Source organism: Panthera pardus, unplaced genomic scaffold (genome assembly GCF_024362965.1).
Source record: "Panthera pardus isolate Hobbes unplaced genomic scaffold, ASM2436296v1 HiC_scaffold_1, whole genome shotgun sequence".
Taxonomy (NCBI): domain Eukaryota; kingdom Metazoa; phylum Chordata; class Mammalia; order Carnivora; family Felidae; genus Panthera; species Panthera pardus.
The window spans coordinates 61,246,119-61,390,297 of NW_026526654.1; the positions used below are offsets into that span (position 1 = coordinate 61,246,119).

The 144,179-nt window shown below is 43.8% G+C and overlaps 1 protein-coding gene and 2 long non-coding RNA genes across 3 annotated transcripts; 1 reads left to right on the top strand and 2 right to left on the bottom strand.

The window, feature by feature from the left end:
* Positions 1 to 5,606: 5,606 nt before the first annotated feature.
* Positions 5,607 to 78,957, bottom strand: LOC109265858 (uncharacterized). The gene is made up of 9 exons (XR_002079385.2): positions 78,795 to 78,957; positions 76,245 to 78,625; positions 75,751 to 75,853; positions 75,094 to 75,279; positions 72,960 to 73,138; positions 69,847 to 70,048; positions 44,135 to 44,215; positions 42,072 to 42,114; positions 5,607 to 5,722 (listed from the first exon to the last, which is right to left on the bottom strand). It is a non-coding gene; the product is annotated as an uncharacterized LOC109265858 (long non-coding RNA).
* Positions 78,958 to 86,138: 7,181 nt separating this feature from the next.
* Positions 86,139 to 107,370, bottom strand: OLFM4 (olfactomedin 4). The gene is made up of 5 exons (XM_019447385.2): positions 107,149 to 107,370; positions 102,343 to 102,495; positions 95,914 to 96,126; positions 94,778 to 94,937; positions 86,139 to 88,202 (listed from the first exon to the last, which is right to left on the bottom strand). Exons 1-5 carry the CDS (start codon positions 107,332 to 107,334, stop codon positions 87,400 to 87,402), a joined length of 1,515 nt encoding a protein of 504 aa, XP_019302930.2. The 5' UTR covers positions 107,335 to 107,370; the 3' UTR covers positions 86,139 to 87,399.
* Positions 107,371 to 131,904: 24,534 nt separating this feature from the next.
* Positions 131,905 to 139,540, top strand: LOC109265860 (uncharacterized). The gene is made up of 4 exons (XR_002079386.2): positions 131,905 to 132,158; positions 134,604 to 134,740; positions 134,901 to 135,150; positions 136,626 to 139,540. It is a non-coding gene; the product is annotated as an uncharacterized LOC109265860 (long non-coding RNA).
* Positions 139,541 to 144,179: the final 4,639 nt, after the last annotated feature.

A 144,179-nucleotide genomic window follows, 5' to 3' on the forward strand; every position in this document is an offset into this window, starting at 1 on the left:
GAACGTGTAGGAAGGACACATAGCCCAGCCTTCAGATAGCCAAGGATGGCCTCCCTAAGTCTAAGCAATGACCTGAAAAATGAAAAATAAAGCATTGCGTTGCCAACCCCACAGAGCCTTTTGTTTTTGCTGCCTCTGACCTTGAGATTGTCCTCTTGAGTTAAACGCCTGGGGGTGGAGGGTTTAACTTTGAAAGTCCAGTGTCAGAGGCATCTCCTTAGATTTGTCCCATTCTGGAATGTTTCTTTAAATAAGGCTGGCATTCTCACTAGTTCCTTATCCCAGGAAGGTTCTTTACGACGTTCCCCAGCTCCTTTCAAGAGCCAACATGTGAACTTTCTGGCTCTTCAACAGGCAGATGCAGATGGCACCCACAAACCTCTTTCCCTCACGTACCTGGAGCCTGCAGAAGAGACAGAAAGATGCGGACCTTAGATTTATCTACCATCTTCCCTCCATAACTCGGGCAACTGGAACCAGTATGAAAAGCAGCTTATCCTGGGGCAGTTGCCGCTTTCTCCATGGATACAGCACGAAGCCAAGAGGTGTAGGCTATTGTATCCCAAGGACTGGGGATGAGGGTAGGGGGAGATGACCCTGGGTCACGATCAAGAATTAAAATTTAGGGGCTGTTCATGGCACTAGTACCCTAAGAATTTTCAAGTCACTCAAAAAGCCAATATTCCAAAATCCAGCTACCATGTCTAAGCCAGGCAGGAAGAGAAGAGTGAGACTAAGTGCCTAAGAGAGGAGAACCACCAGAGATTTATGTGTAGGGAGCTTCAGAGCAGGAGGAAGAGAGGAGAGCCCTGAAGAAACTCCACAGAGCCAAGGAACAAGCAGCTACAGAGGACCAATATAGGATCTCTGCAGCTAGGACAGGGCCGTGCTCTGAAGTTTCAGGGGAGGCCAGAAGGCTGCCAACACACTCACTTCACAGCTGGCAGGAGAAGGAAAAAAACACACAGGAAAACCTCGAATTGCGAGTAATTTTTCCTGCGGGTGTCCTGCAAGATGGGCAAACATTTCTAATAATTTTTTTTTTCATGTTTTCTTTATTTTTGACAGAGAGACAGAGCCCAAGTCGGGGAGGGGCAGAGAGAGAGGGAGACACAGAATCCCAAAGTAGGCCCCAGGCTCTGAGCTGTCAGCGCAAAGCCCAACGCGGGGCTCGAACACACAAGCTGCAAGATCATGACCTAAGCCGAAGTCAGTCAACAGACGGAGTCAACCAGGCGCCCCATGTCTCTAATAAATTTTAAAATGATAAATGAGTGATGTCTTGCAATACGAGTAGTACATGATGCTAAACATCATGTGATCACGACTGAGCCAATGGTTTCTCCCTCTCTCTCTCTCTCTCTCACTGTGGGATTGTGGGTGATTGTCAACGCAATGTCACATTTCCGTGAAATCCTCAAAAGGAAGCAAAAACAAGTGTCATTGGATAGGTTCCTTGTTAAAGTTGCAAGAAAAGAAAGATTCCATTGAGTCAAGAGATAGCAGTTATTCCATTAGTGAAAGTCGTCCTACACAATAACCCTCCTCTTTCTTGTCTCCCTCGCACCAGCCACAAAGGTTTTCAAAGATAAGTTCAGGTGAATTTGTTTATTTTTCTTTCTATCTTGTATTTTCTTTATTATTTTGTACTATATGACAGAATTGTAATCATTTTTATATGACTATTTTTGGGTTGTGGAACAAATCATCTGCGTTCCCATTATTTCCTATCGGAAAGTTCGCTTTGAGATACAAGTGCTTTGGATTACAAGCGTGTTTCCGGAATGAATGATTCTTGCAAACCAAGGTTTTACTGTACTCAGTTGCTCAGTATTAGCCTCTGCAGAGACGCTTCAGAGCAGAAGCCCCTGGCCAGGAACACGCTGCCATGTCTGGTCACAGATGCATGTTCCAAACCACCCCGTTTCTAAGCTACTCAGATTGGCCGAGATCCACACTTTACATGACCTTACAACAACCCTACCCCAAGCGTGTCTGGAATGAGGCGAGAAGAAAAACGTTCCCTTCTAACAACAACAACAACAAAATCATGACACTGAATATAGTTCAAAAGAGTTTTTGAGAGCACATACAGTTTCAAGACACAAGGATGACAGACACAAGGCTCTGCCTCCCTGGAAGAGCTCACACAGCCCAAAGTGAAAGGTCTATCGATCAAAATAATTGAACAATAATCCAGGCTCTCATTCATTCAACAAACATCCCCTGCTCACAGCTCGAAGGTAAAAATATACGCGGTCTTACATGAGTACAGAGATGCTACCGCTCTACCAAGGAGACCCCAGAAGAAGTAGAAAGAAACTGAACAATTCCAGCTGAGAAAGGATTGTAATATGTGTTTGCCAGCCCTACTCGGAAAGTCCCTATATCAGGGGGAAGGTGAGACTGGAATCCTTATAATTACCCGGGAAGAGACGTGACATTTATTTAAAAAAAAAAAAAATCTGTGTCCATGAAGACTGTCAACTTTTGGAGGGCAAGAAAAATGCTCTCCTCACCCCACGACCCCAGCTTTTCATTAGTACCTGGTACATAATAGATAACAAATATATATATTTACGTGAACTGACCTGAGGCTCCTGTTTTTCTAATTTTACAAATGGCATTGAGGACTGAAAAACAATGAAATGCAAAGGAATGAGGCTAGTAGTTCGACTTTAAAAGTCTTTTTAACTCCTTTTCTCTATTCCTCATAGACAAAGAAGACTGAAGCCTGGCCTTAGGTTTGATTTTGTATATATTTTTAAAACTCCATTAGGGAAACTGTCTTGAAAGGTCTGGAAAACAAGTTCTGGGAGGCTGCAGAGGGAGAAAGAGTCAGAAGCCAGGGGGCAGCAGGTGGTCCATGGATGTTTGTCACACATTTGTTCCAGACATTCATCACAAGCTCAGCAAGGAAATGACAAGCTTGCCCAATCAATAATGCTTCTATTGTGTTTCATCTCTTTGGATTTGCAGAATAATTTGGTAATTCTGCTTCTCAATCCTGCACATCTTGAGCAAATGAGGATGATTATGGGTGTCTCAGCCCATTCAGCTCTTTATCTGAAAGCTGCCCATCTCCTGTGATAAGTCAGCTTTCTCCCCAAATGTACAAGGTGTTTAAGAGGGATTATTCCTTTGTTCCCTCCTAAAGATGGAGGAAAGTCTACCTCATGTCCCCATCATCATGGGCCATCTGACTATCTAGCCGGGTTGGCCCTGGGGCTCACCACCACAACAGCACAAAGGACAGCGCCAAGAGGTGACTTTTTAAGTATCACGCCGATCCTGCCGCAACCTTGGAAGCGTCATTCCGGCAGACAAGAAATCACTGCTGGAGGCCCCACTGAGTTTCTCAACAGCGGAAAGTATTCGAGTGTGCTGCCTGAGTACCCCAGGCCGACCCTGGGGAGCTGCCTTTATTCATTAATAGCAGTTCCTGAGTCTTGCCAGTTAATAGAAGATGCTCTCCAGAGACATGAGCCATCACTCCTAATTTGGCGTCAAGGATTTTGATTGCAACCTGGAGACTCAGAATTTAAGAGCGGGGGCAGGCAGAGAGAAAGCCCGGCAGAGGAGGAGGCCAGGAAGAGGGGAGGGTCGGGGAAAGGAAATGGACGGAGCAAACTGAAGAGGGACAGACACACAGAGGCAGACACAAGGAGGGGAAAGAAAACACAGAGCGGAGATGAAATAAAGGAGAGACTGAGCAGAAACATTTTTCAAAGCAGAGCTCGTCATTCTCTTTGCAGACTTGTTAGTTGCAGGTTTCTAATGCCACTGATGAGGCGTGGCTCAGATGCTAAGGGCTGGCAGTGGTTGTTTCCTCAAGGACCCGCTGAGTGGAGCAGAGCACGGGGTTGGGCCAGCAGATGAACTGAAAGGAAAAGGGAGCTAGCTGCTTTTCGATTTGGAGAATGATATCCAGGAAGGAGCAAGGTTATCCAGGGAGAGGGCGGCATGCATTCAGGGCAGACTCCAAAGAATTGTGGGGTAAAATGTTTGTGGGAAATAATTTGAGGGTAAGGAGGGGAAAATAAAGGCATATATCCATATTATCATGTCTGTGCTTGCTCATTGGGTCTCCTTTTCTTCTCGTCCCCTCATTCTTATTGTGTCCCTATGTGCACAGGGAGAAAAAAAAAACCTAAGGGTTCACCATGTTTCCAGCAAAAAGGGAGAGAAAAAAAGATGAGTAATTTCCATAATATATTATTACATCAGGAAAATTTAAATTTAGTGTTATAAATCTTTTTTGTACACCAAATATGCTGTCAATTTGAAGAACAACTATTTGGTTCTTTCTACTTTATCGTGTGTGAGCTTAATTAATCACAAAGGAATCCTCTGCAAACCATTTTCCAGCCCAAGAGACAATTGTTTTCTATAGCACGATGTTTCCTTCTAACTAAGGATGGCACTAAACGGGAGAAAACATTAAAACCCTGATGTGCATCATAATGAACTCCATGCGAAGTAGTTATATTAATGTAATGGAGTTGAGATCTTAATTGCACTCGTGTTTATATTTGCAACCTCCTTTTTTAAAGCCTTTTTATTTTACTAAATGATTTGAATGACGAGGTAGGAGAGGTTACTTGGCCTGCTAAATAGAGATGGGTTTCACCACGCTAAAGGAGGAAAAATGAATCTGGGAGGGAAGACTGGCTAATTTAATTTCGTAAAGTAGGTTTTATTCTCAGTTGATAATGGCTAAAATTGCTCTGTGAAAGCAGTCTTTCCCGAGCCAGAAAATGTTCCCTGGACGCTTAAAAAGAAGCATGTCCAACAGCCCTTTTTTTGTTCCTCCCTATGACAACCATTAGCTGCCACGGAAAAACCTCCAGCTCCAGTGCTGAATCCTGTATGAAGCAATTTAGGCAGATGCATCCTCTGGCCTCTGATTGAAAGAGCTGATAGATGGTAGCATACCTCCCAGCCAAACTCAGGATGGGATAGACTGCACAGTAGGAGGTGGAGGGAAAACCCTCCATAAAGCCTGATATGAAATAGGCATTCAATTAAGAATATTGCCCGATGAATGAAACAACGTATGAGCAAGCGAGTTAGTGAGTGGAGCTGTCAGGACTTTTAGTCAGGGGATGGGACCCTCCCCTCTCAACTCCTTTCCTTGTTCCTGTTCATCAGACACAGACTAAGAGGAAATATGCTTACCTTTTCTAATTAAAACTCATTAATGTGGACACTGGGCAAATATTACACTTCCCTCCCATAGCTCAGCCAGGAATTATCCTGCCATGTACTGGCTATGTTATCAAACAGAGAGGGTGGTGGTGTTGTCCAGTTATGTGGTGCCTTTCTGAGATTTTTTTCTCTTGGGTCTTAAGACTTAGAGTTCCTGTTCTCCCCCAGAGCCATATGTTATTATATGGATACCAATAATCAAATAAACCAACCTTGTGCTCTTTGTTGGGGGCTGCCGGGGAGCCCAGGAAGTCCTGCAGCCAGCCTCTAGCACCTGCACTGAGCCAGGCAGGCAGAGATGATGTACTCACCCTAGCCTTGATTTTATCCTATGGCCACCTTCTTCCCCTCCCCCTCCCCCTCCCCCTCCCTCCTCCTCCTCTTCTTCTTCTTCTTCTTCTTCTTCTTCTTCTTCTTCTTCTTCTTCTGACTCCAGCACATTTCTTTGTTTATTTATATATTTGTTCATAGCTTACTCAATGTGGGTTTTGGGTTATGATAATCAGATCCTTCTCTATGGAGGAAAAAAAAAAGAAAAGAAGAATGAAGGGAAAGGGATATAGAGATGTGGAGTTGAATTAGAGACTGTGATGCTTTCAATCATTCAAAAACATTCGTGTTTTCTCATGGAATGCCTGGCACTGACTAGGTGCCAGCGAGTTTAGGGCCCAGTAGAGGAGGCAGATGGGAACACAGAAATAATTATAAAGCTTAGAGTAGGACCACATACCTATGAACAAAATGCCATGAAGCAAGTAGAGAGAGACAGTAATTCTACCTGGGGGGATTCCTGTCAGCCTAAGGTGAGAAGTCATTTGTCAGTTAGAGAAGGGGAGAAAGGCTATCCCCAAGAGAGGAGGCATCACATGCAGAAGCACAAAGCCATGAAAGGGTATGAGAAGCCCCATCTGGCAGAAGATTGGTATGCTTGGGGTGGGGAGATGTTGGAGGGACCGAATTTGAGGAATAAGAAGTCAGTCACGGTCAGATTTGTGAGCGCCTCAAATAACAACCTAGGGAGTTTAGCTATTTGCCCTTGGCATTAGGAAGCCAGGGGCAATATCAAAACCAAGACAACCATGTGGTCAAGTTTACTTTCTCCAGAGAAGCCTCTTTGGGTTGGAGAGAAAGAGCAGCCAATGGGGCTCAAGTTTGATGAGCCATGTTGAGAACAAGGATCAACAGACAGGTATATAGATATGTGTGAGCTGGGATGGCAGGGTTTTTCTAACTGATTGGACACAGAATCAGGAATGATAGTAATGAGCTTGGGATATGGGGGGTGGACACCAGCCTCATCGAATACAGACGAGAAGTGGAAGGGGACATGTAACCATGGTGGAGGACAGTTACGTGCGAGGTGCCCGTAGGACATCCAGGTGGGTAGCAGAGAGCTAAAAATACAGAGTTTGGGGATGGCACTGAGAGAATTAGATTTGACATTTTTGCACATAAATAGTACCTAAAAAGTTATGAGGAAGACAAGATCACTCAGGACACGAGCATGTACAATACGGACAGAAGAAAATAAGGAGCTCTGAGGTTGGGAGTTTTTGTTTTTGTTGTTTTTTTTTAATGTTATCAAGGGAGTAACTACATCTCCTTTTCTGGAGGTTTTTTAAAAATGCGAGCCTCTCCTCTTCCTAAGGTAGTTTTGGGTAGCTATTCTAACAGGCAGACCTACCTGCCAGGTGATCTTTAAAATGAGCTCAGGTGGCTGCAGTCAGACACCTAGATGCTTTATGTTGTGTTAAAAAAAAAAGCACTGAACAATAATATTAGCAAGAGGCCACCTCTCAGTGCTTGGGAAAGAACAGCTAATATCGCCCAGGGGACCAATGTCATGTTTGGAAGAAGCGGCAGAGGTAAGGAACTGGGCTGTGTGCCAGTATAAAGTGGTGTCTTAAGGCTGTTTAAAATACATCAGAAGCTATGAGTGTTGCTTTAAAAAAAAAAAAAAAAAGGAGGTCAAATGGTAAGAAGTACATTGCTGTCTGTAATATATAAATGTGAAGGCTAGAGACTGCCGCTAAATTCACGTAGATGAATGACTCCGGGAGTCAGGGGAGAGTGGCATGTTTAAAGAATCAAGAGAACAAAGCAAGTGAGACAGAAGGGAGAAAGGCAGGGAAGCGAAAAGTCCTTGGAAGGGAATAGAACACAAGGGCAAGGGAGAAGTAGCCAGTAGGAGCCAGTGTCGCAGGTCTGATTGGGAGGCAGGGGCCAATGTCACCAAAATAGCCAGACAAAGACAGAGAGTGACCAGAGAGTGTTGAGGAAGAGACGAGATTAAGGGCAGGCAGGATTTCTTGCGGTCAAGGGTAGAGACATACAGTTGAATAGAAAAGTAAAGATGGCTGCCGCGTCAATACGGTTCTGACCTAATAGACTGGAAGTCAGAAGCCCTCAGCTCACACACTGAGCTCTGACAGGGACTGTGAGGACACAGGCAAGTGTCTGAATATATTTGCGTGTTTGTTTTCTCCTTTGTAAAATGGGAACAATGATACCTTTTTAGGATGTTTGAAAATTCAATGAGATGATACAGAGGTTCCAGACCAAGCATACTGTAAGTGCCTAATAGAGACTTTTTTAGCAATTGGACAAATGAATAATGGCCAGATTGTGAAGAGTTTTGCTGATTGGGGTTGAAACAGAGGTAAAACCTGAAGGGTTGACCAGCTCCCCAAGGAAGAAAAAAGAAAAGAAGTAATTTATGTATGTTATGGTTGAATTGTGTTTCTCCCCCCGCCCTCCTGCAAAAGAAAAAAAAAAAAAAAAAAAAGATATGCTGAAGTCCTGAGCCCAGGACCTCAGAATGTGACCTTATGTAGAAATAGGGTCTTTATAGATTTAGCCAATTCCAGATGAGGTTGTTAAGGTGGAACCCCATCCAATCTGACTCGTGTCCTTATAAAAAGGGGAAATTTGGACACAGACAGAGGACCGTGTCCACATTTGGAGGCAGGAAAATTGGACATGCACAGAGACAGGATGATGGGAAGACACAGGAGAATGCCATGTGAAGACAGAGGCAGAGATCATGGTTATGCTGCCACAAGCCAAGAAACACCAAGGATGGACGGCCCCCACCAGAGGCTAGATGAGGCCAGAGCGGTTTCTTCCCCCCCCCCCCCCCCCGCCACACTTCAGAAGGAGTATGGCCTTGCCAACTTCTTGGTTTTGCACTGCTAGCTTCAGAACTATGAAATAACCGATTTGTTATTTTAAGCCACCCAGTCTTGGTATTTTGTTAAGGCAGCCTTAGGAAACTAATATAACATCTAAGTGCGGAAAAATATCAAGAGGGAGGTAGGCACCCATACTGTGTGCCCAAACCTGCCATCAACAGTTTCAACAGCAGGACAACTTGGCCTTGCAATTCTGCACATCGTCACTACTCAGGATTCTCTTGACTGCAGTTCAAGAGACAATATGCCATCAACCTGTGTGTCTGTGGGATGACAGCCAGCAAGGTTGGAGGGAGAAGGTGAAGTGGTGAAGGCAAGTCCCAGGCAGGCCAGAGGCTGGGGCCAGAGAAGGTGATTTCCTACGAGGGAAGAAGCCATTCTATTTGTCCAACTGACAAAGAAACAGCAACATAGATGAACGAGAAACAAGACGAATGTAGAATACGGTGCCATTTGTGTCCTTTGTAAAAATCGTAGCATTCACATTATTCTGACAGAAAACTCAAAATAGAAACCTTTGTCATGCTTACTTACCAAGTTACTAATGAGGCACAGGGAGAATTAGGAAATCAGGCAACACAGAGAAACATTTATAACAGACAGAATTTTGAAAACTCAGTAAGAAGTTCAATTTGTATGGTATTTGGGAATGGGTTTACCCCTCTGGAGGGAAGGGGGGAAGGGAAGTTGGTGCCAGGCCCTTGCTAAGCATGGACACAGGCACCTTGTTTCGTCTCTCGATGGCTCCGTTTCACAAGCAGTGAAACAGGCCCAGACAGATTAAGAAATGGGCCTAAGCTGATGAAATTCAGGGCTGGGATTTATACCTTGATATGCCTGACTCCCAAAGCAGGCCCTCTTCCCCTCCCCATGTGGACCTATAAGGATATCGATTAGAATGAAATTTCTCAGGAACCTGCAAATCCAGTGACAGAGATGGCCTGGGGTAGCATCAAAGGACTTCATGATGGCATCACCCAGCAGCCTGTCCACTCAGCCCAGAGCCCAGCTTGGGCAGGCACTCAGCAACCACGCCTCTCCTCAAAGTCAAATGGCTGTCTGGGGTGTGTGTGTGTGTGTGTGTGTGTGTGTGTGTGTGTGTGTATGTGTGTGTGTGTGTGTGTCCTTGAGGAGTTGCCAGCTCTCCACTGGGCCAGTGAGCCGCTGGGTGACTTCTAAGGGCCACCCGGACCCCTCTGGAATTGTCCCACTGCAGAGAGATAAAAGCCCGAGGACCTGGCCAGGCTCCCAGAAGACCTCCAGCCCCGCCCCCACCCAGGTGTACGCTCCCCACATCCTGAAGTAGCTCATTACAATCAGGGGCTGAAGAGTAAAACAGAAATTAAATTGACACTTTGAAGCATTAATCCAAGCACAAATTAATATTCATCAACATCTGCTATTTGTTCAGGTGAGTGTTCAGCTTAAACAAAAAAATAGCATTCTTCCCACCCAGAGACGGCGTGTACCAGAGAAAATGGAGCCCGCGCTCAGGCCCTCTGCACGCACAGCCTGCAGCTGGCTCCCTGCGGAAACCCCACCAGTGACAGTCCTCCCAGAGGGACCCTGAATAGTGTTCAATAAATCATTTTTATTTGGACACTTGTCTTCCTCCTGACTTGCAAGACATCACTATTCCTTCTCAGAAGGGAAGGAATAAGAAGCTGGGTGCTGTTTATTCCATCTCTGTACTTGGCCACAGGGGCTGTCCCTGTTGTCCGCCATTTGGTCGTTATCATCAGGGCAGGAGGAATCGCTTTGCTGGAAAATTACTAGCTAAATTTCCAAATGTGTGCGGAGAGAAATTTGCAGGGAAGCAAGGTCGGGTAGGGGGCCCCCACGGGGGTTGCTATAGCTCCGCATGCACAAAGAATGAGGCAATTCCACAGGAAACCCTGCGCTGTGACAGCAAAGGAGAGTGCTCAGTGTTGGCACACAGGGAGCGTCACCGAGCCCATAACATCTTTAGAGCAAGGGAGTATTTTTCAGTTGATAACCAAGCTAACAGCTGTTCTCTTCCTGCCAAAACACCAGAAAAATTTCTGAAAGCCCTCCCACGACTACGGGCCAGGGTGGATCTGAGGGATATCAAGAGACAGTCTGTGCCCTGGGTGGCACCAACAGCTTCAACGGGCACTTGGGAGGATGTCTCTGCTTGTGTTTTGACATTTCTCTCTCTCTCTCCCCCAGATAGTTGAAACAGAGTCCCTAAAATGGTAGAAATACAGTCAATGAAGACAGTAAACAAATCAAGAGACTCGAAGCTCTGCACAGTTTTGAAAAAAATACCTAGTGGGGATTGCACGGGTCTGGGAACCGGTCTATACCTGTGCTAAGTCATGATGGAGGGCTTTTGCAGAAGTTTGCCTACCGTGAGTGGGCAAGAACATGCACTAGTTAAGAACAAGGACTCTAAAGTCAGACTGTGAGGTTAAATTCCAACTTTGCCACTTATTACCTGTGTGACCCTGGGCAACTTACTTAGCCTCTCTGTGCCTCATTTTCCCCATCTGTAGAATGGGAATGTTGATTGATTAAATGAGTTGAAACCTATAAAGCAGTTGACACAGTATCTGCCACCATAGACGTATCCTATAACTATTAGCTCTTCTGACAACCTTAGTCATGGAAACAGTATATTAGAAAATCTCTGGTAATCCTCTTAACAGAGATTGATATTGTTGAACATGTAGAGTGAATGAACCAAAGCTGGAACTGGTCAATATATTAAATCCAATCTGTTCATTGGTTGAACTGCTGAAGCAATTTCCATGTGGTATCTGGACTTCTGACAAGGAATTTATTCAAAGTTGAATCCCCGCAAAGATAATAAATATAAATAGAAAATCTAATATAAGAGCTAAGTATAAAATATAAAAGCTAAATAGAGAGGAGATGTTACTTGGGCCACCCATATGAGGGGACGATAGATGGTGCCCGTGGACACAGCCGGCAGGATCAAATGCTCCCAGAGAGCCTGCCCAGCCCAGGAGCCAGCCAGGATCCAGATGCAGATCTGAGGATGGAGAAAGCAATGGAAGCTGAGACAGAAACAGTCCCTGCTCTCATGGGGCCCACATTCCATTTGCAGGAGGGAAGGGGGGAGAGAGACAGACAAATAAGTCAACATACACACACACACAAGAATAAGCAATAGTGAAGAGCAGTGCAGAGAAGCAAAAAGGGGGACGTGCAAGAGAGGAGAGAGTCCCTGAGTGGTCAGGGAGGCCTCTCTGAGGAGGTAACAAGGAAGCTGAGATCTGCATGAAAAGAACCAGCCATCCCAATACACACCACGGGGAAGGTGGTCCAAAGGGAAGAACACCTACTGCAAAGGCCCAAGGAAGGAGCATACTTGGAGAATTCAAGGAAGAGAAAGAAAGATGGGGCGGCTGGAGTGAAATGGGTGAAAGAAAGCGTAGTGAAATAAGAAGTGAGAAAAGGAGGTGAAGGCTGGACATGTAGGGCTCTGTAAAGCAATAGGAAATTGAGAATTCATTCCAAAGTGCAATAGGGGATAGCTTTTTAAATATATTTAATTTTTAGAGCAGTTTTGGTTGACAGAATAATTAAGAAGCATATACAGATATTTCTCACATGTCCCGGTCCCATTATCAACCTCCCCACCAGAGCGGTGCATTGTTACAAGTGATGAACCTGTACTGACACATCATAACCACCCAAAGTCCACTGTTTATGTTAGGCTTTGCTCTTGGTACCGCACATTCTGTGAGTTTAGACAAACGTATGATGGCATATATCTGCCACCGGAGGTTTTTAAGGAGGGGCGTACCATGATGCGATTGATGATTTTAAAAGATCACACTGGGGCAATGTAGCAGGCAGTCAGATTCTGACATGGCTCCCAACAACCCCAGCTCCTGGTTTTCGTGCCCTGAGTAAATCCCCTTCCCTTGAATGTGGGCTGGACCTACTGACTTGCTGCTCCTATCTAACAGAACATGCTAAAAGTGATGGGATGTCACTTCCATGGTTAGGTTTCAAAAGCCTGTGACTAGCTAGGTCTCTCTCTCTCTCTCTGTCTTTCTCTCTCTCTCTCTCTTGCCCTCTCCCTTTCCCTGATAAAGCCAGCTGCCATGTGGCAAGGAAATCAGGGATGCCTCTGGCCAACAGTCCTAGAGGAAGTGTGGCCCTTAGTCTTACAGCTCCCAGGAAGTGGATTTTTGTCACGACCACATGAGGGCACTAGGAGGCAGATGCTTCCCAATTGAGCCCGAGACCAATTGCCAGAGGGCCCAGCTACACTGCCCAGATCCTAACCCATAGAAACTGTGAGGTATTAAATGTTGTTGTCTTAAGCGACTAAGTTTGGGGGGTAATTTATTACACAGTAATAGCTAACTAATACAGACTTCATGTTAAAAATGGATTTTAAGAGGATAAGAATGGACACAGGAAAATGGTCAAGCAGATACTGCAGTAGGTGAGAAAATGTTAACTTGGATTAGGACAGAGGTAGACGAGATGGAGGGAAAGGGACAGATCCCAGGGACACTGTGGAGACTTGCTATTGTATAAGATGTCATCTTGAGGGCAAAATGGGGAAGCAAGACTAAAGGAGTTTTTGCTTGAAAAACTAGGTGTAGGCAAAAGTGGAAGAAAAAGAAAGGTCAAGGGTTAATGTCAAGCTTTATGTCTCAGTCATATGGAGTTTGAGATAATGCTTACTGAAAACTAAGTGGAGAGATCAGATAGACACTTAAATAATTAGATTAAAGAGTCTGGAGTTCTGGGAAGAGATCAGGGCTGGAAAGTGGATTTTGAAGTCATTTATAGTTGATTTTTCAAGTCATGCTATAAAATGAAGCCTTTTAGGAAGTGTTTTAGTTACCCTGCTGTATAACAAGCCATCCAAACTTAGTAGCATAAAGGAACCATTTTATTCCATTCTCAGGTTCTGTGGGTCAAGAGTTTGGACAGAGCACCACAGAGAAGGCTTGTCTCTGTTGCCCAATGTCCGGATCCCTAGCTGGGCTTTTGGCTAGAGTACTACATGTGGGCTCTCCAGATGCTTAGGCTTTCCCACAGTGTGACCCCCTCAGTCCCGGAAGCTCAGGATTCCAAAGACCAATGTCCCAAGAGAATCAGGTAGAAGCTTCCTGGCCTTTTCTGATCTAGCCTCTGGTGTCAGGAATCATCTCTTCTGCTACATAACAAATGAGTTACTAGTTCTATCCAGATTCTAGAGGAGGAGACATAGACTCCACCTCTGCATCAGAAGAAAGTCAAGGAATGTATACCCATGTTCTTAAACCTCCACAAAGAGTTAATATAGAGAGGAGAAGGAAATCCTAAGAGGAGTTCTGGAGCATTCCAACATTTAGAAGTTGAGCAGAGGCGGAAAAACTCACAAGAAACTGAGATGGAAATCAGTGATGTAGGAAGAAGCCGCTGGGTGAGGATGAGGTCATGAAAGCCAAGAGAAGGATCTGTTTCCAGAATGTAGGAGTTGACATTGTGCAAAATGCTCCCCCAAATTGAAAGAAGATAGGGACAGAGACAATGGGCTTTGATGACTGAGAGGTACTGGTAACTTGACAGAAGCAGTCCCCATGGGGTGGTTGGGACAGAAGCCAGCATGGATTGGGTAGAAAAGAGACTGCAAGGCAAGGAAAGACGCATCAACAAGCTGACAGTTGTGCATGCACTTGTGTAAACAGGTCGTTTGTGAGACCCTCGGAAACCATCAAACCACAGAACCCTTGATTTGGAAGGTCACCAAACGCATACACTTGAACATTTCTGATCTTAGGGAGCTCATGACCTCTCACAGCAGCCCATTTTATCATTGTTAGAAAAGTTATTTCTTTCATAAAATGCACTTCTGGCACCCATCTGTCTTTGTCTGCCTGGAGCAGTATACAACCAGTCTAATTCCAAAGTCATGTGCCACTGCAGGCTCTTTTTTTTCTGGAGGAAGCATTCTCAGTGTCCCTAGATTTCCAGATGCTGCCTGGTCTTCATTGCTCTCCTCTGAACGTGCTCAAATTTGTTCCCGTCACCCCCACAGTATGGCATTCAAAACTAAGCTCAACATCCTGCTGCTGTCTGCACCAACCATTACCCCTACAGCTGTTTTCGGGCTTTGTTGCACTGCTGTCTCCTACTGTAGAAGCTAGGAGCTGCCATCTGTCATCCACATTGAGTCTTAATCACTAACGATATTTGATGCAATGATCTCAATGACTGTTCTTCCATAGCAAAGCTAGATGCTGCCAAGCCCAGGTACTGAAGAAGCGGCTAGAAAAAGGAAGACTTTCATGCCACCTCATGAACCTTATTGCTGTGGCTTTTTCTTTTGCACTAAGATGAAACGCAAATAAACAGGGAAAACTTCCTGAGGACGCTGTTGACTTGGGTCAGTCTCTGGTTGACTGGGGGCCTCTGAAGGGGTGAAATGGGGATGCGCCCAAGAGGAACCAGGGAAGTCATGGCACTGCTCTAGGATTTGTGACCAATGCCACAATTTACCAGCCTGAACACCTTTGAGAGTTCTTCCTTCCCTCCTCTCTATGTATGTAAAATTTATCAGAAATCCTATCAAAAGTCTCTTTCCAAAATCCACTCACAAGGCTTTTGAGCTAGCTTTTTAATGCTTTCTTTCTTTTCCTTAACACTAGTCTTTCTTTTCCTCTGAACCTGTTTGAAAGTATTTCTAAGTCATTTAAATGAATATTCATATCTCCAGACTATTTTTCTACTTTAAAAAAAAAAGGTTAGGAAAGTTTACATGGCACTAGAGAAACAGAATCCAGGGGAGAGAGATGAGAAATCTTTTGGCTGGTTTTAACCACTCCATCACTACAGCACGTGTATGTGAACACACACCCACAGGGCACACCTGCAGGTAGGGCAAAGAGAAGGCCTGCTGGGCCACACAACTCCAAAATCACTCTTTTCTTTCTCTACTGGTACCTGCCAGCATGGGGCATCTGGGTAAAGTAGGTGGCTAAAATGTTCCGAGCAAGTTGGAGCAGGAAACTTCCCATTACCCCCATCATGACTTGCCCTCTCTTTCTTCCTTCCCTGAAGGGCTTGAGACTCTATTTGGATAGAAAGAAATAAAACATCAAAGCTTGAAATATTCATTGTGAGAGTCTTTGTTCCAGCTGCTCTTGTTCAGGGTCTAATAGAGCAATTTAGGGTTAAAGCAAGGCTTAGACCCTTCTAGTAGTCTATCAAACTCTCTCCAACTTGAGAAGGCTGAGTGGATATTGTACCCTGAACAAACCATGCATTTTTATAACTTTGTGTCTTAGCACATTCAACAAACAGAGTAACTATTATGAGCTCCGTGATGCCAGTCCATGGTCATGGCGCAGAGGAAGGACGTCAAACCATGTTCCATGTTTTGAAGGCAGACAGGCAGGGAAACTAAACCAGACTCTTTCACATTCTAGATTTGGAACCTTGGTCAAATTTCATAAGCCATTTGACCCTCAACTTCTATAGACTTAAAATGGAAATAAAAGTGCCTCCTTGTGGGTATATTCCTGAGAATCAAAGAGCAGTAAGTTCACAAGGCTTTGCAGGTAACAGGTGTTGCATAAATTTTAGTCCCTTTGCATTTCTCTTCTTTTAATCCCTCCTGCTTGGGGATTAATCCACCAAAACCTTGCTTTGATCACGTCACTCCCTCACTGCAACCTGGAGTCACCTCCCACTGTACAAAGAATAAGACACAGAACTCTGCGTCACCCACCTCACCCTAACTTACCTTGCAAGCCATATCCTTCCAACTGCCAGAAAGGAACACTCAGCTCCAGTGGCTGCACGACTTAAATTGCCCCGTTTCTCACCCCTCTTGCCCATCTCTGTGCTCTGGTTTGCTTGTGGCCTTGCCTCCTCTGTGAACACTATCTTCACCCATCCCTGCCAATTTAAAAGACTGCAAATCCATTAAGGACCAGCTCAAATACTTCTGCTCCCTGAAGACCTCAAGATGGGATCACTCTTTCCTTCCTAAGTCATGCTCAAGGACTAACTGTATTTCTCATAAACTACTTGACAGATACGATCTCGTTATTGTTGTTTACTTACATATCAGAGGCACATGTCATATGATGCGATTACTATTTGTCAATGTGTTTATTTTCCCTACTGGAATATGAACTCCTTTGGGGACAGAGACTACATCTTAATCTATTGTCTTTCTGTCTCTAGCATCTGACCCAGTGCCAGATGTCCGGTGCTCCATAAATGATTAGTAAAATGGATGAATGAATGACTTCCCTTTGTCGCTGAATTATGTCTTAGAAAGCAATAAAGTGTGTCATATTTTTATGTCTCTTACTAGGATTTGTGTGGTTCCATGCAATTATGAATTATGAATATCAATAATATCTGATGATGAATAAATGGCTCCCCAAAATGGGAGTCCTGGGAGGGAACTGAGTAGTATAAGCCATAGAGATCAGTAACTCAAAGCTCTGAAGCCACACATTTTCATCTCACACTTAAGTCTCCTTCATATGAATTTTTTCCAGTTGGAAGAAATATGTACTTTGGTCAAAGATGGCACAGTAAGGGTCATTTAATGCCACTATCCATGCAAAACCCATGGGTAACCAAAACTAATAATACAAATGTTAGGGAAAAGAAACCTTTCCTGTCATTAATGCAATCAGGAAATGGAAATAATAGAAGACCTTAAACCATGCATTCTGAATAGGAGCAATCTCATCCAAAGCAGATGCTTAGGATAATGTTTGCAGTGATGTTAGCAATGGTTATTTCTGTGTAGTGGGATTTGGAGTGACTTTTTTTTTCCTCTTTGTATCTTTTTCTGTTGCTCGATTTCTTTATACTGAGCTATATTGTTTTTCTAAGTTCAATGGAGTTCTTGAAAATATATCTAATATCTGAAAGAAAATATGTGGCATCTCTAATTTTTAAAAAGTAATATTATCTCTGCTCTTTACTTAAATGCTTTCTACCTACTGAATTTCAACCTCAGTGACCTTAGAAAGTAAACATTAAGCTGTTTTGAACCTACAAGAAACCATTAGGAAAACCATTCTACCTTTCCAAATACCCTACCCCTCTGGGGCTGATGCACTTAATCAATTCTTAGGAAGGTTACATAAGCCAGAGAACCATCTTTGGTTTTCACCCTCTGGAGAAAGGCCTTTCACATAATGTTAAAGGAGTTGTTAATACTCTTCCCACACAAAAGCAACATCATTCATAAGACAAATAATTGTGGCAAATAAAAAAGTTATACTGCTGTGCATATAGTTTCTCATTTGAAAAGTCTTCAGACTCACCTTCACCAAAATAAAAACGATGCCAAAAGGAAAAGGAAAATTATTTTCTACCTAATTTTTACCCAAAAGTTTTCTAAACCAATATGACCTTTTGTATCAGTCTCAAAATGACAACATGGTGAGGCTCACAGTCATTATTATAAGTACATTGAATTCATATGTCCTGGCAGCTAATATCTCGGCCCACATATGGAGACCATTTGAAGGTTAAGGGTAGGAAAAAGTCAGACAGGTTCAACATGAGCCAGGTGCCTCTTCAGCAAGAAAATGTTCAGAAACAGCAAGCAAAAACCAAAATCTGTGAAGTCAAGAATATATGAACACATACACAGAAAGACTCTGGAAGTTGGAAACATATAATCAACCAAAAGGTAAGTTAGAATAGATGAACCGGCCAATTCAAGAGACAGAAGCAAGAGACTAAACCTAGAAGAGATGAGTCACGGCAAATATAAGACTAGGTCTCTGGCACCCAGAAATGGGTTGAAGTCAGAGGGACCACAGCAGAAACAGAAGGACAGAGATGTGGATACATCTGGGCCTACATGCAGCTCTCTGGATGGCTAGTTACTGCTTCAGGGGTCTTCAGCCAGTTCTGCACAAGCATCACCTCCTTGATAAGCACTCTATGATTTATCAGACTGATTTAGGAGCCCTACAGCACCACTACAATATCCTGGGTGTAACTTTACCACAGCACTTGGCCACATTGCACCGTGAAGTTGATTCAATTGCCAGTCTCCACTAAGGGGTTGCAAATGCCCCCAAGAGTACATAGCATATCTCATTTGACATTGTATCTACAGCAAGTAGAATTGTACTTTGCATAAGTTTCAAAAAATACTAGATGAATGAATGTGTTTCTGTATCTAGGATTTAAAGGCAGGGATTATGGCTACTGGCAGATAGGAGTCAATATCCTAAAACAAAACTCATAATATTACATCATTTCTCCTGTTGCCAAAAGCTTCAACTTTTTAGTGTGTTTTACCATGTCACTAAAGGCTTTCAGCCACCAGTAACAGAAATCTCAATTCAAAATGGCTAGAACAATAAGTAAAATGTATCCCATATAACAAAATGTCCTAGGGGAAAGTGACTCCAAGGCCCTAGGCACTTCCCATCTTTCTGACCTAACTCCTCAGCAGGTCAGCTGGTCTTCAAGCCAGCTATCCTCAGGCTCACAAGATGGCTGCCAAACATGCAGACATGACAACTTCCGGCAGGAGAAGAAGGCTTCTCTTCCTACAGAGCTCTCAACACACATCTCACATCTCTTAGGCCAGACTTTTGTCTCAGTTCAAATGTTAAACAAGCCACTGCCAAGAGAAATAAGATCATTGTGATTAGCTCAAAGAAGCCAATGGCTATGTGGGGGAGAATGGATCATCTGGAAAAAAACAAAAACAAAAACAAAAACAGCGAAGTGGGAAAGGAGATGGGCATGTGATTACTATAATTGCCTACAATGCCATTCATGGTCTATGTCTTGCTCCTTGCCTCCAGGCTCCTCTTCTACCATTCCTTCTATTTCAAACACTGTGTTCCAGCCAGACCTGCTGTTCCCTAAATGTACCATGAAGTTTCTATTCAACAGATCATTTCTTTTCTCTGTGCTTTTGCTCTATGTTCTTGCTTCTGCCTGAAGTGCTCTTCCCTACTGTCTGGCTGGTAAATGCCTACTCATCCTCCAACTCTCCATTGAAGTATTACCTCCTCTGGGAAGGCTTTCTTGACCTCCTCACATAGTGAACTACCTTAACAATGCCCCTCCCCATGTCTTGTCTGCCACTTCTGGCACAGCACCCATCACACTGAAATGTGTCTCTTTGCTTACACCTTCATCTCTCCCATTAGACAGAATCCCTAGGGAGCAGAGCTGAGTCTTGTTCATCTTTGTATCCCCTGCCTCTAGTATAGTATTTATAGAAACTCCATGTAGGCTTGATAAATTGAGTAAAATTGAACGAGCTGAACTGAATCTGGCTGTGTGTAATATTTCCAGCAGTTTCTCTAATATAACTGCTGTGAGAGAATCTTTGAAAGAGCAATCACCAGACAATTCAGTAGAGACCATGCTCTGAACGGCCCTCCACTGATGATGCTAGGGGAGGAACTTGGAGCTGTCCAGAGCCCAGAGGCCAAAGAGCCGGGCATCCTCCCTTAGAGTACTGCCCATGCCACTACTATGGTGAACAGCCGTTCTAGTTTTAACAGTGAAAATCCTGCAACCCAGGAAATTTCTCAGTCCTGAGCAACCCAGATCAGATGTCATCAAACTCCCAATGGCCCTATCACCGTGGATTTTTCTCCACCACCTTAACAGAATCCCCCTCAAGAAGAAGGAGATAGGTCCCCACCAAATGTTTAATGTCTGGGGAAGAGAGAAAGGTTGTTTGTTATCATCCGCACTGGAGAAGGAGATTAAGATTTCTCACCTGGGGTTAAAGGTTTAAAAACCGTGGGTAGAAGCGAGCAAATTATAGAGACCCTAAATGGTTGTCCAGGGAAGAGAGTTACACAACATTAGTTGTTTCTAAGGCAACAACTTCTCAGATTTATGCCAAGATTTGGAACCATTTCCCTCTAGAGCAGATGATTATATGCTCATTTATCTCCAGAGAAGCTCTTAAAACCTCTTCTTTCTCAGAAAACCCATTTGGCTAAAAAACACAGTATTTAAGATAGAGGGTTACTCTGAACATCCCAAACCCCCAGAGAAATTCTATGGGGACTGCTATGCCATCCCAACATTTGGCTACGATTCCACGTGGTTTCAGTTCAGCAGGGTTTCATTGCTGCCATATAATCTGTTGTTTTGTGAGGAAATTCTAAAGAAATATTCAAATGGCAAAATAGTAAGGTCTCCTCAGAATAGTCGTTAATAGCCAGTCAGTCCACACCACACAAAATGGCATCCCGCAATTAGATTCACTGATGGTAATGAACGAGAATAAAAGGTGAATTCCTCAGAGAAAGACCAGCCTCCATATATAGCTGATGCTCCCAGTCACTCCTGAAGGACAGCGCCCAATAACGCCCTCTGCAGGAGGCTTTACGGTTTAACAGGGAGCTCAGTTTAGCCCCTGCCTACAACTGCCTGCCTTCCGGGTGCATGGCAGGACAGCCACTCTCAACACCGGTCTCAGCTGTGGCCTTATCTAAGAGTCCACCCTGTTGTTGGTTACCTCCAGTTCTGTGGGATGTGTCTGAGATCCTAAGACTGGGAGAGAATCACATTCGCCCCCTTTGTTAGAACCCTCAGACTGTAAACACCTGAGGACCAAAGGACTGGGTCTTATTTTCCTTTGAGCCACATTGCCTTGGTCCATACCCCAGCTCTGTCACTTCCAAAGCTTGTGTAACCTTGATGACTTACTCAACCTCATAAGGCCTCTGTTTCTCTGAAAATAAAATGGAGGCAGGAATAGTGTCAGCCTCATAGCATTATTCCGAGGATTAAGCGAATAAAAACTATAAGGTGCTTAGAACAGAAACTGCTCTCTCATAAGCATTATCCAAATGTTAGCTACTGTTATTCTGTGTACCCTCTACATTTAGCGTGATTCCCCAGAACGCAAAAAACACTGAGACAAACAAAACTGTTCACGGAGCAGGACTGAAGTTTCCACTCACTAAAAAGGCACAGGCAATAATAACTTTAAAAAAAAAAAAGAAGAAGGACTTTCCAAGTATTTACCACCACCGATTGGTTTTGCTTCTTTGTTGGAGATGCGTCCCTTTTTCTTTGGTCAGACACGTGGCTACAGTCTTGAGAGGAGATTAGAAGAAAGAGGACGAAGGGGTGTTCTTGTGTCTGCACCAGTTCTAGTTACAGCAGAGCCACTGAATGCTAGCACTTTAAAAGAGATGAGGAACAAATACCTGGCTGGAGAGCTCAAGAAAGACCTCACGGGGTTGTTGTCTTAACTGAACCTTAGGGAGGTTTCAATGGAGGTGGAGAAGGAGCGAATCTCCAAAAGAGAAAGCAGCATGCTATTCCGGGAAATCATAAAGAATGCGCAAGACATAATGATTAGCCCACATGGGTGTGGACAATGAAGGAATCCAGGGCTCTGCTGTCGTGTCTCCACATTCCTACCTAGTTAGAGCCCCAAGGATAGCAGAATGGCTGAGATTAACCCAGAGGTCACGTCAGGAAAGAATTCATTTTTCTTTTTCAGTTCCCATCAGTACCGTGTGGTTTCAAAGCCCAAAGAATCAACTAAGCAGCTTTTACAAACCAAAAAGCGAGCATGTTTGAATTTGAGATTGAAAGGGGACACCTTACAAATGGCATTCTACACCCCTGCTCTTCTGCAGGGTGCACAGTAGGCGTGTGAATAACTATTTTCATTGTACTGACTAGAATCACTAAGGCCATCTACAGATGGAAGAAGTGACACATTAGCAACAGAATCCAGCTAGCCAAAGCGGTTGGGGGAGAGTACCGTCTGTACTGAGAAAAACACATGAAGTCCAAGTTCACAGATCCTATGGCCTCTGGGTCCAGGATAAGGTTCTTAAAAGAACATAAGTATGATCAATGAGGTCATTGGCAAGGCAGCTGTTCTGCTAGACTGCCATTTAAGCTTCTCTGCATCAGAGTGGTTCTCAACCTTCCATATCTTGTACCTGGAGCCACTCCCACGTGTCCCATCAGTCACTCCGTCATCACCACCATCCCACCATGATGGATGACATTACTGTGCCTACAGACACCCTGTTATATTGTTCCACATGACCTCTATGTTAGCTCCCTAAATCTTAAGACCTGAAGAAATAGCTCATCCAAATTCTTCCCTGATTCCAAAGAAAATACTGATCCAGTTTCTTCAAAAACTAAATGGCATGAAAACAGGGTATAAGGAAGGGAGAACCGTGGTAATTAAAGAGTTTTATGAGAACTAACAATTAAATGCTATGTGTAGGCCTTGATTAGATTCTGATTTGAACCAATGGACTTCTTAGACCATCAGGAAGATTTAAACATGGAATAGACGTTAGATGACATTAAAGAATTACTACTAACTTTGTTAGGTATGAATGGTACTGTGATGATGTTATTTTTCCTATCCTTATCTTTTAGAGATATCTACTGAAGCATTTGTAGAATTTCTCCTCTGAGATTTGCTTTAGAATGCTGTAGTTCAAGAAAGGCATGGAAGGTAAGTGGTAGGGCAAAAGAGGAAACAAAATTGGAAAACTGCTGAAAAATGCCAAAGTTGTGTCGTGGTTCACAGTGTCAATTTACTATTCTCTCTAATGTTGCAGACGTCCAAAATTTTCCATCATAAAAAAATTTTTCTTGATCTTCCCAGGCCCATTCACCAAACAGAGCATTCCATTGGTGGATGGACCCTTGGACAAGGAAGTAGCTCTACTTACTGGGCACAGCAAGCAAAGAAAGAGAAAAAGAAGTACAACTGACTGCCCATTCTTCACAGGTTGCCCACTGCTGAACCCAAGGAAACAGCATTCCCTGAATGTGAACATATTGGGTGGTAGACGTGCCTGTGTATGGTAGCCCTCAGTCCACGATTTACCAGTTTCTAGACAGACACCTCCATCTTTCTTGTCCCAGGGAAAGTCAAGATTCCAGCCTGAAATAAGAGAAGTACATCCCAGAGCAGCGCTGGTTCTTAATGGGGGCTCAACCTTCTTATGCTGCTTCCCTGCTCCTGCCCATACTGTCCTCTCCTGAAAGGTTGTTACCACAGAGACAGAGACCTCCTTCTCTAAATCCTTAGGTCCGTCTCTCAGACAAGTAAGACCTGATTATTATTGGCTGAATTCTTTATCTTATTTAAAGAAATGGTGGTATATACTGTAACTTGGGAATTAAAACATTCTACTGCCGGGTTGTTCTGACTTTTCCAAAACATCTCCAATCTTTATAACTTTATACTTTATAAAATAAAGTGTAATCAGCACTCAGACTAAACATTTTCAGTGCTGCTTTTTTTTAACCTTTTTTTTTTTTTTAATAATAATTTCAGGAATAGAAATGTTTTTGATCCTGGCAATCATATCCTGATGGAAAACTGTACGCCTTCATCTGTCAAGGAAAAATTTAAAGAAATACCTATGTTTGGATGGCATAGAATTCTAGTAATGTTATGGGGAGCAACTCAAGAATCTATACAATTTAGCTTTTAGCAAGATTTATAAATAACTGTAATCATATATACTAATAATGGTCAAGGTAGCAGAACAGATTGAAGTTTATGCGCAGAAATCCAAAGACCTTGTGACATGAACAGTCTGGCTGATAGAAAGAAACATATCAAGGACACTTGGGAATGGCCAGAGGAAGGGGAAGAAGAGGAAGAACAAATGGGATTGCACGTGTAACAGATGTGGCTACTGTTTCCCTTCTAGTCAAACACTGAAGACATTTGTCAGTAGACAGAGGAAGCAGAAAATTAGGATAAACATTATATGGCCAAGGTTACTCTGAGGATATCTAAAGGTTATAAGTGTCCATTCCTGGGAGGTAGAACCATCAAGAAAAGTACATCACACTTACCAAGTGACACGAGAAATGTAAGGGAGTGAATTTTCATTAATGGTTGTGAAAGTCAATGTCCCGTCTCAAGGCTGAATGGATACCACTAGTGGCACAACTAACTGGGTAAAATTGCCGCCCTTCAGCCTCGAGAAGGCTGTGGCTTGGGAAACAGGATGCCAAAACCCAAAGAAAGCTTTGGGAACGGTTGTAAATAAAACTAGTATGGCAGGGAGTGGGGGAAGCTGAGCCCTGCAAAAGACAGAGTAAGACACCAATATGGCAGAAGTCCAAAAGGGGAGAAAGAAAGAAAAATTGTAATAGCTCCTATTTACTGAACATTTAATGGGTCACATGTTCCTCACACCACCCCGCAAACTGGGTAGCATCATCTTCATTTACTACAGGAGGAAATCGAGACTTGCGTCACCCAGATGTAAGTAGCAAACTCAGGATTCTATCTATTGTTGGTTCTGATTTCAAAGTGTAGACTTTTAGCTATTACTCAGGGAAAGGGATGGAAGGGGAGACCAAGAAGATAAAAAAAAAACTGTATGTCCTACGTGAGGAAAATTTTTTGTAAAATATACCTCTATAATGGGGCTCTGGGCTGCCAGCTCAGAGCCTGGAGCCTGCTTTAGATTCTAATTCTCCCTCCCTCTCTGCCCCTCCTCTGCTCACGCTCTCTCTCTCTCTCAAAAATAAATAAACATTTAAAAACATTAAAACACACACACACACACACATATATATATATATATATATATATATATATATATATATATATATACACACACACACACACACACACACAAACTTCTATTGGATGGAAAATGAGAGAGAGATACTCCATTACTAACTGTGATTATCTCTCATTAGTAGGATTATTATACACATTCTTCTTTTTGCTTTCCTGCATTTCTCCAGGTTTTTTTTAATCATGAACATATATTGCTTTACAATAAGAAAAATACATATATTTGATTTCTTTAAGTGTGAAGGAGGTCTAGAATCCTAAATCCTCTGCCTATGTTTCCAATAATTACCTGTCTGCTATGAAAATGTAGCCCCTTGGCTGAGTTGGCAATACAGTATTTACTCAAAGACAGCAAGGCCCAGAGGACCGGAGACAACATCCAGAAGAACTGACAGTCTAAGACTTAGGGCAAAAGAGCAACATCCCCATAAGCAGAAAAACGATCAGTCTCAGATATGCTCAGCTGTTATCTCCCTCCTGTGATTTCTCATCCTGTGAATTATTCCGGTACTTGTATATTTATTTTTTAAACACACAACAGAGGAGTTATTCTCCAAGTCTCTATCAGCTAAAGTATTAACAGCTTCCAGCTGAGAAAATATCTTTTCACTTTGCTTAAGCCTAATCATTATTTTCTCCCTCCTCCAGGAGTTTGGGTATCACACAATGGATCACAGTACAAAAGGCCATGTGGGTGATTTTTTATAATGTGGCTTGTGGACTTACAGTGGATAATTTGGGCGTAAATCTGTTTAAAGATGTCACTAGTTTGGATTTCCTTTATTGAAAGAAACACTTTACCCCCCTTCATTCTTTGGAAGCCTAAACATAAGAGTGCCCCAACCAGGAAGCAAACAAAGAATAAAAAGCTTTCTTATCGAACTTTCATCTCCTTTCTTGAAATCTCCCTTTTAAAGATGAAATTATAGGGCTGTGGAACTTTGCACTCACAACTTTAAATGTCTGAAATGTAAAACTGCGTGTCACCACCTGAGCAGCAGAGTGCTTCCTCTCAGATGGAAAAAAATCCTTCTAAATAGAAACATGAAATATTCAGAGCAACTAACTCTTCCCCTAGCCCAGGCTCCCCCGCAGAAATGGATTCAACTGCGGTATGGTGCTTGCTTGGGTCGGTTTCCAGAACCATTTACAAGCCTGTAGTAGCCAACTTACTGAGCTACAGCTTCTTGCTAATGAAATGAGTGAGGAATACATCCTCTTTATGAACCAATTTCCTTTGCTCCAAGGCACAAAAACAGCCTGTGCCGGCACTAGCAGCCCACACAACTCTTGCAAATGCCTGCCTTTCGCCTCTAAGAGACTACAGGAGAAGCGGCTTCTAAGCACACTTGTGACACCAATGATTAGTAGGAAGTAACCCCAGATCCCTTCTCCTGTGTCGTGGGGTACTCCCTTTGTCCTCCTGAGGTACCCCGCAATCTTTTGCTCTCCTCTGCCTCTTTTTACGTCTTTCTTTTTTTTACTTAAAAATAGTGCTCAGAGAGTAATCTGACATGTAGCCCGACTTCAGTGCCGATGACGGACAGCCCAAAGAGTTTTCCCTTCCTCGGACCTCTCCCCTCCTCACCCTCCCCTCATATACTACTGCCTATGTCATACTCAGGCCACCGTCGGGGCACCTGGGTGGCTCAGCTGGTTAAGGGTCCAACTTCGGCTCAGTCACGCTCTCACAGTTCGTGGATTCGAGCCCCGCGTCAGGCTCTGTGCTGACAGCTGGGAGCCTAGAGCCTGCTTTGGATTCTGTGTCTCCCTCTCTCTCTCTGCTCCTCCCCCGTTCATGCTCTGTCTCTCTCTTTCTCAAAAATAAATACACATTGAAAAAAATTTTTTTGATAAAAAAATAAATAAAAAAGAAAAGCCATAGTCTTAAAAGGAATGATGTCTTCAACTGTGGTATTTCATGGTCAGTCAACCTGAACCAAGCTCTGGGGGGCCAAGACAGATTTTGTACTCCCGACCCCAGGAAGCAAGTGACTAACTCAGAGCAATGCCAGCACCTTCCGATAGGATGGGCAAGAAAGTATTTGTGTGTCTGTGGTTATAAACTCAGCGTCCTCCCCTACAAAATGGTGCTGACAATAATAACATAGGCCTCCTATGGCTGCCGTGAGAATTCAATGAAATAATGAGCAGGAAGCCCCTGGCACATAGAAAATAATCAATAAATGTTAGCTTGTTAGCTGCTTCTTTGCTTTTCCTTCATTTATTCACCCATTCAATTAATATTCAATGAACCAGCTTCTTCCCAGATTTGAATCACTTCCCAGTGGTGATATGAGTTAGAGCCGCAAGACATGCCTGGTCTCCTCCAGGCTGGTAGGATACAATTTAGCACCCCTTAGCCTAATGCACTAATTGGTCCCTTAGTGACCTGAAAGAGTTAACACACCATTGTAGGTTTTAATCTACCACTTCCTGACAAAAATGAATTTGAGTATTTTTTTATACATAAGTTCCCTAGAATTATAGTACCCAAATTCTCTCTCTCCCTCTCTCTCCTTCCCCCTTCCCTCCCTCTGCCCTTTCTCCCTCACCTTCTCTTTTTCTGTCTGTCTGCCTCTCTCTCTCTCTCTCTCTCTCTCTCTCTCTCTCTCTCTCTCACACACACACACACACACACACACACACACACACACACACACACACTACAACTCCCTAAGATCAGTAGATAGGTTAGATAATAAGATTGAAATAGTCCATTTAGAGTCTACTGAGGGCTTTTTTCTGATCACAAAGCAATGCGCTATAGAAAACTTCGGAAGTTCATAAATCTACATTAGACACAAATTTTTCATAATCTTACAAGCCCTCCCCCAAAATAGTTTTCAGGATACACTGCAAGTATTTTGTTCTATTTTCTTTCAAACTTTTTAAATTCTTATATAATATGTATTCCATAATTTATATACTGTCATATACACTTTATGTCCTGTATGTTGCTCTTACAACTAAAATTATATCATGAACGGTTTTCTGAGTCACTGAAATTCATTGAAACATTCTAACAACAACCAAATATTCCATCATATGGACATTCCATGATTTGTTTAGCTATGAGTCTATTGTAGGACATTTAGGGAATTTTCTTTTTGTTTCTACTATAATTGATATTGAGACCACATCAGACGTACATTTTAAAATTCATTTCTGTTATTTCCTTAGGCTGGATTCTTATAAGTAAAATTATCAGATAAAAACGTACAAACATGTTGAAGGCTTGATGAAGATTATAAAATTGCTTTGCATCGACGAGCAGAGTTTGACAATCCCTTTTCACCACATTCTGGCCGCCCTGAGTGTTGATCCGATACATACATTAAATTTTATTTTTGTTTTAATTTGCGTCATTATGATTACTAATGAGATGACCATTTATTCCTGTTTATTATCCATTTGGTCTATCTGTTCTGTGAATTGTAGGTTTATGGTTTTGCCCATTTTATTGAGAAGATAGAGGTTTTATTATCAGTTATATTAACTCATTATATATTAATATTTTCCCACTGTTTTATTTTTAATCTGAAATATTTGCTCAACAGAAAAGGGCCATAGACCTCAAGCAAAGCTAAGGTATTTTTCTTGTTAATAAATATATCCCATCAAAATATCAATAATGCATAATTTCCTTGTTTGCGTTTAAATTTTTATGATGTTTTTGACGCAGAGATTGTAATGTTAAATATTAAAATCAATCTTTTCCTTTACGATTTAGTCCATTGCTTATATACTTAGATAGTCCTTTCCCCATCTGGGATAGGATAAATATTTACCTAAAGTTTCTTCTAGTGTCTTAAAGTGGTTTGATTTTTCATGTTTTACTTTCTAATTCATCTAGAATCTACTCTGTTGTATAGCAAGAATGTAAATGAAACTTTCTCAAACACATATTTTCTAGTGCCATTTATGAAATAATTCGTCCTTTTTAATATTAATTTCCCATAAATTAGCATCTATTTATGTACCCTACATTGTTTTCTATTCATTTGCCTATCACTGGTTCATCTCGTATTTTGAAGTCTTAAAGGTCTGGTCATTCCCTTCTCACCCTTAAAAAGTCATATTTTTCAAACTGTTTCTATTCTAAATTGTTCCTTCCTTCAGATTAACTCTAGAATTATCTGACCAAGTTCCAAAAATTCCATTACATACACATTCATGAGCTAGTTGCAATCCCAATATTCCTTTCCCCTTTCTTCCTGCCAGTAGGGCTCCTGTTTTTTCAAGGGAAGAATGGCCATAGCCTCTGACAATAAATTTATTTCCCAGACTCTGCTGTAATTAGACTAAACAAATGAATCAGTTTTGACCAACGAGGCAGTGATGGCTTAAAAATATGCTCACAAATTCTTTGGTACTCTTCTCCCCAAAGGGTGGAAGGGACAGTGTTAGTCTTGCAAGGCTAGTTTATACAGTAATGTGATTTCTGCCTTGCTCTCTCTTGGATTGCTTGCTCTAAGGGAAGCCACCTGCCATGTTGAAAGGATACAACACAGAGACTATGGGAGACACCAACGTGGTGGTTAACAGAGGTGTCCTGCCAACTGCCATATTGGCAGTGAACCATCTCAGAAGTGGATCCTCAAGCCTGGTCATGCCTTCACACGATGGCAGCCCCTACCAGCATCTTAACTGGAACTTCATGAGAGACCCTGGGCTAGACCCACCAGCTAAGCCTCCATGGCATTCCTCATCCACAGAAACTGTGAAACAATAATTATTCGGCATTTGTTTTCACTTTATTTAACCCCTGCAGTAGTCTCGTGGTTGTTGTTTTTGCTGTTTTGCCACTGTTTTGGAGGTTATTTGTTCCACAACAATAGATTACTAATACATAGGTATACGCAGAAGTCTTCTGCGGGCTCTTTACCTTTCCAGATAAATGAGAAATATAAGGCTGGAACCACCCTTTCTTTTCCTCTTTTCCTCCTTACGTATTGGTGTGATGCCTGAAGAATAGCAGCCATCTTGCCACCATGAGGCAACAAACATGAGTGTGAGAGTTGGTGCATTAAGGGTGACACAACAGAATGACCGAAAGCTGGATGCTTAAAGATATTGCTGAGCGGCTGGAACAATAAATAAACACAACCAGCTGGTAAACAAGTCTTACTTAAAAACCAGCAAGTCTCTCTCTCTCACTATGTGAGGGAAATAAACACTTTGTTTGATGTACCTTTGGCCAATTAATTAGTTACTGCCACCCAAACTTTCTTAACGAACGGTTGGGGTCAGATTTTGCTCCATGGTCCTGGTTCCACAGAACCTCCTGGTTCCACAGAACCAGGTATTTTGTGAATATGTTTAGTGTGATTTTAGAGCGATGAAAGACAAATGTTAATAGTTCTAATGCAACAAATAAATTTAAAAAAACACATGTAGACTTCCTTCAAAAACTCTGAGCTTGTAGGAATAATGGAAGGTGAATTAATAAATGACAGCAGAATCTAGATTACCTCAGGGAAAAATGCTTCAGAGTATTTAGCATATGAACAGACTCCCTTTTGCTGCACTTTTTTTGTGCTGATGTAGATTAACCAGTGGTCAAATTGCCGACACTGGGGTATTGATCACAATTCTTCAAAATGCCCATGAAACACAAAATACAGTAAAAAAAAAAAAAAAAAAAAAGTTTTTTTTTTCTAATTCTACAATCCTACATTTTGAATCCTACACTCTGCACTTCTTTTAACAAATAATTAAAACCAGCTATCCTTAAAACATTGTTCATTCAGAAGTGATCTGTCGCCAGTATCCCCCAGCGAGGCCATCCACTTATTTGTCTCTCTCAGGACGTTATTTAACCTCTGAAACGTGAAAATATATGTTATTTTATTTCTAACTTACTACATTTTACAGTGTATATTCTCAGAAATGGTGCCATTCTGCCAGCTACCAGAATGGGTAAAATGTCAAAGATACAATGTCAAGTCATGATGAGAATGTAGAGCAATCAAAACTCTCAGACCAGAGTGTTAACTGCCATTATTAAATGGAAATGTTGGACGACTGTTTAGTATCTGCTAATATTGAACATATGCATACTCTTTGGCCCATGAATTCCACTCCTAAGTATATAACCAACCGAGATAGTACCTATGTTCACCACAAGATATATACAAGAATGCTCATAACAACATTATTCATAATAGGCAAAAACTGTGAACAACCCAAATGTTCATCCACAGTAGAAAGGATAAATGAACTGTGGTATGTTCATCCAGTGAAATGCTAGAGCAATGAAAACAAATGAACTATTGCTCCCAACAACACGGACTCTTGGAACCTCAGTGTTGAATGAAAGAAGCCAGACAAAAAAAGCCTATATACTGTATGATTCCACTTATTTAAGGAAGCGTTTTCTTAAAAAAAAAAAAAAAAAAAAAAATGACCAATCCAAATAGTGATGATAGAAATCAGAATGATGAAACAAACAATGATCAGCCTTGTCAGGATAGGAAGTGAAATGAGCACAGGGAATCTTCTGGGGTCTGGTAATTTTTTATTTCTTTACCTGGGTAGGGCTTTCGTGGGATATTTAGTTTGTACTTTGTAAAAAACCATCAAAGTGCATGTTTTTCTATCTATATGCTATGCTTCCCATAAAAATGGTGCCACTGCTTCCGACTTATTCCTCCAGTATAATTTTTTAATGCAATATATTTAAGTGTTAATATAAAGCAGACCAAGTTTGTGACTCATAGCAACTTTTGCTTCAACAAACTGAAGGTAGAAAAAAATTGAAACCGCTGTTCTAAAACAAAATAAAACAAAACACAAATAGTTGTCTCATCGGTCCCAAAAAAAAAAAAAAAAAAAAAGATGAAAAACTGGGGCAGTATGTTTTTGGGTAGGACAAAATAAATATTACCGGTAGTTTCCCTTTCCTTACCCCTTGGGCTAAATTGGGCCTCAAAGGAAGGGTGATAACAGAAGAGATGGAGGGGTTCACACTCTTGCCTTGCCTTCCTGCATCTGACGGAGTGTGGAGTTGAGAAATGGCAGTACAGGAGGCTGGCAGATGGCCACATGTGGGTTCTCTGTCTATCTTAATTTGAATACAGTTGGTTTAGGTTGACCTGCTTCCCAATATTAGCACTGGCACACCTTGTCCACTAGAAGTGTGGGTGACCGTAAGAGCACCTAGGCCAACAGTTGCTTTGGACACCTATCAAAATTCACCTCCACGTCCATGACTCTGACTCTCAGGTGAGATTTAAGATTTAAGAAAGATTTAAGCCCCTGTCCAGTTCTGTGCTGCCTCTCACGTTTGCCCATAGGCACACACTCTCTAAGACAGTATGAAGAATGCATGTTAAAGATGATTTCTCTGGCTCTTAGGGTTTTATTGGAGGATTTAACTGGAAGTCAGATGTCCAAGGTGGTGAGGTTCCATCTTAGAGATTGATTCTGAAAACCAGATGTCTCCCCAGAGTACAGGAGTTCTGACTTGCACTTAATTTTTTTTTCCCCTATAAAAACCTACTCAGAATTTGGCCAGAAAAAATAATTTCAAAAGATATATGAAGCAGCTTAAATATTTTACAATAAAAAAAAATTTATCCAGGTCTAGAGAGATCCACATAGACTATGTGATAAGAAAGTGTTGTATGTTTATAACAGTTTTCACAATTTTATATACGGCAAAGCTATTTATCCCCAAGAGGGAAAATGGCATGCACCTTTACTTCTTCAGGTGCCCTGAATTTGGAGGTTTAAAATAGTTCTTTGTTGCACCTCCCTGGGATTTTGACAAATGCTTCAGGCTATTGGAAAACTTTAAAGGGACTTAACAAGAAACGGCATTGCACCATTTTCTTTTAATCTGTGTACATAGCTGTCTAGTTATGGCTAGCTTTAAACCACCCAAAAGCTGGGAACATTTTAAATCCTATTTGCTTCTTGAGTGGACCACTCATTAATGTGCTTATCTGCTTGCTTACTTCTGAAGTTAAATCTTATTTCTACATCTACTTTTCCTAATAATTTTTTGTGTTGATTTTTTGGGCAAAATATCACGTTTGTTTGTTAATTGTACAGTTCCCAGACTTTGGAATATGTTTAAAGACATGTTTTGAATGTGCAAGGCTCAACCCACACTTAACTTGTTTCGTCTATGAGGTAAATACCCCAAGCTTAGAGTTATTTTTCAAGATACTGTTAAGCACTAAGAGCGCACATCCTACCCTACCCCTACTTCTCCTCACCACTCCTGCCCCCCAAAATAAGCCCATTTTCATGCTTCTCATAAAAGACTCAAAAAGGCTTTGAGAACACATTCATTAGACCATGAGTCACCATGAATTCTTCCAATACGCTTTTTCTTAAAGTTACATTCTAGAGATCTAATACGCTTTTTCTTAAAGTTACATTCTAGAGAGAGCCCCATACGCATCTATCGATTTACAAAGCAGGACGCACTCTCAGCTCGCACTTCTGGGTCTGCCTCCATGTGGAGGGGGCCATCTTCTCACATCTCCAAGGAGTCCTCATCTAACCTTGAGAGCTCAGGCCATCCCTACCCTGTACCTGTGCTTGCTTTCTCAGTTCTGCTTTCTGGATCCTCTTTTGAGCAACATCTTGGAAGTAATTCCACTTTCCCTTATATCCAAAGATGAGGTTGTCTTGCTCAGTAAGCAAATCCAACAAGAAAACTCTATCTTCATCATGTGCACTGACATGAGAACGACAGACACGTGGTAACGGCCGATTGGCAGTGGAGGATGGGGGGAGCCGGCAGTTAGACGTTCATTTAGAGTAGCATAACCCCCACATTCATTTATTTATTTATCATCCTGATGGGCTTGAGAAAAGGCTTGAGGTGGCTACGTAACCCCATCTCCAAAGATAAATGTAATTAGTGCTTTTGGGTCATAGTGATTTGGGAAGGGGCTAATTATACCATCAAAATCCTTCTGTCCTTGCAATAACCTACATCTAAAGTGAAGATTAAAGTTATTCAGCCTTTGAAGAGAAGCTTTTTGTTGGGGGATTTTCAAGTATGCTTGTCAGGTATATGCCCGTCACTGGTAACATCTTCAGAATATACTTGTCGTCTCTCTGACACCAGTAAATCCATTCGTTCCCAGCTGTAATTTATCTCTTGATAAATCATGCTATCAAGTTGAAGTGTGAAAGCAATACCCTTAGGACATAAAATACCACTGAATCCACTGTTTGGTTAATTTATTACTATTATTAGGGAACTGACAGGATTACTTTAAAAATCGAGTGCCCAGAGGCCCCAGATTTCTATCAGGTCTTCAATACTGGCACAGTGTTCAATCATACCCAGCTGACCCAGCCACTTCCCTCAGCCTCCTTCTGCTCCCAGTCCCTTTGGAGAATCCTTCTGGGAAGGGAGGAATGGCTGAGCCGGGCACAGGCTCTTCCGGAACATTCAGACAGATAGGTCTGACAGTCAAGAGATAAAGCCTTGAGGCTTCTTTCTCAAGGAAGTTGTTTGCTTTCTTAAAAGGACTGCCTCTCTATTCAGTCCCTGACAGCATGGCTTTATGTACGTTGAGGCATAGCACTAAACACTGACGTGGTACAGCGACAGGAGTTCCAAGCAGGAGGCAGCAGACGTGACTTGAAATCCTAACTCTGGCATTTACTAGCCGTGTGACCTTGGACAAGTTATTTAGTTTCTATCGCTGCAAAATGGTGTTAATAAGAGGATTGCTGAGAGAATGAATTAAGACAGGTAGAAATGCTCGCCTCACAAGAGGTGACCAAAAAATGTCTGTTGCTCCCTTTTAATGCCATACTTTTTGAAGCAGATGTTATAGGGATGTGTCAATGATCTTAATTTGTCAACCATTAGTGATTATCCAATTCTCAGTCATACTCAGGTTTGTTTTAATTGTGGGATTCGACCCAGCATTGGGCATTAAGGTACACGATAAATGAAGACACCTCCATAAGACTTTTCTCACATCTTCGACCCTAATGAAATGTAGATTAAATCCCATTAAAACAAATGCCATAACCGACCCCAACCTTGCAAAAAGAAAAGAGGGCGGAGAGGGCCTAGGAAACAGAATACAGCCAACCAAATAGTATTTCAAACAGCAGTTAAACTTTTCAACATTCTAGTATGAACATTGTTGTAAGAGGAAATGCCCAGTATAAATTACCAGCGAGCTGGTTTGCGCACACAATGGCGGCAGTTCAAGAACCTACTTAAGCTTCTGCTACTGTGCTCTGTACTCTTTCCAGCCTTCTCCTTGACAAGCCACTTCCATTGCCACCTCAAGACCTTTGCGCTTGCCTGTCTCCCAGCCTAGGATACTTGTCCCTGATCTCATCTAACCTCTGTCACTGCTTCATTAAGACCTGAACTCACCATTCTGGGGGGGGCCTTTATTAAATACCTCACTGGAATGGTTCTCATACCCAATGCTCATCCATTAATTGGCCCCTTACCCTGCTTTTTCTTCATAGCAGTAAACCTGACATATTATTTTTTGGTCTCCTACTAGCATGGTAGCCTTTAGAGCCCAGAAGATATTTGTCTTATTCACCACTACTACAAATGTCTAAAATTATGCCTAACCTATAGTGGAGACTGAGATGAAGAAAGGCTGGTGTCCTCCACTATCACACAAGTTCAAAGCATCCTTCTGCAGCCCACAGCACTTCAGTTCCTAAAACCATATGTCCCAGAACAAAAGCAGAGCAAAGCCAAGCAGGCACCCCTACCCAGACTCATTCAGATTCCTATAATCTCTCGAAAGTCTACAGTCATCTCCTAACTGGTCTCCCTTCCTCAAGGTTATGTTATAATTTCTTTTTTTTTATCCACCCTACAGACTTCCTTTCTTGTTGATTCTGGTTTTGTTTCCCTTGTGTTGGCTTGGTGTTTTTTATTGAGGTATGATTGACATACAGTAAGTTGCCTGTACTTGTATAATTTGATGACTTTCGACATCTGTATACAACCAAGAAACCATCACTGCAATCAAGATAACAAACAATTCTATCACTCCCAAAAGTTCCTTCATGCACCTTTGCAATCTCTCCTTCCCACCCCTGCCCCAGCTGCCCCAACCCTCATTCCCAGATTAGTTTATATTTTCTAGAATCTTATATGAATGGAATCACACAGTACGTACTTGAGGGTCTTTTGGGGGGAGGGAGTGCTGGATGCTTTCACTCAGCATAATTATTTTGATATTTATCCACATTGTTGTATCAATGGTTCTTTCTTTTATATTACTTAGTGGTATTATACTGAATGGATATACCACAATTTCTTCAGCCATTCACCTGTTGATAGACATTTGAATTGTTTCCAGTTGGGGGCAACTGCAAATAAAGCTGTTATTAACATCCATGTACAAATCATTGTCTAGACATGCTCCCCTTTCTTTTGGATAGATACCTAGGAGAGGAATACTGGTTCATATGGTACATGTACGAAACTATTTTCCAAAAATAGTTCCATTTTACATTCCCACCAACTGTGCATGAGGGTTCCAGATGTTCCACATACATACCAATACTTGGTATTCTGACAGCAACATCTAAATGAAGGACAAACCTGATCATGTCACTCCTTAGAATTACCCATGATTCCCCACCCACTGCAGAATAAAGCCCACCTTTCTCAGGGATTTTTACAAGACTGCCTCCCAGCACAGACACGCCTTCCACCACTTTTCTTTTTTCAATCCCAGCCCCCAGACCTTCTCCACCTAGCTTACAGCTTCCTCAGTCTCCCACAACCACAGCACCCTTGCCTGACTCTGGGCTTTTATACAAGCATTTCTCCATTCTTTTGCTATTACGGGCTGAATTATGTCACCCCCAAAATTCAGAGGTTGAACTCTTAACCCCGAGTCCCTCAGAACGTGACTGTATTTGGAGACAGGGTCTTTAAAAGAGGTAATTAAGTTAAAATGAGGTCATTAAGATGGGCACTAATTTCATTTGACTGGTGTCCTCATAAGAAGCGGAAATTTCATGATAGACTCTTATAGAGGGAAGAAGATATGAAGGCATAGGGAGATAACAGTCATCTATAAGCCAAGGAGATGGCCTGGAACAGAATTTTTCATCATGACCCTCAGAAAGAACCAACCCTACTAATACCTTGATCTTGGACTTCCAGTCTCCAGAACTATGAAATGACAAATTTCTGTTGTTTAATGCACTTGGTCTCTGGTATTTGTTATGGCAGCCTGAGTAAACTAATGGATTCATGTCTTCAACTCCTTCCCAACCACAGGCCCAGCCCACTTGTTTTCTCTTCTAATTCTTCCCCCACTTCTCTTGCTCAGATTTAATACCTCCCCCCCCCCTTTTTTTTTTTATCTTTGCCATGGTACTTTGTTCATGCCTCTCCTGGGAATTTGTGTAAGGGTCTATCTTCCACTCTAGGCTACAAGATTTTCTTGAAGATTTTTTTTTTTTTAATTTGCATTCTGAGCTGTCCAGATCAGTCTCCTAACTCAATAGAGCCTTTTATGTATATTTTTTTCACAAATTCTCTGGAACTAGGCTGCTCACTCAGATTTCTTTCCCCCCACAGCTTCCTACTGTCTCTTAAAAAAAAAAAAAAAAAAACTCCTAGTAATTTCCCTGTGTAGGAAACTATCCCAAAGAGATTTTTGAACAAGTACATAAAAATGGATGCACAAGAAAGTTCTTCAGAGCATTGATTATAATATCCAAAAATTGCAATAGGCGTTAAGTGTTGTTCAATAGAATTAGTTAAATAACTTATGGTATGTCTCACAGAGGGATATTGCGCAGTCAATAAAAATGATGATGCGGATCTATGTTAATTGACATGGAAAAAATAACTATTATTGAATGAACAAAACAAAACAGGATACAGAACAGGATGTATAGTATGATATGTAAACAAAGTCATGTATAAGTATAGCTCTAGGTAACCACGCATACAGAAATATATGGAAGAACATTTCCCAAAATGTTATAAGAGTTAAATCTGGATGGTAAGTTTTCACACAGTTTTTCTTTTTTCTCTGCAATTCCAGAAATGTGTAGCTTTTTGAAAGTAGGCAAGAATTCATTTTATGACCAGAATGAAATAATAACATTATTTCATTTAAAATATATATACTAATAAAGAGGAGAGTAGCTAGGCTCTACTATTCTGCTAGATCAACGCCTTCACCCAAGCATGGAAAGGAGGCAATTCTTCTCATCCTGCTAATTAAGCTTCCTGAAAGCAGGTCAGCCCTGGGTGCAGGCCACACAGATGGGCATCTGCATGGCATGATTAGGAGCTATTGAGCTGCTCTGCCCAGCCTGCCCTGGTCTCATCCTTGAGCCCTGCAGTCAGGCTTTAAAAGCCTAAGTTTCTCATTATTAGTTATTCCATTTGGATACTTCAATTAGGCAGCTGTTAAAATTCATGGGGAAAAAAAAAAAGCTATTATTAGTTAAGGACATGATAACCCAATTAATTCCCCCAGCAAAAGGCTGAACCATTAGATTATTATATAGAAAAGGAAAGAAGGGGGAATGGGCAGGAATTGGTGATAGGAGTGGGAAAATCCAACATAAACACACTCAGTCCCTGGGGAAAGTAGTGAGAGGGTAACCCACAGAAGGAGGGCCTTTAGTGATAATCACAACTAGTTTGCGAATGGTAGGACAAAGCTCGCTCCTCAGTGGGACACAAATAGCTAGAAACCGCACTCCTTAGTGGGACAAAAATAGCTGGACACGAATATCCTGAGACATTTTTTCAAAGAACCAATCACACACACTTTGATTCTCCATCAATACACGCTTTCCTTCCTTTTGGCCACATCTGAACACGTGGTTGATGGCCATCAGCTGCAGACCAAATGGGACAAAATAATATTGTGATGCGTTACCCAGTGTTTTTCATTCCCTGTATTTTCTGCTAACCCCTTTGTGGCAGATTATGTTTTCCCTAGATGGCCATACCAATATATGCCCATATGCTCACAGTGTGGCATGGACAAGCCTCCCCATCCAGAGGTGGGATCAGTGTTCTTTCTCCTTGAATGCAGGTGGACCTTTGTAACTTCCTCAACCAATGAAAGGACGCCGTGTGACTGATGAGGCTTGTCATAAAGAGCAATATGGCTTCTGCCTGCCTCTCTCTCTCTCTCTCACCTCTTGCCCCTGGAACCCAGCCACCATGTTCTAATAAAGCCCATGGCACATGATGTGGCCACGTGAGGGTCTTCCGGCTGACCTCACCAGCTAGGCCCCCAGCCAACAGCAACCTCCAGATACTGCATTTATAAGCTTTATGATGATCTCGGCCCCACAATGTTGATGACTTTCAGCTGAGGCCCCAGACACAGGAAGAGAAATTACTTGTCCTCATTGCACCCTCTCTGAATGCCTGACCCACAGAAACCATGAGACATAACAAGTATTTTTGTTTTGAGCAATAAGTAACCAGCATACTACCCTACTCTTACCACTGCCCTCAGACTAGGATGCTAAAAGAGAAAGGGGTCAATTAGTTTTTGAGTTTCAAAGTAGTTTTTCAACAATCGTTTCTATGATGATGGCTTAAAGGAATTAAATTTGGAACCTAAATATCCTGGCATTTGACTATCAAAAGACAAAAGCCCTAAAGAACTTAGAGGCATAATACTTATGACTTAGGCAAAAAATTCAGAAAAAGGCAAGATAGGAGTGAATTTTCCAGTCTAAGAAGATACTAAAAACAATGTTTTAAAAAATTTTTGTGGAAGAGAAGACAGAGTCTTCTGAAACTTCACTGCTGGAATCCAGGCAGTGTAGACCAGAGGTCTTGATGGGTATCTCAGTAAACGCCAAAAGGATTGATGAAGAGGATCAAGGATGGGGATAATCAGACATCTCTTGCCCGCATTGGTTAATGACGATCTGGGACCAGACAGGGCCCACAACAATCCGTAAGTTCTAAGGGCAACTTAATATCAACCATGAGGAGAAGGAAAGAGTGGAAAAAAAAAAAAAATAGGATTCACCTGAGACTGATCATGTTAAATATTGTGCCATCAGTAGCGGGGGATGATTGAAATACTGTGTAAATTTACTTACTAGAATATTAAGTGACATTATTTATACATTAAAGTTATAGCTTAAGGAATTTGTACATTCTTCACCATTTTGATATTCACCTTCCCTGATAAAATTGTAACCTCCAGGAGGGGGAGAACATAAATGGCCCAGAGTACACACTCAATGAATATGTTTTAATGAGTAAATAAATGAATAAAGAATTCGAAACAGCTCTGTTGTGGAAATCAGAGGCCATGAATCATCTCACCTCTGTTTCCAACAAGCCAGGTGGCCTTTAATAGGTCCCTAACTCTCTTGGGGCCCAAGGGTTCTGAGCTATAAAATTAGATGATCTCCAAGTATACCTCCAACTCTCCTATCCCACTGGACCGTAAGCTACTACACAACAGGAATCAAGATCCAATCATTTTTTGAGCCCCAGGACCTAGCATAGGGCCTGGTAAATAGCAGGCACTCGATAAATATTTGTTGAAAAATGAGATGAACATTACGCTAGGTTTCAAACCCTAATCAAGACAATGTGTAATTTGGTTGCCTTTTCAAGTACATAAATGTTAAATGAAAACTAAAGAGAAATAACAAACCGAGAATGTCATAATGTCATTTTCACGGTACAGCAACATTTCCTAACTGCCCAGCATTTAAGGAGTAATGGTTTCATTGCCCGGGAGTCTGACACGGTGATTTGCTCTGACTTGCATCCCTGTTATTCTGACTGACAGCCTCTCTGAGCTGTCTTTTGGTGGGCAGTGGTTGCCCCTGGTGCATTTTTGATCAAAAGTACATACGTCCTGTCATCTTTTATAATCCTCAGAACTTGAAGATTGTCTTTTACTTAAGTTTTCTGAGCTGAAATTAGGTTTGAATAATAATCAGGATTGTGGATCTTCCAAAGTAAAGGTACTTTATGAGAAAATGCTATCTTACGATTCTTCCAGGCATAGAATTTCAGAGTTGAAAGATTTTCCCATCCCAGGATTTTATCTTATTAATATTCTCCTTTGCAATTCAACTACCAAGAACTGGAAAAATCTCTGATTGTCCTCCAGCAATGGCATTAAAGGCTCCTCATAACATACAGCACCAGAATTGTGCCATAATTTAGTGAAATTGAACACTGCTCTGTGACTGCTAATTTTCCATCGAGATGATTCTGTCTCTAAGCAAGAAGAGAGAAGATGAAAACTTGATAGGAAAAAAAATCCCTTTTTCTAATTACTGTGAAGATTTTCATATGCTTTAGGGTAAACACACCATTTTACCTTTGCCCTTATTTTTACCACAAGGTTCTGCTAAAAATCCTTTTGGCTAGAATGTCAAAACTGAGTTTCTCTTTTAATCTTCCACTTGGAAAACCCAGTTATAATTGTATAGTGATGATGCGCTCTGTTCTAGGAGACTGCTGTATCAGCGTATTCATTTTTAACCTTTATTTTCAATTATTTGCAGTTTGGGATTTAGTTCCCAAAGTCAATTTGGGAGACTTCTTCTCTTTTAATAAAGGAAGCTAATTTACCCATTCTGCAGTTGCCAAACAATCACATTGAAAAATATGAGCATATGCATGTTCATAGACTCATTCCAGAGACTCTGAGTCTAGAAATATGCTTTTTAAACTTTCCTAATATGTTAATCATTAACGTAAGGTATTATTTTGCCATTTTCTATTAATTTCAACAGAATCTCCCTGTGCCTTTGCAGTGGGATTAATACAATTGGACTACAGATCTTCTGGATGAAGTGGGTTTTTCTAAATAGTCTTGTAATAATAATAATAAGTATCTTTCTTAAAGAAGGCACCCATTAGCACCATTGAAGTCAACGTGTAGTTGCTTCCTTGCCAATATTGGTAATTCAAGGAATTTTAACACCTGTTAGAACATAAAGTCACATCTCTAATGTGGCAAGTCTTACTCATAAGATTATCATGTTGGGAGAAAGTGGACTGCGCCTGATGGGATGTGATTTGAGAGTCTCCTTCCTCCTTCACGTCTACCCCACTATGCAGTATGAAGTACACATACTACTCATCCTTTTGACTTAATGAGATCTCTTTTAGAGTGCAAACACGTTACCTGAGGATCACGATATATTGTCACGTCACGGCGTGTGGAACACCTAGGAATTAATTTCAGAAATTAATGAGTTAGGTATGAAAGGTTTGGGCTTTGAATATATACATATATATATATATTATATATGTATATATTTTATATTTTTAGCAACCCTCTCCAATAGTATTTTATACATGCCATTATTATAATTTTTTTTTTTAGCATTTGTTTACCTTTAGGTAATTATCTTTGCCTAGGCTCCCTAGAGATGAGTCTGAGGCAAAGATGAGGTGCAATTCCAGGGAAGCGACCATGAGGGAGAAGGGGAGAGAGGAAGGGAAGGAGGACAGGCATAAACAAAGTGGTGGATTACTGAGCTGGCCACATCTTCCTGGAAAACACAGTCAGCTATTCAGTCACATGACTCTCCACCCCTCCTAGTCAGCTGTGTGGAACCACTATACCTGGAACAGTCCACGCAGACAGGAAAGGAGGATATATCAGCCAGGATCCTCCAACTCTTGTCTACCATTGCTCAAAGGTCACCCCCCCCCCCTCAATGTGTCACCCCCCCACTCACTTCTGAGTTATGACATCCGGTCCCTCCGGGAAGCCGCTGGAGAAGCCCAGGCCAGAGCCAATGATGCACGGCTACCTCTGAGCCCAGAAGTGCCAGGGAAGTCACAGGCCTTCTGTGTTTGGTCAGGTCAGATCTGAGCCGAGAAGCCCGAAGGCCCCCACTCCGGTGGACAAAATGAAACCCATGCTGAGCCCAGGTGGTGGCGGTAGCATTCAGACTATGGCAGTGTTGGCCAGGCCGTCCACCGAGCAACCATCTAAGGCCAAGAGGGCAGGTGGGGCTGAGTAAATCTGGAAAAGTACATAAAATGGTCTGGAACTAAAATTACTGCTCTATTTTTCTTAGACAGTGTGCTCCTTGATGGCAGACATCCTATCTCACCATCCCAGCATCCTTGTATCCCCAGAATTAAGGCCCAGACACACCATAACATAGACTGGAGTAAGCCCTGTTAACGTACATTTTTTTGTAAATGCTCATCTTACCTGGTCATCCTGGGCACTAGAACACTTATGATAATTGTCAAATGGGTTCACCCATGACAAATGCTTACGTGTGGCACTTTTGGGAAGGGATTCTTTGATTTGGGCCATTATTTTACAAACAGCCAAAAGAGACAAAATGAGAATAAACACACTCCCAGGGTACTATGGTAATGAAGATAGGCTTTGGAATCTAACAGACCTAGGGACATGTTTGTATAACCTCACTGGATCTTGGTTTTCTTTTCTGAAAAATGGAGAGCATGATCCGTCTCACCGCCCTGTTGGGGAAGCGTGTGGGATTGTGCCATGTCAACTTGGTTAAGCTGGGAACCGTGATGACAACTGTTTCCCAGAGGGCTCAAGGTTAGGATTGGCCAAAAGAGAAACCTGCCCAAAATTTGGGAGACGGAAGTGAAGCAGGAGAGAGGGGAAGGGCAGGAGACCTTTCCCTGCAGTCAGACATGTGACGGTGACACAGCAGTAAGGATCCCAGCCGGTGCTGACTTCCCTCTGCTCCACACCTAGCTTGTCCCCCGGACGGCGGCTTCTGCTCATCAACACAGCCACAATCCCACCCCAGATGCTTGGCTGCAAACCACAGAGGCAGGTGCCACACAGAGGCTGTAGCTCCCCTCGGTCCTCTCCAAGTAATCCTCCCCTTGCAGTCCACCTTCAGCGACTGGACGTACTTAGTTTCCCAGATCTCACTGCGAGCTCCGAACTGCCTCTCTGGGCCAGTGCTTCAGGACAACCGGTAAATGACACCGCCAACCCTCCAGCTCCCTCTCCCAGGCTTTCACTTCCCCACCTTGCACAGGTATGTAATAAACCTGCTTTCCAGGGAGAACCCAATTTGCAGCTTTTGCTGATATCTGTGGTCCGAATACTCCCACTTTTCAAGCCATCGATATGAAGTCATTGAGCATGGAGTTGGGAAGAAAGGCGCACAAGTGCTCTCAGGAGCTCATAAGCCAGCCCCAGCTCGACCCCAAACGAGCCCCTCATCCCATGACACTCACATGGCTGCTCTCTTTCCTTGACTGAACTCAGACTCATACAGCCAGATTACAGGGTGATGGGCATTGCACTCAATACAGCACCTGGCACACAGGAAATGCTCAATAAGTTAAAGTTAGTGCGTTATAGGAACCAACCCTCATGTTGTCTTTGGTTCCAAACCAGCTAAAGGAAGGTATGTACCTGCAACCTACAAAAAAAAAAAAAAAAGTCCAGAGATAAAAGGATTTTCCAACTAACGCAAGAACAATTTTTACATAGATTAACAAAATGCTGTTTGCATCTATTTACAAATGAAGTAAGCAAATTCCATTTCCTACAAAACAAATATGAATTAAGGAAATAATAGAATATTTTGCACGTGCAGCAGTGGGGAAGGTTGCACTCCATGAATATTAAGCAGCAATTTTGTAGTTAACATTAAATGACCATCTCGGGGAGAAATTTATAGTTACTGAATCTGAGGCAGAAGCTTCCAGCTCCTTTCCCATAAACTTATTAGCAGACAAAGCCTGCCTGCATAAACTTAAATTTCAATACTGCCCTTCCCCTCCTAGTCTGTTCTCTTACCTGCGTTCTTTGCTAGCTCTGTAGTTGTGGTCACAGAATGTAAATATCTTTATCTCATCCGTGAAGCACTTTCAAAATTCAAAGCATTTGACATGTAGGATTCTTTTCTTCCTGGGCTTATCAAACAGCATGATGACTGATAGTTGCTCTTAATTTTAACCAAGGGTTTCAAGTTTATAATATTTGCTTCCCCAGCTGAGAATGACTAAATCAATGCTTACTTTGAAGTTGATTGTATATGGATTATTAAACAGTTATAAAGGCATGAAAACACACAGCAAACTATTCGTTCTCCCTCACCTCAGAATCGGCAAAACTTTTAGCCAAATATTGCTAAGAGAAACGTCTCTCTGGATTCAGGGCACATGCTCTTTTTCCTCTGCCCTGGAGCTACATTATTTGCACCAAATTCTTCATCTTCACAAAAATTCTACATCTGAAACCCCTGTGCTCTGCAAAGGACGCTTCACTGTATCACGGCTTTCTTTCAAATAACAGAGAACTTTCAGTTTCTCAGTCCACAATTGTTCAAAATTTATTGTTAAGTCATCAAGCTTATTTCTGAGATTTGGGTTCCTCTAAAGTGCACTCTCTACAAACAGTGGCTGCCTCTAATAGTTACCCAGAGGTGACTTTTTGTTCTTTGTTCTGATCTCTCTTTCTGTCTCTTTGAACTGCACTATAGCCATGGGAAGGATTTTATAAATCCTGGCTTGGATGGGACCAGGTAGAGAAGGAAAACAACCTTTGGATTAACTATCACCTGGACAAAACATCCCTTCTTGTACAGAATTCACTACTTCTGTATTCTTTCTTGAATAAATCTATCCAAATGAAGAAGGGAAAGTCCTTGCAGGCAAAAGAAATGGCAGGTGCAAAAGTGTAGGGATAAGAGAAAATATACTGCAGTTCAGTATCAGGAAATTTCCCAAAGATGGAAAGGTAGCGGTAGATTTCACAACTCCACAAAACATGGCGCCGTTTTCTGCTCCTGACCTTGGATGGGTGGACTGTCCATTGTCATCCCGGATTAAGGAAAGGTTGAGGGGGAGGAATGTGGCCAAGGGCTCCGGAGACTTCTTTGTACTTTGCACTGTGCATATGCAAAAGAATGAAGGCAAGATGGCTGCTTACACTGCACTGTTTAAATAGCTCTTGTATATCAAGCTAAGGCTTTGGACTTGGTCAGGCAGGAAATGGGAGTCCACTGTATTATTTTTAGCATGGAAGTGACGAGAACAAATTTGAGAGCTAGACTAGAGGGAAGCAAGATCCACTGGGAACCACTGCCACAACCCATGCCAAAAGTGTCAAAAGCTTGGGGGTGCTCGGGTGGCTCAGTTGAGTGTCCGACTTCGGCTCAGGTCATGATCTCGCGGTTCCGGGGTTCGAGCCCCGCCTGGGGCTCTGTGCTGACAGCTCGGAGCCTGCAGCCTGCTTCTCTGATTCTGTGTCTCCCTCTCTCTCTGCCCCTCCCCTGCTCACACCGTCTCTCAAAAATAAATAAATGCAAAAAAAAATTGTTTCTTAAAGTGTCAGAAGCTTGAACTAACGCAGTGACTGGGGTGAGGGTGGGCCGGAGACAAAGGAAGGGCTTAATAAGAAACTGAACGTTCCCTGTAAGTCGTGGGGGGGGGGGGGGGGGGGGGCTGCTTAAGGCCTCAAGGGTGACACTGAGGATCTGGCTTCGGAAAAGGGTAGGTTTCTGCTTCAAGGGGAGAGTAGAGAAGGGGGTGATGTGGGGAGGAGGGTGGAAGAGCTTGAGCTGAGCTTTGGATTTCCTAGTGTGCCAGTGGATGAACCTCCCAGACTGACCACGGGAGGGCGGGGTGCCTAGGCCTACACCATTGCCCCCCACCCCCGGGGCCTCCCTTTCTGTCTGCCCGCGCCTCCCAAGCCTCCAGGAAGGACACCAGTATTTCTGCCCGCCCCCCGCCCCCACCGCCTCGCCCTTTCTTATCCTCACACTTCCCACTCCTCGAGGGATCTGCTGGATCGAGGACTCTGCCTGTCTCCAGGGCGGAAACAACTCCCAGAGCTCCATCAACGGTTCAGAGGTGGGACTTCCCTCCTCCGGGGCAGAACCTTACCTCTGACTCAGGAGCAGCAGCGGCCCTCATAGCCCTCCCAGGCCCCGCAGCTCCTGAGCGGAATATCCCAGCCCAAGCGGTTGCAGCTGTTTCCCTTCCTTTCGCCTTCATCCCTAGTCTCCGGAGCCAGAAACCTGGCTTGTGGTCCTCGCTGCTGCTTCTCCTCATGCCCCAGCCTCAGCCCGGTTCCTCCCCTGTAACTCCTGTGCATTCCACCAGCCTCCCCCCCATCGGCTCGGGCCCTCTGCTTCTCATCTGGCCCCCTTCCCAAATCTTCTCCTGCTAGGTTGCCAGAAGGCGGTCTCAAATGCAAATCTGATCACGTGGCTTAAACTACTTTTACAAATCGGAGCACCTGGGTGCCTCAGTCGGTTGAGCCAGAGATTCCTGATCTTGGCTCAGGTGATGATCTCCCGGTTGCTGGGCTCCAAGCCCCTCATCCGGCTCTGAGCAGATGCCAGGAGCCTGCTTGGGATTCCGTGTCTCCTTCTCTCTGCCCCTCACCTGCTTGTGCACTCCCCCAACCCCCTCTCCAAATAAATAAACTGAAAAAAAAAAATACTTTTACAAATCTACATTCCCCCTGAGGACAAAGCACAGACTTCCAGGTGAGTCACAGAAGCCTTTGACATTTGGGTTTTACCCATCTCTCTGCTGTCATTTCTTAACCCTCCCCTCACACACTGCTGTGCCTGCTTCGCTGCTTTTCCCTTTTGAGCTTTGTGCCCTACCCTGACCATGTCTACCCAGCGATTTTTTTTTTCTTCATAATTCATCTGGGGGACCTTTCCTGTCTCCTCGCAGAACTAAGCGCTCCCTTATTTACCTCCTGCAGCCCATTGGCAGATTCATTCGTGTATATATCTTGTCCCCCTCCCAGACCATAATCCGTTTCAGGTAAGGACCGTGGTCTTCTCCCCAACCTTTGGCATGGTGTCTGGAACACAGTGGCCCTTTAGTAAATGTCCACTGCATCAGCAAGTGAACAGATAACAGGAATACAAAGATTCACTCCTATGCTCCTCCTGGAAACTGCCTGGTATTTCTTACTCTCTTCTAATGACACAGCATTTACTTTAATTCTGAGCTTCCTGACAGCCAATGCATAAAGAGAAACAATAAAGGATATGGCGTTCGTTGTCTGAAAAAAAGCAAAACTTTCACTTCTTCAGTAGAGACAAACTTTTTCCTGGTAATAAATTTTCAAAGGAATTCATCACATGAGTTCTTGCGCAAGGAACATTGAACAACATAATGGGCAGTATCTTTAAGCAGTTTTTACAGAAGCTTCAGAAATATTCTTCACTTCACTGTTTCCAGTATTAAATGCTTTAAAAAAAAAAAAAAAAAAAAAAAAAAAAAAGATAAAGACCTAGCACTAAAACATGATTCATGAAAGAACTTCCACTGGGAAAGGGTAAACTAATGAGCACCACATTTAGAGCTTTCTGGTGATCAAGGATATAGCTTAGCCCACATAGGAAACTGTACATCTATAAACTCTATTTCTCAAATATCAGTTGTCTCAGCGAGGCTTTGACAGGAGCTAAATAACAGCCCCAAATTGGCTTCTCTGAGAGCCTAGAAAACTCCCACTCATTCAACGGTAGCTATTTGTAGCATGTAAACTCTTGCCAGACTGAGAGAAGAATCTGGCCCAGTGAATAAAAATACAGAAAATAAATGCTTGGAAACTTGTAGGAGGAGAAGAGGCTCTGGGTTGATTGTCCAACCACAGCATTTAGTTTTTCTGCGCTTCATAGAGGCACTCAAAACAGTTACCGGTGTGTCGGCTTATCACTGGTTCCTAAGCTCTGTAAGATGGTAAGTAAACTACCTTTCTGTGTCTCGGTGTCACAAAGCACTAGTCACCCTCCCCGCTCCCCGCCTCCGCCAGCCCCGCCCACCTCTACCTACAAAGACAAATAGGAAGTCATCGGTAATTAAAGCTCTAGTAATGGGACTGGGCAGGAGGGCGAGGGGTGGAAATTGTCAAAGGTAGAGTAAGGTACAGAAACAGGTTAACAGTTCTTCAGGACGTTAAACACAGAGGCGCCTGGGTGGCTCAGTAGGTTGAGCTTCAGACTCTTGATTTTGGCTTAGGTCATGATCAGGTCATGATCGCAGGGTCGTGGGATCGAGCCCCTCCTTGGGCTCCGCACTGGGTGTAGAACCTGCTTGAGATTCTCTCTCTCCCCCTTCTCCCCCACTCGCACTCTCTCTCTCTCTCAAATAAAAAGATAATAATAAAATTAGAAAAAAACCCAGAATGTTAAACAAAAAAACAGCTCATTTCAGTCAGCCCAAAAAAAGACTTTCGCAAAGACAAAAAAAAAAAAAGCAAAAAAAAAAAAAAAAAAATGTTGTGACAATTATTTTCACATCTAAATTTGCTAAATATTGAGACCTCTGGTATAAAGAAAATGAAAGAACGCTAACTTCTAAAATAAGCTGCTAAAAAAATATCAGCAAAGCCGTTTTCTAGAGCAAAGTAAGTGGATGTTGCTTCAGCATATTGATTGATACATAATCCAAACATATTGACTTATGTGTAATTAACAAAAGAGTTTAATTAATCTGCTGATTGAAAATGTCATCAATCTTATTCAAGTGAGTTTTAATTCAAAGATAATATCATCATGAGTATTATGCTCAAGTAATTTTATTTAATTAATCATAAAAACTTGTCCTCACGTATGGCTTTAGCCTCAATAAATCATAAAATAGCTGACAAATTTTCTTTCTAGGAGAAAATTAAAGATATCAATTTGAGGCACTTTATTTTATATTATTGCTTGATGTGTTCTGAAATGAAAATGATATGTTTCAAAAGATATCTTCTTTCCTTTTCTCTCTACTTACGTAATCACATAGGATGACAATTCTTTTGTGAGCATTCCTGTATCCGTGAATAAAATAAATGTCTCTAAATTATTTTAAAGGAAAGGCTGTGTTTTCTCAGGCTTGAGAAATATCTGAGCTTGTTTTTCTAAAACCTTGGCAGAAAAAACAAGGGCCAACTACTGAATAATCATTCAAATGACAAGTCTTCATTAGGTTGAATTACTGAAATGAAACTATTCCAGTAATTGTCATTCCTCCCTCATCCTATATAGCAAGCTAAAATGAACAAAATACACTTTGGGTCTAGAAAGCAGATCCCCCAAAGCCAATTAATGCTCCCAAGCTAGTAGGATACTAATTAGCAATTATTTCTGCCCAGTGATGCCCAGGCATCCTGGGTTGCTAAATTTTCCCCGTGTCCTAAACCACCAGAGAACACTCGTTGAATAGCGATAGTTCTTTCTAGGGTGGCTTACAGAATGCGTCTGTACCAAACTAAATGCCGTCCTTCCTCATCCCTGAGAAAGATCACTTGGTGTGGACAAGGAGAAGCTACAACAGGTATGGGCTTTAGAGGCAGAGATTTAACAGAAAGAAGGAACTAAGTTGTACCTGAACAGCCTACGAAGGGTGACAAGCAATGAGAAGGAAAGATAGGTGGAAAGGAGATGTGGTTTAGAAAGACATGGAGGAGGAGGTGTGGGGAAGAAACAAGGAGAGAGAATGCCTTCTCCTCTCCACCAGTGTGAATCAAACTGCAGTTCATACAGTGGGACCTAATTAAACCAAAACTCGCTCTCCAGGAAACCCCAAATCACTTGGAGATCCTATTGTCTTTAGTGATCTCAAATGCCAAGAGAGCGTCAGTGGTGTGAAGAAAGGTAAATCCAATTTGGGGGGAATTCCAACACATTTTCAGGATGCTTGGATTGCTGCCATAACCCTCATTTCCTCCTCTAAGTACAATCTTCCTAGAATAAATGAATAAATCTAGCAATTTTTTTTCCTCTCAGAAGGAAAAGCTTAAAATGTGAGGTGGGCTAAAAATGTTTTTAGCCCACCTCATGTAGTGTTCATAGGCTACAAAGCCCTTTAAAATTGATACATGAAAGTTCTAGGAGATTCACTGGTAAACAATGGTTCTCATGGCCAGCACATTTTTCTAGAGAAGATGACATGATTTTTACCTCTATTGAATTAAATCTAACAAATATTTATTGAGCACCCATTATATCCAAGGTAGTAGGCTGCGAGTAATAGAAAAGTCACATATAAAATAGTGCCAGCCTTCAAAATTTTTGCCACTGGAAGGATGAAAATGGAGAATAAAATAAGACAAGTACACACACTAACAAATGACTCTAACAGAAGCAAAATAACGTAAGCGCCATAAAAAGATACAAACAAAATGAAATAAGGTGTCAAGGAAGGTGTCTTAGTCCGTTCTGTCTTCTATAACAAAGTACCATAGACTGGGTGGTTTATAAACAACAGACCTTTCTTTTCTCTCTGTTCTGGAGGCAGGCAGTCTGAGATCATGGTGCCGACATGGTCTGTTCTGGTGAGAGCCTTCTCCTTAGTCATAGACTGTCAACTGCTTCCTGGATGCTCACAAAGTGGGAGAGTGGAGAGGAAAAGCAAGCTCACTGGTGTCTCCTCTTATAAGGGCACTAATCCCCTTCAGGGGGGCTCCCACCCTCATGACCTCATCAAATCCTAATTACCTTCCAAAGGCCCCACCTCCTAATAGCATTACATTGAGGGATAGAGTTTCAGCATCTGAATTGGGGCGGTGGGGGGAACACATACATTCAGTCCACAAACAGAGAAAGAGAGGATACCTAGTTTATTTGGGGGGATTAATTCACTCATTCAAAAATCATGTCATGTGCCCTGCCTACAGCCTTTGTCCTGTGCCAGGATTGGGATGCAATGCAAAACAAACAAAAGGGGAAAATAGTAAAGTACCAGCCTGAACATTAGGTCTATTTTTCTTTCAGTGGTTGATTGGGTATCTTTGTCCACATGCTCACCAATACGTAAAAGTGTCAGACTTTACTTTTTGCACACAGAGGGTAAAAGATGTTGTTCCCTATTTTAATTTGCATTTTGCCAAATAACTAGTAAAATGGAAAGCTTTTCAACATTCTTGTGTTTATTGTTCACTCACTTCTCTGCTGTGACTTGTTTTTCGTATCCTTTGACATTTTTTCCCTGTATTTTCTTTGTATTTTTCTTATTCCTTCATAGGGATTTTTTATTTATTGTGGACACTGATCCTTTCCCTTGGGCACAAAAAATACCCTCTCCTGTCCATAGGTTGTTTTTAAATTTTAATTTATTGAGCATTTTGCCTTGTGGAGTCAAAATTATCTAGCTGTTCCATAATAGAATGTGCTTTTTGATCTTTAAAAAAAAAAAAAATTCATTCTTTATCTCTAGTCCACATTTTTTTCAATTATTTTCTATGGTTTTTTTTTTTAAAACATGTTTTTCCTAGTAGTTTCTTTTCGCTTCCTAGAGTTTCATTTTCCACATTTTTGTCTGGAATTTGCTTGTGTATGGTGTGAAGTCATAATCTAATTCTCCTTTGCCTTCCTTGCCGAAAGTCAGCTGTCTCAACATCCTGGAGTTTGTAAGGTATCTTTCCCCACTGGTGTTGATATCCCTTCAAAAAACCAAGCTCCACACCTAAGTTATTTTCTGGGGCCTCTCTGCCATTCCACTGATGTGTTTATAAATTCCCCTGATGTTTTCTTTTTTTAACGTTTATTTATTTTGAGACAGAGAAAGACAGAGCGTGAATAGGGGAGGCGCAGAGAGAAAGGGAGATGCAGAATCTGAAACAGGTTCCAGGCTCTGGGCCGTCAGCACAGAGCCCGACGCGGGGCTCGAACCCACAGACCGCGAGATCATAAGCTGAGCCGAAGTCGGCCGCTTAACTGACTGAGGCACCCAGGCGCCCCGCCTCTGACGTTTTCTATTTGCTGTGCTTTTACTTTCCTTCATGCATTTTCTTGTCCTACTTTCTGTGGATTAATTACCTTTTCTTCATTTTCCTTATTTTCCTTTATCCACTTAGCATGATAGTCTATGTTTGTGCCTTTAGTAATTATGCCTAGATTTTTCATATGTATGTATAGTTAATATATATGATATATTTATAAGATATATAAAGGTATAGGGGCGCCTGGGTGGTCAGTCGGTTAAGCGTCCAATTCTTGGTTTCAGCTCAGGTCATGGTCTCACAGTTCGTGGGTTCAAGCCTCACATCAGGCTCCACACTGATGGTGCAGAGCCTGCTTGGGATTCTCTCTCTCTCCCTCTCTCTCTGCACCTATCCTGCTCGTGCTCTTGCTCTCTCGCTCTCAAAATAAAAAAAAAAAAAAAAAACTTAAAAAAAAGATATATAAAGTTATATATATAGTTAAATTTAAATTTTTCTATTAAAAGCTAAAGTTCATACACATATCTGTCTTCCTTCTAAACTAAACTAGAACCTTGTAGAATTGAACTCCCTTCAGAATCACTCCCCTGCTGTTGTGCTCTGTTTGTTTGTTTGATATTTCAGATCATTTTGTTTTCAGCGCATATGATGAACAATGCTGTCGTTATTCTCATTGATTTTAATGTCAATTCTCATTTAGATTTACCACCACAATTTATTTGCTCCCTTTGCTACTTGCATTCCACTTCTTCCTTCTGAATGTATTTTTCTTCAAACTAAAGTATATCATTCAGTAATCTTTTTAGTGAGCGTAATCTATTCAAGTTACTGTTCGTGGAAACCTTTCTAAGTCCTAGTAAGCCTGAGCTGTCTATTTCTTACTTGTACTCTTCTATTTAATTTTTTAAATAGGTAAAACAAGCATCTGACCCAAAACAAAACAAGAAGTATAAAATATCCTACTCATTATAAATGTTTAAATCCCCAATCATTTGCCATTAGGACTTTAAAAATTTATCCCGTTGCCTTATGATAACTATCACTGCTAAGAGGTAGGCTGCCCACCTTATTACTGTGAGATTATGGTCTACGTTTTTATTTTTTTCCTCCAGTGGCTTATAGGATTTCTCATTACGCTTGATATTCGCCGCTTGGACTACTAAGAGCCTAGATGTGAAACTCATCCGTCTACATCTGTCTATCACTATTTTTTCTATTTCTTAGCCTCCCAGTTGGCTAATTTTATAGTCTTCTGCTCAGGCAGAGTGAGCTTGACCAGCTCCAAACCAGTGTTTAAGTGAGTTTATGGTCTCAGGGTTCTTGTTCCACGCTGGTTGCGTGTATCTGGGCCTGGGCTTGAATGTGACCCAATCCTGTTGTTGACCCGGTAAGATGGCTTCCACCCCCAGCCTGAGGCAGCAGCTGGTTTCAGGTGGCAGCCCTATGTAGTGGGCAGCCATTATTTCCCCCCTTACAAGTAAATGAAGCACTTTTCTAGCCCAAAGTCTCACCCCAGGCACCGGGGGCCCCCGGTGCCCCCAGCCCAACCCAGTGTTTGTGGACTTAACGCCATCCCAAGATGCTGTTCAAAACATAGCCACTCCGGCCTCTGTTGCCTCCAGGCCTCCCTAAGCAAGATGGCTTTGCTTCTGACTCACTGCTCTTAGTTCCCTTTCCATTTTCAGCATTAGAGGACCTGCTTGCTTTTAGTGTGCATTTTTAATTTTTAAACATTTTACCCGGGATTTTGATTAACTGAGATGGCGAAGCATATTTTATTGTGTTCAATCTATTCTCCTGTCCAGGACATTTCTTAGTGCTTAACGTCACCAAGATTGGAAACCTGAGAATCACACAGGATTCCTCCCTCTCCCTCAGTCAGTCAGTTACAAATCCTTATTTATTCTCTTCCTAATGACCTCTCAATTTCATGTCTTCTTCTCTGGGTCACCTATTTACTGTCAAAGCCAGTTCCTTGGCTTAAGCTATTCCTTACCTGGGAATTTTCTTCCTATAAAAAATCTCCTAATTGTTCTCAATCCCTTCCAATCCAACCTGTAAAATGGCACCAAATTAATATATACATTTAAAATATTTTATTTCTGATTATACTAGTATTATTACTCAATAAATGGCATTGGGACTTTTGTTAGCCTTTTTGAATCAAAAACTAACAAGAAACTTACATCTTATTAATATCATACCACGTGCAAAAATACTGTAGTATAGTCTGGAAACCTTAAAAGCACCAAAAGGAAAACATAATTCAGAAATTAGTCTAGTGTGGGAAAATCTCTATTTATCAAAATACATAAGCTTGTTTAAAAAACTTATTAAAAACTTATTGCAATAACCCATGTGTGGAAAGAGTTGCAATGTGAAAATATTGCAAATGTGAAAGCCTAAGTCATTAAACAGAGGCATAGCATGGTTGTATCTGTTTTATAGCTAACAAATCTGAGTCACAGGCATGTGTATATGAACACGTATGTGGCATATGTGCATACATTTATGTATGCATGTATGCATGTACATATACACCAAATACATAGAAAGGTAACTGAGAAAATCCAGGATTCCCTCTGTGTATGTATGAATGTTTTAAATCCTTTTGGTAAAAACACGTGCATGGAGCACAAAAACTAAAGCAGGCAGAGAATCTTGAAAATACTAACAAGGACAAAGAAGAAAATTCAAATCACATATAATGCCATCACTACATATGTACAGATCAATGGCTTCCCCTTCCCTACGAGATAAACTGCAAATGCCTCAGCAAGTAACATTCTTACCCCTGTCTCCTTCCTAGCTTCGCATGGTATTCTCCCCCAACTAGTAACCTAACATCTGACCAGGACTTGAAATTTTCTGAATACATCTGCTATTACTTCTGCCTGAAATATATTCTCCCACCCTTGGCTGGCAAACAGTTGTTGGTCGGTTCTGTATTCCCTTTTTCTGCTGCATATGACAGTACTTCTGTGAATGCTTCTCCTCTGATAGTGTTAGTTTACCTCCTCTGCTAGACCAGCAGCACTTGAAGGAAGTGATTCATCAATGCCTTCCCCTACTCGCCTACCTGCCCAGTGACTGGTATAGGCACTGGCTCATGGTGGGGCACTCACTAGGTGATGAATGAGTGAGTGCTTAAAAGCAGGCATGCAAGCACAGGAGAAGCAATACAAGAATACAAGGATTACTGAGCGGCAGTGGAAACTCAGCTTGAAATGTATTACATTTTACTGCCCAGGATCCAAATCCATCATTTAACTCAGTTCCATCACTTCCTCAAGCCACACCCAACACCTGGCGGAGCAAAGGGGAGAGAGCATCCGGCAGAGTTGCTCAGGGATGCAGCGATGAGGAAGGGGCTGGCATCATTCTGGAGTGGTGCGGAGCACGTGGTTAAGTGACTGGTTGTGGCTGGGAAGGGAGCAAGAGCTGGAGTGACAGCCCTGGGGCTGAGGTGAAGGAATGGGTTGATGTAAATTGCAGGGTGGGGTTCAGGGCAAAGCATTCCAAAGCCTTCTTTCCCAAAGTAGTTCCAAAAGTATGTAAATAGGTATTGATGCACCGGGGAAAGTCTTACGTGGCCACGTGTTTGGGAAACACTGGATTTAGCAAAGGTAGAGACAATTCTTAGTAGCAGGATTTCTCAGAGACCTGACTTTCTTTAGTAAGCTGCTTTATGAAATCTCAAAAGCAGGGCGCTGTACCAATGTTTACCAAATGTATTTGACACAGTGTATTGGTTTGCTAGGGCGGTGGTAGCAAGAACCACAAACTGGCGGCTTCAACAACAGAAATTTGTCATCTCACCGTTTTGGAAGCTGGGAGTCTGAGATCAAGATCTCAGCAGGTTTGCTTCCTTCTGGAGGCTGTGAGGGAGAATCTGTTCCAAGTGTCTCTCCTAGCTTCTGGTGGCCTGCTGGCAATGTCTTCACTTCCTGGGCTTATAGATTCTTCTGCTTTCACGCTCACATGGCATCCTCCCAGTGTGGGTGGCTGTCTCTATATTTGCCTTTTCCGTAAAGACACTAGTCACGTTGGATGAGGGCTCACCCTTCTACACAGTATGACCTCATCTTAACTTCACTGATTACATCTGCAACAACCCCATCTCCAAACAGTCACATTCTGGGGTACTGCAGGCTAAGATTTCAAGATATAAATTTTAGGGGGAAATGATTCAATCCATATTGCTGCTGGGTGAACTAGGGAGACCTCGGGTCCCGGGGCCTTGACTCAGCCAGATCTGAAGGAGTCACGGAAGATGATTGGTCTAGTCACAAGAATGAATTTAAGGACAGACACATAGCACAGAGGACAAGGAACACAAGCAGGAAAGTTTATTAAAAGCGAAAAGTACACTTCTGAGATATGAGAAGGGTTGAACTCAAGACAGACAGAGAGAGAGAGAGAGAGAGAGAGATGTGTGCCCTGGGGCTTGGGCTTCTACCTTTTATTGACAGTTCTGAGGGGCAGAATATTTATTGTATTTATTGGGACAGAAAGCAGAATTCCTGAGCCTTTTCTTCTCAATTTGGCCAGGGGGTTCCTGTCATGGCATCTGCCATCTTGGGCCTGTCTGGTTAGATCTGGCTTCTTGTGGAGTGCTGTCAGGACCTGCCTCTGATCTTCCCGATAGCTGGCCAGGACTTCGTCCTTGCTGGCCTCCCGGTATCCTGTTAGAACCCAACTAACTGCCTACTCTAACATTAGCACACTTTTTGGCATAGTGTAGCAAAACCACTGACTCCCTGAACTCAGTTTTGGTAAGATCTGCTACAATGGATTCTCTATCATTAGGTTCTTCCAAAAGACAGCTAAAGATAGGGGTCCTCATTCTCCGAAACCCTAGAATGCAACAGGCAATCCAAGAAAGGTGATGTTATGATGACATTTTACAAATGAAAAATGAGAAATTTACAAATGAAAAAAACAGATTCTGATCACCAAAGACATTCATCCAACGTAACTGAGCCATGTTTCAAACCAAGGTCTGTCTCATTACCAAACCACTTCTCTCTCCACTCCAACTTGCTGTTTCCCAAATGATATGGATATCATTAAAGCAAGATCCTTGCTGTGGAAATAATGGGGTTATTTCCCCACCCCTCACTAATGCCTAATCCATACTGAAAAGTGGTTGAGATTTGAAACAAAGCAAAGGCAGGGAGGCTTATTTCCCATCATTGAAATAAATCTGTTTCATACATAGGAAGCACTCCTGGTTAAATGTTTACCTTTTGAACCCTACACTGAAGGAAATGGTTTCCTGAAGCTTTGGCTAATCTTTTAGCAAACTGTCAACCTAAAAACTTGGGTGCTTCTTGATGAGGATTTTAACTGCACTATTGATTATAGTGCAGCTAGAAACCATTTTCAGACTTATCTTCATATGATTTAATTGACATTGAGAGGTATTTTAATTGAAACGTTAGACTTCCTCAGTAGAACTACCCTTTGTTTCTAGCAAGGCAATCTAGCTTTTATGCTTTTAATCGCCATCTGTTGTTCAATAAATGTCAAATCGTTCCTAATGGTCTCTCTAAGCATAGGGTTGGTTTTTTTTTTTTTTTTTAATTTGCTTTTGTACTCAGTGTTCGTTATGGGCAAATGAGTCCTTGCCGTAAAAGAGCGCCATTTCTCATGGTGCTTCAGTCCCGTTAGAAGGAAAAAGTGATTAGAAATAAAGAGACAAGAGAAATGCTTCTTTTCTTTTTTTTTTTTTTTTTTTTTTAATTCTTCTCAGCAGTGGGGAGATTTAGAAAGTCTATAAAAATGTTTCCTTCAGCACTGCTGGTGATTCTACTCCCATTCAAAGCATAAAAGGAACAGAGACTTCTGAAAATCTTTGAGTTGCTTAAATTGTCTGAAATGATTAATATATTTAAAAAGATAGGTGAGGGAGAACATCCACTGGACTCAGCCAAATTTGAGCTGTACCAAGGAGCTCTTGACTTCACAAGCCAACAGGGACTCTTTTTTTTGTTTTTTTTTTTTTTGTTTGTTTGTTTGTTTGTTTTAAACCTTGTGGGAATTTTGTAGAGATAAAGCAGAAGCAATGCAAGGACTCTATTACCCAGGACCCCACAATGGATTCTGAACTGAACCAGCCTACTCTCCAGAGGTGGAGGAAGGGAATGGCCAGTGACTTCCAATGATGCTCAGCTGTGACAGAGAAGGAAAGACCCTCCCTGGGGAGATGCAGAAAATTTTTGCTCTTCCTCATTAGCTTCCTAACACCCAACATCCTCCATGAAAGGTCACCTTTCAAAGTTAGGAAACCAAATGACGCTGGCTCTTGGGGGCCCTGGAGAGTCCTGGAGATAAGGATTGTGTGGCTTCTGGGGGAGGGGCCTTTCATTGAGACTTGCATGCATTGGGTCCCAATCGGCTTGCAAACCAAGAAGTATGCTTGATTGCTTGGATCAGGGTTTGAAATATTTTCCAAGGGTTGGAAGAAGTATATTCTAAGAAGTAATTAGAATTGGTTGAAATACAGGGCTATAAATGGGGGACTGGCACAATTTTACAAGAAACAGATCATAACTCAACATTCTAATGACTTTTTCTTTGGAGAAGGTCAGCAAAGCTATTAACAAGGGAAGTGAGCATGCAGAGTTCTCCATCCCAGACTGTGACTGAACTTTGAACAAAGTACCTCCATCAGGATTCTGACTCTAATTACCTGAGCCGTTGCCTTTGCTCAGGAATGAGGGCTGAGCGGGGGCTAAATGGGCAGTCGGGCTTCTGACTGCCCTTCTGTGCTTCTCTAGCTCTCTTCCCCAAAAGGGATAAGAATAAAGATGCTGACAAGTTCATGTTTTCAGGCACGATGGCCAAAAATACCACAGATTATTACCAGTATTAAAGTCCTCCAAGTGGAATTCCAAGTGGAATTTCCCACACATTATAAAAAGGAGAGGAGGCTTAACAGCACTCTGTCACCCTGTCCTCTCCCCTGAGACACAGGCAAACATGCCGACATGGACCACGTGGCCATAGTGGCATTTAGAAGGGAAACCCATCCACGATGCTTCAGTTTGGAAACATAGCCTGGATAACTTCAAAATGAACTCACTTGCCCTGAAGCTGCCCTGTGTTACTTGTGTACACATCAACTATACCAGTCATTAGGTTTAAACTAAGGTCAGGGAATGTGTCTATGTATTTTTGTTTCTCTGCTAGCCATCCTTCAGGACTCAAAACAGTGCCTGGGATCTCAACAAATATTTGTTAAGTTAAAAAATAAGAATGACAAACAGGGAGTTTTCAGAGGAATCTCAGACCAGCTTGGAGCTCCTTCCAAATGACTCTGGTCTTTCCCAGTGAGCCCAGAATTTGGAGAGTGTGAGATGGTACTCCATTTCTCCATCATTCCTTCCCTCTCTAAATACCCAACACCCATCCTATTCTTTTGTTCCTCTGGGGGTTTATCATCTACTTAGATGAACTTGACCCCAGGCCTTTCCTTCTGCAAGGTCAAGACCAAATTAATCACCAGAGTCAGTGTCAAAAAACTGTATGTCTAGCTGTAAGCTCTCCCCAGGTGGCCTCACCAAATTTAAATGTTTGGTCACTGGACTTCAAAATCAAAGTACCGTCTAGTCAAAATTGTGAGGAACAAGGGGCAAATAGGTCTTCAGACAGTCAGACCTTCCTTGCAGATTATCACTCCTTCAATCATACTGATTCCTACAACGGCCTGTATTTGTATGTCTTACGATTACCCAATGGATGATTATATATTTCCAAAATTTCCTTTGATGCTAACACTAACTCGTGTTAATTTTATGTTGAACTTAACTCTCGTTGCTCTCAGCTTTTAAAAAATTGGAGAATTAACGGATGGCATCCTTTAACCCAACTCCCTTATATCTGTGATACCCCCAGCCCTGGACTCCAGATCCCTGGGCCTACCCCTCTCTTTGCTTCAGCTACCCCGAAGTCTGTTTATTTTCTGACCCGTGTGTACTCCAGACTTGGTTCTGTGGGACCAAGGTAACAATATGTTGCCTTAATTACTCTTCAAAGATGTTTATTTTGAGAGGACACCAGAACTGTTTTTGCAGCCCTCCTGCTGTTAAGAATTCTAAAGGTTAAGGCCTCCAGTAAACTGTGATTAGAAAAAAATCAACGGAGTAACTGCATAATCACCGCTATATTTAGCAGGCTAGTGATTTCCAGAGAAACCTGGCATTTCTGCCCTGCAGTCTCCTCCAATCCCTCAGGAAGTCTTCTGGCCGGAATATGTGATGCTCTCCCGGCCCAGCACCTGGAGCAGAGCTACAGGCCTGAAGTAGCTTAAAATATCTTAGCATCTCATATAGTAACAGAGAATCCAACTCCAAAAGAAAAAGAAAGAAATGAAAATGGCTTACCATAAAATGGTTGGGTGAGGCAGTGCTGGTTCATAAAACAGAACTGTTACATAAAATTCCAATGAGCTTTTTTGTTCCTGTAGGTTCTTCTAAGGTATAGCCCCATTCTTTGTTTTTGTTTTTGTTTTTAATAATCTCTACTCCCCATGTGGGGCCAGAATTCATGACCCCAAGATCAGAGTCTCATGGTCTACTGACTGAGCCAGCCAGGAGCCCCAATAATCCCCTTTCTTAAATTGCTCAAGACCTCATAGTGACTGGTCTGGTATAGTTGTAGTCAGGTGCTCATGTCTCCCACAGACTGTGGGCTTCCCTTTCTACGGTTTTATTGCTCTCCATGAAACTCTTTTCTCTTTCTTCTGATACTGCTCTCTGCTCTTCCTCCCCTCAAAAAAAAAAAAATATCTTACTTGTCAGAAAGTCTGTCATGTATACCTTAGGATATACTGGATTCACTTTGGGGAAGAGAGGAATGATTATCTAAATAATAATGGGTAACACTTACTGAGCACTTACCGCGTGCTAGGAACTGTTCTAGGTACATCATATATATTAATTCAGTTAAGTCTCACAACCACCCAATGAGATAGTTTGTTACTATTTAATCTTCGTTTTACAGATGAGAAAATTAAGGCACAGAGAGGCTAAGAAACTTGTGTCGACTCACACAGCTAGTAAGTAGAAGAGCTGGGCTTTGAACCCAGGCAGTTGGACTCCACAAGCCGTGTTCCCAACCTCTAAACTGTTCCACTTTCCAAACACTTTTTGCCACCATCACCTCTCATTTTTTAAGTAAGATTGGAGCAGAATGAGTGTTAAATCTGGCCCCTTAGCACTGCCTTCTGATCCTTCCGGCACGCTAGCTACGCCTGTTTGTCACAGTGGATCACAGGCACCCAGAAGATGAGAAGAACGGAGGGCAGAAGACAAACAAGCTGGTCTTCAGAGTTATAGAAGGGAACTGAGAGCTGCTCACTGGGCTTTCAAACCGCTTTTCTCTACCCCAGGGTGTCATCGCGGGAGATGAGGCGGGCTCCCGGGACCCCCAGCATCTGCCAGGGCAGCTCCACTTTCAGCCGCCTCACACACACAGGGGGTCTGGGATTTACACTGAACACAGAGATTCATGGTTCAAAAAGGTTTGGAAACCCCAGGGGATGGAGCAATCACCTAGGTGTCAGGTTCCTTAATTGTTAAGCCCTCCTCATGGCTGATTTACACAGCCCTGTACTCCCTGGAGAGGGAAGGCAGGAGGGTGGAGACCAGGGCACATTCTGCAGTCTGTCTGCCAGGAAAATCTCGGTGACTGTCAGATATCCTCGCCTCAAGCAGGAAGAGCGTTCCTAGGGGAGGCGGACAATTAGAGAAGACGGTGACTTTATCTCCAGCCCAGAAAGGCAAGCTTAAAAAAATGTTTAAGGGCAAATGGAAATAAGATGAATCTCTAAGAGCCCTTCAGCAAGCACAAAGTATTTGGAAATCCATTTCTTCCCTCGCCTTCAAAATTCCTTAATTCAGTTACACAGTGTCCTCCTGTGGTCCTCACAAGTGTATTTCTCACTTGCCTGTCTATGCCCCATGTGATGCTTAAGAAGACACACAAACAGATGTGTATGCACACATACGCACACATGTGCGCACACACATACACACACACACACACGCACGCACGCACGTAGGAGATTTAAGCCAGGTCAGCTTCAGGCACCAGTTGGGTGATCTACCCTGGGTATATCTCTCACCGGGCCATCTGTAGATCAGGGAACCAACGTCCTGTTGCCAACCCATAACATAAATTTTATTCAGGGCACCCTCAGATTTACAGGCACCAGGGAGGCCCCAGAGCACAGCGGTGGGGGGAATGCTGGAGTCGGAACGTCCATGTTGGGTCCCAGTTCTGTCACTTACAAACTGTGGGATTTCAAGAGACTTCCTAACGGTCTCTTGAAAGTCTCTTGTCCCCCAGGTTTATCCTCTGCAAAATGGGACTAACAATAGCGCCTGTTGGTAGGATTGTTTGCTCTAAGCATAAAGTGCTTATAACAGCGCCTGGCACGTGGCAAGAGTTGAATAAGCATTAGCTATATATAGCTACCGAAGCGCCTGGCAGCACCCTTGGCCCGTGCTAGGTCAGCCCAGTCCTAATTCCACTCCCACTCCAGCCCCAGTAAGAGTCCGGGGCTGCTTTTCTGCAGAGTGCAGATGGCCACAGTTCAACAGGAAGATTAGCAGCCGTCTTTGTTGGAGACAAACAAGTTACAAGGTTCCTGGGGGAGGCTGGCACTTTGTTAGGCTTTCTTCATAGCGCAACTTAAAATTGAAAACGCTGCCTGAAGCATCCTGCGATCAGAACAAACATTCTTCATTCATTCACCACATATTTACTGAGCGCATCTTTAAAATAATAGCCAGCTACATATGGACACTCCCTGTATAAATGCTGTGTTAAGTGCTTTCTATCCGCTCATAGCGATGCCATAAGGGAGGTACTATTATTCTTTCCATTTTGTATATGAGGTTCAGAGAGGTAAGGTAACTTGCCACCGGTCACACGGCATATGGCGGAACTAAGATTCCATCAGAGAAATGCAAATCAAAACTACAATGACCTATCACCTCACACCTCTTAGAATGGCTAAAATCAAAAACGCTGGACATAACAGGTGTTGGTGAGGAAGTGGAGAAAAAGAAACACTCATGCGCTGTATGGGAATGCAAACTGGTGCAGTCACTCTGGAAAACAGTGTGGAGCTTCCTCAAAAAGTTAAAAATAGAACCCTACAATCTAGGAATCGCACTCCTGGCTGTTTACTCCAAAGATACAAAAACACTAGTTCAAAGGAATGCGTGCACCCCTATGTTTACTGCAGAATATTATTTTCAATAGCCAAATTATGGGAAGAGCCCAAGTGTCCATTGACTAATGAATGGATAAAGAAGTGATATAGTTACTAATATAAATATATATAGTTATCTATAAAAATATCATATATATATATAATGGGATATTACTCAGCCATAAAAAAGAATAAAGTCTTGCCATTTGCAACATTATGGATAGAGCTACAGAGCATGATGCTAACTAAGCCAAATAAGTCTGTCAGAGAAAGACAAATACCATGTAATTTCATTCCTATGTGGAATTTAAGAAACAAAGCAAACAAGCAACGGGGGGAAAAAAAAAGAGACGAACCCAGGAAACAGACTCTTAACTACAGAGAACACACTGATGGTTACCAGAGCAGAGGTGGGTGGTGGGACAGGTGATTTCACAGGTGAAGGGGGTTAAGAGCACACTTACCATGAGCCCTGACTAATGTATAAATTGCTGAATCACTATATTGTATACCTGAAACTAATATAACATTGTATATTAACTACACTGGAATTAAAATTTTTAAACTTAATAAAAATAAGATAAAATCCCACCAGAGCCAGAGTTTTGTTCTTGACCACTCTGCCTCTTCCCTTATGTCTAAAGAATGCAGCCCTCGAACCCACGCACCCTGGCAAGGCGGCCTGTCCTTTCTTCCTCCTCTTCCTCTGTCATCTGTGAAAAGGGAGGCTGCAAATCTCAATTCCTTTCTCGTGAATGCATAGAAAAATCCCAAGACTTCTGTCCACACAGCACACCAATACCAGAGGGGAACAGTTCTGGAGTAAGCATCTCTATTAAGCCATACAAAATCCAGGCTTCAGCTTAAACTTTTTACACAAAACCCCTCTAATATCTCTGCCACCACATCAGACAGAAGGTGTGAAGGCACGCTGCCTTGTTTGCAAACCGTACTAATGTAATCATGATAAAAATTGTCTTGGTGTGCCAGTCTTAGCCATTAAAAAAATAAAGAAGAAGAAAATCCCAGTAGGTATTTCGGGCTGCTTTAAGCAAAGAGAAGCTATGGACTCCTTTTTTTTAGAGAAATGAAATCCTTTGTTTATTGTAATTAGCAGCCAGTATTTTGTCACCTGAACAATAACACTAGGCCCGAGTATAGATAGTGTAATTACAGAGAATTCTAAAGGTCTCTAAAAATATTTCATGGTGACATCAAGTCAAATCATGTCTACCTCTATCCCTGACACACACACACACACACGCACGCACACACACACAGAACTCAAGGACATCTCGCTCCCTGATTTAGCTACACAATTTCCATTCAAACTGGGGAAAGTCACATAGGTAACACCCCATTCAGTTCTTTGAATTTTTATGAATAAAAAAAGAAATCCGTAAAGCAAATCCTGTGATTACAAGCATTTTTAGCACAGAGCACCAGACAGCAGTTCCTGGAAGGGCCCCTTGAATACAACATCGTTCAGGCTCTAGGTATTCTGGGCTCAGCAGTGGGGCGAAGGTTGCGGTCACCTGGGTTCATAGTGGCCCCTCTGGGCAGGGAAGACGCTCCCTTCCCCATTTCAAAGGACACAAGATCTTCCCAGCCCTCAGCCCTCTCCCGTCCTCCCAGATGCCAGGTTGCCACGGGAGATGAAGCTTTCTGGCTCTTTCCTGGGCAGCAATCCCTGCCGGCGTTCAGCCTGGGGGAGCCCACACTCCTTCCGTGGCTCCCCGTCAGGACTGCAAACCCCACCACGCTCCGTGGCATGACAGAGCCAAGGAGCATGCACAGTGGGGACTGTCATGCCTGGGGCCGGGGGTGTGGCTCTGCTTTCGACCAGGTTTGAGACTTGGGGACTGGGCCTGGCCCTCTCTGAACCTCAGTTGCATCATTAATTAGATAGTGACAATAGTACTTACTTCATAGGGTAATTGTGAGATAAAAGTGTTCTCACCACAAATAATGATGATGATAGTGATGATAATGATGATGGGGCAGAAAGAAACTTTGGGAGATTTTTATGGCCTGAAAGTGGTGATCACAGATGTATATTTATTCCCAAAATTACGGAGCTGTGTACATTAAATACGTACAGCCTCTTAAGTATCAGTCATACTTCAATAAGGTACTTTTTAAAAAATAAAGAAAAACATACATAAAAAAATAAAGAAAAACATACATAAAAATATTTGGTAAATGTTCAATTTCAGTCTTCTTGGTTTCTTTCCCCTCTTATGTAGTTTTCCCTTCTTTTCCTAACGGAATTAAGAAGTGAAATGGTTGAATAACTATCTTGACAATAGTCTTTGGCAAAATTCTGGAAAAGGTGAAGTGAAAAAAAGATGGAACGCTGCCTATAGAACACTAGAATTCCACTGGCCTGCAGCTAGCAATGGAGAGGAAATCCACATGTGAGGAGGGAGGCTTGGGCCCTGAGGTTGGCCATCTCCTTGGGGTCTTAGGGTGCCATCCACGGCCAGCCCCACTGTTTTCAGGGGCTTGTCCCTCTCCTTTGTCCTCCAGCCCAGGCACGTGCCCTCCACCAGTCCCTTGTGACAAGGCAGAGGCCCGGCCAACAAAAGTTTTGGAAGATTACACTAAGAGCAAGGGGCTCAAAAAGATAAATCAACAAAAATAATAAGCACTCAGATCATCTGGCTTACACAATGTAGTTTATCCATCTTTAGTATTTGGCCTCAATGGGGAGGTCTCCCTGCCTGGCTGCCCTTCTGCCTCCATGTGGTGAAGGTCACGTTTAGTCCCTGCCATCCTGGAGGGATCCCATGAATCTCCATACCAAGAATGGCCAATTCACAACCTACCTGCTACATGTCCCCGTAGGCTGCTCAGGGCAGACATCCCCAATCAACCACAGCACTCTTCCTCATTGAGCGCAGACTTGGACACAGTCTCTAGGTATCAACTACCAATCAGCCAAAGTTACACCAACTTGTCATCCCTGCTTTAGATCCCCAAAGTCCTTATCAAAGAAAGCAGAGTCCCAAGAAAGCCAGAAAACTCCCTATCACGCCTGACTAAGACTCCCTTCTAAGTTCTGGCTCCTGTCCAAAGACTACCTTGTCTCCAGGTGAGTGATCTTCCGGGAACGACATACATCAGAGGAGCTCACGCCAGCCCACAGAGGTGCCCCTCTTTGCTCACCAACTCAAAACCGCACATTCATATGAAGGTCAATAAGAGAAAGGTCCTCACAGGAGTCTCCTCTTATACTTTCCACCTACCCCGCAAGCCCAGAAGCAAAACACCAGATGCCACGGTATTGGCTGGAGATGGACATCTTTATCATGTTGTCATTACTCAAGCTACGGTTACCCTCAATGGGGACAGAGAAAAAAGCAAGCTACTAGCTGGTAAGAAGGATACCTTACAGCGCCCCATACTGTTTTCTTCCCTAAACCCAGATGAATACCTACAAGGAATATGAAGGTTCTTGTTCTGGGGGCGTAGTTACATCAGGGCCCAAGCCATTGGGAGGGAATGTGAAGAGTGCTCCCTCCTTTTCCCGAACTTTCCTCTTTCCCCACATATTGGTTCTGGGGAGAATCAAAGGCAAGAATGCCCTCTAAGTACTTTACTTCGGTCATTAAATTTTCACACAAACTCTGTGTCATGTATTCTTGAAGTTCATTTTATAGATGAGACAACTGAGGCTTCGAGAGGTTGGAAACCCTTCCCAAGGTTACACAGCTTGAAACAGGCACTGTACAGCTTCAAATCTTAATCTCTTCCTATACCATGCTGGCCCTCACGTCAAACCATGCAAGGCACAGCCAGGGGCCACACATAAACCCAGAATGGTCCCAACCAGGGTCCTGTTGCCATTTTCCATGGCCTTAAGAGGTAGAAGACAAACTTTGACTCCCAAAGGAGGCTCTGATGACATCATTCACATAATAAAATATTGTGGGGTCGTTCACAGAAATAACGGGTGTCTACCAAATGCTGGAATCTTTTGATGACCCAAGAATTCTAACACTGCCTCTGTGGTCATCGATTTGTTGGGGGTAAATGAGAACAATGCCTAATAACCCTTCTTCCAAACCAAAGACTTTAGCCACAACCAACCCATTGCAAGTGTGGGCAGGTTTCGTCTGAAATAAATCCCAAATCAGTCCACCTTGTTCCACCTGCATTTCCGCCACCCTGGTCCAAGTCACTGTTGCATCCTTCAAAGGCAGTGCAGTAACTCCTCTCCCTGTGTCACTCTGTTCCCAACTCCTGTCCCACAGCTGTCAAACTCCTGGCTTTTAGAAGCCAATGACTGCTGTTAGAATAGAATCCGGGCCCCCTATGATGGTCTCCAAGCTTCCACCTGTTCTGACTCCTGTCCACTCACCTTATATCTGATTTATGTACTTTGTTATCTATTTTTCTCTGTTTCCAGTAGCAAGCTTCTCATGGGAAAGGGGACCTTCCTGACTTGTTAAACACACAAGTACACGTTGAATATATGAATGAAGGTTATCTGTGACACATAGAGGAATACAAACTCTCCCCTACAGGCTTGCTCGATGCGTTGGTTCTAGGGACTACAGAGGTGTGATAATCTGGAAACCAGAAGCCTTGGGTTTAGTCATTGCACTGCTACTTAAATTCACAGCACAAGACTGGGAAAACCTCTCAACAGTCTTTGGCCTCTGTTTCCCTGTCTGTTAGTTCTGCCTTTTCCGTGAACAGACGTGATCACCCTCCTGATTCAGCAAACTCTATCGACTATTTGCAAGGCACTCCACTGGGTCCTGGCAATGCCAAGATGAAGGACACCACACTAGCCGAGAAAGAACACACAGGTGATTTGGGGCCAGAGACGAGGCAGTACGTAAACAATGTCTGATATCCTACCATGAGCCCTAATGGAAACCCAGTAAAGATACAACATGACGCGAAGGAGCAAACTGCCAGTTTCATCTGGTACTCAGGGTGGAGGCCACTCCTGAAGCTGGGCTTTGATAACAGACAGGAACTCCCGCGCCAGAGGATCAGAGTCGTGCACGGGAACACCAGCAAAGGCATGATGCATCACGCGCAGGGAACAGGAAGTGGCTCTAAGTGGCCAGTTATGGAGAGTGTGGAGGGGCACAGGTGGAAAAGGAGGTTGGGCAGGTACGCTGGGGCATGGAACGTGGAGCCTCTAGGCCAGGGTAAGGGGTTGAAATCTTAGGACAAGTGTTTTGAGCAGAGGCATGACCTATCTAAGTGTATTTCAGAAAGATTATTCTGACAGCAGCCTGGAGGGTGGATTTGGAGGGAAACGCAGCAGAAACAGGACTGTGGAGAGCAAGCTGTGGTAGTAATGCAGGCAAGCAGGGGGCCGAAAGGAGTCGCAGAGAACTGGAGAGAAGCAGCCTAGGCATGAGCATTAGGACCCCCAGTACGTCTCTAAAGCCTGGGAGAGTTGAAAGTTCCCAGCTGGGGTGATTGGTTGTTGCTTTTCCCCCAACAATGCATGCAGGAGGAGAATCCAGTTTAGGAAGAAATGTACCAAGTTCCTTCTTGAACATGTGAGTCCCCTCCTACGAAAGCACACGAGAGCAGGGTGTTGTGGCCAAATCCTTGCGTTAGGGTGGCAGGAGGAGCTGGAACTGTGACCAAATCACTGCACCGTCCTTGTTTTGTCCCCTCCCTGGCAGGAGGAAGGCAAGTTATGATTGCCTCTTTCCTCTTGGGGGTGTAGCGAGGCTTTGTTTCTCTGTTTCACGGGCTGTGTCACACCCAGATGAAAGGAGCTCTGTGAGGCAGGAGCATAAGGAGACAGGGCACAAAGAAAGGTCTAAAAGGCTGCCTGAAGGGTAGGAGACAGGTTTGCAGGGCGTTCGTTCTGGCTTCATAATGTGATTTAAAGATCCAGAAATGAGAATGAAAAGATACAGGCAGCAGCAAAAGAGATGGATTCATTCTCTCTCCAGATGGATTAACACTTGGATTGTTTTTCCCAGATGTAACTGGCCAGGATTTTTATTAAAAAAAAAAAAAAAAAAAAAAAAAAAAAAAAAAAAAAAAAAAAAAACCTACCATGCTTCTCTCTCAAGGGGACAGCATGGGGCGGCAGACCCAAAGGGCTCCGAAAGAGACAGCTGTCAGCTCAGCAGCTTACTGTGAGGACCGCTCTGTGCAGAGGTGTGGAGGCTGGGACCAGTCAGGCTTCAGGCGCCAGAGATTCGGCCCTTCACCAGCCCAGGGAGCCACCACAGATCCTTCCACAAAGCCCAGATGCCTGCAGAAAATAAAAAGAAGTTTGCTTAGTACTCCGCACCAGACCAGATGGCTCCTTTTCGGATAAGACTTTCGAAGTGTCCAGAGTGTTCTTTCTTCTCAGCTCACCCCTGAAGCACCCCCCTCTGATCGCACTTGCCCCCACCCCCACTCCACAAGCTGCTCCTCCCTGGGGCCTCTGTGAAAATGGGTCAGCCTTGGAGTGTTCTGGAAAAACAACTTCTCCCTGGGCTTACCAGTTTCTGGGAGAAATAGCACCTTCCTGTGCCTGCAGGACTTGGCTCCTTCACATTCACCCTTTCCCTCCATCCCCCTCACTGCCTGGCTTCTAGCACTTGAGTCTTACCCATCCTTCGAGGCCCTGAAAATCACACCTCCCCCCAAAGTCTTCCTAGACTGCCTAGTAGGAGTTTCTCTCTTTGTTCTCCTGTTACACTTTATTTGTTATAACCCTGTGTTAAGTCTACTTGCCTTCTACTTGCTGTGGCTCTAAGTTTCGCTCACACTCTCGATTTTAAGGCCTTGGAGACCAGAGCTGCGCTGGGCTCACCGCATTAGCCTCGGGGCCTGCCACTGCTTAACCAATGTTTGCTGGGTTCATTAGAATAGGTGAGTAAGAGCTGGAAGCTATACTGTTGCCGTAAGGAGAGGAAGGTGTTCCCAGAATGAGTCTGCTTCTGCTAGAGCTGCCTGGATTTCATAACCTGGCATTATTGCAGGGGGACTTAGGGATGTCAGGCGGGAGCCATGGTTATAGGTCTGGGAACATCCACTGGTCAGGCCTGCCGGCAGGGAGGAAGAACAACATCGTGGCCCTGGGAAGAGTTCTGGCTCAGACAGGGTGGGTGGGATCCTGGCTGCCTGTACCAATTTCGAGCCCTGGAATAACAGGCAAGTGTCTTCTCATGTTCTGATCCTCCATTTAGTCAGCTGCAAAGTGATCATAGTCATTCCTACCCTTGCAGGTAATTGTAGGAAGATAACTGTAGGTGCGCGTTGCCTGGCACCTAATCGATGCGCACTGAGTTCTCTGACTAACTCATTCATTGATGGAGGATGTAAATGAGGACAAGGCGCAGCCTGGAGAAGGGGGATCCACAGCCCATGAACAAGGGTGGTTCTTGTAATACAGGTTAGTGACGATGTCTGGGTGTGGATACATCTGTACGCTGAGCTACTGAGACCTGAATTCTGTCCTAAAAACTCTGGTACACACAGAATATGTAGAATAACTTTTCTGAGCTTTGACTACACTGGGTCAAAGCTATGCTTCCCACTACCTCCACATGGTTATTGTGAATAATAAACCACCGCAGGCTGTTGAGTCTTTGATGAAATGCAAACATATTGCACAGCCCGGTGCCCAGGCCCTAGTAAGCAAGCCTTGAATAAGGGTTCCTTTTATTACAATCTTTTTTTCCCTCTAGACTCTAAGTTCCATGGAGTCAGGAACTATGTCTGTTTTGTTTTGCACCTTGTACTCAGACGCTGAACACAGAACCTGACAGGTTGGGGCAGGGGAAGCTTTATGAATATATTTTGAAGAAATGAATTAATACCCATCTGGCATTGTTTAACTCTAGAGCATGGAGGCTGTGATGATCCTTAATGTTTATTTCATTCTATGGCATTCAATGATTTCTAGTCAGATGGGGGGACCAGTTCAGGTCAGGAAGTATTTCAGCTATTGAATCTGTGATTGCGTTGCTTCATGAATAAAAATAAATCAACATTTTTTTTCTCTCTCTCAATCTAGTTATTATCTCTGTGCAATAATTGGGGATTGGGAGAAATTCTTGTTCCTTCTTTGTTAGTGTTGACCAACAAACTTGTGAACTTGAATGCATGTTAGCAATTAGTATTGATTAATCTGATTTGCAAGCTTGGGCACATAACTTTGCTCTGGAAATCCTGCACATTTTCTTGACCACAGCCACAGACAGTCAGAGAATAATCTGAATCCCTGATCACCATGAGCTTCCTCCAGACCAATGACCCACACTTTTGACCCTTCCCAAACTCATGTCTCCAGGAATGGAAAGGAAGAGAGAAGCCACAATTTCTCAGGTGCCAAACTTTGTGCAAGGACTTTGCATTTCTTTAGTAGTATTTCATGCTGCCCACGAATTAAGTATCTTAGATCTTCTTCTGGGCACGTTTGCCTTCTCCCTCAAAGTCAGGTTTAGCCCCATGACTTGCTTTGGGGATGGACATGTGAGCAGAAGAGATACACATTCTTTCTGGGATAAAGTTTTAAGAGCCAGCATGCTATTTTGCACACTCACTTTCCCTCTCCCATGATGATGTGCCACATGATGAAGCCTCCTTCAGGTTAGGACCCAGAGTGAGGATAATCTGGAACAGAGTGCCCAGCTTACTCCCAAGAGCGAGTGGCGTTAGCAAGAAGAATGTCTTTGGAGGTTTAAGACACTGAAACTTAGGAAGTCATCTGTTACTGCAGCATAACCTGAACCATCCTGACTGATATGTCAGTTCATTTAATCCTCATAAAAAAGATCCATGAGGTGGGTGTTAGGAGATGATTCTTCATGGATCTCATGCATTTCTACATACATGTCTTACAAGCAAAGCTATAGTTCCCTTTATTCCAGAATGTCTTCTCAAGGACATCTGTATAGCAAGTGGCCTGGAAAGGTAGAGATAGTATCACCCACCAGAGGAAAAGGCAGGCATACTTACTGCTTGTTATAAACTCAGGATCCCTAAGCCCGGGTCACTCTCCTATATAACACCGCTCACTGTGTGTGTAGGTAACCAGTGTGACAGGCTAACATGTTAGATGGAATAAGGGAAATTAATGTCTATTAAATAACTAGTGTATTTCAAGCACTGTGCTAGAATGCTATTTTCCAGAGTTCTTTAAAAATTAGCATTGAACTATCCCGACTTACCTAGTTTTGATGCCTAAAGGAAGACATTTGTCTCAGTCTCGGCATACATCACACCCATATTCAACTGCCTTCTCCCCAGCAAACAGATGACCCGGAGACTGTGTTAAACTGTCGGATTTCCAATAATTTAATGTCCAGGGTACCTTGTGCAGTGATAGGCCTGGGAGCTCTGGAGGTCTCTGGAAGAAGCACAGAGTATGTGTAGAGCCAAAGACCTTGGGGGCACCAAGGGCACTCAGATCCAAGCAGTGGCCTCACGCCATCTCCCTGCCCTCCTGTAGGCAACGCGACAGGATGAAGGGGCACCAGGGGCTTGGCATAACTAGCATAATTGAGCTGCAGTGGGAGTACGCATTTCCCCCAACTACAAAGCCCAAGGCTCTCAGATCCCAGGAAAACTGAGCCAGAGCTTCACGCCTACCCACCCTCAAGCCATCCTTTTCCAGTGGGACACAATGGAAGGGACTGGGGCCCACAGATCTGGGTTCAACTCTTGACTCAAACTCTAATCTACCTTAGTGACATGGGGGCAAGATTTTTAACTTCTCTGAGCTTCAATTTTTTCATCCATAAAGCAGAATAACCATATCTCTAACTTGTAAGGTTTTTACGGAGACTAACGAATGAGATCCCGTATGTAAAGCACAACGTCCAGCGCATAGTAGTCTTTCAATAAATAGCAGCAACTCTTATTACCGTCATCATTTTTTTTGACTGAGGAGACAGAACATCCCTTCAAACAAAAGAAAATTAAAAACTAGGTGCAGAGCCACTGGCTGAAAGCCAAAGGGGAAGATAAAGCACTATAATTGCCTCTCCTGGGAAAAGCAATAAATCCAGGCAGCTGTGCTGCTCCCACTCTGTGGCGGTGTGAGAGGGGGGCTGTGTCAGAGAACTTCTGTCTCAGAACCTGAGTGTCCACCATGTACAAGGCACTCTCTGGGGGGATGTAAGGGGTGCAACGAAGAGGCAAGCACTGTTCGGCCTTCCAGGAGTTTATTCTCTACAGAGGCTAGCACAAAGGGAGGATTAGATAACAAGAGATAGATAATAAAGGTAGATAATCGTTATTAGCTACCAAGATTGGGACAAAGGGAGGATTGGAAAATATTGTATTATGGGAAAATTGACAAAAGGGAAGTGATGTGCACAGGTGTTCACGGTGGCTGAGCTTTCATTCTGGCAACAGGGCGTTAAGACAGGCTTCATATATGGATATTTGGGATGAGTAGATGAAATTTCTTTTTTATTGCTTTTTAATTCTTTTTTTAATGTTTATTTATTTTTGAGAGAGACAGAGACAGAATGCGAACGGGTTAGGGGCAGAGAAAGAGGGAGACACAGAAGCAGAAGCAGGCTCCAGGCTCTGAGCTGTCAGCACAGAGCCCGACGCGGGGCTCAAACTCCGCTGTGAGATCGTGACCTGAGCCAAAGTCCGTCGCTCAACCGACGGAGCCACCCAGGTGCCCCTGAAATTTCAAGAGCGACATGGGAAAAGGGAGGGCAATTAAGCAAAAGGAAAATAACGAATCTGACAAGGATTGGGCCCATTCGGGAACAGAGAGTGGTATGATTTGGCTGGAAAGTGTTATGGGATAACCAGGAAACAGACTCTACACAATGGATGGCCTTGAGAGTGTGCTTAATCTGGTCCTCAGCGAAGAGTGGCAGGCTTAGAACTATGTCTAAGCGAGACGAACCTGGTGGCTCTACTTAGGACAGACTGGAAGAGGAAGACTTTAGCAGCAGAGAGACCATTTAGGGAAGTAAGAAGTATCTGAGGCTGGAAGAATGGGAGCCCTGGATTGGAGGGGAGCGTCTGCAAGGATAGAAAGGGTGAATCCGGAAAAGGTGAAAATTCTATATTCAAGGAAGAGAAGCATGAGGAGAAGCTTAGCAATATCTAAGCCATGTAGCAGGCATCCCTGTGCTGGACCTAGAAAGGTACGGGCAAAGCACTTCTGTGATGTGGTCACCACCCACACGCTATGGAGACTGCAAGTTCCGGAAGACTTCTGCTTAACAGGACCAAATTGGTCAAGGATTTAGGGGATGAGCTTAAGCAGTAACTTTCTAACAAATAAGGGGTATTACCCACACAACAATAGACTAAGCAAAGAAGCCAGGGGCTCACCTTTTCTGAAAGATTTTAAAGCTGGACATGATGCTGGATGCCATTCCACTGGTCAGAAGACTGAATTAGGTCAACTGGGCTTGCAAGGTTGGCTCGGGCTTGAGCGTCTCCAAACCAGAGTACATGAGGCTTCCTGAGGAGGAGATCCCGAAGGACTCCCCGGTCAGGGCCATTTCCAACAGTCCTCTAGGCAACCCAGGAAGAAAAGGAAGAGGAAATTAATTTTCGAATGACTGCAGACATTAAGTATTCGACTACCCCTTTACCAATGACAGCCCAGTGGGAAATGTTGACATGCACGGCTTTGGCAAATGAGCTTTACAAAGTAAAGCACTGCTTCTTCTTACAAAGCAACTCACAGTTTGAATTGAGATTCTGACATATGTTTATGTTTTGACCCAATAATTTTACTTCTAGGAATCTAGCCTCAGAAAATGATCAAAAGTACAAAGATTTATATGCCAAAATATTTACAAAGGAGAAAAAAAATGGGGAAAACAAACCGAACGGCAACAATAGGGACAGAGTTAAATAGATGACGGTATGTCTGTTTATGAAATACTTTGTAGACATTAAAAGTCATGTGTCTGAAGAATAAGAGAAGATGTTCACAAAAGAATGCTAAATGGAAAAAGCAGCCTGATAAATTATACATACGTTGTGATACCATGATGATTCCATGGTGGAAAAGTAGCAAACTCAGAGGGAGGGAATCGAGGCAGCCTTCCTTCTTCTTACTTTTCTGAACCTTCAAATACTCCTGTAAGTATTTATTAACAATAATAATAATGAACATTGGTTGAAGTCTTAGTGCATGCCACATCCAGTCTTAGAAACTTTATACACATATCAAGTCACTTAATCCTCATAATGACTCTATCAAATAGGCCCCATTATTAAATCCATATTATAGTCAAAAAGAGTCTTGGAGCCAGGTTCTTTGTTCAAAGTGATCCAGCGAGGACAGGGTAGAGGTGAGACTCGACGTTAGGTCTCTGTGGTCCCAATCTTTCAAACTTACTTCGTTAACTCGCCTCTAAGATCAGTAAATATACAGGTGGGGGTAATGCTCCTAATTTCAAAAATGTCCTCCCGCTGCCCCCACCCACCCCCCCCCCCATACACACACACTCTATTTTATAAGGGAATACCGGGTGTTTAGTGGAGGAAAGCCAGACATTCCAGAACTGGACTCTGCTTTTATGTCAAGCCATTCACTTTTTATGCCAATATCACCAAAACACTGATGATAGGACCTTGTTTTCTGTGGGAGGAACGGGGATTATAAAAGGTCAAAGAAAATGACTTCACATTGTTAGCAATTAGCTAATTAAGTAAATTATGTGAAGTATTTAACACTAGAACTAGTCATTAGAGTTTACAAGTAGATTAAGAAAAAATAGGAATGGGTTTTGTACTTTGGAATAAAATGAGATGGGAAAGAGATGCCTTTTTCTCCCCTGGGAACCCTTCTGCTTTGAGAAGTGCAGTCAGGCTCATGGGGGTCCCAGGCCAGCCCCTCGTCAGCTGAGTGAGGACCTTGGCCCAGTCACTTACCTTCTCTGGGTCTCAGTTTCCTCATCGGTAGGGGTAGGTCCAGATGATTTATACATTCCTTGCTCTGATTATCACTGCTTCTATGACAAAATTGTCACTGCTTCTATGACAAATTCTATGACAGAGGACAAACCTGTATCTGAAAAGGCTGGTCGTCCGCCTCCCAGACACAGGAATCCAACATTTTGCACGACCTTTCTCCTCTAGAAAGAGGACCCCTTTTCTTCTCCCCAGCCCGGCAGCCCCAGGGCTGAGATCACAAGCCTTTCGTCAGAGCTTTTTGTGATAAAGCAGCCGAAGTAGGGGTGAGGCTAGGAGAGAAAGTGGGATCGGGGATGATGGAGAGCTTTTGGGTGCTGTAAGAATCTCTAGACCGTATTCCTACCCACGCTTCCTGATTGGAACTGCCCAGAGAACTGTATTCTGATTCCATTGTTATTGTTTCTTTTTCCCCTTTAAAGCACTGTCTATGGGAATAAAGGCTCATAATCTCAGGGATCGCTGAGCTAATTTATAAAATGAGAAAAGGAAGTTATTTTCTGTGCACGTAGCATGATATTCCCCCTGACAATGCACACACTGGGCTGGCAGTGCCTGGCTCGCTTCTCCAGCCCACTTGATATTCTGCTCACAGTGCAGAACACAGGAGGGTCAAGGCCAAACATAGATGATGCACAATAGAAACACGCCAAGAGCAGGCTGTTTTCCGGGGACCAGAAAATGTTACCCTATTACTGTTCAGGGACAGCGAGAAACGGAAAGAGGAGAGGGCCCTCAGTGGTGTCTGAGGGACAAACACCTGCGTTAAATCTCAACAGGATCCACCTGCAGGAACCTCAAAGAACAGAAACCTCTCTCTGAGCCACGCGGCCCCTGGTAAACCAGTAACATCTAGCCAGCCAGGGTCCAGGCACATGCAGGCCCCATGGAGTACGTGGAGATGGGTGAATTGAGGCGGGTGAATATGAAAACAGACAGTGAGTAAAAGATTGCCCGTGGGCACGGACGCTCAGCCAGGGGAGAGTACATTTCCTCTTCCACAAGCCTCCCGGCTCAACTGAAAGGTTCTTAATGCTAGAGCTGGAGTAAGGATGAGGAGCTCCTGGTGATTCCCATTTCTTGACCCATGCTGTAGACCAGACCTGGTGCTATGGGCCAGAGTTATTTCATCTGAGTTATTTTCAATCCTCACAAGTACCGCATGTCATAGTTAAGGAGACCGAGACTCAGAAAGTTTAAGAAACTTGACCAAGCTAACACAGCTAGTAAATCCCACAGCTGGGGGGACTGGAACTGGAGTTTGATTGTTCCCAAACCAGCCCTTGTTCCATTATGCCACATGGTCACCTCCCATCCATATGTCGAGAGCTTGTTATATAGAAAACACAATGGATGGCAGTGTCTGGGGGGGGGGGGGCGGGGAGAGAGAGGAAGAGATCATATGTGTGTGTGTGTTTGTACAGAGATCTCCAAACACTGCAGGATCTGAACACAGATCAGTCCAGTGGAGCAAACCGCCCAAACCTCTGCTTGGCCATCTTTCCTGATTCCGAGAATCCTCCCCTGTGAAGGCAGCCAGGCCGTTACCAGCCATCACTGCCAGGGCTGGAAGTAGAGGTGAGTGTGACCTACGCCCCCTGTGTGTCACATGCTGCTCCCACCACGCGGCCACCTCTTCAGCATACTATACCCGACAAGGTTCCACGCAGGCCACTGGGCCATCCGTAGACCAGCCTACCACACCAGCTTCCCGAAGCTTCTCTCCAGCTGCCAGGGAGCAGAGGCTTTGGTGAAAAGCAGCCATCACAGCGAGCATCAGAGGGCTGAGGAGGAACCGGGGACCCTGTGCTGCACTTCAGTCTGCATTGGTGTGCAGCTTGACTTCTTTTAGGCTTGTCTTGGTTTTCCTCCAATCAACTCATGTTTCTGGTTGTCACCACCTTGCTGCGTAAAAGCAGAAGCCTGGGTCTCCTTGCTGCTTCCCCAAAACAAGAGAGAAAATGAAGAGATTAAACAAAAGAAAACAAATGGCGTCTTCCTATGATGTATCTACAGACAGGGTGCCTGCCTATATCGTGGGCAGTTCGAACTGGAACCTTCTGGGAGTGAAGCCCCCCACCCCGCCCCCGGCTATTAATAATTACATCAGGACCGTCAGCACAAACTGGACCGGCCTGTGCAAGACAAGATGTTTCTGTGGAATAAGTCTCTGCAAACAGGGTCCGTGTCATGGCTCTTTCCTGGGCAGCACGTAGCATATTAGGAGGTGGTGGTGGTTTTCAGTAATAAACCTATGAAATGAGAATAAGAAAAGAAATGGGGTTTGGGGGGGGGTGGGATGGGGCCAGCAGAGTAGGTAAAGTGGCCTTTCCTGCCATTATCTTTCCTCTCAAACTGTCAACAGTCAGAGATGTCCCTACACTGGGCCCCACCTTCCTCAAAGCCTTTAAGCTCTTTGCAGGCACCATTCTGAATAAATTCTCCAGGCCAGAGATATTTGCATTGCAACTGTGAAGGAACCCCTGAGGGACAGGAGTGGCTCCAAGCAGCCAGGGACCTGGGAATCCTACAAAAGGTAGAAGGAAGCCTGCTCAAGCTGCCCCCTGCGGTGAGGTTTTTCAGAAGAGAAAACGCCCCCTCCCCCTTCCTCTCTTTTCAGAGATTTAAAGGGAATAACCTGGCACTGGCGAATACTGAATCCTTAAGATTAACTGGCTCTAAGTGTTGTCGATTCAGGGTTAATGAGGGCCAAGCTGCTGAGCTTGCCTCATGTGCCAGGCTGGCACCCTCACCCACGTAGGAGGGGGCCAAGCAGCGCCTCTCGGAGGTATAGCCCCAAGGGTTGCAGGATTTTTTACCTCAATACCCAGGGTTCATTGTCCCTCGAAGAATGAACAGGTGGACACAGAATAATAGGCGCCAACAGACAAAAGTTTATTAGAGTATAAGATCAGAAAGTAAGAATCGCAGGAAAGCTCTCTTTACAGAGAGGGGGCATCTGAAAGTGAATGCCCATGGACTACAGGCAAGGGACTTGTTTTATAGGGTTTGGGGGGCCCCCTTTCCTTCTCCCTTGTTTCTTCACAGGTTCTACCCTTATTGGGTAGGTAACTCTACGTGTCTAGTCATCCCTTTCTTTTTTCTTTTTTAGGTTTATCTATTTATTTTGAGAGAGAGAGAGAGTGTGCCCAAGCGGGGGAGGGACAGAGAGAGTGATCGAGAATCCCAAGCAGGCTCCATGCTGTCAGCGCAGAGCCTATTGTGAGGCTCGAACCCACGAGCCGAGAGATCATGGCCTGAGCTGAAACCAAGAGTTGGAAGCTTAACCGACTGAACCACCGAGACCCACTAGACATTCTATTTTGATTGACTCGTTTCCACTGCATGAGGGGTGGTCCCTGGCCATACTGTTCTTTGTGCCTCGCGTGTTGTATGGTCTACTTATTTTTAGTTAGGTCTTTTGTCAAATTCCTGAGGCAAACCTGAGGGGGAGTAGGTGATGTCACACGCTTAAGAGGAACTTTATGCCCAAGGGAGTTTGCTGGAGATCAGCCGCGACCGGGAGAAATGTTTTAAAACTTGTGTTTTCCCCCACCCAGGGACCTTCAGGCCCTAGCCTCTCCCCCTCTGCCCACCGAATCCTATCTTTCCCTAGGATACTGAGATACCCCACCCTTGGCGGGGGCCACTCCAGAATCTGCTCTGTGCTGTTGACAAAAATGAAGTTTCTCTCCCTGCAGGCAATGAAGACGGCCATGCAAACCGGAGCTCTGCGGCCCGGCGACAGCAGAGCAGCACCAAGAGAGAGCTTCCGGGGTATTTCTTAATTGGGCACGCAGAAGCCAAAGTCTACTAATGGCCGTTTAAATACCAGCACCATTAGCTGTGTCGCTGCTGAACTACCTACCAGATGTGTAACAACCATATTTACTGGTCTTTCTGCAGCTGGTTGTACCTTCTCTGGGCTCATGCCCCATTCATTAAAATGGCTGTTTCCCCATCTGCTTCGAGGAGAGCGCCTCCATATGGCCCCAGGACATGGTGTCCGGTGTGCTCCCAGAGGAGGCCCCGCACAAGACCCGGAGGGGAGCAGTGTAGAGGTCAAATGACTGCTACCATCTGATTTTTATTAAAAACAACATTTAAACAGAACAACCATCCTATTGCCACCAGGGTATTCTATTTTTCTGCTGGGAGAACAAAAGCTCTGTGAATGTTTTATTCAGCAGTAACTAGAACACTGTTATTATAAACTTTCTTTCCCAAACGAATTCCCTGAGCTTATGCTGCCAGAATTCCTCCTCTCCAGGGCAGTTCTGCCTTTACTCATTGACTTCTGAGATCCTTCTAGAAAATCTGCCACCCGGACTCCAGCAAGCAGCAGATGGTCTCAGGGGGGCTGTGGAACTCCTTGTGGTGCAGCCCCGCCCAGGATGGCTCTGAGAAAAGTGACAAGCTATGTTTTCATTGGAAAGCAACACCATGCTACTGTCCTTACCATGATTCTCTTCAGGAGCAGATCAGAGCCTGGTGAAAGGCCCTCGGGGTGGGGGAGGGGTGTCCCTATCTGCACTGTCACCTCAGGAGTTCTGGGTAAAGCGTCACCTCCAAAAGTCAGCCTGTCAGTCAAGGACCCTCTAAGTCAGTGGAGGGAAATATCATCCAAGGGGAGAATGTGAAACAGGGTACAGCCCAAGTTCTAGAACTTCCTAGATGGTTCCACCAATAGAAATAGGAGCCCCTCCTAGGACACTACTGGATCCCTAGGATGGATTTACCTTTGATGTCGGTACCATTCCAATATCTCTGATGGAGTCTGACAGAGGAACTATACAGTTGCAAAAGCCAGCTTCCCTTTGAAATTTCATTCAGATTGACCACTGTCAGAGGAGAAACTCTCCCATTATGGCAGCATCAGGCAAAGCCACCACTGGGAGTGAGCATTAAAAAGAAAACAGTGATGAATGACCAGGAGATGAAGGACAAGCTAAAAAAAAAAAAAAAGCAGTGACCAGAGACAAAATGGGAACAGCAGGAATGGTGAAAAGCAGTGGTCACCGAATAAGGTTGCTGTGCCACAGTCTATTGGCTCTGGTATCAATTCCAACTTGTATCATCTTCCCTGTATCCCAGCAAAGGAAGATTGAAACCACATCTCCCAGTCTCCGGTATGGCTACATTTCTGGGTCCGTGCAGGTTCAGTGAACAAGATCCACTTACAGCAGCTTTGGAAGGTGGAAGGCTTTGCAAGTGTGCCAGTGGTTAAGTGGGTACCAGCAGAGGTGAGGGTTGGCAGCAAAGGGGCTCCGCGTGCCGATGGCTGGTACCACTTTGGAGGGTACAAGGATGACACCAGACATAGTAGCAGTTGGCAAAAAGTGTGACCTCAAAGCCGAATGTTAAATGGCAGCCTCTAGTTCTCCTGCCTCCAGCCTTTCCGGGGATTTGTAAGCACTTGCTTCTCTATGTTAAATCCTTCTGGCAATACCTAGAGTGGTGAGGCAGACTGGCTGAGTGTTCACCAACCCATTTTCTTTTCTCCTGTGCACCCAACTAACCTGTGTGTCTCCAAGCCTTCCTTAAGAATTAGGTGTGACCCTATGTTAATGGACTGGGACCCATCCCAATCCATCACAGTTGGACACCACTTTCAGATCTGAGCTAAACGGCCAATACTTCAAAGCTTCCGTGCTTCTCTCCCCTCTGCTTGTGGGATGCAGACAAGCACAGTGACCTTGAAAGCTACGTGTGGAGGCGGGGGAGCTGCAGGAGGGAAGAGAATGAGCCTGGGTCCCTGTATCACTGTTTGGAAGAGAAGCTCTTGGCCGTCATCATGGCACCGGATAAAACCACAACCAGTCTTTGTGGGTGGCTGGGGGAAGGAGGTGTTAGAGATGACGAAGATGTTATAGACACAATGACCAAGAACAAAATGGTGAAAGTAGCGGTCACTGAATAAGGGAGAAAACACCGGCTACTGCTATGGAACTAAGTCTCTAAGGCTATGAGGTTTAATATGGCAGTTAGCGGCACCCCAGTTAAAAGACATTTCTGTTTCTGCTTCTGCCCTGAACGGACTGATATCAGCTACCAAGGTGAAAGAAAGTCAAAATAAACCACTAACAATACATAAAAACATTATAGGCCACAACCAAAAAGAACACATGAGCTGCAAGAATCTGCCTAAAAAGAGAGATTTGGGGTCAGTTTAAATTTCCTGAGTGAAGCCTCAGGAATGAAGTTCCTTTGATGTTATATAAACCCTGGCCCACGGTATCATTCCATCCTTATCCTCCTCTGCCTGCCACAAACACTGAGCTCCAGACAAACCACATAGAAGCCCCCAAACACACCACAGGTCTTTCTTTAATATTCCCCAGAGGGGCCAGGGCCCGGGAAACCATCCTTCCAGGTTCCAGGCCCAGAGATGGCCCCCAAGGAGAAGCCTCCCTGCTGGACAGAAAAGGCCATCCTTTTCCACAGCGGACCTTGATTCCAAGAGCCATTCCCTTTGAATGAACTCCAGGAGCAGATGCAGATCTCAGAGACAAGTGGGCGCATCCCAAGCTACAGATGTGAGGCCTGGCAACTGAACTGACAACTCAAATAGCATCTCTCGTCGATGAGCCAGGCCAGCTGGTCTGTCCCACTGGCTGGGAGCGTGCCTTACAAACGTGCCTGCCTTTTATTTTCTGATGTGTCACAATTCACCCTTTTCATTGTTTCGGAACGTTCTGGAGCACAGGCTAATCATCCCTCATGGTGTGACATCTGTTTGAGATGACCGAGGGCTCAGGCCCAGAACCTGCCTACGTTGTCATGAAGGCAGCCCTATAGTCACTGTCGGTCCATCCACTGCCATTTCCTTCTCAGTGGCTCACGAATCAAGAAGAGACGGAAAGGATGTTCTTCAGGCTGGCAATGAAAACACACCCTAAAAGAGAAATAAATTGGACTAAAAGTAGAGTTCAAAATAAATACCCATCCCTGTTCTGAGAAGATGATGTCCTTGTTGACTACAGCAAAGCAAGTAGCAGAACGCATGCATCTATTTTGGTCCCACCCCTGATAAAAACGAGCCTTCATTTAGGCTTTCAGGGGCTCAAAAGAAAGGGAAAGGGGCCTCCGCTCCTGCTGCTGGTGCCAGTCTGTGTTTTGACGTCAGAACACAATAAACATCGGCTCTGAGGGGAAGTCTCGGAGTTGAGGACGAAGAGAGGGTGCCTTTGGAACTCTTTCACAACAAAATGGCACCTGCTTGAAGAGTTCCTACTCACAACAAGTCTTGTAGAGGAGAAGATGTAACTTCTGACCCCAAGGAGCTGTGTATCTTGTCAACCCAATAACCACACTGAACCTAAAATTCAGAATGAGAAACGAAGGTAATAACTCTTTGTTGAGGGTAGAGCATGCGCTGAAAACTGTACTAAACACTTTCCATACCTGATATCATTTAATTCACCCAACAGGACCCTGAGGTAGGTGGTTTTATTCCATTATATAGAGAATGATACTGAGTCTCCAAAAAATTAAGGACACTGTCCCAAAGCCATACCACTTGTGAGCAGCAGAACCAAAAGTCACATCTGGTTTTGTTTGACTCCAAATCCTGTGCTCTTAGCTACGGGCATCTTTAATTAAGATCAGAACTCATCTGGGTAGACATGCTTGCGGCTCAGGGGTAGAGATCGGGGACCAAATGTTGACTAAGGCTGGGGACAAAGGAAGTTTCAGGTTTGGGGCATGCTGCCAGGTCCTTCCCACGGCAATTCCAGGCCAGGGGGGAACAGGCACAAGGAAGGAGGTCACCAGAGATCTCCCCCAGATAATAAAAATGTAGGGAACCTTGAGAGCAATGCTGTTAACCCCTGGGGGTAATTCCAGTCCACAACTTCTCTTTTTCAGCCTAAAGAAGACAGACTCAAAAGGCTACATATTATATGATTCCAGAGAGAGAAAAGAGATCAGTGGTTGGCAGGCACCAGGAGATGAGGGTGGGGTCTGACTCCGAAAGGGCACAAGAACACTTTTGGGAGGTGATGGAAATGTTATGCATCCTAATTGTGGTAGCCTTTATACAACTGGCATTTAACTGCACACTTAAAGTTGGCAGATTTGGGACACCTGGGTGGCTCAGTCAGTTAAGTGTCTGACTCTTGATTCCTGCTCAGGTCATGATTTCATGGTTCGTGAGTTTGAGCCCCATGTCGGGCTCTGTGCTGACAGTGTGGAATCTGCTTGGGATTCTCTCTCTCTCTCCCTCTCTCTCTGTTCCGCCCCGACTTGTGCTCTCTCTCTCTCAAAATAAATAAATAAACTTAAAAAAATTGATATATTTTACCTCATGTAAATTACATCTCAATAAAGCTGATTTAAAATATATACATCCAATTCCCACCACCCCCCCCCCTCAAAGGGCATTAGCTGATGAATCCTGAGCTAAAGTTTCCACTGTGCAACTGCATTGCAATAAACTCCAGCATCTCAATCCTTCAATTAGTTGTTCAGCCTTCCCAGTAGGGAAATTTCCAGCAGGCAGCCCCTGCATACACCCCTGATACACCACATCCAGTGGAAGAAGGTTCTGAAGGGAAATGTCAGGCAAATGCTTCTGTAGCCATTTAAATAAGAAGCTGACTGCTAGGGTTACTTTGGCTTCCTGCCTTCTTTTCCAGATCTTCAGAGATCATACTATGAATGTGGTAGAACATTCATCTGGAAAATTGCCCGCTGGCCAGATTAAGGTAGCATCACTGTTTTTTAACTTATATCTCACATGACATACTGGTCTTTATCTTCACATCTTGTTGCATTTTGAAGGCCATACCTGTCTGTATGCTCAGCCTGAAAAATACAGAATAACACTGCTAAAAATACTAAATATCATAGCTACCACCTGCCTAAAAAAAAAAAAAAAAGTATGGCGTGTATTAAAAATGAGCATTTCAGTAGGACTAACTACACTAGCCAGGTCTGTCTTCCCTTCCAGCTCTAGGTCACCTGTCCCCCTATACATTGTCTTTGGTAAAGGTATTTCTCTCTCCAATATGGCCACTTAGTCTCTTTGCTTTCTGGCCAAGACCTTCTGTTTAGGGAAGATCTGGAGGCTTCTGACCCATTTTAACAGCTCGGTTGGAAAAGGAACATAAGCCACACAAATATAGTCTAACGTTGGAAATAATCAGATCAGTCATGCAAATTAATAAGTACATAAGGTCATATCCCCAAAGAAAAGAGTGCAGCCTCCTACAACAAAAGCTGCCAGAAAGAATGGATTTTAAAGGGAAATGAAAACTAAAGAGCCAGCCTGACTTTGGACTCTTTCTAAAAGTCTTGATGTTATCTGCTGTTAGGTGTATGATTTCCTGGGCATCGGTGTTTGGGAGGTAGCCACACTGTACCTCACAGCAAGGTGGAGACCATCCTATTAAGAGGCTTTTTATAATAAAAATAAAAGAGTTAAAAAAAAAAAAAACCAAGAGACAACATTTATATCAAAACACACTTTAATCATTTATTAAAAGGGGACGGTTATAGCATTTAAAGAGCCAGTCCTATAGATTGGGACTCATGAACATCAAGGGGAAACAGACCAAGACCGGAAGAGAAAGCCATCCAAAAGCACAGAAGCACATACACCTGCTAGGTTTTCAAACTGCACTGATTTACTAGATATTTTCAATGGTTTTTTAAAAATATGTCTTCCTCAAAAAAAAATTTATTTTCTTACAACTTTTAGGCTTAAACAAAGACAACCCTTGCATGAAACAATTGATATGACTTAATACAAATGTCACATATGCTCCAAGGGCTTTGTCATGTAACCAGATACGCTATTATTTTATCACTGCCATCTGTTCTTACGGTCCTAGAGTCATGTAAGTGTAATTTCATGATGAGACAAAAAGTGTAATTTTGTTTTTCTTCTACCCATTCCATAAAAAAACTGGTTAATTCTCATAAAAAGCAGGAGGTAGGAAATGGGAGGAGGGAACTGGTTGGTAAATCTGGTTCTAGTCTTCTGCGCGCCTTTGGAATGGAGTTATGAGGTAGGAGGGTTCTACTGACTCTTCTAGAGGTGGACAAAAGGGATAAAAGAAAAATCAAATCCCCCACCTGCAGGTCCATCTGGGACTGATTTACAGGGTACAATTTAGTGCATAAAAGAGCCTCTCTCTAGAAAACTCTGAGCATCTCACAGATATAATACAAGCATGCTAAGTTTACTAATCTGCTACATATAAAACACTGTCCAGATGCTAGTAAGAAAAACCAAAGATGGAGACTTGATCCCTCAAGGAGTTTCAAGTATTAATCTGCCTAATTGAGATCAGGTTTCTTTCAGGCATGGATGAATTAACCTGGCTACATGGAGGAGAGCTGGTCATTGACACCCATCCTTACAAAGAATCCCCAAAAGCCATAGGGTTCTCTTTAAGTTCCTTGATTTCCGGAGCTGTCTCACTGACACCTTCCTTGAACCTATAATGTCCCTAGACCCCCACAATCCCATCTACCCTGCAAGGACCTTATTTTCACTAGGGAAATGCATTCTCTGGAGGCAGACGGCTTCCAAAAGAACTTACCAAATCAGGGCAAATATCCTAAGTCTTCAGTGCGATAGAACTACGCTCCCAAGTATCACTACTAAGCAAACTCACTTCCAAATCCCCCCCGCGGATAGCTAAATAAGTGAAAAAGACCATTTTTTTCAAGGAACCTTTTATTTCTCTCTCATCCTTCCACAACTTACTTGGGTTCCTTGTTAAAGATCAGATCATAATTGAGAAGGTAACCATCGTTATAGACGAAAAGTTTCTGGTCAAAAGGGTGGTAGTTAATGCTCTGAACTCTCTCCCGCATCTTAGGCATTACAACGTTTAGACTGCCCTCTCTCCCTGTGTTTGTGTCATAGTAGTAGAAAATCTCTTCCTCTCTGGTGTTCAGAGTGCGGGTGGCATACAGAACCCCGCACACCATGAAGGCGTTAGAAACCGATGGTTTATACTGTCTCGTATACCAAGTGTCTAGCACCGTGAGTGTGGTGTCATTGAGTTTGCTAATCACCATGTTACCAGTGCTGGCTTCGGTTGCATAAATCACCCACAACCCATTCTCATCCACAGCCAAGTCAATATCTTGCCAATTGACATTAGCATACGAAAAGCGGTTATTATAGGCGGCATCAGGGAGAGTTTGAGTCACTTCAACCCTGCTGCCATTCAGGTTAATTTTGGCAATATTCCGGCTAGTGTACATGTTGACATACATGTAGTTCTTATAAACCGCTGTACCACTGCCTTGGCCATAGGTAATCCGATATTCTCGGGCATTTATATACAATAGCAAATCATCCAGGGTATTGTAGAGTCTGTAATATTCCAGATATCTCCCATCTGTATTCAGAGGTGCCACCCAATACAGCCCTCCATTTGGTTGCTGGGGAGAGTAATCCCGACCCCAGGCACCATACTTAAAGGAAAACCCTCTCCAGTTGAGCTGAACGATGGTCGGCTTGCTGATATTCACCACACCACCATGGCCACAGCTCCCTGTACAAACAAGAACATACAAGGGCATTCTTAGAGAAAAATGAATGATGAGATACAAATGGTTTAATGTCCTAAGAACCAAGGAACCCATAAATACTTTTCTTGTCAAGGTTCGGCGACGACCGTGGTTCTGATGGAGAAGGATCAAGACCTTCTTTTGGTGTCAGTCTCAATGCAAGCCTCCTGTCAGCTCTAGAGAAAACCACCTCCTATTTAATGGGCTTTCATTCCGGAGATGGGGATGCTAGAACTGCCAAGAGCCATATTAAAAAGGTTTGAGGGCCTAGAAAGAGGAAAGGAGGACTTGGTGGATTTGACAGATTTTCTTCTACCAGAAAGCATTTTGCAATCTTTTTTTTTTTTATTTCATTTTTCTTCTAGAGAAATCAAAAAGAGCAAGGTCATCCCACATCCTACCCTTTTTCCATAAAGCCACAAGGTGCTATTTGCCAGGATCAGGGACAACTGTGACGAAGGAGAAGACTGTCCTGGACAAGTGTCCATGCCCTTCACCTTTCTACCCCTCCCTGGAACCCCAAGTGCATATTCATGCCAGGTACCATTGCTGCCCCAAGCCAATCTCAGAAGATGAAGTTTTAAATATGGTATTTTAAAGATACAAAAAGATAGTCCTCTAATGGTGGGATTTCCGCCTTGAGAAGCCATGGAAGTGATTTTAGGGCAATAGGGTCTGATGTGTGCCCAAAGCATAAGCCTATTACGTAGATCACTTGGTGACCACCTTGCTGCAGTTGTAAAGTAGGTCTTGCTGTTTATACCACATATTCTACTGGGTCATAGAATGACAGCAAGTCCTTCACCTTTCTCAATCTGACACTGTCGTCACAATGTGTACAATCAAGTGGGACCAGGCTCACCGGTCCACTGACTCTACCTTCCCTGTACCAGCAGTGAACAACCCAGGCTGGACAACTGGCCCTACATGTCACACTCTGAAATGCCTGCCAACCCAAATCATTTATGAGCTACAAAAATAACATAAAACTCCTCCAGGGTCTTTATAATAACTATCCAGAGTTGAACACACATTTTGAGGGATCTTAGTAAATATCTCTTTAAAAATGGGTAACATTGTTTATTGGATGACAAAGAAAATTCCACTTCAAGTACATTTGAGGTCATTTTCCTTCATCCTACTGCCTGGAGCTGAGCAGGTGAGGGAAGAAGGAACAGAACCTGAATCACTTGCTCTGGCTTTGAATGCTTAGAGGGAATCAGGGAGCCATGGAGAGCACATGAAGTGAGCTACAGCCAAAAGCAGAGCTCCAAAGAATTACCTGATTTATCGGGGCGGGGGTGGGGGTAGGACGTTGGTTAAGTGAGAACAAAGCTTTGCCTGTAAGTCTGTGCCTCTGACCGACATGGAAAGACCTATTCCTTTCCTTGCTAAATGTCCCCCCCCTTCTCCCCCTCCTCACTCAAGGACTGCTCAGAGGTGAAACCATTACTAGAAACCCTGCTTTTATTCTTCCAATCTGCTGGGGCTTTTTGGTCCCAGAATTAAATACGTGCTCCTTAAATGCTCTCATAAATCCGCAGTTGGTGGGAAAGCCAGCCAACCATACAACAGGTAGAGAAATGAGACCATTCTGTACCCAACCTCAAATAATTTTGCATATCATTAAGCAGAACACAGGCGCTGGTTTATTTTAATAATGCATGCACCATTTCATAAATAAAAAAGCAACGTGTGTTCAGCCAAGAGACTGTTCTCCACCAAAGAAATAATAAATAAAATTATAAATTATTATTTCTTCTCCTAAAAGTGATCTCTCAGATGAATGCTTGTTTGCTTTTGTTTATGAAACAATGCATGAATTATTAAAATAAAGTTAATGGTGTGTTCAGTTTAATGATAACAAAAACTGTTTGAATTTCCATATGCTACAAACCGGATTTGCTAGTTAAAATACCTTCCCGAGAACTTACTTATTTAACTACATTTCACTCTAAGGAAATGTAAGAAAGTCATGTTTTTCTTGCAGGTTGGAAGACTTAGGAATTGTTTGCTTAATCGAATCTTGCTTTCCTGGAAAGAAAATATCCCGAACCGACAGTAACAAGATACGTAAGGAAAACTTACGATGTATAGTCTTATTCAAGCATTATCACGGGGTTAAAGGTAATAAACTGTTCTGTCTTGGATGTGGAAATCCTTAGATATAAAGGAATCCAAATAAACTGCTCTTCAAAATTACTACTTCTACTACGACTACTAATGATAATGGCTTATCATTTTACAAGTCGACCAGGAAATTAAACATTGTACCTGGTGTAAATACCAGAACTGTATGAAGCCTACATCTCTTTTTCTCACTTCCCAGCCATTCCTAAACACTCTCCTACCCTTTTTTGTTACCCCTCTCTCATCCTCAATGTCCTTTGGGCCATCTGGGGGGCCCTGGCTGTGGTCGAAGGAAGCAGAAACAGGGAGGAGAACTGGGCACTGTTGCCAATACTACAGATGTGGCTACAGCAGTGACAGGCCAGAGAAAAGGCTATGGCGGGCTTCCTCGACTCCCGGCAGCAAGCTGGCCTGGAAACGATACTGAAACTGACAGCCATCCTGGTGCCCGCTGCTCCTTTTTGCCCAGCCGGAGCCTCCACCCCTCCTCCCCCCAATCTGTGCCAAGCTTCCCCCAACCCCCCCTTACCTCATCTCATATCCCTTCCCCGCCCCTTCCTTCATTTCAAGGTCTTAGCCTTCTCGGCCGTCCCAAGCTTCCACCCCTGGCACAACCACCCATTGCCCAACCATAATCCAAGAATGTGAAAGACCAATGCATCGCTTCACATCTTCCTAGTGGACAAGAACACACCGCAGAACTAAGAGTAAAAGTACACTTTTAGCTATTCTACAGGCAAGGAAGTAAAGATACATCGGTGTTAATCAGGCTGGTGACTGGTTGAAACGTTCTTGTTACTGCGGGAATCACAGGTGCACCTCTCTATCAGAGCATCTATGGAAGGCAGCCTGGTACAGGTGAAGCTATTGGCAGACAGATTCCAGTTCAAATCCTGACTCCAGTACTTACTGGCTGTGTAAGCTTCTGAGCTTCAGTTTCCTTGTATTAAAAAATAATAATAATAATACCTACTCTGTAGAACTGTTAAGAAGAAAGAGAAGGTATGTACATGCAACTCAACAAATGGTAACTATCAGCATTATAATCACATCACATTATATATAGCTGAAAGTTCACACGACTGTCTCCCTTCCTACATAGTGGTTTCTGGAGGTTCCTGTATCCATCCTGGGAACCCTAGCTCCCAGAACAGGACCAGCCATGCAGTGGCACCAAATTATGTTCGTGGAATAAAAGAATGAAAGACTGATCAAAGCCCCCAAACCCAGCTTACCTTATTAATAAAACAACTAGCACTCTACCCTGCTACATGTTTTACAAAAAGCCTGGTATTCACTCAGCAGAACATAAAGCAAGGGAACCCTCCACACAAGTGTCGCCTTGGTTGGCAATCTCATCATGCAATTCATTAGATCTTGTCATGGTGTTCTGAAAATACCCTGGGAAGCCACATGATAAGACTTTAACACACCCTAACTTGGCTTTTTTATCTTTTAAAGAATTTTTAAATGCTTTTTATTTATTTTGAGAGAGAGAAAGAGAAAGAGCATGAGTGGGGCAGGGACAGAGAGAGAGAGAGAGAGAGAGAGAGAGAGAGAGAATCCTAAGCAGGCTCTGCACTATCAGCACAGAGCCTGATTCGGGGCTTTATCTCATAAACCATGTGATCATGACCTGAGCCAAAATCAAGAGTCAGACGCTTAACCGAATGAGCCACCCAGGCACTCCCTAAGTTGGCTTTTTTAAAGTCTCATGCTTAGTAGCATTTTTCTTAAGTCAATGACTATCTGCAGGGGAAACTTAATCTTGGATCTATCAATGCAATCTCCTACCTAGACAACTGCACTTTGAGCAAAGAGGAGAATATAATTCACCTGTGGGAATTAGGCAGTTAACCTGATCATTATCACAAAATGATGAAGACTAAATTATTGGATACATTCTCCCCAACACTCTGCTTTTCCTAAGGCTTGGGATTTTGGCAGGTCACTATCTTTCACCAGCCATTTACTGAGCACCTACTGTGTGTCAGCACAGAACCTGACATCATCTCCAAGCACAACCGCAATCGACCCCTGGGCGTGTACGTACATTTTGCCTATCTCCAGTCATCTAGATTCAGGGGGAGATCAGAGAGAGAGAGAGAGAGAGAGAGAGAGTCAGTTGTTCTCAGGAAAAAAAGTTAATGAGCAGAAGGGCAATTATTTTAGATTAGAAGGTTCTATGAAATGAAGCAGAAAAGGATACCATTTGCGGCATAAACCAAATACAAAGTGCATTTTATTGAACCCTCACTACATGTACTTATTCTAAGATCAAGCTGACCACAGACAGCAACCTGCAACTGGGAGAGAGGAGCCCCGAGAGCACGGAATTCCTTTATAGCTGAGACTTGCGTGCAGTCTTTTGTTCTGTGCAACTCTGCAGTGAAAAAAGCAGACAGGCCAGATTTTAAAGTCCCATAATTGTGAGTAACTTTAATTAAAGTCTCCACAGGCTGACAACTTTGTGGTGCCTGGGGAGTTTCCAATTCTGCATTATCAACCAATCCAAACAGAAAGAGAGCAAGTAAAAGAAATTGATTTAAAAACATGACAAAAAGTCAGTTTAATATAAACATCATAAATATAATATGAACAAAGCTGGAGGAGGGCCAACTGGCTTGGCCGGGATCCAGGTACAGCCAAGGTTGTGGGAAAGTGAGAGGAAATCTGGGTCCAATTTGCTTAAACAACACAGCTGGGCTGGGATGACTCACAAAAGTCTAAGTGTGAGGACCTAGGGGAAAGTTCTCGAAAAAAACTTCTAACAAAAATAATCCAACAGGCTCGCTTGTTTTCCTCTTTAGATATACTAAGAAGTGTACTTTCTCTCCCACTGCCATTCTTGGGTTATTGCCACGGACGATCTAGGTCCTGAGATACCCAGGGAGTGAGGGGCCTTGCATTTCGGCCTCAGCCCTGCCACTAACCACCCGTGTGGCCTCAGGAAAAGCAGCACCCTCACCACCTAAGTTCCCTCCTCTGAGACATGATGGACCTGAGCTAGATGGCCCTAAATGTCCCTTCCAGTTCTAAAATGTCCTCACTCCAAAGAAGGAAGGAAGGAAGGAAGGAAGGAAGGAAGGAAGGAAGGAAGGAATAGAGGGAGGAAGAGAGAAAGGAGGGAGGAAGAAAGAAAGAAAGAAAACCTTGTTCACGTGTTATCAGGGCTTGTCATTGCTTTGACCCTGTCCTCAAGGAGCCCTGCGTGGCCCAGCAGAAAGAGCTCACATTTTCAATGCACATTGACACTGCTGATCCCAGACTAAATTTAACCTCAGTGTGTTCCAGAGGACAAGGCATGGCCTTTGTCCTGAACTTCCTCTGTATGTCATACTATGACAGGTTGCCAACAGCAGAGGGAGGGAAGAGAGTCTCCTGAACACCACCAAGAGGCTTATAACTATGGCAGTATCTAATTAAAGCCTTAAAGAAGCCAGTTACATTGACAAGGATCCAAAAACACACAGCCTAAGAGGAAACAGTCTGTGGAAACAGAAATTAATGAAAGTAACAAGAGCTGTATGATTTGATGAGAAGGTACAGGCCCTTTTCAGGCTGAGATGCTTATGACCCGCAGGGAGGGCTTCCCTGTGACAGGGCTGCACAGGGTGACAGAGGAGGGCTTTAGTTCACCTGAAGGGACGGGCTGAAGCACACAAGGACCGCTTTCGTTCACAGCCAGGTTTTCACTTCAATTATCATCGTTAATAATAATAACAAATTTCAGCATATAACTGTCCATCATAGAACACAGTGCTTCCCAAGACTTGTTTCATTAACCTGCTCACAGGTAAGTAGTATTCTCCCATTTTATCGAGGGGGAGATTAAGGATCTTTTGCTGTGGCCACATAGCTGGGAAGCTCAGGTCTTTGGCGTCCCAAAGCCATACTCCTGACCTCTACACTCCACTACCTCCATTCATGGAGGTATTATGGAGCACCCACCTCTATGCTATACCTAGCCCCAAGGATTATTTAGAGAGTATGAGGCCATCCCTGCCCTCCGGGAACTCACACTCTAGGCAGGATGGCAGGCCACACCCACAAGTACTGTACAGGTGGACCGTTAAATCCTCCCTGAATCCTCGGACACGCGAAAAAACAGCAGGTGCATTTCAGGAAAGCGTAAAGGAAAAATACAGGGGTGGAAGCAGGGATGGAAGGAAAGCAAGAGAAAAGGAAGAGTCAAGGCATAACCCAGCTCATCGGATACATGAGCCAATCAGCCCTTGCCATCCGCGGGACAGCACCGACGCCTTGCAGATTCCAGAGGCTTTCACCAGAACCCCTCGTCCATTACCCTCCCCCTCAGCCCTGCAAAAATCCCATCCCCGCTTCAACTCTGCAATCCCAAATCCCTTCCCCGCCCCACTCTCAGCCCTTAACCGGGCTGGCTCAGGTGGTGACAACATGGCAGGCTTACCAGGGGCAGGAGGCGGTGGGGAGACAGTAACATTTTCACCTTTAGAGGCTTCACATTCCTTCAGCCTGTTCTTCAGCGCCAGGATTTCCCGGCGAATGGCAAGGACGTTGTTTTTGTCTAGCGTCTCGAGCTGCTCTACCAGGAGACTCATATTCCTTATCTAAGGAAATAAAAATGCAGAGTGACTTTATATTATTGTGCAATTTCTTTCATAAACATTCCAGGGCTGAATTTGTCACTTAGTGAAACATTGCTAGAGAGTACACCCGAGATTCTTCGGAATGGTTTCATTTGGAAGAATACATTTTATGGTTTAGCGTGAACGCCTGTCAGATCTCAGGCAGATGTGTGTGACAAGAAGAAAATGGCAAAGATTTTAACAGATTTAATAACAGAGCACAGGCTCAGTCTAAGCATCCACAAAGGTCCATTAAAGTTCATTTCTAATAACCTTCCCCTATAAACTCATGTTTACTCATGTTGTATTATAATTAAGTTTCTAACGAATGGCGAGGGTCAGAGAAAACTTATCTGAGATATGTAACTAGACTTCTCCATTACAGCCCACATCATGTCCATGCTAGTAAATTCTCGTTGAGATAAATTACCCAACCATAACATTAATGTGATGGTCTTTATCCATAGAGCTTAAAAGGCTTCACTAAAACATAATCGCATGAAATTCCTTTAAAGAGGGTTGCCAGTATGTGGAGAAGTGTTCCAAGAGGAATCAAGGATCACATGATCATTCAAAAGGAGAAACAGACCTAGCAATTCCAAAATCCGGTAAACTGTGGCTTTCTAGTCCCACAAGGATAAATCCAGAACAGAGAAGGCACTCCATCTAACTTGGCCATGGAGTTGTTCAGATTTATATCATCACCTTTCTAGAGACATTGAAAGGCCACCTGGGTCTGGGGCAGGCCCACTGGATGACACCTGCTCCTCAATGAACACGTTCCCATTGTGTTCCACTCACTATTCAGACACCCCCCAAAAGCAGAACACAGGACATGCCAGGTGGTCATGAGAGAGTGCAGAATTAAAAGTCAGAAGAGAGATCCATAGCCTGGTCCCAACACCTGCCCACTTCTTAATTTATTATTAAGCCTCTCAGAAGTGAGCTCATGACTTACCTCCACTTCCAGCTGGTCAACAATTGTCGTGCTTCCAACAAAATTATCCTTCAGCTGTATGATCAGTTTCTCCATCTCCTTCACTTCTATCTTGATCAGCTCAAAGTCCAGTTCAGTATAAGAAATGGTGTCCGTTTCCATGATCTCTACTCGGACAGTTAGGTTTGAAAGCTTCTTTTCATACACACTGATTAATTGGACATACTCCCTTACCTGAAAGGGAATCAAAAAGCTTAAGTCAATTTCCAAAATAATACTATACAGTCTTCCTCCACTACCAAGCCCTTGGGGACTATTTGTTTGCTGTCAATCTTTTTTTTTCTTTCTTTCTTTCTTTTTTGGTAAAGAAATGGATCAAAAATATCAGGGTGCCTGGGTGGCTCAGTTGATTAAACGTCTCACTCTTGAGTTCAGCTCGGGTCTTGATCTCACTGTCCTGAGTTCAAGCCCCGTGCTGGGCTCCATGCTGGGTGTGAAGCCTACTTAAAAAAAAAAAAAAGAAAGAAAGAAAAGAGGGGCGCCTGGGTGGCTCAGTCAGTTAAGCGTCCGACTTCAGCCTGGGTCATGATCTCGCGGTCCGTGAGTTCGAACCCCACGTCAGGCTTTGTGCTGACAGCTCAGAGCCTGGAGCCTGCTTCTGATTCTGTGTCTCCCTCTCTTTCTGCCCCTCCCCTACTCATGCTCTGTCTCTCTCTGTCTCAGAAATAAATAAACATTAAAAAAAAAAGGATCAAAAATATATTTAACTAGTGCTCGCTTCCGCAGCACACATACTAAAAATTTAACTAGTTTTTCTTTAATCTATCTAAATGCAAACGAAAAAAAAAAAACATTATTACAATTGGTGGGGTGGATTTTGTGCTTGCCTAGACTAAAAATAATTTTGCTTCAGAGTCATCATTCACAAGTATATTTTAATTTCCATTTTAATGTTTGAAGATATTAGGTCTCCAAACTAAACTGGTTTGAACCAGACTCCCTTGCCCTCCCTCCTCCCCTCAATGCACATACTGGATCTAAACCAGGGTTTCCCAACCTCAGCACTATTGATATTTTAGGCTAGATCATTCTTTCTTGTTGGGGGGGGGGGGGGCTTTCTTGTGTATTATAGGATGTGTACCAGGATTCCTGGCCTCTAAACACCAATAACAGCCACAGACCATTCAGCTGTGACAACAAAAAATGTCCCAGCCATTGCTAATGTTCCCTGGGGGCAAAATCACCATCACCACCACCCTCCCTCCATTTAGAAACACCGCTCTAAATCTAAGTATTTTCTAGAAGAGAGAGAAGTGCACTGAGTAGAATTCCTTCTCTGGTGGCCATATGCATTGAGTTTTGAGCCCCTCTACCTTTTACAGAGTGCCATAAAGACCCAACTTTACTACACAATATGTGAGTGTGTATGTGACTATAAAGTGAACATTTCATTAAGTGCACCCACATTTATTCCAAGAACTGATTATTGCAATCAGACCTTTACGCATTTGTTGCATATATTTGAATGTCTGATCATTAAGTTAAAATACTTCCAAAAATTCCCTTGGTGGTTTAGTGTATAATTGGAAGCTCCAAATGGGTATTTCAATAAACACATTTGGTGGTTCTTTTTGTATCTGATCTCTGAAAGAAATGCCATGGCCTTTTTAAGGACCTGCTCATTAAAAGTTGCTGGCTTTACACTCTTTCTAAAAATTCGAACATAAGTGATACTTTTCCCCAAACTGTGCTAATGTCAAGGAGCTGATCCACGGTGCCTGGATGAATTCAGAGCCAGACGTTGGCCTGTAATCCTCCCAATACCAAAGGCAGTCTTAACTTCTGTCATTTTCGTCCTTCCACTTAACCCCACTGTGCAAATTAGAGCAGACTCATAGGCCACAGACCTAAAGGGCTAGGGCTCCAGGCAAAGAGGATTTTAATGAAAGTTGAAAATGCTGCCCTCGGCACTGCTGGTGTATCTCCTCGGGCAACTGATGCTCACTGCCATCAGATGCGCCATCGTCAGTGGCTGACAAGGCTGGTGACATTTTGGTGGTTAAGGAAGTTGGAAAAAAACAGAAAACCTAACGAGTCTCCCTCAAAAGTATAAACACAAATATAAGGTAGCCAGGTTTTAATTTCTGCAAAAATCAAGCATAAAAACTTGCCTGTAAAAAGAATAATAATAATAATAACAATAATAATAAAGTGCCAATCCATCGCAGAAATGGAAGTTTGCAGAATGAATATTCTTGTTGGCATTTGGTCTTGCCAGCTCTTGGAACAAATGAAACACCCTCTGTTTTCCTGGAACATGTTGGTGGCACATCGCAGCTGTTGTTCTACAAAAATGAGTGATCCAACTGTCATCGCTGCTAAATAAAATGTGGCTCTCCCAGATTCTCACTGAAAACCAAGGCATAACCTGGAGTTTGCTACCTATGAGGATGTGTGGCATGCCTGCCCTCGTTCAGCCACAAAATGAAGAGTCCCTAAAGATCTGTTTCGGGAAAAAACTCGAGGTTCTTTTCAGCTGACATTTAAAGGAAAGCTCGATGATGTTCAGGAAAACTAGAATCGCCCATAGAGTTATTAGAAGGCAGGAGGGAATTTGAGGACTCTACTGACTTAAGTAGATTGCTCATGTAAACTCTTTACATGCACAGATCTCTAGTGTTGAGCTGCTGTGGGCAATTCCCAGAACATCTAGCTTTCCCTAGAAGTGCAAGGTCAGAAGCCACAGTGCAACTTGCACCAGAGATGTAGAGCAAGAATACGGGTCTAGCCACAGGGCACCCGAGTCGCTCAGTCGGTTGAGTGTCCCATTCTTGATTTTGGCTCAGGTCGTGATCTATTGGTTCGTGAGTTTGAGCCCCATGTTGGGCTCCACACTGAGTATGGAGCCTGCTTGGGATTCTCTCTCTCTCTCTCTCTCTCTCCTTCTTTCTTTCCCTTTCTCTCTCTCTCTCTCTCCCTCTGCCCCTCTCCCCAGCTCTCTCTCTCTCTAATAAAAATAAAAATAAAATAATAAGGGTCTAGCCCTAAGAGGACACCCCCCTGTGCCAACATCTTTATTACGAGCTCCTCATCACTAGCAGTTTGAGCTTTAAAAGACTCATCTATGCTTGCCTTCAAATCACCAATCTAACAGAGCTTCCATTTTGTTTCTTATATATATATTATATCACGGATGGGCTCTAAGAATCAACATTTGTCTGGGGGGGTTGTTTTGGGGTGTTCATTGTTGTTCTGCATGGTAGACATGGTCCCATAATAGATACGGATGCAGCACAGCTGGCTATTAAGCTAAGGAATCAGTCTGGCTCATGTTCCTGCCTCAAAACCTCTGATCATAATTACGGCCAGATTATCAGAAACAGATAAATGTACTTTGCAACATACTGTTATTTTAATATGTCTTTAACAACAAGAGGAGTTGAGCTTGAACTGACCACGAAGACATGGGAAATCCTTTGGAGCCAGGTCCACCTAAACTCAAAGCTGACTTCAGTACTTAGTAGGCAAATCATTTAATTTCTCTAAGCCTTAGTTGCTCCTATAAACTGGGGGTAATGGTAGCAAGCTTACCAGGTTTCTGCAAAGACTAGGGAAAATGCATACTAAGTGCTTCACTTACTGGATGTCTACAAGTTACAGCAATTATTAGAGAAACAGTGCTTTCAGGGGTTTTTTCTTCAATCTCACTTTTTAATTTATTCTCTTTCAGTGCACGACACGTTGTTCCATCAATGTTCTTTGTTTATAAGTTGCCTAAATGTCTCCCAGACTACCTTGACCTTCTCATGCATGAGGATCCATTGGCAAACGTGTGTCGTATGAAATAACTCGCCCCAAACGCCACAGCCCCCTCGACAAAGAAAACCCTGAGCTGTCTTTTTGTCGTCCGCTCCTGAGTATAGTCACAAGAAGACATACCATAAACAACAGAAAAGTATAAAATGCTTTCAGCAGCTCATGCAGAGGCAGCTCCCTGTCTTTCCTGTGTACTGACAGATAATGAATCAATGTAAGGCAGTCAAAACCCTCTTCTGCGGGCCTGTCCAATCGGGCGTTCCCTCCAGGCCTCCAGATGAATGGTGATTTCCAAGGCAACTTAGGGATGGCTATAATAATTCACCTGAAAATTCAAAAGCCCTCAGCAGAAGAGATAGCTTTGGATTGAAGGCATTACTGTCCTTCTACATCTCTTCTTTGAGGTTGATAACAGCATGGCAGAGAGAAAAGGGACTGGGATGATGTCGGAGACCCAAATTCCTGACTTGGCTCACTCGGCCAAGAGAGGAATGACCTCCACATTTATGGCTCTTGACCTTTATGGACCCCCATGTTTCCCTCCCTAACATGGGAAGAGCGCTGGCCTATCGGCCTTAAAGAGCTGCTTGAGAGGAGAACAGGACTGAAAGCATTTTAAAAAGCAGAAACAAGGGTGCCTGTGTGGCTTAGTCATTAAGCCTCTGACTTTGGCTCAGGTCATGATCTCACAGTTCGTGAGTTCGAGCCCCACTTCTCTCTCTCTCTCTCTCCCAACCCCCTCGCTCACTTGCATGCTGTCTCTCTCTAAATAAATAAATAAAATTTATTGAAACAGAAAAGGAAGCTGTTATTATTGTTGTTATTATCGATGTCGCACAGAATTTCTGATGCAAATCTCAGCCGGCAGGTCAATACCTGTCTCAGGCCTCAATCACAGATTTCTTTAGGACCAGCTACTGACATTTGGGGAACTAAAAGTTTTCCCACCTACTCCTCCCTTCCTCCCTGCCAACTATTAGCAAGGCAGATGCCATCTTCCCCCTCACAGGATCAGAATTAAACGTCCCATACTCTCAGCCCTGGTGAGCTGCACACCTCCCCTGGATCAGTGTGGGGTTTCAAACTGCCCTTCACACTCCTGCCAGCAAAGAAGACATGCAAATCAGTAGCTTCCACTATTTCAAAGCAAATGACTCTAACTGAAAAGATCTTTACTTAGGATTTTCCTCCACTTGTTATGTTTTTATGCATAACTTCTTATCTGTACTTGATTATGCTGGAATAAGGCTATGAATATTAATGGTTGGAATTTATAATTTAGTGCCGTGCCTTTTCTGCTGATTAATTCAAGGACATTTTATTTCTTAAGAAGCTAGGTTCCTAGAGTAGTCAAATACATTTTCCTGGACATCCATTGAAACGTAGAATATTTATCTACCAGTTCGGGAAGAAAGCAGGGTCTCAGCCTCATCATCATTTTTGTCTTAAAGGATAACTGTGCTGGGTGCTGAGGCAGCTAAGTTTAAATTTCTCAGGAAAACTTATTTTGAATCCTGCAGTAAAGCCAGAGCTCCTTGTAAATTAATGGCGTTGTATTAAATAATGCATAATGTGATTATAGCCTAGCTTGGACTTCACCTGTGCAGAAAATGGGAGCTTTTCTAATTGATTTTTAACTTGGCCAAAAAACGAAGAAGGGGTCAAAACTGGAATGCCAGGTCACATTGCCCCACCAGCTCAGAGAAAGGCACACCCGGTGGGATAACTTCCTCTGGCTAGAAAAAAAGCCCTAATCAGGGGGTTGGAGTCAGGGTTTTTACCAAGGCTGTGTGACCTACCAGAATTGATTCAAATTCTTCAGGTTTGGTCTAATGTGGGACAGGCTTAATGTAATGCTCCTGCTGAGACAACAGAGAATAACACACGAGGGAGAGAATAAGAGAGACAGAGACAGAGAGGCAGAGACAGAGCCAGAGGGAGAGACAGAGAGTGGGAGGGAGGGAAGAGCGTAAATTGGAAAGAAAAACAAGAGGAAGAGCAAGGAAAGGAGGGAGAAAGGAAGGAGAAGAGGAGAAGCTTCCAAGAGTGGAGGAGTGGGGAGGGGAAGGAGGAGGAAGAGAAGGAGGCGGGACTTTCCAAAGGTAAGAGAAGACAAAACAAAAAACAGAAACACAAATCAGGAAGGAAAGGGAGAGAAAGATTAGAAGGGTGGACAAGGGAAGGGAGAATGGGCAGAAATAGGAAGAAAAAGTGAAAGTGAAGGAAGAGAGAACAGAGGAGAGGACAGAGAAGGCAAAGCTGGAGGGAAGACGAGGAGGATCAACAGGAAGAAACAACAAAACCAAAACCAAATGCAAATTGCAAGGTTGCGTTTTGCAGGGAGAGCTCAAGGCTTCTTTCCAACTGCACGCATACAATATTGAAGTGAGTTTATCCGTGGCGTGCATAATCTCCAGCCCATTTTCTTCCACGTGCCCTCATTTTTCCCGCTATAAAGAACTCCATAGGTGTGCCGTGAAATAAAGGCTAACTCCTCCATAGGATGCAAACATGCTGGCTTTGGCACAACCGAAGAAGCCTGCAGATAAAGTCCTGAATAAAAAGTGTTCTGTTTTGTTGGTTGGGTTGCTCTTATCAAGAAGTTGTTGTAAGAGAAGGAAAAGCAATACTTACTTTAGAAAGTTCTTTCTCGAACTTCTGGGAGAGAACATGAGCTGTGAATTCCAAGCGTTCCACTCTCTGCACGGGAAAGGTGGTGTCTGGGAGGGTCACGGAGCAGTGGCAGGTCCCGTGGTCATCCTCGAAGCCAGTGAAATTGGAAAGCGACTGTAAATAAAAATAAGTTCAACATCAGTACGAAGCTGGGAAGTGAGCTTTTGGGTAACTGGAGTGCCAGAAATTGGCCTCTCAAAAGAGGGCTCAGAGGCAAGCAAGTAGAGTCCAATACGTAAATGAATAGCATCAAAGACACGAGCTAAGAGCTCATGTTTCTCAGGCAGTGATTACACTCCGTGTGTAGCCACATCTCCACCAGTCAGGCTACACCAGGGTCAGGCACCTACACCTAAAGGAAGATTCTCCTTTCTTGAGTAGGTTTCAAGGTAATTGTTACTATTCCTAAGTAAGGTGAGGGAAAGAAGGAGGTGATGAGCATCCTGAATTCCAATTCTCCCACTTTCTGGACGTGAACCCTCTATGAGTCTCAATTTCCTCATCTGCCAAACAGAGATAACCCACTTCACAGGGTTGTCCCCATGAGTCACCAAGTAATGTAAACCAAGTCCCTGGCACGCAGTAGGCGATCAGTAAATGTCACTTTCCCTTTCCTTCCACGTACTCATTTTCTCTTCCTCACCGTTATCTCCAATTGCAACCCAATGCCTTCCAAGGGAAAGAGAAAAACCTCACATAGGAGTTACGGGGGAAAATATACAATGCAAATTCACATCCTCTCTCCACCTGCAAAATTGCATAATTAACATTCTTTAGAGTGGGGAAAAAAACAGCCATGTTTAAAAGACTGAACAATGTAGGAGTCTGAAGGTTTTGTGCAAAAAAAAATGTTTAAGTTTTCCGGCTTACCACTTGCAGAAAAGTCATTTTAAAATATTTGATGTTTCTTTAAGATATTCAGGCTCACACTTTGGTGCCGCTGCATATTTTAAAATGACAGGTTTGAAAGATCCTGTTTTTCTTTTGTCCCCCTCGAACTTCCCCAAGGGGATCCCAGCACAATTAACATTTTTTTTTTTTATTACAACTATTGCCTTCCAGAGTAACTCTTGGCAGTGGACTGGCTGTGCTTGACAATGATCTCATCTGATGGCTAGCCCAAAGCTCACCTGTGGAACATTAGACCTAAGTGTCTCTCTGAAATGACCGAGGAGAGAGCACTGGTTTGCAGAATTTGAAGAGACGCAGGCCACACCTCTCAACGTTTAGGAGGTCAGCTGGCTGCAGCGAGGTGATGCGCTCTGTGCATTTAGTATCTACCAGCCTCCATGATCCCCGAACAAGCCGGACCTAGATGCTTCTACAGTCAAGATGTGTTCTGTCAGTGACCTCTGGACCAAGTAATTCAGGCTTTTGCAACTAAATTGCTTGTCAATTTAACCTAATCTTCTTTAAGATAAGCAAACACACACACAAACACACACACACACGCATGCACATATATATATATATATATATATATATATATATACACATATATACATACATATACATATACATATATATACATATACATATACATATATATACATATATATATATGCATATCAGGTAAATTCTTGACACTGGCCTCAATTTTCTTTGCCAATCACATCCCACACCTGCAGGAATTGGGGAGTAAGGAGGAGAGACAAGCAGGTTTATGCTAAACATTGGGGCTGGGAGGGGATTAAGGTAAGGGTCTTTGCCAGGGATGAAGAAGGACTGGACGAGCTACACCAGAATGGAACCTGCTTTATCACTCCCACTGAAGATAGAAAACGTCTGGCTCAAGCACGCCAAGGCTTTTGCAGGAGGACCAATGTATCATGAACTTTTGAAAAAAAAATAGCTTATTATTACAACTGTCTACCCCCCAAAATGTCTCGCACTGCATTTTGAAAAGGGGAGGTTAATTAGCTGCACAGGACAGGGTTGAACCAGGCTTAGACTCCTCTGGAAAGCTCTGTCAAATCAGAAAATAGTGGAGATCATCAAGCAGTCTCTAGACAATCAACTCGCTAACAACTTTTAGTCCTGAAGTTCACCTGAAAGGCAGGCAAATAATTATGAGCCCTGCTGACAGCCATTCCACTGTCTTCTATTGAACGTCTCTGTCCCAGCACTGTGGACTCCCTAGCTGCCGTCCTGCTTATCATCAGCCCCGCGTGCTCAGCTGACATCAAAATGGTCCATAAGTTTGATCAGTGTCTCCCATTAGAGATATTTCTGCTCCTCACATTCAAAGACAATGAAGCTAATGGTGATGGGTCTCACTCCATCTGCAGTGACTGCTTAAACTCGGTGTGAGTGTAGCATGAGGAATGGGAGACCCAGGCGTGTGCTTGTCCCCTGGCCTCTGAGAGGGTATGCAGTCCCCCTGTGGAGGACAAATAGGACCCTCTGTACCTTACAAGACACCCCGCACTGATGGGTTCTCACTCAGCGTGTGTTCAATTCACATTTATTGGTGTCTACAACTTGCCAGGCTGTGGTGTCAGGGAGACAAATAAGACCCAATTCCCGCCCAGTGAATCAGCCCCATTGTCATTAGGGAACCTTAGTGTCCTTTTTTCCAACAAGCCCAAACCCCTTAGCCTCATGACAGAAGAACATGACTCCTGGTTCCGACTCTGCCAGTTACCGTGTGAACAAAGCATGGAGCCTTTTCTTGTCTGTGAAATGAGGACCCTGCAAGCGGCCCCTTCTTTGGAGGGGGACATCTGAGGCATGTGAAGTGCTCTGAGCGCGAGAGCTGAAGGTGTGACTCACATTTGTGACTTAAGGTTGCAATTGGCTCTAATTAGCAGCCAAGCCTAAGTGCCTGTAAAGATTCAAGGCATAAAATAATGGTACTCAACATTTTCAAAGTACAGAAAATGATACGTTTGGAACTTGCTCAATGACAGTTATAAAGGGGTTTTCCACCACTTTCCAAAGAGCTCATCAAGCTGACAGGCAGCCCTAGAAAATTGGGTTTATAGTAGAAGTGACACCTTGTCTGCCATAAAAAAAGAAGTTGGGGTAGTGATACTGACTCACCAGAGGGAGATAAGCGAACTGGGAAGGAAATTAAAACCTCTAAGCACAATTTAACTACCATTCCTTATCTACTTTTAAATATTTGTCTTTTTGCCAAACAACAGGCATATTGGAGTTCTCCGTTTCTTGACCTATATTTTATTTTCTGTCATTTTAGCTCATCTTACCCAAATGCTGCTTTCTGATTGGTGAGGACATTAGTGTTAACCAGTTCTAATTGTCCCCAGAAATTATTTAGTATCGTGGAATAAAATGATGCATCTGATTTCTGGCTGCAAAGAATGTTCACGCATATTCACGATTCCCAAACCACGCTTCTCCTAAAAATTAGCAACTTGCATCTATACTCCCCTCAAACAGAGAAAGCTGCCTAGACTGAGATGCTGAAGAGGATAGGCAGACTAAGTTTGAGTTCTATCATTTGCTGGCTTAGTGACTTTAAGCCAACGACGGCACCTCTCTAAGCGTCGGTTTCCACATCTCTAAAAAGGAACCATTAATTTTACCTGTCTCTGAGAGTTAAATAAGATAATATATATTATGTACTTAACCAAGTCCTGGCATTTATCAGGTGCTCAACAAACATTGTTGCAGCAGTTTCTATGTGAGCCTTGATCCGAACCATTTGTTGATCAACAAATTTTCATCTACACGGTTCTGATGTCAAAATGGAAACAATAAAAAAGCCTTTTCCTCTCCTTATCCCAATGGCCCTCCCATTCAGACATGATCATGTGAGCAGCGACCTGACCTGTGAATAAAGATCATAGGAGTGCAGAGGGGCAGGCTTTGGGGGAGTTAAGACTCCTCCACCCCAAGGCAAGCCTGGGTTTTCCAGAGCAGGGCTCCTACAGAAAGGCCCAGAGCAGACGCAGGCAGAGTTGGAAGAAGGAAATGCTTCCTGCCCCCTAATGTCTCATCCCTTGGTGCCTCTTCCCCTCTCCTCGAAGGAGATACGAAGAGGACTCATCTCCCAAAGAACTAGGCTCGGGGTACGGTCTAGGGATATAGCCTAGCTGGGACAGTCCCTTCCTAGCACAGGCTTTGGTTTTGTTGTTGTTGCTGATTTTGTTTGGCCTGTTTATTGCTACTGCTGTTGTTGTTTTCGGAAATGGCTCTTATGATTCCCTATAAGGAAAATGGAAGACAGTTAATACTCTTCTGGGGACATATCTGTGTGTAAGAGCACTTTCCTAAAGACCTCCCCTGCTTCGGCCATCCATTTCCTTTACAAACTAGGCTCAAAGAAATCCTCAGGGCTCCAGCTGGAGCAAAGAGGCTCTCACTCCCTCAGGGCGATTCTTCATCATCCTCAGGGTTCCCAATGGGCAGCAAACCAGACCGACTTTTCTGGAGCTACTCCTGGCAGGGCCCCTTCCCTAAGAGTTCTCATCTGGAACAGGATCCGGACATCTCTATTTTTGGTGTACCCCTCCCACCCCTGCCCACCCCCAATTCCAAGCGTAGCCAGGTTTGAGAACCTCTTTAAACCTTCAGTTCTTTCCCTAAAGCTCCCGGCAGAAGAACCAAGATGTCGTCTCTCTTGCTAACAATTTAATTATTTTACCCAGGTTTTAATTCATTTCCAGGGCGCCTACAGTTAACAAAGGGAGTCGTAAATCTTTTAGAGTGCTCAGGTCTAGCCATCCATGAAATTATATTCAGGTCCCCAAAAAGTGAGAGGAAGGGAATTAACACAGCTCTCAGGCCATGGGGCCTTCTCACCTGAGACTCGGAGCCAGGGCTGGGAGTGAAGCTGTCATTGGAGCTGAGGCCAGAGATGAAGTTGGAGACGAACACAGAGTCAAGGAAAGAGCTGGAACTTGGGCCAGGGACCAGGGGCTCCAAATTCCCTGTGGTCTGGCCAAGGAGGAACAGAAGGGCCAGGGGGCAGAGGAGGCCTGTCCTCATTTTGTGCTCTTAGCTGGAGCCACTGGTTTCTACACAGAGCCCAGGGGCTTCTTATAGTGCCCAGTGGGGATTTCCCCACGTCCAGTTTGTAGGAAAAGAGGAAGCTGCCAGGGAGCATGTGACCACCCCAGGAGGGTCAGGACACCCAGGAACCTGAGTCACCTTCACACCTTGTCGCTGAGTCCCACTCTGCCAGCTGCCCTTAGATCTAGATATCTCCTGCCAAATATTAACTCAAATGTACATTTTCAAGCCCAATATCTGGTTTCCAACTTGATACTTCCTTGAAACAGATAGGTTCAAGGTAATCTTTATGGTTGAAACAGAACTTGGAGGTCCCAGGAGTGAACAAGCCTCAGCCCTTTGCCCAGAAGCCACACCTAGTGGTTCCCCCCTACCCCACCCCTGCCCCCACCTCCCATTTTACTGAATGATGCTTTTCAGAGGAAAGTTAGGGAACTTGGTTTAGAGACTGCGAGTCTCCCTAGAGGGATTCCGTCTTCAGCTGCTACTGCCCAGGTTGTCTCTGACCTCTCTCTTGGAGTCTGCTTCTGGACAATGTTCTCCAACAACCTCAGCCAGAGTGAGATATCAGCAGTGTTTTCACCATGGATACTCATGAGGGGTTCTGCATTGCTGAGCACTTGCCACTATGAGCTTGATGAAGGAGAAAGAATCCAAACAGGAGGCTGCCCCAGATCCAGTCAGGGAGGTCCATGTTGAACAGTTTCCCTCTCCAGAAGGTTCTGTCCGATCTCCATTGTTCCAGACCGTCTTGTGAACTGGTCAAGGCATATTTGTCACGAAACTGAGAAATAGGGATGCATCTTCAGGCTCCATTTGGAAAATCTGCCTTCCTCCCTGTAGAGTAAAAATGTGTTAGCCTGAATATTAAAAACCAGCTTTCTCACTCATTAGTTAGTGGCCTTAGGCAAATCACTTAGCCCCTCTAGTGTTGTAACAATTCCTAAATTGTTAGAATTAAATGAAATATTATATGAGAAGTTGCTTATAAGCTTTGAAGCACTATACAAATGTCAGATTTTATGCTTTTTGGTTTTATTTTTAATTTCCTAAAGCCTGGCCCAATATGTAAGATTGTTGGGTTCACAGCAGGGAAACTCCATCACCCACCCTACCATAGGAATGCTTTGGAAAGCCTGATCTGAAGGGTTCCTTTACCTCATGCGCTGCATAAGGTCTCAGATGTTAATGTGAAAAACAGAGCCTCAAACCCTTGGTACACTATTCAGATTCTCATGGGAGGGGACAAGCAAAAAAAAACTATGAATGAATGAATGAGGGAAGGAGGATAGGGAGGGAAAGGGAAAAGAAGTCTCTCTCTCTCTGTGGTGCACCCAAGGCCCATGCGGCTGCATCCCTGGCTCAGTGCCCCACATTGCCCCTTGACTTGGGGGGTTGAGTGGATGCCCCACCTAGATCAGTCTCCCCAGCTTTAGAATCCAGCCAGCCAGGCTGTCATTGCTGCCTCCCCATTGAAATACACCACTTGAGCCACACAGGAGGACGTCACAAGCCAAGTTTATACCCATATAAGATGTAGATGTGTGGATGTGGTGATCAGAGGCAGTTAGTGGAGACCCAGAAAGTGCAGGAGCATTTTTCCAGAAGCTTTCTGGACACAACTTCTGCCTACATTATCTAATCTGTGGTGGAGACTGAGGTCAGGGACAGGTAATCCATGGCCAGGGTAAGAGGAGTATTTTGAAGCCCCACGTCTCATATTCTACCCTGTGTAGAGTTGTCAGATTTAACTAAGATATAGGACACCCAGTCCCATGTGAATTTCAGATAATGAATCATTTTTTAATTCAAGTATGTCCCACGCAATATTTGAGACACACTTATACTAAAATAATTGTACGTTGTTTATTTAACATTCAAATCGAACTGGATGCCCCGTATTTTCTCTGGAATCCTACCATTGAAGTCTGCTTGCGCCACCTGGACAGAGCCTCCTGGGGCAGGCTGTGAGCCGCAAAGTTCACTGTTCCCTATGGGAAGCAATTCAGCCTTGGCCTCTTTGGCTGAAGTTTCTAGCTATTAGAGCCCACACCAAAACAGGAGAAGCACAAGGCATCTGTGAGAATGGAAAATTGGTACACTGAATGCATTATCCTGAGACTGAACGCTATGAATATGGATATAAGGAGGAGAGCTTGCCTCTCCCTTCCATCACATTTCCCCTCTTCCTCCAGATTCCCACCAAAGCAAAGGGCAAAATCTCTTCTCATTTGCCAGCTTCTGTCTGTGGCTCTAATGAGTTTTCCTTGTCCCTTTTACCAAGGAGCATGTCAGTGTTTGTCAGGGGACAGAAAACAAAACAAAACTCATTAACGATAGTAGTCCGTAGTCATGACTACCTTCAGGGGCTTCTACGACCAATGCTTTAGGAGACCCCTTTCCAGAGGGGTTGTGTTCTTGCAGGAATGAGGCAGCAGTTCTCCCAAACACAATTGCGCCCCGCCAGAACAGAACCCCCACCCCCACCCCCCACACGGTGCTCATGAGCTGCTCTGTTCCTGTGTGCCTCTAGTTTTCAGAATAAAACTTGAATCTATTTGGTAGCCTCAAAGGCACAAAAGAACTGGCGATGCCTCAATAACGAGATTATTAATAATAATAGTTTGATCAGGCCCTCTGCAAATATCCTTGTCCTAAGAAACAATAAGCCTCCTGGTTATATGACAGCCTCCAAGACAGGAGAAAATTATCAGCACCACAAAGCAAACAGTGTATTATTTATAAAAATGTGTTCTGACACTGGGTTTCTCTAGAGTAAGAGGTTGCTGAAATTCACTTGAGTAACACAGCATTCCTCACTGACAGCTTGAGGTAAAGTTACTGTAGGCACTTCATCGGGGAAACCCCCAAAGGTGTACTTCTTGGACAGTTGCAACACACAGGAAAGATGTCCATATAAACATAGCGTTAATTTAATTCCCTTGCCATTAAAAACCAATGCCAAACATAACTGTGGTTCTTCCAGAAGAGAGTGTCTTTAGGGTACCTGTCTATGAAAAGACAAGAGAAGTCATGTTTAGTCTACAAACTAACTACAGAGATTGCGTTGGGGGTGACCACTCTCATGTCTGTTGACTCTGTCCCCAGCAACCCTCAAATCTCTGTTAGCAATGCCCATCATCATGTGTAAAAATAATAATCAACTGACACCACTCATGCACCCTGGAGAGAAGGTTAAAAATGTGTATTAGGCCCCACTCTGTGCAAAGTATCAGGCCCTAAGAAGACTTAGCAAGTAAGAGAACAGCATAATTTTTGCTAATGACAATGTCTAATCCTTCTGGGGAGGCAGAGCCACTTCAAAGAATATTCTAGAAATAATAACAACAAATTGAACACAAAAGGAATCGCATCAACACTGAGGAATGACTGGATAGCCTATGGTGATCCAATCCAGGTGGTGATGGGGAAAATCTCACCAGATGGTGGAGCTTCTTAGGATGAAGAGGAAGTCCTTGTTGGTTTTGAGCCTGAAAACCTAGCCAGTGCTTGGCACTTGGTGTTCAATATTTGCTCACTGGAAAAATGTATTTAATAAATGAATGAATGAATGGGGTGATTTAATAATAATTGTGAAGGAGATTCTTAAATTACTATTAGAGAAAAATATGAATTTTTTCAGTTACTAGTAGGGAAAAGGGAAATTACATGAGTGAAAGAACTCAGGCAACCTGAATTCTCTCCAGGGTTATGATTATGCCCATGCCTCTGCAATCTCAAATTGCCAATCCTGGTGACTCCTCCTCAGATCAGAATTCCTAAGGCTGTTCCTCAGCCTCACCCAAAGCCCCAAATCAACATTCCAATTCCATAAGCATATCCTATCTCAGGAACTACCTAGCTTTGGCTATCCCATAATGGTTTAGAAGATTCAAATTACCAAATTTTCAACCAAAAATTTATGTATTCAGTCTGCAGGAAAATCATCAACATTGACAAAATGCAGAAGCAAGCTAGTAAAAAAAGCATAACTTGGGGCTCCTGGGCGGCTCAGTTGGCTGAGCCACTGACTCTTGGTTTTGGCTCAGGTCATGATGTCACAGTTCACGAGATGGAGCCCTGCGTCTGGCTTTGTGCTGACAAGCGCAGAGCCTGCTTGGGATTCTTTCTCTCAAAATAAATAAACAGTAAAAAACAAAAATAAAAATTTAAATGCGTAACTAACACAAGCAGTGCAAAGTTCTCTGCAGATGCTGAAAAACACCACCAACAAAAACACGTTGGAAGGTAACATATAGTGTACTAACTTTTTAGGAAGGAGAAAAGCTTTACACTTTTTATGGAGGAAGTTTGGACTAATGAGCCGTAAGTATGCTCAGAGTATTTCCCTCAGGGATGCTGGTGTGGAGTCAGGAAACACCCACTACCACCAGGGTGGACAGCCTCAGGCTTATCTCTGGAGCCCACAAGAGAGTCTCTGCCCAGAGACCTAAGACCATGGACTGCTCCCTAAATTCCTCTTGCCTTCTCCTGACCACTCCATTGAGGCATCCCCTCACTGCATCCTTATAGCAACATCTGAGTTTGCTATTGGCCATTGTAAGTCACCTGTTAGCCCTCAAAGGCCAGGTGAGTTGGTTTTCCCAGCCAGAAGTGAAGGTACTTTCTCCTCTCGCTCATCTCCCCCTTCACAGAAGCTTGCCTCATATCCATATCACCTGAGTTATGAAGTCAGGCTTCTCCACTAGCATATAGTTAGTTGTATGTGTCTAGCTTCATACATCTCTCACCGTGAGAAAGAGTCAAACTCTTTCTGCATCCAAGAACGTTTGTTGCCTGGAAATTCTGTACGTGACCACTGCAACCACGACAGCATTTTGTCATTTGGTCATGTCTTTTATTTTTTGTTGTTGTTTCCATCACTTGCCCAGCCCCGAACCTTCTCAAATCCTACAAATGCCAAATCCAAGTGAAGAATTCTGTACTTAGGGGCAAATCAATGTAGTGAGAAGGACAAAGAGTCCAAAATACTGAGCAAAACTATTGGATCTGCCAACTTCCTAGCTGAATGACTTTGGACACGTAAGCACAGCAGAACATGTCAAACCTGAGCGGTACAATATGCTGGCCACTGGCCACATGTGTCTATCAAGCCATTGAAATGTGCCTAGTCTGAGCCGAGGTGTGTTATAAGTAACAAAATACAGACTGGATTTCAATGACTTAGTATGAAAGAAAAGAACATAAAATATCTCATTAGTAATTTTTATATTGATCACATGTTGAAATGGTAATATTTTAGACATACTGAGTTCGATAAAACATTTTGTTAAAATTAATTTCACCTCTTTTTATTTTTTAATGTGGCTTCTAGAAAAATTCTAATTACATATGTGACCTATATTATATTTCTATTGCTTGGTGCTATGATGGAGCATACAGCATTATTAATTGTGATGGAGAAGTTTTGGAGGTTACTGAAACATCGGAAGTTGTACCAAATGGCTGTTTCCACTGACAGGAGGTTAGCTAACCAGGAGGTTACTGTCATTGGATTTCAAATTTAACATTTCTTCATGAGTGTTAAATGTTACAAAATTTCTCTCTAAAGAGCCTCAAAATGAAATTATATGTAATTTTTTTCTTTATCTTAAAAAGTTTATCACGTGAGAGAAAGGAAAGATATTTCTGAGCTATTTGGGACAAAGGGAAGGAATCATGTTTAAGAATTACCTCTCCGACAGCAGTCAAGTGGGTTTTATTTGAGCTCAAGAGATTAAAAACTAAGGTATTTCACATAAATTTCTTCTCAGAGTTCCTTTGGGGGCCAAAGACAGATACAGTAATGGTAATGGCAGGCCTCCACTCCCCTCTCAGTGAACAGGAGTAAAAACTAAGGTATTTCACATAAATTTCTGTTCAGAGTTCCTTTGGGGGCCAAAGAAAGACACAGTAATGGCAGGCCTCCACTCCCCTCTCAGTGAGCAGGTAGATAAGACAGCAGCTGCCCCTTTAAACCACACACCTACTCCCCAGCTGGCCGTGGTCCATACCATTCACCGGGGCTCTTTCCTTTATGTGTGTGACCTAGCTAGCTTTTATGGGCCTTTTGGATAGGCAATTACTATTCCAAAGATTTCACATTTGAAAAGCTAGCTTTTCTGAGGCAAAGAAAATTTTCTCAACAAAAAAAAAAAAAAAAAAAAAAAAGAAAAGAAAAGATCACAACAAGAATGTGGCAATTTGGATATTGCGTTTCCTCAATTTCATCAGAACAGCATAATGTTAAAAGGTATTACCACAGATTACATGCCATATGACTAAACTTAGATTTATGAGTTTTGGAAAACAATTAGAACACAATGCAACCGATTTTGAACCTGCTATTTAAATAGAACAAAATTTAATGAATCATAAAAGGAAGCAATAGCCAAACATGTGCAGGAAATTTATGCAAATATGATCACAGAACTATCAAATAACTCAACCTCATCTATGATCGTTTTAACATAATTGAAGTTGACTGCTGCCTTGTCCATCCTGGGCTTCACTTAACTACCTAACCCAGCTTTGACTTATCAGGGAGTTGGCCCATGAGGGGCACAGGGAAAAATGAAAATGTGGGTCTCCTGTTCCAAAATGGTTAAGAATTTTAAGTCATAGTGAAGCATCAAGGCAAGTGTGAAGCCCTCCTAAGTGTGGGGCCCTATGGGACAGCACAGGTTGTCCCTGTGATGTCTGATGCCCATGAAGCTGACTGCGACTATGGAAAAGGGTATCTAATCAGTTCTGGGTGGGGGTTAAGTCTTCCTACAGGAGGTAAGTCCCAAGACAATGCCTGAAACCTCCTTTTCTAGTCTCTATCTTCTAATCATGGATGTGGCAGCAGCGAGTTGGAAAAGTTAGCCTCAAGCTATCACCTGTGCCTATCAAGTAGAAACTGGCAACTGACTGCTAGAACCCAAGAGATCCAGCAATATTGTAATGAGGGGGACAAAGCCTTCCCTGATTTCATCTTGCTTTTAAGAGTTTTGCATTTCAATTGCTACATGATGACATTTCAGTTTCCACTTTCCTTACAGGACAGCTTGCTACTATACTTAGAATGAATAATGGAGACTTTGATGTCTTTGGGAAAATTAATATTTAATGAAAAGTTTTCAAGATTATTTAAAATTTTTTTAAATTTTTAATGTTTATTTTTGAGAAAGAGAGAGAGAGAGAGCATGGGGGGTAGTGTGGAGAGAGAGAGGGAGACACAGAATCCAAAACAGGCTCCAGGCTCTGAGCTGTCAGCACAGAGCCTGATGCAGGGCTCGAACCCACGAACTGTGGGATCATGACCTGAGCCAAAGACAGATGCTCAACCGACTGAGCCACCCAAGCGCTTCTTCAAGATTATTTTTTAAATAAGTAACATTTATAAAACATTAACTGAATTTTTAGGTGTGTTGCTTCATTACAATCCTTTAGTGACTAGACCAACTATTACCAAATATAAGCAGTCTATGCATATCTTGAACCAGACCATTCCCTGGGTCAAGCACATTGATGATGCTCTACCTGTTCTTAGTTAAGGTTTGTTTTGTTTTGCATTTGAATGTTTGGTGTTGAGATCCCAATTCCTTCATTCATAGAATGGAGGAAAGAATAATCATAATGTTTACTTAATAGGACTCATTTATTTACAAATCTTTAGCAGGCGTGTCCTATGTGTGAGGCACTGTTCTAGGCATTGAGTGATATAGTAACAAAAATAAAAATCCCTACCCTCAGGGATCTAACAGTTTCATACCAAACAGACAATGAACAATATAAATAAGTAAAGTATGTAATATGTCAGATGGTACTAAGTACTCTGGGGAAAAATAATGTAAGAAAGGGACATAGGAGAAGTTTGGGGCAGGGGTTGCATATTTAAATCGGCTGGTCAGGGAAGGCCTTTGTGGGATGAAGACATTTACGTAAAGGTGTAAAGGGGGTAAGAGACAAAGACATGAGGTTATCTGAGGAAAGAGCATTCCAGGGAAAAGCAAATGCAAAACCCCAGGGCAGGCATGTCACCTGGAATTGAACGACACAGCCAAGAGGCTGTGTGGCTGACACAGAATCAAGTGGAAGAGGATTGGTGGTGTCAGAAGGAATGCCACACCACACTGGACCTCAAGAGCATTGGAAGGATGTTGGCTTTTACTCTGGGTAAGTGGGAGCCATTTGAGTTGAGGAGCAACATGGTCTAATGTACACTTTAACAGGATCACTCAACAGACTATGCTGAGAAAGTTGTGGAGGCTTCCAAGAGAATCCAGGCAAAAGACAACATGGGTCAGACCAGAATGGCAGCAGTGGAAATGGTGTGAGAGAGGAGAATATTTGCTGTGGGATGTAAGAGAAAGAGAGGAGTCAAGGCTAACCCTCAGGTCTCTGGCCTTAGCAAATGGAAGGATGACGTTGGTGTTAACTGGAAGGAGCACATTTAGAGGGGGAAGTTCCAGGCTGTTTGGGAATGTCAAGGTGGAGATATTTCTTAGACATTCAAGTTGCGATGTTGTGTAAGTAACTGGATCTATGAGTCTGGAATTAAGAGAAGAGGCTCGGGTCCATGATACATATCTAGAAATTGTTAGCATAGCGATGATACTTAAAACCGTAAGACCCGGTGAATCACCAATAGAGTGACTATAGATTTTTTTAAAAAGAGAAGACATCGGAGATCTGAGATCTGGAAGGTTTCAAAGTGAAAAGTCAGGAAACTGTGAAGGTAACAGTCCAGGAGATGGAGAAGGAGCTGCCCTCAAGGTCAGAAGAAAGCCAGGCAAGTGTGACATCTTGAAGCCAAAAAGAAAGAATTTCAAGGGGGGAAAGAGCGATCAACTATGTCAAATGACTCAGATGAGTCAAGTAAAATGAGACTGAGGATTGACGACTGGATTTAGCAACGTGTGGTTGAGGGTGACCCTTTGGGAGAACAGTTTCAAGAGAGGGGTGAGCCTGAAAGCATGATTGAGGACATTTATAGAGAGTGAGGAGAAAGAAATGGAAGACAGCAAAGTACAGACAATACTACCAAAGACATTTGTTTACAAGGGTACCAAATAAATACAAAGACCAAAGGAGATAATGTGTGTGCAAGCATATTTTGAAAATTACAAAAGCACTATGTAAATGCTGGCTGTGAATGGAAAAACCCAAACCCGTTGTGTTGTAAGAATATGGCTTTCGAAATGTCAGCCAGACTCAAGAATTTCTGTACCCAGTTTGAGCTTTGGCACCTCAAATGACTGTGTTTCGTTACACCTAGTGCTGTTTCAAGCAACGACTAAATCCTCAAAAAATCAAAGTTTGAAGACTCCTGACTGTGATAAGCATGGTCTACTAAACTCACCTTTCTAACCTAGTTTTACAATCAGCTCACAAAGTACAGGATGAGGAAAAAGTCAGAATATAGACCCAAACAAAATCTACAGTTGCACTTTAATAAAAGGTTCTTTGTTCTTCAAGGTTGCAGAGCCTTGGAAAGTTCCCAAAATAACCAATACATCCTACTTCATTACAGCATCAAGATATTATACAACAAGAAATTTCCAGTAAGAGAATGTTCTCACCCTCTGCTGCTGAGAATGAACACCTCTGATACTATCAAAGGGTATTACAGTTGTTCAAAATGAGCATCTGTCCTATTCCCAATTCAGGATGTCAAGTTAATATTTTATTCCAGAGATATGCAGAAGGTCCACAATGTACCTGCAGGAGTCATAGGTTAAAGCAGGGTATCTCACCCAAGTTTGCTCCATCCTTGGAGGACACAGGCCCATAGGTCACTTAGAGCCAGACCACCCAGCTCAGAGCATTGACTGAGTATGAGAGGGGAGTGGGGTCACACTTGGAGCAAAGCCAGCATTTCGATCAACATGAGCTGAGGTTCTGTGCTTTTCTAGAGATCCCTCTACCAACTCATTCACCCAACAGATGCACCGGGCAATACACTGTGGACCAGCAAAGTCCAATACAGACATGATGCAAGCCACAAATGCAAGCCTCATATGTGATTTTCAATATTCTAGCAGCCACATTCAAAATAATACAAAGAGATAGGTGAAATTAATATTAATAATACATTTTATTTAGCCCAGTATATCCTAACTCTTATCAGTCCAACAAGTAATCTATATAAAAAATTATGAATGAGAGTATAAAATTATTTCACATTTTTCCTCTTCTATTTTTTTTTTTTACTGAGTCTTTACATCCAATGTGTATTTTATACGTCTAGCACATCTCAATTGAAGTAGCCACATTTCAAGTACTCAGTAGCCACCTATGGCTAGTAGCTACCATATTGGCCAGTACAGCTCTAGACACTGGGGATTCCATTGTGAACAAATCATGGCTTGCCTTCAAGAAGATTTAAGAAGTCTTTCAGAAGACTGTCAGGCATAGACAGGACTCAGCCAAGAAAGCAGGCTGTCAGAATCATGCCAAATGAAAGCTATAGGCAGCATGTTAGTGGCCTGCAAGAAAGTAGCACCTCATCAAATCTGAGAGTCCAAGGTCAGAAAGACTGCCTCAGAAAGTGGAAGTCTTAGCTTAGTCCCTTAAAAGTAAGTAAGAATAGAAGAGAGTGAGAGGCAAGACAGGGCACAGGAAATGTGGTGAAGACAGAGGAGCAGCAAAGTCCTGGGAGTCAGAGAGAATATGGCACGTCTGGGAACTTAAGTCATTCATTGCTGCCAGATCTTCGAGTCTGAGGAGACTGAGAATGAAGCTCTCAAGGTAAAGAGGGGAGGGACCACAAAAGGCCTTGTGAGGAGGTTGAACTTCCTCCTGAGGGTGATGGGAGTCCTTAGAGAATTCTGAGGGGGATGCTTGGTCACCCCATTTTCCAGGTCCATCTACTTCGAGCCCCTCTTTTTCAGTACAGAACGGGTAACCTCTATCGGGGAGGTGAGTTGCTTAGAGTGCTCCACTGGCTGGTGGCAGAGCTGAGACCAGAGCCCTGATGGTGACCAGGATCCCACAGGATCCTTCTCCTCTCCCACCAGGCAGGACACAGATGTGTCTGAGCGAGAGGGGAAACGCCATCTCTCCACGTGGCAGATTTTGTAACAGAACTGATCACACCAACAGGTGAGGCAAGAGAGTCCAGAACTAAGCCCCTGTGGGAGGAAAAGGGAGAAGTGTGATTGTCCAGGAAGGCAGTGGGTGGCCAGCTATGGGTTCTGCTCACCTGTCTGAGCAGGATTGGGATAAAGAGAGAAGTTCCATCTGGTGAGAAGGGGAAGTACAAACGTCAAAATAAAATTTCAGATGGACACAGGCTAGTGGAGCTAAGCACATAGACTACGATAGTCTTACCCTCAAATGTGCCAGGAATCTGGAGAGCCACAGGCTGGCTGTGCCATGTCTTCTAGCTGTATCCATCTATCATTTTTTAAAAGTTTATTTATTTTGAGAGAGAGAGGTAGGGCCAGAGAGAGAGAGAAAGAGAGAGAATCCCAAGGAGGCGCTGCACCATCAGCATAGAGCCCGACATGGGGCTCAAATACACAAATCGCAAGACCATGATCTGAGCTGATATCAACAGCCAGACACTTGACTGACTGAACCACCCAAGAGCCCTAGGTGTATTCATTTTAAATGCATTTTTATTTTAAAAATAAACATGGGCACATTCCAGACTCACTGTCTCACTGGATGAATTTCTGGGCAGGGTGGGGCCTCACCCCCCTCTCTGGAGGAGGCCTCCAGTTACAGCCTGGGAAATGGGGAAAGCATATTAACCTGTATCTCAGGCTCAGGGAGGTTAAGTGACTCCTTCAAGGACACCCAAGAAATTAGTGGAGAAGCAGAGTTTAGGACCCACATCTCCTGGCTCGTTGGCCTCCTAGCGTAGAAATGTGCAAGGGAAGTTAACCACCCAGTAGGAAGCCAATTCAAGGCCACCAATATCATCGCCTAACTGTTCCAGTATGTGGCTTAAAACCTTTGGGTGTGATGTGTTTATAGCTCTAGAACTACCCTTATAAATGAAAACATTTCCAAGAAGTGTCCGATCTTAAAATATTGTCCATTAACGAAGATACAGAAAGAGCTGATGACCAGGGGTCTGGATGTGAGCCCAGAGGACACAATGGGGCTCTATAGGGCTGTGGGAAGGTACCAAGGCCGGCACCACCCTCTTAACGGTCCTGAAAACAACCTGTGGCCATTTACTGAGCACCTAACATGAACAAGACACTAAGCTATATGCCTTGTGGGATACACAAAGAAGTACAAGGAATGTCTCTGCCCTCTACATACTGAAAATCTAGTTGGGGAGTATATAATGTTTCTATTGATGCTGTAAAAAAAAAAAAAAAAAAAAAAAAAAAAAAACAGCCACAAAATGGGTGGTTTAAGACAGCACAGATTCATTGTGTTACAGTTCTAGAGCTCATCTCACTGGGCTAAAATCAAAGGCATTGTCAGGGCTGTATTCCCTTCTGGAGTCCCTGAGGGAGACTCCACATTTCTAATTTTTCTGGCTTCTAGAGGCTGCTGGACAGTCCTTGGCTCATGGCCACTTCCTCCATCTTTAAAGCCAGCAGTGTCCGGTCAAGTGTGTCCCATGTCACGCCTCCCTGACACAGACTCTTTTCTTTGCCTCCCTCTTCCACTTTTAAGGACCCTTGTGATTGATTACATTGGGCCACTGTAGATAATCAGGATCATTGCCTGATGATCTCAAGGTCAAGGTCAGCAGATTAGCAAACTTAATTCCGTCTGCTACCTACTCTCCCTCTGCATGTAACCTAACATATTCACAGGTTAAACATTCAGATAAAAAATTATTTCTGACATAAAGGAAGAGCCACACGGATCATAAGTGCAGCAGAGTTCAGGAGGGGAAAGACCCCTCCCTGCAGGGGTACCAAAAGAGGCTATCCAGGCCAAGAGCCACTCGATGTGCAGGAGACACCGAGACATGCCATTGGGATGAGAGGCTTGATCTCTGTGACCCCTTGAGTCTGTCCAGTGCTAGAGTGTTATGTCCTACAGAAGCAGCAATAGGAAAAGTAGTAGCAGTGGGAAAGGCCACACCGTGATGAGGATGCTCTATAGAGATGAGGTTCCAGGCGCCAGTTACAGAGGATGTGGATGCCTGGCCCAAAGCTCGTCCCCAAAAGCACTGAGCAGCAATCAAAGGCTGATTAAAAGATGCATCTGACGTTGATGCAGAGGATATGGGGGTGGAGAGTGATAAGGTGGGAAGGGCGACATTTTCAACAATCAAGAAGGATGGAAAAGGGATAGGGCTTGGATGGTGGTGGGGACAGGGCTGAAAAGAAAGGCACAGGCACATGGGTTTCTTGCAGGCGAAATGAGAGGATCCACGGGTTGTAGAAAGTGGCAGGGGGTGGGGCAGAGGGAAAGAGGACATCTGAGGAGCAGGCGTCGGATACATGGGCTAGATTCCCATAAGAAAGTGGAAACACAGACTGTGGCCTGGGGAAGTGGCAGGAAGGAGCTAATGTCTGTGATCAAGAGGAATGTAATGAAGATGGGAGGCATGAGGACATGACCTTGTGTGACATCCTATTTAGGGGTCTGGAGGAGCAAAGCAGCCACTGAAGGAGACCGAAGCAAATGAATCCTATGGGCCACACAGAGGGAGCAGAGCTGCTCTGTGGCTTCTGGCACTATTAAGATATGAACACCTTATCGGAGAGGAAATGCGGTAAACTGTTATCAGCCAGGGTGCTTATCAGCAACTAGTCTATTGAAAAACTACAGAGAACCAGGAGGGTGCTAAGAGTTTGGAACAGGTGGGTTAGGAGTGACAGAACTGGGGCTTTGCCAATAGGGTGCCCCCCCCTCCCCCCAGAGCCATGATGCCACAGGACAAGTCAGGAGTGCTGCCTTAGCTCACAGAAGGCTTCTGAGAGGACTCCTAGGGGCTGGAGCTACCTCTGAGACTGCTGTGGCAGGGCCCCTTCCTGGTTTCCCCACAGAGCCTCCAGGTTGCTGTTCTGTAATGTCTCTTGGGCAACCCCGTGTGTGTCCACAGTCTCAGGCACGATGCCCCATGTGTAAGGTACCAGTCATGTGTGTTGATTGCAGGGATAGATGGAGAGAAGGAATAGAGCCACTCAAAGTACTTCCCATCATGGTATTTCTTTACCCAAAATTATACTACAGTGAAAGAAGACACACTGTATTGTCTCATTATATGAAACTCAAAACAAAGGCAAAGCTAACGTGTGGGGCTAGAGGTCAGGACAGAGAGGCAACCCTGGGGGGCAAGGCGTGGTGACAGCATTGTGGCACAGGGGAGGCTTCTGAGGGGTAGGAGTGCTGTTTCAAGGTCTGGGCTGCTTACACAAGGAGACAGAATTGGTGAAAATTCATCTGACTTGTGCTTTTTTCCGTATGTCTATTATATGTATAGGAAAGAGTTTGCTTTTTAAACATGCTCTGGGGGAAGAGAGCCCTGTGCTCCTGAGTGGGAGGTCAGGAGCCCTGGAACAGGAAGAGGAGGATATGCCAAAGGGAGGCCGAGGAACACAGAAATGAAACCTTGGCCATCCTATAAGGGCCACACTTTGCTCCAAAGGAGGGAATCTGGTTGATTGATGGCTGAGCATCCCAACTGGGCGAGCTCACCAGGCATGGTCAGGGTGAGAGGCAGCTTTGGAGTTAACTACTTGTCACATGAAGAAGGCACTGTGGACCCTGCAGTCAGCAGGACACTGGTCTCTGTGCCGATCAAATTTATATGTCAACTTGGCTGAGCTGTGGGGCCCAGTTGTTTGGTCAAACACTAACCTGGGTGTTACTGGGAAGGTATTTTTTAAATGTGGTTTATATTTGCAATGAGCTGACTTTCAGGAAGGCAGATTGCCCTCCATAATGCAAGGGGCTCCATCCAATCAATGGAAGAGCTTAAAAACAGTTTCCCAAAAAAGAAGGAATTCTGCCTATAGAACGCAACATGGAGATTTTACCTGAGTTTCCAACCGTCAGACTCAAGACTCCAACATCAGCTCTTACTTGACTTTCCAGCCCACTCCACACGTTTCGGATTAGACAGCCCCCCACAATCACATGAGCCAATTTACATAAATATTGGTTTATAGAGTTCCTATTCATATTGGTTTACCCTGCTGGTTCTGTTTCTCTGGAGAACCCTGACTGAGGCAGGTTCCAATAGGCTGTTTTCCAGAATCTCAAAGCATCTTTCTCAGGCCTCCCAGGAGAGCAGACAAGGTGGGGAAGGCACTTTCATTTTGGGGCTACTGCCTAAAGTCAGAAGCTCTTCCGAAAAGGAAAAGGAAGCCACGGCGAGTCCAGGCATCTAACTGCTGGCTTTGTCCTCTCTCAACTCAGTGAATGTCACCAGGCACATTCTAGCTAGCACTAAGAAAAAACGAAGTGCAAGGAGAAGGAAATACTGAGAGAAACGAACACATTTCCAGTTTTTCCAGCTAAGGTAACTTTTAAGACTTGTTCCAGGAGTCCCCCAAAACTCCAAACACACAGCCACACTCCTAGAGGGATATCTAAACCCACCTCAACTCTGACCCAGTTAGATGCAGCAGAGGAAGTGGGTGAAACAAACAGGAATGTTGCAGGGCTTTAATCTTCTCCAAACACTGAAATATTGTTGAGATGTTTTATCTTCCATTGCACACGGTGGAGATTAAAAAGCCATGATAAATGGTGTGCTCTCCGGGAGGGGATGCCATATATAGGGCAATACATAATTTCCTGCTTCTGGTACCATTCGGGATAATTGTCCTGGTAACGTGAAAACAGGAGGGATATTAATTTAAGATTAAAGCACAATTATAAGCCCTGTCATACTGTTAATTTCTTTTAAATGTTCCTCTGAATAATTCCACCTTGCAAGATGGAATAAGCACACAATTAAAAACTGCATTAAATAAATGAATAACTAATTAATGAATAAAAAGAACTCTGAAAATAAAATGGGCCATGCAAATTCTAAACAATAATTTTTAACAGCAGGACAGATCTTAATCCTTCAGATCTTTGAAGGAATTGCACTTGGGTGCAGATAGATAGCATCTCTCTCTAGATTTAGCTCTCAAATGGCTGTGTTCTTTGCTCACACGTGGCCAGCAAAAGCTTTAGGTGGGGGCCCTGCAGGCAATGAGGCTACATAATTGACCAACCTGAACACCATTCTCCCTCTCCAAACCTTAATACCACTGCCTTCTCCATGATGCCTGGAAGTCTACACTTCGCTTTGTCCTCCAGCCAGAAATTCTACCAGGGTGATTCTGCCATTGATTAGGAATTCCATTACGAAATGCAAATATTCCTGTAAAGCTTAAAGGTGAACCATTCATTAGCACATTGATATGAATCAATTTAATTAGATTGCTTTCCTCCCAACACCTAATTGAGGCCAACCTCTTCGGGGAGTAGAATGAAGGACAAAGGAATGGTCATTTTGCAGCAAAGAGTAATTGTAGGCTGAGACAGGTGGAAATGCCTGGTACAGGGGCTTTCTGGGAACCCAGGGAAGGTGAGAGAGTCAGTCTCCATGAGGAGTCTCCATGACACTTCCGATGAGGTCTTGGGATGGTGGCGGGGGATTGGAACTGATGGCCAAGAGAGAATTCTTGAAGATGTCTTTGGTGCAAAATGGAGATTTTATTAAAGCACGGGGACAGGACCCGTGGGCAGAAAGAGCTGCACTGGGGTTGTGCAGAGTGACTGGTTATATACTAGGGAGTTGGGGGGAGATTAAAGTCAAGGGGAAATTCCTTAAAGGGATTTCCATATGCTAAAGAAGACTCATGGATTACTGGAGGCCTGGCTATTGTCAAGCTAAGGTTGTTTTTTCCCTCTAGCAAAGCATTAACATTAAGACAGTAGGGAGTTTCTGGACAATAGGCTATTGATAAGAGTGTCCTTTTCTTGTAATTGTACTAAGATATTTGTAAACCCATGGAGACTCTATCAGTTTAACCATTTGTTTTCTGTCCTTTCCTTTGTTCTTGGGCAGCCGGGAGTACCTGCGGAATATCACACATATCCCACCTGGGGGGTGGGGGGCCAGTGTGTGCTATCTTGTGCTTGGCTCTCAGCTTGCCTTATGGTCCCTCATCACTTCCACAAGGGAATGAAGACTTTAAGGATGAGCCATACAGATGAGGAAGAAAGTGGGGGACACTATCATCTAGGATTGCCTTCTACGTGCCAAATGAAGGTCACTAGGATCATGTGCATTGTACCAACTTAGGAAACTGAGACTCTTAACAAGTTATTAATAACTAAGACCACATAGTAATGTGGTAAATAGAAGACAAGAAATGAAAACGCCCGTCCCTCTGACTCCGAACGCCATGTTCTTTCAACCACACTACACATCTTCACGGCAACTGATGAGTTAGAAATGATTGCCTCCATTTTTTAAATGAGCAAATCAAGACTTTTAGAAGCTAGAGAAGTGGGATTACTGGGTAGTTCCAGGTTTGCAAACATCAGCTCCTTGTACAGAACGTTGGACCGGCAGAAACAAAACACTGGCTCCTTGTACTGAACGTTGGACCAGCAGAAAACAAGGCTGAAATGTTGCAAGTGAGGCTACGGGCAGCAGGAAAAAACGCTAATGCTACCCGCAAATCTATGAGTCAAGCTCAAATCCTCGCCTCCAGGCTCTAACAGGATGCTCTGACCTTGAACTAACACAAGTTGCCAAACCTGGGAGAGAGTCCAAGTTACACCAGAAAGCACTGCTTTCACTTCAAACCATCTTGTCCTAACGGCCATTGATAAGAGCTGCAGTTAGCAGCTCTGTTATCAGGGGCGCATTACCAACATAAAAGCCTGCGGTTATTAAAATTATCACTTAATCCTGGGAGGACTGTGAGATAACCCTTTTCACCAGGTGCAGGGTAATTCTGAGAACACCGGGCTCACAGAAAAGCCTGTCACTGGTACCCAAGGAACCTTCTCATGAGGCCGACTATAGCAACAGAGCCCAGTGCCACCTGCACGTCCAGCCTCTGTGGCTCTCTGCTTGCCTGGTAGGGTCCCCTGGGAAGCCGTCCCAGGCTAGAAGCCTGCTAGCAACCTGACCTGAGTGCCCACCAGACACAGCCTTCTCAGCTGGCCACCACCAGCCCCTCTGGGTCCCCAGAACCTTCCTTCTATCCACTCTGCTCCAGCTGGTTCCCCCAGGTCCTGCTCTTCCCTGGTTCCCCTGCCCATTGACATCTTCCTCCCCCAGAGATTCCACCATGCAAGCTCCCCAAACCTGCTGGGGAAAGGGCTTCCCAGCAGTATCCTCTGTTTCCTCATCAACCCCCAGTCCCTGGCCCACCACCTGTGTCTCTCTCCCGGCTCTTCCCTCCCTTCTAGACTTAATCTGATAAACTCACCCACAGTCCCCACTATCATTCACTTCCTGCATCCATCATGAATTGCAGAGGATTGTGGCAATGCCTAGCTCCCATCCATTTGTTAAGCTCCCACTATGTCTGGGGCCATGTGGGGGTCCAGGTATCCAGTGGTGAAGAAATAGGCAACATGTTGGGGGTGCCTGGGCGACTCAGTCAGTTAAGCATCTGACTTCGGCTCGGGTCATGGTCTCGCAGTTCACAGGTTCGAGCCCCACATCAGGCTCTGTGCTGACAGCTCAGAGCCTGGAGCCTGCTTTGGATTCTGTGTCTCCCTCTCTCCCTGCCCCTCCCCCACTTGCGCTCTGTCTCTCTCTCTCTCAAAAATAAATAATAAACATTTAAAAAAATTAAAAAAAAAAAAAAGGCAACATGTTGGCCCTTACAGTCAAATGCCTTTGAAGGCAGGGTCAAGTTGTATTCATGTATGAAATCCAAGCACCTTATACATAGTAGGTAGTCAAATTGCAATATTAAATCTAAAGCGTATAATTACAGTTTACAGGAGTTTTTGATTACTGTCTTAAAATGCTTGAGTGTAAATGGCCAAAACAGAATCAATAGGTTTTCCATTATAGATAACATATTTACATCTTAATGAGAACCATTAATCCTTTAATTAATCATCGCTGCTCCTACCCCACCCCCCATATACTAATGGTTAGGATTTCGGTTCCTGGAAGTCCTAAGAGGGAGATATTTGAAGGAGAAGCCCCTCCAAACCACACTAAATGATCAGCCTTCTACTCTGTACACAAGAAATAGGCCTTGGTTGTCCCATCTGGACTCCCCACACGACAACTAATAGAGTGCCTTACTTAACATTTTTTAGGAATTTAAAACTCATGGCCCAAAGCCAAATTTAGCCCACAGAGGTTTTGTAACACCCACAATTGGTTCCACATTGTTTCATAAATCTTGAATTTTACAAAATGCATGTCTCAAGTGTGCCACGGGCCTCACCATTCTCTATTCTCTTACATCTGGCCCCAATTAACAGATCTATGTTACTTGCCTGGACCCCACCTCCACCCTAAGAGGCAGTTGGATATTTGATTCTCAAGCAATATATAACAGTTTAAAATCACCTTGATGCCCACAATAACCTTATGAGTTAAGCAGGGAGGTATCATTACCCCTATATTGTGGTTGAAGACCCTGAAGCTCAGGAAAAGAAGTGAGTGACTCCACTTTCAGTCACTGTTTTTTGGGGTCTGTGTCAGCCTGGTTTGCAGGGTTTTGATGGGTTATATCGGTGGCAATGACCAGTGACTACCTCCAAGGCAGTGATGGCATCTAGGGTCTATCTTCCTTCAGAGACTTTGAACCTGTCTCCATGTACCCCTCAAGGTTCCGGAGCTGGAACATCAAAGGTTCCATCAGACCTTTCAGATAGCACGCAATTTTAGTTAATTAATTAGCACACAATTTTGATTAACTAATGAGCACAATTTTAGTGAATGTGCCTATGCTGGGGGAAATGTCTACAGCCTTCATTAGCTCTCATCAGTGTGTCACAGCAGTGTCCAGTGACTACCTGGCTGGCAATCATTTCCTGGAGAATATCTCCCGCCTACCCACAGTATATGAGGCCACCTACTTGGGCCCGGGAAGGTCCTTGGGGGTTTACAGTTAACCCAGTGAAAGAACCATTATCTGTTCTTGCCGGTAGTCCCATGCATTATCTCTGTAACTGGTGGGCGAGAAGGCAGCAGCAGGGAGGGGTCTAGCCAGCCCTTGTGAGTGTCTTACCCAGAAGAAGACCCAAGCTTTTCTGAACTCTCTGGTACTAGCAACAACGTAAAATATTGCCGAGGAACAGATGAAGGAGGACGCAGTGTCTCAGCAAAATTTATCAAAACCAATAGGAAATGAAGAAGGCACTAAAAGCTTCCTAAAGATGGGGGGAGGGATCTAAAAGGCAAAATCGTCCACACAATGTAAATTCAACAGACCTCAGCAAGAATGCCGTACAAGACCCCTCCTCCTTGCTGGAGCTTCTCCCTAGACCTTGCCCCATGCCTCACACTCGTAATCTTCGTGACCCAGCCACCCTTCATTCACCCATGTTTATAAGGCACTTGAGTGGTCTTTTTCAAAATGAAAAGTAAATTGCACACTTCCTGTGTTTAAAACCTACTGTTCTTCCCCAAACTTTACCAAAGCCTACAGAACCTTAGACTTATTGAGCACCCAATACCTAGCTACCAGGGCTGGCAACACAGCAATGAGCAAAACAGCATTTACAAACAAACAGTGTACCCTTGTAGAACTTACATTCAGATATCGACAAAGAGGGAGTTGGTTTACTCATTTATTGGCCATCTCTTCCGCTAGAATGCAAGCTCCTTAGGCATACTTTGACCATCTTGATCAGCTGTGCCTCCACTATGCAGAACTATGATCAGTCGTAAATGCCTAGGGGCATCTGGGTGGCTCAGTCAGTCAAGCAGCGTCTGACTCTTGATTTCAGCTCAGGTCATGATCTCACAGTTCGTGAGATCAAGCCCCACATCGGGCTCAGTGTTCACAGTGCACAACCTGCTTATGACTCTCTCTCCCTCTCTGCCCCTCCCCTGCTCACTCTCTCTCTCTCTCTCTCTCTAAACATTTTTTAAAAATCAGAGGTGCCTAATAAATATGTAGTGAATGAATAAATGAAAGAAATTTTCTTGATTCAACACCTTATCCTCAGTTTTAGAACAGGGGTCTGATTACACTTTCCTCTGGAAGTGTGGAAGACCATCTGAGAAGATCCTTCTCACACTGGGTCTCACCACACACTGGGATACAGTGGGGTACAGTTAATCTACCCTGGGCCTACTTCTAAGCTTGGGCAGTGAATGAGTTGACTTTTCCTGGCCAAGGTATTCCAGTCTGTCCCTCTGCCTTGCAGGAAGCCAGGCAGAAACTCCCATTTGGGGGCCTCTGGCTACCCCATTCTCAGTCATGAGTCCCCCCTCCCTTTATCACCAACCCCTAAGGCAAGAAGTCTCAGAGGGGCCCCCGCCTGCTCTGGCAGCACCTGCCTGGCTGCATCTGCTGTGTCTTCCTGGTGTGTTCAATCAGCACCCTCAGTTCATAATAAGGTCTTCTATTTGAAGCGAGTGGATGAAATTGGCCTCTGTTTCCACCATCAGACCCCCACTACCCCCATCCCCCTACCAGCCATTTTACTTTGGAGAATGGGTTGCATCCACCCAGACCCCGATTAGTGGATGGAGATTCCTGTCACACAGAATGGGTTAAAGAAGCTAACTTTTGAAATAATGCTTAGCACCTTCTTCTGCCAGAGCTTAAAACACTTTGTAGGCAGCATCTAATTAATCTTCACCAAGTCCCCAAGAGGGAAAAAAAAAAAACAAAAAAACGCTTTTATTATCTTCTTCCAGAAGGAGAGAAAACATGGAGAATCAGCATTTTCCTCCACGGAGCGAATCTGTGTCCAAACTACGAGGCTGCTACCTCCACAAGCCACATGCTGGCCACCACACCACCCTGCCCTGTCCTAGGGAGCTGCAGAAGAAGAAGAGACACAAAAGAGAAATCTAAAGGCCCCTCCGACTGTGATAGGAGAAGGTGACAATGACATGCCATGTCGCAGCAGCTCTTGTGACTCTACTTTCTCGCTCTGTCCTTGGGAAGCACCAGCGTGCTTTGAGATGTAACAAGCTTTCATACTGAAAGATTCTTTTTCATCTCCCTGGGAAGTTGGGATACCTGGAGACTGAGTTTTGAATTACATATATTGACATCCAATTATACAGCTCTGCCTCCACGATGTAACTCCCTTTGTCAGATCGCTCTTGCCGCTATGATCTGCTCAGACCCTCTTCACTTTCATCGGGATGACTCCCTCCCTCTCAGGGCTTCTCAGCAGCTGGCTGCCCCAGGGAGAAGTCACTGAGCACAGGAGGAAGCTGAAGGAGAGAATGTCAGGCTTACTCAGGTTTTGGAGCAGAGCCAGGCAGCCAGGCGTCGTTGAGAAGAGGTGCCCCAGGAGAGTGATTTTGTGAAGAAAGCTGGTCTCTAAAGACACCTGTTCCACTGTCTGTGTCCCCTCTGTTTATTCCCTCATGGGACACAACAGAATCCCCTGAGTCATCTCTTCCAGTGATCCAGGTTCTAAATGTGATATGTCAAATGGTTCCTGCTCTGTGGTCACAGGCATGGGTGGCATAATGTGATGGCTCAAGCAGGGACAATCTAATGTGAGCCTCTGGAGACACAGTACTCTCACCTGGAGATTCTTCCTCTGGATTTCAGAAATTTACAAACTTCCTGAAATTATAAGCAAAAATGTCGACACATGTGAATATGCCTGTTGTTCTGGAGAAGGAATCCACAGTTTTCATCTGATTCTCCTATGGTTCTATGTCTTAACAATGTTAAAATCATATATCCAAAAGAGTGACCCCAAGAAGAAATTTTCCAATAGTCTGACCAGCAAAGTGAAAGAAATATGAGAGACAAGCAGGTCCATTCACTGATACTAACAGCTCGCATGCATGGGAGATTTCCCAGATACCAGGAATTGCTCTAAGTACTCTCCACTTAGGAATTTGGGGTACCTGGGTGGCTCAGTCGGTTGAGCTTGAGAGCCTTGATTTCAGCTCAGGTCACGATCCCAGGACTGTGGGATCGAGTCCCATGTCGGGCTCCACACTGAGCATGCAGGTTGCTTGGGATTCTTTCTGTGTCTCCCTCTCTCTCTCTCTCTCATTTAAAAAAAGAAAGCAATTCATTTCATTCTCCTAGGTGTCTTATAAGGAGCTATTATTACTAACCCCATTTCACAGATGATGAAATGAGGCACAAGAGTCACAGCAAGTAAAAGGCAAACCTGGATTTGAAACCAGGAGGCATGGTGGTGAAGTCTGTGCTCTGGATGCACATGTGTGAGTGCCCTGTGGCCCGCCCCCTAGCCTTGGGTTCCTTTTCACCCACACAACACTGAACAGTTTGCCCCCAGGGCTGCAAAACCAGACTCTACATACCAACTACAACAGGAGAGACAATGGCTTGGGCAAATCTTTTCCCAGAGACGATACACTTGAGATGATCTATTACAAGCAAGTGCTTTGTAAGCCGCACGGTGCTAAACAAATGTGAATTAGGATGACAACTATGGTCTACGTTTTGTCTGATAAAGTGCAATAAGAAAAAGTCATGCCGAGTGCTGCAGGATATTTCTGCTTGAGCCAATCAGCTTCTGCTTTCTTCACTGTTGACCACATCTTACATTTAACAGGTACTCCTCACAGCGTTAATTTAAATGCACGAAATCTGACATTCCTGTTTAGAAGTACTGGAAACATAAAACTCCCACAACTAGAACATCTGGCCTCACAGCGGCACAGATGTGTGTGCCACACATTTAACGGGATTTTTTTTTTCCACTGCTCTGCACCCAGTGGGCGCTCAAATATTTTGTCAGTGTCAATGGTGACATTACAGGAGGGTACACTTTTCCTAATGCTATTCCACTTAGTTTCAAATTTCAAATTTTCCAATATGCCCCAATAAGATAGAATTTAACAGGAATTCTTCAAATAAAAATCCTCTTCATCTAACTGCAGTTCATTTGCCCACGATCTCAAGACTTTGTAGCCATAGAAAATGCCGCTTGAATCCAATTCAATGTATCTTATTTTCCAGAGTTAAAAACAAACACGTAAGAAAAATCAGGCTGCAAATATATCCAATGGTGAAAACAAAATTGAATTACTCCTGCTTCTCACGTCAGTATGAAATCTACTCTAGGATGACTTTCAGGAGACTTCCCATTCATTCATTCATTCGTTCGTTCATTGAACAAGCATTTACAGAGCACCTCTGACGTGCCAGGCACTGTCCTAGACTTTGGGGTTGCATCGGTAAGCAGAACAGAAAGATTCCAGTCCTTGCAGAGCTCACATTCAAATGAGAGAGTCATAAATAAACAAAAGCAGAATAAATAAGTGAATTAGAAAACATTTCCAAAAGTAACAGGTGCTCTGGGAAAACCAGAGGTGGATAAGGAGGATCAGGAGCACTTGAGGGGCTTGGAGGGGCTGCAGCATTAAATGGGGTAGGCAGAGTGGACTTCCTCTGTGAAGGCGAGAGTGCGTAAAACCGTGAAGTCCGTCAAGGAGCCAGCCACCCGGGTGTCTGGGAGAAGAGCAGTGCCAGCAGATGGGCAGAGGCAGAAGAAGAGCAAAAGCAAGGAGGCCAACGAGGCCACAGCAGGAAGCTGCAGGAACACGGTGATAGGGGCAGAGGTCAGAGAGCAGGGGTGCCTGGAGAGGGCCCAGCTCTGGAAGGGTCGGTGAGTCATTACAATGACTTTTGCTTCATTCTGTGTGAGATGGCGAGCCACCGGCAGGTTGGAGCAGAGAGGAGGCAGCATCTGACTATTATTCGAAAAGCAACCCCCCTCCGGCCACTCCGGTAAGTCCAGATTGTAAATGTGTGTGTGGAAGTTGGGAGGGAGACTCCAGAATAGAAGGAGGAAGACCAGTTAGGATGCCATTGCAGTTGCCCAGGCGAAGAGAGGGTAGGCGGCTGAACTGGAAAGGTAGCAGTGGATGTGGTGAAAAATGGCAAGGCTTTAGAGGTATTTTGAAAGGAGAGCCTTTGGGATTTTCTGATGGTAGATACAGGCTGCAAGATAAAAAGAGTCAACATGACTCTGATGGTTGGGGCCTGAGAATTTTATTATCAAAGCAAACCAATTCCTCAGTTCTGTTAATGAAGAAGCAACGAGAGCAGGGGCGGGGGCAGGGATGGTCTTGGCTTATGATGGCAGATACGGACTGTCCGATGGCCAAGGGACAATTGCCAAGGACATCCTTTTCTGCTCACTGCCCCACCCCTGACAAGGCACCTTGGACCTTTATTCTCTCCACCCTTTCCCTCCCCATCTTCCTACAGACCCAGAACAAGAGCCGATAGACCTAAACGGTGTCATGCATATCTAGATTAAGTTGTTTCCTCTTTTCTGATGCCATTTGTCCTAATACTCTTCAAGCTTCCAGGAGTGCTCAGAGCCCTGATCTGGTGGGAGCCATGAACAAATGTACCGTTCATGGTTTTAGAGATGCTGATTCAATGTCCCTTCAACTTTCAACTCCATAGAAGCAAAATGGGTTAAACACAAATTTCATGGATTGAGGAAATTTCATGGGTTTTTCTGAACCCACCTGAAAAACTGGTTTAGTAGGTGCCATTTCAGTTACACCCTAACCCAAGCCCAGAAGTTCATATTTGCTCTTTTTACAGAAGGCACCTCATTAAATCACTGTCTAGTCCGTAACCAGCTTTATTGGGACATAAATTCATTTCCCTAAACCAATAAATGTTAATTCTTCACCCTGGAGATTCTAGTCGGTCTGGTTTTATTCTGCTCAAGCTCCTGAGGCTGCCATCAATTACTCATGTTTGGGTTTATATGTCATTATGGAATCACTTTAGCTAGAACTAACGGGAAGTGAAAGGGACAGTAAAGCTAAGCCTCATTCCAAAGAGAATATACAGAAGAGGGCATTCACCTGAACCCCATTATTCTTTTCTATAAATTAAAATATCCTGGCATTCTGCAGCAGCAATCCATTATATTTAGATTCTCCGCGAAAGCTGGGGCAGGCAAGTGGCTGGTACTAAGGGCGGCAGCTGGAGGGCCTGGATTCAGAAGGCTTGGGCTTGAGACCTGCTTTGCGATAACAAAGTGTGTGACTTTCAGCCAATCGCTAATGTCACAGAAACCCAGTCTCTTCATTTGCAATGGAGCACAAAGCGATACCTGTCTCACAAACTGGGGAGAAGTACAGTGGGGGGGCAGGAGAGCGGCAGCATCTGGTTCAGAGGTGGGCTCTCTCTTTCCGTTCTCCATTATTAACCCCAATTTGCCCCAGCAGCCTTCCGCTGGGTTCTTAAACAAGTGATTTAACCACTTTGAGCTTCAATTTCCCCATTTGAAAAATGGGGCTGATCTTATCTCTCCTCCACTTTCCCCTCACGAGGAACACTGATACAGATCACCTCTGTAATGTTCTTAGCATCTGACCGGAAATGGGGTCAATTTCAGAAGAATGTAATACCACTGAAGCAGGATTCCATTTTTAAAAACAAAGGCATTATCTCTCCAACCAAATGTTCTCTCCTATGATGGAAGGTTTCTCTTTAAAGCCGTCAGCTCTTTTTTTCCCTCAGATAGAAAATGGCTTCCTCTCTCAGAACCATATATAACTTCAGAAGCAAGGGGGGGAAAAAGCAGAGTTGGCAAAAAGTAGAGGTGAATTGAATGCCCGTACATCCCATTCAGGATAAACTGCCCTTGGTGTAAAACAGTCAGTAACATTTTACAAGGAAAAAGTGCGGATAAATGACTGCAGTCCCAGGACAGTGCTCCTGATGGCTTTTTATAAACCATGCACGCTGCCTGGACGCCTCTGTGCCTGCTCCACCCCCCCCCCCCCCCCCAGCAGCCTCCACTCCGGAGAAAGATCGTGAGCGGGGCTTTGAGCCAGCCATGCCCTCAGTGCCAGCAGGCTCCAGCCAGACCTCGCTCCATCTGCAAGCCAGGGAGGCTCATGTTAGCATGGGCTCCTTCCTGGGGCTGGAGCGGGTCCTGCAGCCAGACTTGGACCTCGAAAGGCAGAAAGAGCCCAGTGCTGAGCACTGAACAAAGGAGGAACGGAGCCACAGGGTGAAATGGGACAGGCATGAGTCACCCTGGGAAGCCCGCCTGCCAATTACAAACAGTGTGACCTTGAACCACTTCTTGAAAATGAGATTTGTAAAACCTATCACATAGGTTATTGGCAGGATCAAGTTCTATAACAAATGCAGGTAACACAGAGTTGGTGTTCGATATGTTGTTATCCTCTTCCCTAGTTACCGGGGTTATAGCTCATTTAGTCCTCACCAGGATGCCGCCGAGCAATGAGGATTTGTAACTGAGGAAACTGAGGCACAAAGTGACTTGCTCAACAGCCACCTGTCTGTCTCCAACACCATCCAACTGCACAGAGGTCAGCCTTTTTATCAATAAGGAAACTGAGACTCAGAGAAGTGAGTGGGTTAAATGTCTTTCCCAATCTCTCTGCGGGTCAAAGTCAGGACTTCAAGTTTCCAATTGAAGGCTCTTTGTTGCATTAGCTTAGAGTCTTAGAGATCATCTTCATTTCACAGATAAAGAAACTGAAGCCCCAAAGGACAATGACTTGCTCACGGCCAGACCCTAAATATCAACAAAGGACCTTGAGCTCTTTCAGAATACTCTAATATGTCTTCAGACCCTGTGATCTCCCAGCCTGGTGGTTTCTACTTGACTCACTGAGAGCCTGCCTTGCACCAGACACAGTCTCCACTCAAGGAATTAACAGCCAAGTGGAAGAAGTCCATCTGCCAGGACACCTGAGTGGCAGGTGTTACTACGGGGGTAAGTCTGGATGGGAGGGAGCGCATGGGAAGGACATCTGATCCAGCCTGGAGACGTGGAGGTTAGTGCCCTCGAGGGAGATCGATCTCAGCTGACGGCTGTGCAGGAGGTAGTCAAACAAAATGGAGGGAGAAGAGTGTCCTATGTTCAGGAACTGGGAGGAAAGCACTAATAGCTGCAAGTTTAGGGAGTGTGGCCCTATTAAGAGGATTGGAGCAGGAGGGGGAAAGCAAAGAAAGACCAGGCTAGAAAAGGGAGCCAATTGGCTAAGGCCATGTAAACTGCTCTAAGAGTTGGAGCTCCACGCTGTGAAAGGCAGTTGTTCCTTGTTACCCAGCGGACGTGCCTGTGAGTGGGAGGGCAAGACTTCTTTCACCCAGAGTTAGCAATTTCGTCTGCTAAAAGACACCATCAGTCTCCCAGCAAGTCCAATTTCCCATGAATAGCAGACAGAAAGGGGGAAAAAAATCAAACTATTGCATAATGTATCTTGATTTCAGTAGCCTTCCTTTCTCCGTGAACAAGACGGAGAAACACGGAGTGACAATCGTCCTACTCTATGAATCTATCGTATTTTCATTCTGGACATTTTAACCCAAAGAGTTGATGAAAGGGCTGGTGGCCTGCTCAAGAGAAGTCTCTAGCAGCAAGCCACAAAACTCTCGCCCCTGATCCTTTTCTGGTGTGCCTGTACCAAGGCTTTGAGGAAGAGGTGGAAGGCTTGTTTATCAAAACAAGAGACTCCAAGATATCAGGAATATCCAGCACTTCAAAAGAAACAATTTTACGAATCATCAATAAAGTCATATAAATAAAAATATAGCAAGGACAACTGTATTTAGACTCAAAGAATTCTCATCCTGCATTTAGACTCAAAGAATTTACTGCATTATGAGGAAGAACTTGATAGTGGTTTGTGCGGGGGTGGGAGGGGGGAGTATTTTCATTAACTGCGTGACAAGATTGCTAACCAACACGAACTGAGAAGAGCAGTTTTTTGTTTTGTTTTTTGCTTTGTTTTTATTGGAAGTGGAAAGAACTGAACAAATGGATAAAGTCTGGCTTGTATTTTCAAGTGAGGTGAGGTCTGGGGCAGGCGTGGTCCCAGTGAGGGCCATGACGAGTATTTCTGGGAGTGACTCCTGCCCACCCCCACAGGAACGCCTCCCGTACACCCCCAGGTACAGAGCCCCTCCAAACCTCCTTTCCTACTCCCCCTAGCAATGGCGTAACTGCTGGGAAGATGCAATACAGGAGGCTGCGGGGACATCTCCTGCATTTCCATATTTCACCCCATTAATAGGTTCACAAAGCGGCTTTGGCTAGTGCACTCAGGGACTTGGAGAAATCATAGGTCTGACCCTTTCTAGCCCCTAAAGCTCTGGCACAATGCCCTTTCCTGAGAGTCCATGACCTTGCCAAGCTAGTGCTCATCAACCTTTTTTTTATATCAGTGTGTGTTTCGTTCCTTCTAGTGGCCCCTCGACCCTACGTGTTGAGAGACCGGATAGATCTGCCGGACCAGCCCTCCAGACATCCTAGACTGGCCTGAGTGCTCTGTCCTAGAGACTGGCCCTGCATGCATGGCTCTCTGCAGCGGGACTCTGCCAGTGCCAGAGGGGACGTAATCCAGCTGTAGTTCACGATGATCAACCCATATTCACTGGAGGCGTGGTGAAGTTTCTAGAAATGTGGGGTAGGAGAAACAGCTGAATGACTTGGACGATTTGTCTTGGGGAGGTATTAGTGCAGATACGATATTTGTCTTTGGACATCTGAATGGTCATCTCATAGGGAAAAAGTAACAAGCATGCTCTGTGGAGCTCCGACATAAATAGCCAGCTCTGAAATGTGTAAAATGAGTTGAAACATATTTTGGTTTGTGGAAAGGCCGCACTGCCTGACAATTTAAGCCATCCATAAATGAAATGAGCTGCTTAGAAAAGGAGCAATTTCTCTGTCATTGGAGGTGTTCCCAGCATATTCCTGAAGGCCAGGGGGCAAGAGTGTTGCCAAAATTACGCCCACTTTGGTAGGAAGTTGGAGAAGAGGTTGAGTTCTTTCTGAATCTATGGTTCTCTAACCTGCTGGATCTTTGTTCAGATCGCGAGGCTGCTCTGTGTCACCCGTGTAAGTACATAGATCCCTGAAGATCAAAAGACAGAGAAGAAAATGCAGGGGACTTGAGTCCGTCGTTATCTAGGCTTCCTTTCTGAATTTATTTCATGAAATGGATGAGACTCTGGAAATTGTGTTATTTCCCTAGACAAACTATCCTAGTTTATATCCCTTATCAGAAAGATTTCCGTTTTCTTCCTCCTAAATCTCTAGGCCTAACTCTTAAGCCCATTCCTTCTGGCTTGATGCTCCGTGAATATGAAGAACAATCAATCATATCCCTCATTATACCAATTCATATAACTAAAAACGCATCGCGTAAAGCTTCTCTCCTCTAGGCTGAGAAATTCCAGTTCATTTCCTGCTCTTCTTAAGTGCTCTTTCTAATGATCACTTCCCTGAGTTCCTCTAAAAGTTCTCTAAGACCGAGCACAGAACTCATAATGACTCTATTTGCTATAACAGTGTTCCCCAAAATGTGTTCCGTGGAACATTACTTAATGTTTTGTTTTGTTTTTTTAAGTGCCCTGTGATCCGATACATTTGGAACATTCCAGTCTAAGTGAAGTTAATAAGATTCATCAGAGCTCTCCCTGTGCATTATGAATCTCCTAGACGGGGATGCAATATGTAGCATCTCCCCAAACTTATGTGCACAGAGATCTCTTTTAGAGCATCTCAAAGGCCTCATGTTCCACCACAGAACACAACCTAGCACGTGTTCCACTATAAAATGATGTCCCCCCTCCCCCCCCCCCCCCCGCCACACACACACACACCACAGAGCTCTCCATCCTTGAGCCCTTTCCTAGCTACGTGATCAGGCCTCCCTCTCCTTCCCTCAGGAACCACCTCCCCAGCCAGGTTTGTCTCACAGCCCCACCTTCCTGCCACCACCTCTGTTGGCCAGACCCAAACTTCAGTCCCAGGCTAAGCTAATGTGGTATAACAGAGTGCTGATGAGCAACGGAGGTGCCCAGGATCTCAACCAGGGCAACCCCTTCAAGAGCCAGAGAAGACTAAGAATGGCCCAGGTGGCTTTCCCACAGCAGGAGAGAGAAAGTGCTGGGTCTGTAGCTCCCAGTTCAGTGCTCCTAAAGCTCACCAGGGAACTGGTCCTCAAGCCGGGAACTCACTGCAAAACCATTTTCCTGGGCCTCACTTCAACCTCGTGAATCAGACTCTCTTAAAAGCCTTTTTTTTTAGCCCGCAAGATATCCTAGGGCTCTGCCAGGTTTGGGAACCACGACATCACATAGCACCAGCTCCAAAAGCAGGGTCACACATAAGTCCAATTTGGCCTCTGCTCCCAATTTATTTACTAGTCTGGGGAATTCAACTTATCTGAGCCTCTGTGTCTCCATTGGTAGAATGAGTCGTTGGGACCACCGGTTGACCTGTAAGATTCCTTCCAGCAATTTGATTCTGTCATTACTAAGGGCTACCTTAGTTGTGCTCAATGTTTACCCATCTATTCTGGCTGGCACTATTTCTCCTGACTCTGAGTATTTGCATAACTATCTTTGCGTAACCATAACCAAAGCATAATATATATGTAAAATATCTCCACCTTATAATAATATTTTTGGAGTGTCTCTGATGGAACAGGTGCTTTACAAAGTTATTGCTAATGCTTACAACAATCTTCAAGGTATTAATATCCTGTTTTAATAAAAAGAAACCAGGTGCCTACAATGTGAAATAAAATTTTCAAGGTCATGCCATTTTTAAGCTGTGGAACTGGATTTCCAAACCAGGTCTGCCTGATTCCAGACACTATGCTCTGTCCACAGTGCCACACTGCTTGTAATGTGAGTCATGTTTCCTCATTAAAGGTGTAAGTTTTCTCCTCATGCATCCCTTACAGCACCAGCACCTAGCTGAGTATCAAGTAGGCACTCAATAAATATTTGTTGACTTGATTAGTGGATTAACTCTCTCCTTCTACCTGGAGCAGAGACCACATCTTTTCCATGTTGTAAAAAAAAAAAAAAAAGAAAAAAGTGCAAAACCCAGAGCCCATCTGCAAGTTCTCAGTTAGCTCACAGGAGCAAATTACATCTGTGTAGACCGCACCTGTAGATGGAAGCTTAATTAATAGGCTTATCTTGGATTGAATGAGTCTAGGATACAGTACCTTAGGCAAAAGGCACAGGGGAATGTGTTGACTTGGAGGGGGCATGTTTCATTTCTCTCGTTTCATACCATTAAAACCATGTTAATGAAAATGTATTATTGGTAGTAATAATAATAAAGATGAAAATCCTCCCTTTCCTGATCCCTTACAAATGTTGTTTTTCATTTTGAATCCTAAATCCTCCAGGGAGAACAGGGAGGGAGTGTCACAAATCCAGATAATGATCTTGGGTATTACACTGTTCATTTGGAGCTCTGATTTAGCTAAGCTGACAGATGTTGGGGAAAAACATGTCTAGCCTGAAACTCTCCGGTGGCCGCCCAGCTGTGGCTGCAAAGAGGAATTGAGGTTTCTCCAACAGAGTTTCACATTCATTTAGATTCCAGATTTGACATGCAGAATCGCCCTGCTCTAAAGGTAGAAGTTGAAGCTCAATGATGTTGGGAACTGACTCCAGCCTGATGCTTTGGGGACTGACAACCGAGCCTAACCACACAGCTCACTCAAAGTCCTTGAAATTACTGTCGCTGGTTATGCCCCGCTGTCTTGACAAAAGTGCCTTTCTTATTACCGGGTTACCATTTACACTAGGAAAAAAAAAAAAAAGCACCTTGTGTTAACCGCCATCATGTGACACTTCCTTTGTTCTCTCCCCACAGCAGTTTAGAAGAGGGGAATATTTAATTCACCTTTAAATGATACCACTTTCCCTAATGACAGTCAGAACTCATGTTTTTTCCAAAATAAATAGGTGAGAGGCACCCTGGGAAAAGACCCACTTCAGAGAGACAAAACAACAAAAAGGGCGACCTTTGATGTCCTTGGGCCTTAGTTTTCCCACCCGAAAAAAATTTTAAAGGCATTTTGATCTCAAAGGAGAAAATCTGCTCATTAAATATAAGGCAGGAGGTCTGCTCCTTCTCATCAACGGTGGAGGGAGGTCAGCACTTGGCCTTGGCTTCAGAAAGCAGAGGTTGGATGAAGACATTGCGGGAGGCTCTTCCTGGGCTCTAAACCTCAAGTAAACAAATGAGCCTGGATTTCATAAACGCTTACACAAAATTTACAGCACCTAAATAGCCTAAATGTTTTCTGAGAAGCAGAAGCCTTCCGGTAATCTAGAATACGTGGCTTAGAGCATTGAGTGCTAATTTTTATTACAATGAAGACTGTGGACAGGAAAAAAATGAGGGAGTTACTTGTAAACATATTTAAACTAATTCATAGAAAAGAAAAAGACATCGATACTTAATTTGTCACCATAAATGAGTTCTAACCACTGGTCTCTTAGAAATACTAGTGTACTAAACATTTTCTTAGAAATACTAGCCTCCAGGCTCATTCAGAAGAGCGTGGGACTCTTGATCTCAGGGTTGTAACCTTAAGCCCCTCATTGGGTGTAGAGATTACTTAAAATTAAAATCTTAAAAAAAAATGCTAGCCTACTTATACCTCAACTCCCTTTCCAAGTAAATAAATGCATTTGCAAACAGGGTTTGAAAAGAGAATTTTAACGAAAGAGTCACTTAGAGGTCAACCATGCCCTGGGACAGAGGACTGTGGGGAGACCCCTGACCCCTAGCCCCTGTCCCTCGGTCATGACCAAAGTCTTGAGGCTACCCTCTTGGAATTTTATTTCTTTCTTAGACTCTGGGCCCTGGCTGTGTTCTGTACTACTTTAAAAGTCAGCCATCTCGTTTAGAAGACATTAGTAGACTCATTGTACCAGCATCAGCTCTGCCATAATGTCATCAGAATTCACTCATGTCTTGCTACAAAATGGGAGAACAAAGGTATTACTCCAGGGTCAATTGTCCATGAGAATGCCTAGAATTTGTATTGCACCTTTATTTTATAAGGGCTCCAAAGTCATCAGAGGAAGGCATCCACATCTAATATAGCCCCAGAGAATGATAGCATCATTCCTTCCTTCCCCCATCTTTATGATGGAGACAAAGACTCCTAAGCAGAAAGTTTATGTACCTTGTTCAAGGTCAACCAGATCATTCCTTCACTCATCCAGCAAATGTTTGTGGAGCATCTCTTCTGTGCCAAGCTCTACGAGGTAAAGGATGACTAGAACTCTGTCCCTACCCCCAGAGGGGCAGCAAGGGGGGATGGAGAGATTATACAGGGAGGTGGTGAGGCTATCATTGAGATGTGGACAGGGAGCTACTGGAGTAGAGAAGAGAAAGCTCCTATTTATCTGAATTGGGGCAAAATCCAGAGTAGAACCCAAGTGTTAATTTAAAAAAAAAAATGCCTACTCATCCCTCTCCTAGACAAGCAGTTCTCGCCCTAGCAGAACGTTAGAATCACCTGGGGAGCTTTCTCAGTACCGAAGCCCAGACTCTCCACAGACTCATTGAATCAGGATCTCTGGTACGAGGGCCTGTTATGGACTGAATGTTTATGTCCCCCTAACATTCATATGTTAAAATCACATCCCCAGGACGATGGTGTTAGGAGGTGCAGCCTTCCGGAGGTAACCAGGTCACGAAGACGGAGCCCTCACGAATGAGACCAGCACCCTCATAGGAAGGAACGGAAGAGTTCTCTTTCTCTCTGTCTCTGTCTCTGTCTATGTCTCTCCCTCGATTCTCTGTCATGTGAGGATACAATGGGAAGATAGCCATCTGCAGACTGAGAAGTGGGTTCTCACAATGTAACAGATCTGCCAGCACCTTGAACATGGACTTCTCAGCCTCCCGAACTGTAAGGAATAAATGATTGTTGTTTAAGGCCCCCAGTCCATGATATTCTTGTTATAACTGCCCCAACCAAGACAGTACCTGAACATTCATCTTTCTTGAAAGCTTCTCAGGTCATTCTGTACTGTGCTATCAGTGGAGAACTCCCATGTTAGACTAGACCAAGGCTGTCTTGACAAAAGCCAGTAGGTCACGTAATAAAGCAGTGTTGTTTATCTCTTTATGTGCGTGCCATCTCCCACCTTCTAGATCATCAGCCCCTTCAGGCCAAGGACTAGGCTTTTAACTCTTCCACAGCTCCATTCAATCCTAGGGGACCAAGCACGCCATACTTACTCAATAAATATTCAGCAAGCACCTCCCTCCACTTCAGCGAAGATAACAAAATGATGCTTGAACTTGTCCATGAACGTCTTATGTTCATAACTCAGTGGCTGAGGTTGTGCCAACACAATAATGAAGTATCACAGGTAGGTTTAGTTCAGCTGGATCAGAAGGATGTGTATGATTAAATCCAAAGACAATGATTGACTTGATGTCCAGCCACCATCTGCTAATGAGTTTTTCCTCTGGAAAAGTGGAAAACAAAAATGTTGCCCAAGACAGCACACTGCCATTTATCAGAGGGCAAAAGACTTCAATTCCAGTGAAATGGAATTTTTTTTTAAAAGCAAGTTGACAGCATCCAGCTCTCAGTTGGCAATCAATGGATATAGAGGGAAATGAATTCAGGCTTTTGTTGGATTAACTGCTGGCCTTGTAAAACGGAAGCCACCAGGAAGCTGTGCCAAGTTTGGGGTCCACTAAATCAGTCAGAAGTTTTCAGCGTTAAAGTCTCCCTGACAATGGCTGTCTGGGACAGCAGGACAAATGGAGGCTGCTGGCTGAAGCCTCCCTGGTGAGATGCTGCTCAGTGAGGTGCCCATGCCAGCTCGCTTCTCCTATGCCCAAGACAGAGTGGAACTTTTCTGACTGAACTAAATCCTCCAAGCCTCATTAAATCACGCTTTAGTACCACATTGTTCGGCCATCGCGGCTCCCAGTGTTGTATGTCAAACCTGTCCCCTCACCGTCTCGGATAATAAAATGTTTTATGGTTTTGCTGGATGATTGCTCCGCGTCCCTTTTATTTTCAAAATGGCACATAATAAATACCCCCACAGAGGAAAGACTGACTTAATGGAAAACACTGCACCGGGTAGAGCCAAAAGCAATCAGGCTCACCCTGAAAAGACAGCACAGCTGGTGGGGGTTCTGGAACCGTGTCATTTGCAAATGTTTTCTCATCCATTCATGAAAAGCACGTCTAGCAGGATGTAACTCTATGCCCACCCACCTCCCCCCCCCACAAATAAGCGGCCTATGAACAGTCAGCCCCCCCATACGGTCAGTCCTGACCTGGCTGCAATGACCAAACCTCAGTTCAGCCAAAGGTACCTTGTAGAAAGATCCAGTGGACACGTGCATGCTGTGCTACAGGAGAGCTGACAACTCCTACTCACCTCAGGAGGCCAGGGAGCACCTTGTCATTCTCGGCACATCTGTACCTTCCCCCTGATGGCTAATCCTGTGAGTCCTATCACTTTGTTGTCTGCTAGAGTAACTACCATTCCCTCTCAAAAAAAGTCCAATTTAGCTTCTAAAGAAGGGACCTGTTATCTAGCATCGAGGACGTATGGAGTTCTGTTTCGAGTTCAGTCTGATATTTTGATATCCCAATTCAATTATTTTAATAATACATAGGCTTGAATTTCAATCTAACCTAGTTCAGTCGACTTTAAAAAAACGAAACTTTGATGCCTTTTTGTAAAAATTAGCATTTGACTTTGGTTTTAGGTTCCAAAATTGGTGTGATATATTCCATTTTGGCTTTGAAGCTTTTGCTAAGTACTTTGTTATAGTCAGACTCATTATCTGGGATAGGACCATGTTTGCGAATTGTACCCTGATCACATGATCACTGCTGGGAGATTCTGCATGTAATTTAGCCAAAAGTTAGCATTGCTCCCAATATAACGGTTACGAATGGACATCTCTAGACCTATTCATTTAACTCAGGGGAA

Excerpts from the sequence above, each read along its gene's own strand:
- OLFM4 (XM_019447385.2), bottom strand. The coding sequence starts at position 107,334 with ATGAGGACAGGCCTCCTCTGCCCCCTGGCCCTTCTGTTCCTCCTTGGC. Across the intron at positions 102,496-107,148 it reads GCCCTGGCTCCGAGTCTCAG|TCGCTTTCCAATTTCACTGG; the intron begins GTGAGAAGGCCC and ends TTTTATTTACAG. Across the intron at positions 96,127-102,342 it reads TCGAGAAAGAACTTTCTAAA|GTAAGGGAGTATGTCCAATT; the intron begins GTAAGTATTGCT and ends ATTCCCTTTCAG.